Here is a 121737-nt window from a genome sequence, read left to right as displayed (position 1 = left end):
TCCATTAGAAAGTATAAACAAAGGTCTCTCCTCAAAAATCAATCAAAGGTCTGTTCTCTGCCTTAGTGTCAGACTTCCATAATCTCCTCAAGGATATATGCTGTAGGACCTAAAATAACATCCTCACCATAGATTATTATTAGACTGAGGTTGCTATGAGTACCAGACTAATTGAACAAAACCTTTATATTCTCACCACCTCTGAATACTTGTAAGTGTAAAATAGTAAACTTAATAATTTTCTTAGCTGCTGCTGTTTTATTTAAAAAAAAAGTCTTGGGAAATGATAACAGATAATAGATATTCACTTCTGAGACTCCAAATAAAACATGATGTGAAATTGATCTTCCAATTGACACAATCATATATTCAATATATTTCTTCTCATTAGACTAATGAAGAAAAATAATTAGCCTTTTCAGTGCTAAGAGTCAGTTCAGCTTCATGTTCCATTGTTTCTCACATGAGCTCATTTCACATGAGGAGAGAGCTGCAGGCACTTGCATTAAATAGATGGCTTAAATGTCACATTACTAGATTGACTTCTGTAAAATTCATCGCTGGCAAAGGGTGCTAAATGGCCTAGAAATGTCACTCATTCTCAGTCTATCCAGGCAGAGTGCTGTTCCAGAGGACCAAGGAAATCTGGCAGAGTGGAGATGGCAAGTCCGGCTTTGAATGAAACCCAGATCACATCTCAACTGCCACTGTACTTATCCGCCTGAAGTGTCTTAGGAGTAGATGTTGAGAAATGCCTGCTGTATGTTTATAAGCATCACAGGTTTGCCCGTTTCTTTTGTGTCTGTGTGTGGTGGAGGCTGCCTCGGGGTAATTTTACAGTTAATGCACTCACTGTCGCCATAAAGTTTTTTCCACTTCATGAGCTTCCTAATGCGCATAAGGTTTAAATTAAATTCAGTTGATATTGTCATTTTTTTCTGCTTTACTTCTACTTCAAAGACAGCAGAAAAACTGATTTTGTTGATAGTAATCTGCACATCGTGTTATGAACAATGTGCACATCCATTTCACAGGAGCACAGGCATTTTCACATTATTTGCTTTCTGTCCGACAGTCCAAAACCGAAGACGAGTACACCATAGAATATTTCAACATTTTGGTCAACGTGACAAAATCAAAGAGCGTTTGCCAGTGACTTAAATAAAACATACATTAGTGATGATAAATGTGGTCACATATGCCGTGCGTTACTGCTGTGAATGTTGCATACTATTTTCTATGTTCTTCCAAGGAATCCCACCCTGCCCTGTATTTTTACCCAAACTCTAACCATGTCAAAGCGTGATATACATAGATATACATATATAACATTAGAGGTGGTATGGTATTTATATGCAATTCCATGAAGACAAATGAAGCCCTTCTTTCACAAGTGTTCATATAGTTCTTGGCATTTACATCTCTGTTCACAGTAGCTGGCTTTAGAGGGTGAAGTCAGCCGCTGCACTCCTCCCTTTATACAAATTTTTCCTTATTTGAGGTGCATGCACAACCCTGTAGATTTGGAACCAGTCCAATCCAATGTTGGTTGGCTCCGATACTGGCAATCAATGTTAAATCAATTATTTATCAAATTTCTATATATTCATATGTCTCCAAACATTCTTGGATTTCTCAGAGTTTAGACATGTTGTACAGGCGGAGACAGCTCTTGCCATCGTGACTTCTCTGCCAAAAGAGACAGCGTGCATCAGAGTGAGGAGTCCACAAGCTCAATGGAGCATACATTTCTTGACATTTCCCCTTTAGAATATGAAGCAGCATCAATTCATATTTAGAGATAGTAGGCTGGATGGAGGCAAGACTTAACACATTCTCCCAGGAGAATATCATTTGATTTAAAATACACTTAACTCTAATGTTTAATTAAGTTTCATATTTGATTGATTATTACCATTATTTGGGGAATCCAGACAGTGATGACACCACCAGATTTGTAGTTCAAAGAGTTTACAGTACATTCACTCGAACAACTTAAAGTGGTTTCCTATATGTTGGTTGCTTTATCCCCAACAAGCCATAGATCAAGATTGTAGAATATCTGGTGTTTTCAGACTGAACTGTTTATTTTCACTTATTTCTGTCAATCGACAAATCAATCAAACCTCCAGAGCAATTCCTTAAGCTATGAACAATGAAGATACCAGATTTACTTTTCTGTTTTTAACTATGTCTGTAACACAGACATTGAAATAATTAGTTTGGTTTGCAGACTCCACCACATAAACTGTTTATATTCAGAGAACGGTCTAATTAAAATGCTGTTGAATCCTATATTTCCATCTAAATGCACTCACTCATCACTTTTGCAAATAAACTCTACTTTGCACAAGCAAATTAAATTAAAATGCACTGAACGTACATGTGAGATTCGCATTCTCTTATAAGGATCATCTCTTTTCCGACAGCTCATCATTTGCTTGTTATCTATTATGTTTAATGGTGCCGCAGATTTAAAGGAAGCTGTCGTTGCATGCATTACTCTCACCAAGTGCAACAAATCGGCACATTAAAGCAAAACAAAGTCGGCTACAGTCAGACTTTTACACTTTCTGCTCAAATCAAGGTCTGACGAAGCAGGTTTGTTCCTTGAGTTGCGTAAACTAATGAAAATGAGAAAGTCCTCATTCCGTACAGACACAAACTCAAGAAGTCAGCAGATGCGAAGCTTCATGATCATTCTTTTTTATCGAGATGTTTTTGATCATTCGGACGATTTCTGGGCAATTCTTTCAAACCAAAGTGACTGTGACTTTAGTTTCTTTCTAACGGGTTTATAACGTATGCATATCTGATCTCAATCCTTTGCACGACACACAGAAGCAGTACCTTTTCCTTTGCCTAATGAAATATCCATGAAGGTTTGCAAGAAATGTCTTTGACTCAAAATAGGTCAAGTTTTCATTCTTTGTGGTTTTTGATCGTTCATGACAGCAACCTCTTGAACAAGATGAAAGCTTTGCATTGTTCATGTCTGTGTACTAATGAATAAGGAATACAGAATACTGAAACAAAGGTTGTGCATCAGCCAAAATAGCATAGGATTGAGTAGAGTAGACCAGAACAGACCATAATACACAGGGGATCTTACATTTATTTCATCATTATTTTTCCACTTTGCTAATTGTACGACACTAACCACACCACGAATCCCACCTTGCTTTTTTTTGTAAGAGGCTTTTGGTGAGTTATTTCATAAGGATCTGCTCGTACCAACATCCTTGCTGTATTTCTGTATTTAATTACAGTGGGCATGTTTGTGAGATCCTATGACAGAAGCAGAGTCTAATATAGGCAATACAAGACCCACACATCAGTAATACTATGTTATGGATGGACAGACACCAAAAAAGATGAAAATGGAAAGAGAGAATTCAGTGAGCTAGGGGATTGAAAGAGCAGGCAGAGCCTAGAAGATACCAGACTTCCAGAGCACATGATCACATGTGACTTACATGTTTTGGAGAACTCAAAGAAGATGATGAGAAAATCATTGCTATGTACACGGGAGCAAAAAAGGTGGTTCTACCAATCACACACATTTCAATCTTTCAACAGCTAATACATAAACTCTCTCCAGGACAAAATGTTCTATTTATTAATCATGCAGGGTTTTTTTTTTTTTTTTTTTTTACATTTGTTTGTTTGGTTTTTCACTCTTTGTTGTGCAACAGTTCGCAATTTGAGAACAGAGACATGGTCTCAGAGAAATCCATGAAATGACCATGGCCTTTGTAGAAATGACTTGCTGGAAACAATGCTAATGGAAAGTTAGCTAGTCTCTTTGCTGTGGTGGACACACAAATTCTCTTCTTAAGTCTAACTAGTATTTCAAAACAACTGACAAATATTCACATGCTGAGTTGATAGAGAAGCAGATGGTCGTGGAGCAAAAGGGGCACTTATTTCAGTCAGATGATCTGGTACGGGCTGGAGCCTATCCCAGCTGTCATTGGGCAAGGGATGCAACTCCGCACAGAAAGGCCCCAGCTGGGATTCAAACCAGGAACCCTCTTGCTGTGAGTTGACAGTGCTAACCACCATTTAATCCAAAGTAGTCCAATTCATACAATGCCATCTAAAGCAAAAGTGTTGACTTGCACAGTAAGCCAACAGTCCTGAGTATGCACAAGGCAAAAGTTGAGAGGAAAACTTTCTTTTAACAGGAAGATACCTCCAGCAGAACAAGTTGGGCATTGAGAGGACAGGAAGGAGGGGTCAACAAGCACCATGACACCAGGCCACGGATACCTGCTGAGAAATAGAAGCACAAGTCAATGACAACAATAATGTTATATGAACATGGAGAGTAAAGAGAGCAGAGTGAAGTGAGGTGCATCATGGGAGGTCCCCCAGCAGTCTATAGCAGCATGACTAAGAGATGTTTTAGAGACGCAGGTCTAATCTTAAAGGTAGAGATGGCGTCTGCATCCCAAAGCCCAAACTGGGAGCTGTTTCCTCATGAGAGCAGCCTGATAACTCAGAGCTCTGCCTCACATTCTACTTTTAGAAACTCTAATTGGAGAAATATGGTCTCTCCTGGTAGTTCTCATCAGAACTCTTGCTGCAGCAGGAATCTAAGTGGTTGCATTATCCCTTTATCTCTACATATTTAAAGGTGAGAGAACATACTGTGGAATCACAACAGCTGGGAGCCAAGTGAAAGAAGGAAAGGCACCCACTCGTTTTCACCAGTAACACACCAACCCGACATCTTTGATCACACACCTCCTATTAAGAGTCATTAATCTGCCTACTCATAAAATATACTGTGGATTTGTTGCATAAAACACTCCTCACACAGATCCGAGTCTAGCAGATTTTTAATGAGGCCTGAACGGAGGGCCTCACATGTTTAGAGGGATCTTTGAGGATTATAACTTGGTTTTAAGGTCAGTGTTTTGTGATAAGGTTTTGTGTAAATGTTAGGTTTATGCATTTAAATATTATGATTAGAATTAGGGTAAGGGGATGGGGAATACATTATGTCAGATGAAATGCAAAATGACCGTTGAGACTGAGCCAAATTAAAAGTAGGGCTATCAGATTTGCAACTAAAAAATTGCAAATTACATGGCTACTTAGCAAGCTAACATCAGCTGATTACTCTTCTGTTCTTCATTTCTTCACTGAACAGTAAGAGCAGAGGATTATTCATTTCACAGTTGAATTATTACTTATACTTCAGTACTATTAAGGTGTAGCCAGTTCACTTTAGCTTAAGTTTTCCACCTTTTGTTTTAGTTTTTTTGCTGACTTAGACCTCGATTACTCTGTTCTGGATATTTTCTTTTAAACTGATATTTTTCCCTTCATTTTAAAATGTTATCTTGAGGAAACTTTCAGAAATTCCAGCAAATGCTAAAAGACAATGTGATCTACGGTAACGACGTGTCGAAATATAAGGGAGGAACGTTCTGAGCATGCTTGGTGAGCTGATTCTCTTTTGGCAAAAACCTCAAAACCAAAACAATAGTTCATAGTTTCTCAACTTACAGTGCAAGGTGATAAAAGCCCAGAAAAACATCAACAGAAACCAGTACAGGTACCACTGTATGTTTCGAGTGAGTGGTCATCATACAGAGCCACATTGGGAATGCGAGAAGGAGGCCAAGTCGCCCAAAACTCCATTTGTCATGTACACAGAGATACTAGAACAGAGATCTTGAAAGTCTTCACTTTGCAAACTATTTTTAACTAACACAAAGGAAAACGTTAGTTTGCAAAATATCAGTGTTAGTGTGAACAGGACCTTACAGCATTGTATGGACAGAGTAAGTGTTTATGTGTGGACAGTAGGTGAATATGCGTACATATGTGTAAAGTAAACACAAGACTCAATGCACTCACACTCTCCTCTTACCTTATGTGTACGTGAGTATCAGCATGAACTAACAGGATCAGTATTATAGCACTATCTGACTATTATTCTTAGTAGTAGTAGAATTTGTATTTCATTTTACATAGTTACCTTCCTGCCTAATGCTGCCATAAAGTCAGGGTGAGTAAAGTGAGTCCTTGACCAAAGGTCACTAGCACATTAAGAAAAAGATTAATGTATCTTAGTTTTACTTTTCTCATTTTGTTGCAGTGCACAGATAAAATATTCAGGATTATTAAAAAAAAAAAAAAAAAAAGTTCACCTGTGTCATGGATTAAGTATGCAAGTGGAATTTGCATCGGGTTTGAGGCACCGCTGAACAGCTCCCACCCTCATTTCAATTTCGCTTTCTCTGCCGCTCTCTTACCAACTCTTTGTGCGGTAAATCCAGAACTTAACCTCCACCTACAGACATCAGTCTCTCTACCTGGCAACTCTCACCCACATACAGCCCACCCATGCGCTGACATGATCCTAGCAACAACGACCACTTGAAAGAGTCGAGATAGAAGGTGGAGAGCTTATTTCAGTGATTTTTTTTTTTTTACTTTAAAAATACACATGACATAATCCACAGGTACAGCAGAAGCTGTTCACTACTGTCTCAAGATTAATGCTGCCAGTGCTGGTTTCATTTGCAAATTAAATTACTTTCATAAATAAGAGCTGTAGGTGTGTAGTCATGGTAACGCAACACTTTGCTGAGAGAGGATACTTTTTGTTTATCTGGCACCGACATTTCTCCCTCTTTTTTGCTCTCAAACTGTTATTTCATATAACTCATTTTCGTATCGGTATTTTTAGTCTTTTTCTTTGAATAAAAGCTATAAGTCAGCATGTTCCCCATTTACAAAAAGTGATTGAAATATATTTCAAACAACCTCAGTTAAACCGGGTTGAACAATGTCACACAGTTTGCAGGTCTGTTTGCTGAACCTTGCTGTTCTTCAGTTCTACTTTAACTGCAACAGCTTGCACTGTGTGTGTAGGTGTGTGTTCATTATGAAGTGTCGCATACAAAGCAATAAATAGTGTGTTTGCAGTTGATAACCCCTTTAATACCACCTGCAATGGGGAGCTATATTGACACAGAAATTGATGAAGACTTTAATTGTGCCAAACCCTCCATCTGTCTGCAGCACGAACACATAATTTGCCTTTTAATTGCAATCAATAAAATGTCATACCAGCCTACATTCTAGGCAATGGTGTCCACAATCATTATGTCGCCATAGAGTTAATGGCAGTAAACACAAATGTCGAAACATCTATACCCATAGTGTCTTTAATAGGGACATTTTCATTTTGTTTATCCTCTGCTACACAGATACACATTAAAGAAACCAGGCTGTTTAGGCCCTTAAACAGCACTTTCATATGTATAATTCATATACAACAATTTCAAAGTCAGATATTGTTCAAAGGGTGGAGAGTGATGTTTCACAAAAAGCACCATGTTCACCATCTACTGTGTAATAGTTTGTGATTAAACTCTTTAATGTGACCACATCACTGCGTAATAATAGCACAAGTACCAAACTAGCTTAAGTTGCACACTAGCATAAGTAGCGTGCCATTTTACAACATTAGATGTTTAGGGAGTGCAAGGTAGAGTCATCCTTTGACCTTAAATGACGTGCAGTGTCACGCAAAAACAAAACTGCACGGCCTGACATGTTATTCACAAGCTATTTTGACCAGGCTGTGATTTGCTGAGAGATTCTTTTGTCGAAAAAACTGCCTGCTGTAGCTTTTAACAAGGCAAAATTGAACCACAATAGTGATGTTGAGGCAGTAAAAACAATGTCCTAAGCCTTAGGACATTGTTGATGCTGAATGCCCTGTAGAGCTGAGACTAAAGGTAGAGCTGGATAGTAATCATCTCAGAGTGTGAGCAACACCTGTCACAGTAATCTCTCAAAAATAAGCTGATAATATAAATAATTAACCTCCAAAGAAAATATCAGAATACCTGCAGAATCCCTAAACAGATGCACTCAGGGCACTAGCTCTCAAAGGCTATTACAGAGTTATATAGGGAGATCCAAACTATATATTATGTAAAGGGACCAGGACTTCAACAGTGAGTCCATTAGATGAACAGATGCTGTTTCTCTTTTATTTTTCTCTTCTAAATTCTGTCTTTGGCACTGTAGAAGTCAAAGTCAGTCATTTGTGAATCACAATGTGTGAGTCAATGGTTTTGCAAACAGAGGCACATGAGGCATTTGTTCTGTTGGCCATCTGCACCTCCATCAAGCTGGATAAGCCCCTACTGATACCCTTTGGCAAAAAGGAGAAAGGCAGCAGGTGCAGCATGACGTCCAGCTCTGGTGATCAGTCCATGAAGACTGGCAGGGTGGCCTCCAGGGGTAAGGGAAACCATGATCGAGCGTCACGTCAAGACAATTCCTGCCCAATGAAGCACTCTTGAGCAAGACAGTGAATCCCACCAGCTCAACAGATGCTAAAAGAAAATGCAAATTTCTCTACCAATAATGATAAATGACTTAATTATCTTCCTTCTAAGTTCTGTAATAAGCTAATCCCAAATCACTTCAGGGATATTCATAAAAAATAAGATTCCATTGCGGGGAAATTGTAGTTTTTAGTACATTGATTGTGCTGCATTTCAACATAGACTGGAAGTAGTTGTGTTTTAATGTGACACTCCATGAATTTTGAAAGGTGTGGTTACTGAATGCATTTGGCTTCAAAGATCACTCGTAGTTTCGGCCACGTCGCCTTCTGTGGTGCTGAGTGTGGGAAGAGTTTTGAAAAAGATTCAGCGTAGTGTTGAGAGGTGCTGTTACACACTGTATGCGAAAAGTTGTATGTGAAACAATGAAATAGAAGATGAATTCACAGTTCGGGTGAAAATATTAAAGTGGAAGTGTTATGTAACATCACTGAGAGAAAAACATTGGAGTTGGACACATATGCTCCACTACAGATGGTGCTCACTGTGGCTGTGACAACCATATGGGACAGATGCCACTGTACCAGATCAAAGTGAGACTCTTTATGCATGCGTGTGTCGATGTGTGTATGTCATTATACAACTATGTTTGTGAGGTCTGGTTGTGGATTTTGGCTGGTCCTCATTTTCTAACACTGTTTGGAGACTGCTGCAAGAGGAGGACCTGGTTTTAGGGGGAATTTTAGAATTAGATCAAAGTCAAGATGCTTAAGGTAGGAGTATATCTCTTAGAAATGAATGTAGATCAATGTAATGTCAGACAGATTTGTGTACAAATAGAGGAGACCCAAGACCATTGTTATCTTACTCCGGAGCGTGCAATGGTCCAGAGAGTCACAAAAAGAACCCAGAGTAACTTCTGAGCCAGTATAGGCCTCTGCCACATTGACCAGTGTCAATGTTCATGAGTCCAAAACCAATCAAGAGAACGCAGAATAACATTTTGGGGAATTGTAGGGATACAAGGAGGGAGCTACTGCTCTCCGTAAGAACACTGCCGCAATCTTCAGTTTGATAAAGATTATATAAATGAGACAGAAGGCTGCTGAAGGATTGTTTTGGAGACAGATGAAACCAAAATAGAACTCTTAGAATTGAATTATTAGCATTTTTCTTGGAGGGAAAAAAAATGGCATTCCAGCGTAAGAACTTTATTCCATCTGTAAAACCTGGTGGTATTGTCATAGTTTGTATGTTTGGTACATCCGGATAGCTTGCCATAATTGATGGAAAGACAAATTTTTAATTAAACCAACTAATAATGCCGGGGACATCTTTCAATGTACTAAATCTCAAATGTTGTAGATGGACCTAAAATCAGCGGTATATGTTTGGAGACCCACTAACATCCCTCAGTTGTAGCTGTTATACAGAACAGTGCTTCCAAGCTGATTAGCAGGACAGATCAACAGTTAATAGACATATTAACTTGCGGCTATTGCTGCAAGAGGGAGTCACTCATATCTTTCTTGTCTTTCATGTATTTCTAACTCTGGACCTGCTGCTATAAGTAAATAACCATTTATTTTAAGTGTCATGTCACATTTGTTTATTTGGGCTTTCCTTAACTATTTTAGGGCTTGTGAAAATGTGAGGATGTTTTAGGTCGCATATGTGCAGAAGCTATTAAAATGATGTTAATAAAACAGTTGTGCAATCTTTAAGCACATACATTTTTTTTTGTTTCTGTTGCAACGAAACTGTGCTACTGTGTCAGAGAACCACATTGTGAATCATGTGATATACTTCAACAGGTTTTATTTGCTCTTTGACTAAATCAAACTAGTAAAAGCATATTTAATCTTGAAAAATGTAATGCACAATTACATCATGTAACACAGATGTTTATGGTTGTTATACAACTGTGCTAGTGTCGTATTACTACTTAATTTGAGCTCCCCCGTGAGCTTTCATTCATTTTGCTTTCATAGCCTTTTGCACCATCTTGCAAAAATATCAAGGAAAGAATATGTCCATACGTCCAACATTTGGGAACTTTACACCTCATAAAGACATCCTTTGTAGGTATGAGGAGTGGAGAGCAAAATGGAGGGGAAAAGTGACACCATCCTGATATGAACTGTACACCATACCATGACTGGGGGAGAGCAGCAAAATACCATGTAATCTCACAAAGCTGCAACCTGTTTTGCATCCTGCTTCACCAGACTCCTTTAGTCATCTGACTTAAGTTTTTCATAGAGGTCGTTAACAAATGAAAGTAGGCTCCCAGTGGTGTCTGTCCCAGTTTGGGGCTGATGCATCTCAATTTTCTTGTCTCCTGTTTAGTTCTGGATGCATGAGAAAGTACTAAACTGTAAGCTAAGTTGCATCGATTTTGCATTATGGGTTCAAAACAGCAAGAGGCCACTGTTTCCTGAACCCATCCAGACAACCCTGGTACTAACATGTCGTACTTACATGTATTTTTTCTATTGGAGGATATTATTTTTCTATATTGAATGTATAATTTATTGTCCACTGAATAATTCAGCCAAGATAAAAGATTACCTACTTTTCACTCATAAACAGTTTTCCAAGCTGTGTGGTGTTGTCAGAATGGCAAAAACGGGCTGAAATACTGCCTCAACTCTCTATAGGATGGATATACAAAATGAAGATTAAAAATTTCCAAAATTTGTTTCTAAAGCAACTTTATTATGCCACTGCTATAATCTGAAAACAAGCTGTTGCTATGACAATTCTTCTGTTTGTGTCACAGGGCAGAAGATAACCTGAATGGTTGAATCTACAGTTCATGAGTGGAGTAGATCATACAAACATCCATCCATCCACTTTCTATACCCACTTAATCCAATCCGTGTTGCGGGGGTGCTGGAACTTATCCCATCTTCCATTTGGCAAGAGGCGGGGTACACCCTGGACAATTCACCAATCCATAACAGGGCCACAAAGAGACATGCATGACCATACACGCTCACACTCACTCCTCGGGTCAATTTAGAAACTCCAATTAACCTAACATGCATGCTTTTGGATGGTGGGAGGACAGCAGAGTACCTGGAGAGAACCCAAGCATACACGGGGAGAACATGCAAACCACACACAGAAAGGCCCCAGTCGGGATCCAAACCAGGAACCCTCTTGCTGTGAGGTGACTGTGCTCACCACCACACCACCGCGCAGCCTCTCATACAAACATGAAAGAGGATAATGAGAGCAACAAAAAGTAGTAGACTCACACTGAGCTGAAGTTAAACAAAGTCACACAGATTATATGAGTCCTCTGTGAGGATGTGTGTTTTTGTTGTCATGCTCTTATTTTTTTTTTGTGCTAGGACTTCCTTTGGACTAAATATTGGGTGTTTTGGCACGGGTTTGACTGCTTGTTAAACTAAGGAGGTGTCTCCCAGCATAAACACCATCATCCTATGGAGACGCTAACAAGTTTAAAAACTCTATTTTCATCACAAGCATTATATTGATGTCTTCCCAAGAAGTTGAATTCAGAAATCATTTTGCATCATTTTACCACCTCTGCTGTGTAGTTATACTTGTTATTTAACTTAGCCATATAGACACTGATTTCTTTGTGGCAAAGAAGACTGTTTTATTCTGTATGTTCTTTAGTTCATGCCTCTCAGGAGTTGTTCTTGTTCCATCCTTCTACTTAACACCTTTCTCCTCATCTATCTTCCAACACCTAAACACAGATTAAAATAACCAGCGATAAATCAGCTGTTAAGAGGGAAAGTACCATTTTATAAATCACCGTTAAGCTGCCCTCCAAATGACCAAGGACATTTAAGTAGACTGTTAACAGTTCATTGGGTGTAACTGGGGTTAAAATGACTAATGCTCTACACAACACAACTTCCACTTGTCATTGTACTGTTCTGGAGTCATTGCCACATGTGCTGGGATTTAATTCTCATGAACATTTTTTCTATGTTGTTTGTGATGATGATTATTTTCTTTAGTATTGTTGTTATTATTGTTTGCATCGTTTATATTGCGTAGCAACAAATATATGTGTGAGTTTTTTCCCTCTGTTCTGCGTGAACAGAATCAAGTGGAAATGCCATCAGTCAGCTGCAAACATACAGTGCAACAGGATCACGGTGGTCTTCATGGCAGATTTATGCTTTCTTCACTTGACTAAGGAACCCATTGCATCCCCCACCACCCAGCTTTCACCCTTCACAAGGACTGAAGGAGATTAAATGCCAGTGGAGCACAGAATCTATTAAATTAAACATCTTCTCTCTATCTCTGGCACTTCCCCCTGCCATTCTTCCAGACTCTTAGAGCCCAACCACCACCCCCGATACACATACATATATATACACACACACACCTCCCACAACCTGTGCTTGTCTGACTGCTGAGTGCTTTCTCAGTCATCATCAATTCCCCTCCTTCAGCCCAAAACTGATTGTTTTGGTGAACCGGTGAAGGTAAAATGTTGCTGTTCTAGAACGGCATGAGTTCATTAGCCAGGAACTGGTGCAATTAAACAACCAAATCAATAAAAAAAAAAAACTGCCTTGACTCTCTGTGAATGTCATCTTGTACACAATTTGACCAATGTAATAACCCAGCAACAGTTACCCACAGACAGATCAAATCAAAGCCATTAATCAAATTGATGATATATGAAATGTGCATGTATGTGGATATGAGTGTGTTTAATTGTAAACTTTCTCATAAACTCTGAATCCCCCATCCGTCCACCCACTGCTGTCCTGTGCTCTTGTGTGAGATGATCGATCACCAGAGGCATCCCCGGAATGATTTTAATTTCAGAGGAGATCTCAAAAATCAATAAGCATCCGACGGAAGAGAAGAAGGAAGATGAAGATGATCCTATAGTACCATAAAACTATCACCGCCTCCAGTGCTAGGTAAAAAAGCTCTTACAATATTGTAACACTTTTCTAGCTTCGTGAGCAAAGTGCTTTACAGTTTGTAAAGTATTCATCAACTCTCTCTTTCTCTCTCTTACACACACTGGCCGATGACAGCTGATATGCTATATATATATGCAACAACCCATCCATCAGGAACAAACCCAAAGCCTAGTTTCCTGTCAAGACACTTTCTTGTGTTGACAAAAGGAGTCGGGCAAATTCTAAGATTACTGGACATCTGGGCTACATCTGTGAGAAAGGCAGATATACCACTTATCCCAAAGTTTACTATGAGATCGTTTATTCAAGATGTTTTATTGTTTATGTGAGATGAGTTTTATTCAGTAAGATATTTAATAACTTCTTATTATGACTTTTTTCATTATATCAACAGAACTGCACAACACAGGAGCTGTAATTATTTTTGTTCCAGAAGGAGACAAAAAAACATCAAATTTATAATAAAACCATTAAAAACCTCTATGGATTGTGGAGTTAATGAAAAAAAACATTTTGAACCATTGTAGCAATTCTAGCAGAGCCTTTCCTCTATCTTTGAGTAGTGTGCGCACTGCACAGATTCATTTTCCAACAGCAACATTTAATTAGTGACGCGAACCACTGAAAAACTAGCATTTCTTTCCTATGTTGTTCATTGTGCCAGAAGATAATAAGAGATGCCGCTCTTAGATATCATCATGTGTTTGACCAAATTAAAGCATAAGTTTTAATGATGTGACACAAATCACATAAATAATTGGTTAACAAAGCTGTAGAGCAACAACTGGGAAGATGATCTATTCTACTCTCAAACAGGTTAAGTGCTTGAACAAATAAACAGCTGGATGTTCAAGAATTTCCTTCATTAAAGAAAAAGAAACAGAAGTAATTGTTTTTGCATCGAAGAAAGAACATCTAAGAAACTGTGCTCAACTTCAGACTGTATTTTTAAAAACCACAAAGTAAGCCAGAAACCTGGGTGTCATTAGGATCTCAGGCCTGAATTCAGACAAGTTAGTCAACTATCACCCAAAGAATATTTCAAAGATTAAAGAGCAAATATCTCAGAGTGATTTAAAAGACCTGGAGAACATTTTGTTTGAATGAATTCTTTTGATCTTTATAAAGCACTTTGAATCACCTTGTCGGTGAACCGTACAGAATGAATATAGTCGGCTCAAAACAAATGCCTCTTACCACCAAATATCAGCAAGTCTTCAATGATCTCATCTGAGGCAAACCAAAGGAAAAATGTTCCAGTTGTGGATAGAGCAATTTGTGCTTTGCAGCTTTTTTTGCTTATAACATCATGGTGGTTTAAATGGTGTTACGGTTACAGGAAAGTTCTGAACTCACAAAGGAGCGCTTCAGTCCTTAGTAAGTGGAACTATTGCTCAAAAATGGCACCACACTGGTGGCATCCAGCTGCAGTAGCTTTGGATGCTTTTAATGCTCTCTTTGCAGTTGTGATTCGGGATGTTTGTCCAGTGAACATCAATGACTATTGTAAGTCAAACACTCATATTCCCATATTGCAAGTGCTCGTGTCCGTGGCACCTTCTGCTATTATAGCAGGCAGTGTTGTCATTTCAAATTTCACTTGTATATTAGTAGTGGAGGCACCACTGATGGATGTCCATAAAAAAAACAATATCAGAGACACCACCTATACCATAATACTTATAGTGTGCTTGACCTTTTCTGTCCTTTTCTGTCCCATTAGGATAAAAAGGAACCTAAAAGAAGTCAATAAACACACAACTACTGAAAGGTATCGCTAGGATCCAGGAATCATTGATTTTTTTTTGTTAATGAACATCTCTGTTTTTCTGGCTATATGTTCCAGACAGGGAACAGCCTTACCTAACCTTTACATGCCAGTCATTTTGTTATGCCCTTACCAGAACTTACAATCCAGTAACTAGTCATTTTGTAGGATATGTTAAAACGTGTGCTAACTTCTTTTTATTGGTTGGAATAAAGAAGGTAAGCAGTTTCTTTAAAAGCAGTCTCAGAAAGACCCAACACAGAATACGACACCAGAAACAAGCAAATTACCTTGTGCTTATCTTTCAAATTGTTCCATTCTTTTCTGCCTGTTTGGGGGTAATGGGCAGCCCACTGCAATTTGTGATTGTCTCCTGGTCAAATTCACCTCACCACCTCTGTAGACATATAATAAACATACAATACATATATAGTAGACATATAATACCAGCATTCAAAGCTAATACTAGTATATGCTTGTGGATGAATTGTGCCAGCCAGTAAAAGGTTTTAACGGGCCACTTGCCTCTCAGTCAAATCCTGGGTTTCCTGAGAGCACCCTTAATTAAAATGTAGTGTACATTTTAATTCCATTTTAACAAGTGCATATAATAGGAAACAACTGCAAACAAACGACCCATTTTTATTGATACAGGCAGCTCAGCTCAGGTCAGCAACATCTGAATAAAAAAAATGTAAATACCTCTACAAAGCCCTGAACTTATTGATCAATGGATCTATAATATGCCATTGATCGATTAATAGTAGAGAGCCCTGATGAAGACATAAGACAGATATATGTTTTATGATTTTTTCTGATATTTAAAAATAAGAATTGAAAGAGATGCGCTTTCTGTCTCTCACAATGTTGTTTTGAGACAAGACCCTGATTAACCCCCTCTGACAACAGTTCTAAGTTTAAAATAGGTCATGTCTGCAAATAAATGGCAACAAGTGCACAAATGCCAATAAAAGCTGTGATACAAATCCCCGTCAGATCGGCTCCTGACATTTGGATCACATCTGGCCCACACCACACTTGCCAATGCCGTAACTGGAAGTGCCAAAAGTAGCCCAGATTGGGCCCTAACGTATCTGTTAACTGGGCTCTACCGTGCACTATATAATGAGTCAACCATCTTGTGGTGGTGTTCAGAATTTCAACTGAAACTTCTCATTCAAGGCATAGTGCATAATTCAATTCAATTCAAATTCAAAAATACTTTATTTATCCCAGAGGGAAATTAAATGTTGATGTAGCTCAATTAAATCAAGGAGTTATTATAGATGCTGATGGCTGTGGGCAGGAATGATTTCCTGTAGCGGTCCGTTTTGCATCCAAACTGAAGAAGCCTTTTACTGAAGAGACTCTGTTTTCTGATAACAGTCTCATGGAGAGGATGTTCAGGGTTGTCCATAATTCTCTTGAGTTTATGCAAAATCCTTCTTTGCATTATTGTCTCCAGAGGTTCCACAGTCGTCCCCAGAACAGAACCAGCCTTCCTTATCAGGTTGTTGAGTCTTTTTAGGTCCCTGGTTCTGATGCTGCTGCCCCAACAGATGACGCAAGAGGAAATGACACTCTCAACAACAGACTTGTTGAATATCTGCAACATCTTGTTGCAAACCTTGAAGGAGCTTAGCTTCCTCAAGAAGTACAGTCTGCTCTGTCCTTTCTTGTAGATGGCTTCACTGTTGTGTCTCCAGTCCAGTCTGTTGTCCACATGAACACCCAGGTATTTATATTCCTCAACCACCTCCACTTCTTCTCCCATGAAGGAAACAGGGTTTGATCTGACCCTGTTTCTCCTGAAATCTACAATCATCTCCTTTGTTTTGTTAACATTCAAGATGAGATGATTGTTCCCACACCATGCCACAAAGCGGTCCACCAGCTCTCTGTACTCAGCTTCTTGTCCATCTCTGATACACCCGACAACTGCAGAGTCATCTGAATATTTCTGTAGATGACAGGAGTCTGACTTGTACTGGAAGTCTGAAGTGTACAGAGTGAAAAGGAATGGTGAGAGTACAGTCCCCTGTGGTGCTCCTGTGCTGCTGATCACCTGGTTAGACACACAATTCTTTAGTCTGACAAACTGTGGTCTGTTTGTCAGGTAGTCATTAATCCAGGTGATTGTTGAGGCCTCCACCTGAGTCTTCTGGAGTTTCAGACTAAGCAGATCAGGCTGGATTGTGTTAAATGCACTGGAGAAATCAAAGAACATGATCCTCACAGTGCTGCCTGCTTTGTCCAGATGACAGTGGGTTTCTTGAAGCAGGTGTATGATAGCGTCTTCAACTCCAACTCCATGGCGATAAGCAAACTGCAGGGGGTCCTGATATGTGCTGGTTTGCTTACACAGGTGGGTCAACAGGAGTCTCTCCAGGACCTTCATGATGTGGGATGTCAGGGCAACAGGTCTGTAGTCATTGATGTCTGAAGGGTGAGTTTTCTTTGGTACCGGAACCAGACAGGATGTCTTCCACAACAGTGGTACCTTCTCTTGGGTCAAGCTAAGGTTGAAAAGGTGTTGCAGAATCCCACAGAGCTGCTCTGCACAGGCCTTCAGGACTCGGGGGCTGACACCATCTGGACCTGCTGCCTTGTTCCGGTTCAGTCTCTCCAACTGCCTCTTCACCTGACTTCTAGAAACAGATAGTATAACATATAACATACAGAGGGGAGAATGTTCACTACATGGGTTCAAAGAGGATATCATGCATTGCACCCTGAAGCCAGGAGCTCATTGAGAGCGCACTAGTTAACACTAGCTGGAGCCAAAATCTACGGCTCAATGCAATTGTTTTCTTACCCATTGCAAATGCCTGGTGAGAATTAATACCCCTCAAACGTTTCGACCATGTAGAGGCTCATCTCTTTTGCCTGACACCTGGTATTTATTTGTAAAATATGCACATGAACCATCTTTAAAACTGAGTAAGTTGTCATGAAACCCATTTAATAAGTAATAATAAATGCATCTGAGCTACAACATTGTGGACACTGAGGCTGGAAAGAAACAAAAAAAAGGAAATTCAAACCGATATTATATGTTGAAACATTTTTATTGCAATTGTTGGATATACACACACACACACACACACATATATAACAGGGCATGAGGCAAAAAAACGTCTTGCTTTATCAATGATCAGTTCCATGTCAAAGTGAGGTTCACGTGGAACACTGCTCCCAATGGATTCAGCGGACCTCACAGGTTCTGGAGTTTTAACGTTTTCCATTATAATGTCTACTATCTCAGCTGCTGCGCTCTTTGCTGAGTGAGTGGGGCTGATGGGCGAAACATGTCCACTTTCCTGATTTAGACCTGTTTCAGATCCTGACCACTTCAACAGGATGTCACTCACACCTTCGGTGGTTGATTCCGTGAGAATGAATGATGTATTGCTTTCGTTTGACTTACAGGAGTCACTATCACTTATTTCAATGCATTGTTTAGGCCTACAACATTTTGGTTTCAGCGTCAACAAGCATCCCCTTAGGAATTCGGCAGCATGACAAACCATGTGGCTAAGACGATTAATATTTGACATGAGCCCACTAACAAATATAGCAGGCTTTGGGGGTAAAACTTTTGTCTCTGTTGCTTCATTGAGAAGAGAATTTACTCTCTCTTCTATCTCTTCCTCTGTGAGTTTGGTCAAATGTCGGGCGTCTTCATAACTGTCTTGTGGTGCATTGAGACAGCTGGAGAAACTTTTAGGCAAGGAATCTCCAAGGTCTGCTCTTATTGGTGTCAACCTAGAATCTGCCCGATCTGTATTGTCTTGAGAGCCCTGCTGAATTTTGGGAAGCAAGACTCTCAAGAGGTCTGTTGACACCGTCTGTACGATGTCTGCTAACATCCCTGCAAGAATGGCTTGCATTTCCAAATCGAAGGTTCCACTTACCAGCACGGCCCACTGGGCTGCTGTAACTTTTCCCAGATGTCTTTTAACAATTGGTAGGAGATTTTCCTCTGTAATTGGGACGGTGTCCATTTGCGTCCTAGTTAGTTCCATTTTTGTGATCTTTCCTCTTCTCTTTCGGTGTGAAATAAAATTCTCTTAAGCGTGTCCGTGCAATAGGTCTGAAATATAGTTACATGTTTAACAGGGCCTGTTACTTTCGTCTGCGACACAGTGCGTCATTCAATGTGCGTCAGAATGGCGCTCTCTGATGTTCTTTGTGACATCATTGACGTCGATGTTCGTCAGAGCTTAATCATTTTTGCCCTCGTGCAGAACTTTCACACACGTGATAGATGGGTAGCCTCGGGTAAAAAAAAAAGAAAGAAAGAAAGAAAAAAAATGGATGATAAAGGGTCGATAAGATTGTCACGTGATCAAAATGCTGGAGTTGTACCAGGAGGTTATGGATGATTCTCAGTGGGTCAATTACAAGTTGGATTGTTGTCTATGGTTATACAGATCAGAGAAAAACGTCCCGTGTCTACCAAGAGATATTATTTTTATTATCATTATTTGTAGCAGTGTCATTTCTGAGCGCCGGCGTCTTATCTCATTTTCTTACCCACGAGCAATAAGCGTAAGCGACACCTACAGAGAATAACTGCACCCAGCCCTTTCTGTTGAACCAACTTTTCAGACAGCTGCTGTTGTTAACAGCTGTAACTAATGATCACAACAAGCGAAGAAACGTCCATTGGTAGGAGTCGCAGATCTGGTGGTCATGGTGTGTTGTGCTATTATCACTGTACAGGTAAAGCTTGTAGCCGTTATGCTCCGCCATACTCTACCGTCGCTTTCCAGCAAAACCAAACCAAACTTGTTGAGGACACGAGCAGAAATTAGCTTTTAATGAGGGAAATAAATCTGCTCTCCGTTTACACGTTCCACTTTCCACGCAAGGGGACTGATCACTGTAGTCTTTCCCCCAAATGCTTACACACAACTCTGGAAACAGCATGTCTGCTTCGAAACAAAGTAAATATTGCATAAAATATTGCGCTCAATGTGCACCACCATCAAAAACACATGCTCCAGAACTGTAGTTTCACGTCACATTCGCACACATTTTATAGGTCGCCACAACAATCCATGTGTTTCAGACTGCACTAAAAAGATTTGACACACAATTGTCATGTGCTAAAATGTGTTTGATGCAGCACAATGAACAGAGCACAGTGTTTATTCATTGAAAAAAATAATAGGCCACATTTAGAAACACATAGCATGTTAAAAACAAAACAGAGCTATACAGATTAGTTCAATGCCATACAGGAAGTACAAAGAAGATGTGTACAATTTTCTTTTCTTTTGCCAAACAGTGCTGGAAAAAACTTCCTGGAGCAGCTTATCCAGCCCCGATAATCCTCAACCCGAATGTCTTCACAGTTATCTTCCGTTGCTTCAAGGAGCGACATTCGCTCACGTGGATGTAGATCATAAACTTTCCGAAGCCACGGGGAAAAGAATTCCACTTTTTAATGTCTTCCTTGTTGGGGGAAGAAAAAGAAAGTCGCATGCGTTTGTAATGCAGAACGATGCTTGCCACCGTAAAGCGTGAGAGAGTGAGCCATGATTGATGATATGATCGACAAGTGTGGCTCATATCTCATTTGAATTTGTCTGTGTCCTTGGACGAGCCCTTCCTCTTGCTCTACCCTTCTGTTGACCTCTCCCTCTTCCTCCTGCAGGATGCTCCATGGCTGATGTTTCTCCACACCTACAGTTTCTCTCAGCAGCCAAAACACTAAGCCCCATTCTCTGAACCAAATTCTCAGCGACCTATACCAACTTTTCAAATCAAACACTCTTCTGGCCAAACTTTAAACACTGTTCAGGTGCTTCAGGCACATTTTGCTAAATTCATCCGCTCTTTTTTTTTGCTCAACCTTGAACACATTCCCAGTCACTAAACGCATTTCACACTGTGATACACTTTGTGTTGCAAATTTGTAAACACTGGCAGCAAACCGTGAACACAACTCCAACACAGCTGCCATCTTTTTCACACAATTGAACACACACATTTCTAGCGATGCGATCAGACCAACTGTCAGGTCAGAGTGCACATGTGGAAGATGACAGAAACATACAGAGAGGCAGAGGAGGAAGAGTTGGTGCGAGACGTGGTGGGCGAGGAAGAGGCAGAGGAAGACCAAGAACAATCATTGCTAATGGAATTCGGGTAAACTAGTGCACACCATATCCTTGTTCATGGGATGATAATGAGGGAAGCAGGAAAAGGAGTCCAACCCAATTTGAGCAGATTCTCTGTGGCCAGCACCATCAGGACATTCAGAGAACAGTATTGTAAGCACTGTAATGTTTATTACAATGCTATGTTCACTGACTGTACACATTTGTAAGCACATTTTCCCTTTTGTAGAATTAAAAGATGGCCAAATGAGGGTGGAAGGGCTGCTTATTTCTCCCAACAACAAGAAGCACTCGTTGTTGACTTGGTCCTTCAAAATACTGCCACCTGACTCCGGGAAACACAGCACAGAGTGATAGAAGACGATGTCAACTTTGATGGAATCAGCAGTGTGTCTCTGTCAACTATTGACCGTGTCCTAAGATATCAGTGTGTGCAAGTAAGTGTTACCTCTACACACGGTTACTGATGTTATATACAAAATGATCAGATTTTTTACAAATGTGTTTTAGCAATTGGGGGAAAAATTGTACATCCTCTCAGCTGCCAGCCCCATCCCAGTGGTCCATCTCGTCAGATAATTGGCAACACACTCATTTCCAGGTGCAGCCAATACTTTGGTTATGAAGAAACTAGTATGTAGAAAAAAAAGAGCAATGTGGTATTTAGCCAGTCGGTGTCCGAGTTTGGACACTATTCTCAGAATGAATGCAATTTTTATTTTTTTTTTGCTTGAGTGTTTGGGGGGAAAAAAGGCCTTTGTGACTATAATAGGATTTGAGCTAACATACGAGAACTGTGTGACGTGTTTTGAGAAACGTTTTTAGGGAGTTTGTAATGAGAGCAAACCGCAGCTAACGTGTGCAGTGTTGATGATTGTGAATTAGAGAAAAGTCAGCTATGTGTTGGGTTCAGAGAAATGTGTGCCGGTGTGTGAAAAAAAAAAGTGTTCAAGCAATTAAAAGAAAAAACTGTTACAGCCAGCTGATGCTACTCCCCTTCTCAAACTGTCACACAGACTGACTTCAGCCTCACGATTTGTTTAAATTCCTGCCTGTAGAGATGAAAAGCAGTTTGAAAAGGATAAAAAAAAATGGACAGCATAAAGATGAAAGGAGGCGCTGAAAAGCACAGGTGCACAAAAGTAAAGGTGTTGGAGGGTGAAGCTGTCCAACGTGTGAAACATATTTTTCAAGAGGACAAAGGCAAAGATGGGATGATGAGTTTTGTTATTTCTATGGAATGCCACACTCATTTTTGCCCAGAGAGGTCTTATAACCAGTCACAGAATTGTATTTGAGTGTGATTTGACAAGATGGGAAAAAAAAAGTCCTTAAAGGGGAAGTTTGTTTGTTTGTTTTTTTAAACCTGGACCTTATTTCTGGCATAAAATACGTTCATCTACTCACCGATAACAGTTTGGTGAAAGCCGGCGTCCTTCTGAAGATATTTAGATCACTCAAGATCCGCGTATATCCATACAGCCTCTAAATAAGGCATTATCTGTTTTTATTTCACCAATACCTTAAACCGAATGAATGAATGAACGAGTACTATCGCCATGTTTGCTCATAGCTGCCATGTTGTTGTTATCGGGGGGTTTATGGGGGCTTTCTACACACGCGTCTAGTGGGATGACTTCATCGACGTGTGCTGCTGCAGCACAGCTCATTCACTCCGGTAAGGACGTCCATCGTACTCAAAGTCGTCGTCCACGTCGTCAAAATCTGATAAATATCCTGCCATGTTGCACAAAACTAGCAGTGGCAAACTCTGTGTGAAGTTTGCCGACTGTCACAGAGCACAGAGTAAATAATCTGTGCTGCAGCGGCGCGTCGATGAAGTCATCCCAATCTAAATAATCTTCCAAGTAATCTAAATATCTTCTGAAGGATGCCAACTTTCACCAAACTGTTATCGGTGAGTAGATGAACGTATTTTATGCCAGAAAAAAGGTCCAGGTTAAAAAAAACAAAAAACTTCTCCTTTAAAGTATTTCAATTCCGAAATGAGGATGTTAACTCTTAGTATCCCTCATTATCCCAATCTTTGCCAAGAGGCCGGTGTCCTATTTCTATCAAAGGTCCTTGACATGCTAATACAACTTAACTGAGCTGTCATTTGCCCAATGGACAAATAATGCACGTTGATTAATGCATGATATCGGTTTAACTGAAAGGATTTTCTATCAATACACTAGGTTTTCCATCTCAGAGATGTGCTTTCTTTGTCTGTAGAGAAAAAACTGGTGGATGAAAACACGCTTAAAGGATAAGAGGCCAACAAGCACAGTGTTATCAAAGCATTTTAGTATCTTAAGCAACACCCGTTTTGCTGCCTTGTATCTCCTATATCTCAGAAAACATAATATTTTCTTTTTTCCCCCAACAAATGTCAGTCTAGTGCGCTTGTTTTGCTCTGCTTTCACGCTCGAAAACCAGAAAAATGATTCAACTTTGTGGATTTTAGATTTGAGATTGTACATGTTTTTATGTTTAGCCAAGATATTCTGGTGTGTGCGTTTGTCTGGCGGCGAACAGCTTGGTTATTGTGAGGATTTAGTCTTACACACAGTGTATGATAGATGCTATCACAAACCATTTTCCCTTTTGCCAGCCTCTGCCTCTGCCTTGTATGCAAAAGTGGCTAAGCTATGATGCGGCATCCCTCCAGGCATTTTTCTCATATCACCCTCTTATCACATCCCTCCAGGCAGATACACTTACCCATGTACTGCTGACTGACCAGATGACTTCAGCTGATAGATACTTTTTTATTATTATTATTTATCCATCGATTTATCTTTCAATGCTACATTAGCTTTCTGTAAGGAATGACATTGCTGTACAGTTGCGAAAATATAAAATCAGCATTTTATGTTTATGGGAATTACAAGATTTAATCATTTCAATGTTCCGGAACCAAAATGGACTGGTTTCACTCCAAGCTTGTCCCACAGCGATGCTTTGTCAGCAATGTGTGTATTCCTAGTTTTTGGAAACACTTTGGAAAAAGTCTGTCACAAGAAAGCTTCAACTAATCAGGTCAAAGCAATACACACATAATCAGTCAGTCAAGCCCTAAAATCCTAAAACCCTCACTGTCTGCCATACACTGATTGTTCCCAGCTTTTGTACTTTTGCCAAATATGGATAAACCTGAACCCAGCAAAGTGGATCCTCTCACGATTGGGATTTGTCAAAATCTCATAAGAATTCAGCCTTGCTAATCAGCAGCCAACCTAATCAGCAGCGGAGACTAAAACCAACTAACTAAGTAAAAAATAAATGACAGTCTCACATGTGACTAACAACAAGCTTGAACCATTTTCTTCAAAGCAAAAATTAGGACTCAAATGTGAGTTATCCTGTGAACTGAGAGTTTAGGAAACAACACTGAAGGTCCAGAAAACACTGAAAATGTTACATATCTGTGGTCTAGACTCTAGAGGAACATAAGATAATAACTTGTTACCCAGTCACTTGGACGGACAGTCCCAGGACTAGATCGGACACTATCAACCAAACAAGCCAGAACTCCTCAGCTGGTTTACAGTCTTCACGTGCAATGTCATCACAGATGAAACAGTGCTAAACCCGGTTTGTTCATTATAGAAGTTTAACACAGTCCTCCGACTGCCACCATGTTTTTTGCCCCCTAGATTGCAAGCAAGAAGTCCAATCTATAAATCCAACTAATGAAAAAAAAAAAAAACTTCTTTTTTTTTCTTGTCAGAAGGAAATCTGGTTTCCTCTTCTACCTCTGGCTTTCCTCTCCTCTCCTTTCCGCCTCAGCTTTTCTCCACAGGGACCTTTTACAACTGAGTGGTTCTCTAATGATCTCCGGGTGAGAGACGGAGAGTCATCCATAAGCATTCATATGGTCACAGTCATACACTCTCTCACACGCAGACACACACACTTATCTTGGTATCCTCAGGGATAATTGGAGAGAGGTCTTTTAGCTCTACTAAACCCGTGCATCCTCTTACCATTAAAGCATGGATCTTTGTCTGTGCAGCTACATTTAGTGAACTCCTGTGCTTTGACTGTGTGCCTGTACGTATAAGCGAGTCTGTGAGGGAGAGACAGTGAGTTGGGATAGACTTGACAGGTGTTTTTAGGGATGAAGTGCAGCAGACAGCTTGTCAGTTGGATGGGAAGTCAGTACTGTATGTGTGTGTGTGCGCATGTGCATGCATGTGTGTTGGTAGTTGGGTGGGTGTATGTGTGACATGTAAAGTGAAGTGTTAATGCTTGGTTGAGCATGTTGAGGGTCTGTGCATGAAGCTGCTCACAGCTCAGAGACCAAGAGAGGCAAGGAAATGGTACAAAGAAGGTCTATTAATTTAAAAAAAGATTTACCATTGATAAGTTTTCAGGTACCAGAATAGGACTTTCTTAAGTATTTAGGGCTGTAATGTAAACAGCTACTAGCCAAAAATAAAAAAAAAACATTACAGAGGAGAATATTCATGAGAAAAAGTTAATTATTTTGCCAAAGCACTTAATGTTTCTAGATCTCATTTGGCTCCCTCTCTCAGGTCTTATAAAAGCCAGTGACTGTTTGCCAGCCATTGCTGCTGGTAGGTAAACGTATAGAAAATCCATAACTGTACATGGTATCATGCATCTTAACATCAGATCCCTCGGGTACTGTTGGTTTCACAGTGGGTCCTCAGCAGATGTGACTTACTTTATTACATCAGATGCTTGATGTGATTGGGATCTGAGGAGTTAGGAGCCTCGATCGATATCTCAAACTCTCTCTCTTTAGATGTTTAAGTGGAAAGTACATGTAACACCCATATGAATGTCAAGACTCAGGACTTCTCAGCAGAACATTGCATTGCAACAAGATGACTGATGTTATTCACATAACTTGTTAGGAGCCAAATCAGCACATACATAATATCACAGTTAAAAACTCTTAAGTTTTAATATTGGATTATTATTATTAGTCATGAAACAAAGTGCCACTGTAGCTCTGGTTCTCAGTTGTATTGCTTTGGGAAAAAACAATTCATGTTTTATCTTACAGAGATTCATAACATCAAATCACATTTCCATACCATTTATAGCTAACATTGATATTGAATTGAATAATATATTTCTATTGTAAATCTGTGTATCATAGTATTCATACAGTAGTTTTTTTATGGGGGCCACCATTGAGGATGAGGATACAGTAGTCTGCACTGACCGAAGAAAACAATGATAGAAAAAGAGCAATAACAAGAGTAACCCCCCCCCATTGGGTATGCTAGTTACCAAAGAGGAACAGCGGCAAAATTACCAATATAGAAGAACTCATATGTGAAAAGCGGCTACAGTGTTGAAATGTTTGCTACCATGTTTGTACTAAAACCAAGCTAATCACTTGCAAAGGCTCGCAGAGGTAAGATCAAAATTTGTGTATGCCTTATTGTTAGCTCTTAGTCAGCTGTTTCTATTGATGATTTTTTTTCTATCAAATCTTAAGCTAACAAGTAGTAGTAGGCAACAATACTGAAGAAGAGTTTTTTCCCCTCTTGTTTTCACCTGGTAGACTCGAGGAGAAAAAACTAATTGAATAAATTCATCTCAAATAGGAAGGGAAACATACACCTTGTCTGGTAAAACCTTGCTCTCTTGTGGTGATCATTTTTGAAGACTTAATTCTACAAAACCGACCATTAAGATGCAATCATTTTTAAAAGATTGTTTTCTTCTGTTGCTTCGTCTTTGCAGCTTCAAAACCTGCTGCTGCTCCGATGTACATATTAGAACAGTATAAATGAACACATTTGTGCTATTGCAATACTGTAAATCTGAGATGATGATATATTTGATCATTCTAAAGTAGGAGACCCTGCAAAATGTCGAAACTGTCTTACTGAAGAAAACCCCAGGTGTCTTTGCGTCAAAGCTCAGATAGAAAGATGGTAAATTCAGACTCTCGCCACCAAATCTTATCCTTTAAAACTGTTTTTCAACTTGTGTTTTCATGTGTTCTTGAGTCATGGTTTTATGGCTTAACATGGAGGAGCATTTTTGTTAAAGGAATTCACAAAATTTGGTGACATTAGTTTTCCATAGCATCATTCTATGGATATTTCATCAGCTTTAAGATACAAAGGGCTGCCCGTATGCCACTGACACCACAACACCTGACAACAAGCGTACAGCAGAAGTGGAAGGATGGGTTTGCAGATCCAGTTCAGTGATATGGCAATCATTCTGTTCAAGTATTTTACTCAGATCACTCACATACACTGAACAATATTCAGTCGGCTGAAGATGATAATGGACCAGATATGTACTGAGTAAGTCTTGGAAAACCCCCTCTTAAATTAGACACGCAGTATATGAAATCAATCTGGCCAATAGCTTGTCGTTTCCCCAGATATTACATAGTGAGCCATCACATCCTTCAGTCCCAGCTTCAACTGCTAATTCCACAGTATTACACAACAGCTTGTGTTTACCACATTCTGCCACTGGTGTTGTTGGCAACTAATTGACAATTTCTGTACAAACCCTGCCCGAGAAATAGGGGAAACAACAACACCTACTTGTGTAAATCCCCTCAAAGTCACCATATTATCTCCACAGCAAAGCCGTAGACAGCTGAATCATGAAATGCTTTTTCAAAAAGTGTGGACAGGGCACCATGATATCAGTATACCGCACTGTCACATAAGCTGTGCATCATGCTAAGATGTAGCAACTGTCAGTTATTGTGTACCTCTTAACCCTAAGCATTTGAATATCTAGTCAGCATTAATATGCAACATATAATTACATTATGGGCTGTACTGTGAAATCAAGACAGTTTTAATCTTATTTTACACTAATTGTAAAATCTTATTTTACAATACTAAAAAGTTCTACTTTGTTTTGACAAGTGATCCACCTCAGTGTAATTTTCCACACAGGAAAAGGGTAAAGTAATGCAGGGATTTATTGAAATGTACAAACATGAATTAAGATACATTTTGTAAGTATTTTCTCAAACTCTTCTTTGGATGTTGGCTGCCTTTTGTTTCATTCTGTCACGACGATCCCACACTGCTTCAATAATGTTGAAGTCCAGGGTCTGGGAAGGATTTATCACTCCATAAGAAAGTGAATAATACCACAGCTATGTTGTTTCCCAGTAAGGAACCTCAACAACATAATCCTCAGTGACAATGCAGAGAGATTTAACACATTCAGGGTGGAACTTTAACTTAACATAGGATCTTCAAACGTAAACCTAATCATTGATTCTAAGAAAGAAATGCTCAAGTATACATTATATTTGAAGGAAAGCAAGTAACTGGTCCTGACAAACAAGCTTGAATTAGATTCCTCAGCACCACGTACACTTTATATGGAGACCAATGAAAAGTCAAGGAGTCAAAAGTGATTTGTCATCCCATAAATCCTTAAAAAAACATCAAAAGTATTTCATCTGACCTGACCAGAGACTGAAGAGCACATCATTACCGTGCTCCTCTAGGTGTGATTGATCCCCAGATTGATAACCGACACCAGAATCGATCATAATTAAAACACCCACCCAAGGGTGAAAAACATCAAGTGAACAAGAAGCAGAAGCACAACAATCGACAAATTGACTGAGAGGAAAATATCACTACTAATATTGCTTTCAAAAGCAACAGGAAATATAGACGCTAAGATCTAAAGGACTTTGCAAGAATTTGAACTGTCAACATTTTTTAAAATGGTGAACACTTGGAAACATACCATCTGCATGACCCGCTACATCTTTTAGAGGCTAAACTTGGCCACACGGTCATTCGAGAGCTGGACCTCTCTATCCCCAGAAATGGGGACTTACTGACTGTACCAATGATAAAGTATAGTTTCCTACACACCTCAAAATTTGAGGCAGTGACTGCTAAACAGAGGTATTTTCTTCTTTGTCATTGTATGCCCTGCTCAACTGTGTTGTAATACATGTTGTGGAATTTGAGCCATCTGTACCACTTTGTTTAAGCATGATATGCTGAATGGGAGGATAGGTTTTGTCATCCCCAATTTTGATACTTTTACCACGATGTACGATGCATCACTCCAAAAAATTGATTTTTATCATTATTACCCCCAAGGAAAAGAAAATACACAAAGAAACATGATTTCAAGGGTTTTTTTCTCAGCAAAGACATGAAGGGGTTAAACTTAAAAGGTTCCAGCTTGGAAGATTGTAGCTTTTAATTGATTAGGCATTTGAAAGTATAGAGTTCTGAATCTTTGAAAAAGCCATCGTCAGTTTTTCTCATCCCTCAGGTCAGGCAACCACAGATTTCAGGCGGTCTACATTTACTGACCTTAGCACATTTTTGTTTATAATTTAAAGTTTAACCTAGAAATGAAATCACTTCAGTCGTCTTTGATATAATTAAACTTCAAAGCCTCTTTAGTTTAAGCGAGAGGTTTTAATGCATTACATAACAGTGTGATGACAGCCGAGCTGCAGTGAGTGAACGAGATGTGATTACAAACATGTTTCTGAGATGACTGTTTCAATAAATAAGATGTGTTATGACTTTTCTATCGTTAGATGTTTGTTTGAGCTGTAACCCAATACTTATCTTTAAAGACAAAATCCTCAATAGGTAACGTTTCTTTTGTAAAATTCCATCAGCTTTGCATAATGAGTCTTGGGATATGCCGGGCTGTGAAGGATCCATCGAATGAAGCCGTCTCAGCCCGGGAAAAAAAGGTCGCCTCTGTGAACCACATTCGAAGAGTCTTTGAAATGAAACAGATTTTGCTTTGACCTGGTGTCGCATTCAGTCATCAAATGCATGATTAGACTGTGTTGAACGGCACTGAGAAACATCATTTTAAATACTTGGAATTTTTTTGTTATGATTCATCTCTGTCTTGGTAGTTAATAAGGCATTTGTCTGTAATGTGAAAAACACTGAATGCATATTCCTGTCTGCTCTACTCTGACTTTTGGCTGTGATTAGCCTATGATCTCCTTCTCAGGTCTACCTAATCACGGCATCTGTCCCCGTCATTGCTATTGGATATGAACATCATCAATCATCAAATGAAGTGACAAAATATTCTAGGACCTCATTTGTTTTTGTTTTTTGTATTGTTGATAAGACCATACTGTATATATTGTATATAATATAGACCAAAATCGAGAGTGCATGATGATAAATGTGGATGTCTGCTTGCATTTAAAAAGAATAATAAAAGTGAATTCAACTGAGAACTATCAGTGGAGGTGTGCATGACTTACAGCAACATAACGAATGTGTCTGTTAGATTAATGCCTCAGATTACTCCAATAATGTAGCTGTTCAGGGAAGCCACGCATTGCTGCATTTTGTCTTTCTAACCTGTCTCTCAGTTACCTAAGAAACTGGGTGAGTCATGGTAACAGCTCAATGGAGATTTAAAAAGTGATGGATATCAAGTAAGGGGGAGGTATAAACACTAATCTCAAATCTCTGAGCTACACTCTCACACCCCCCTTCCTCTGTCACTCCAACGTTTTAGTGATTTGTGGAGGAGGACTCTTTTGTTTTTAAACTTTCTCCCTACTCTCTTCTCGGAAAGCTGGGAGCAATCCATTATGTGAAACTTTAATATTTCTCGAACAGGGAAAATTTCAGCAGGCGTGTTGTTTCACCTAGCAAGTTTCAAACATCTGTTGTCGTCTCAATATAACCACAGTATCATTTAAATGATTTGTCAAGAGCTTCTTTTTAACAACTGTCTAACGATTTAACGTCCTACTGTACAGTGTAGCAGAGTCATTATGATGTATCTTATTAAAGCCTACCTGAGACATCTATACCGCTTGGTTTAGGGAAGTGATGCTAAAATACAGCATTTGCTTTGTCATTACTTTTTGACATTTGTTGATCCTTTCACCAAGAAAAGTTAGTTTGGAAGTTTTATGTTTTCAATAAAAAAATCTGACATAGTCTGTTAAAGTCTATAAACATTCCATCTTTGCGAGGTCCCGGTTCCTCTGCAAATGCATGGGGCAGCCGCGGCCTAGTGGTTAGGGAGGTGGACTTAAGATCAGAGGGTTGCAAGTTCAAATCCCACCATTACCGCTACCTACACCTCTATCCATGGCTGAAGTGCCCTTGAGCAAGGCACCTAACCCCACATTGCTCCAGGGGCTGTAACCAATACCCTGTATCTAAATAGCTGTAAGTCGCTTTGGATAAAAAGTGTCAGCTAAGTGTAATGTAATGTAAAAATAGTAGGAAAATGCTTACTAAGTGGAATGATTAAAAAACACTTGATTTGAGATATGTATTTTCAGAGCAACAGTACTGTACTTCAGTTAAGCTGCTGTCACAGCCTTACACCAACAAACATTTTGTTTCTTGATGCTTGAGTGCAAACAGCCCAGCAATATGCATTCTGGTTGCCTTTTCGACCTGCAGCTACTGTCCCATTTGTACTGATTCATTGCGTTTCCTCTGAAAAGCTGTAAGTTTTCTGTAATTTGTCCTTCTATGAAAGCAGCTTGATAAAACTTTCATTTATAAATGAGAAACTTTTTCTTGTCCCCATACAAAACTTTTCTCATCCCAGCTCTATGTTTTGTATTCACATTGAGTTGCTCCTGTCTGCAGTTTCTTGGCACGGAGCAGAAGTTGAGTGCGTGTTTTGGACACGTGTGTATGTGCGTGCACATGTCTGTCTCCTGGCCTGTGCGTGCTGGTTTATTTGCCATATGCCAAGGGCTCTTTGGAGCAGAGGCAGTATTATCCATTCATCACGCCTGTAGCACTAGTGCCAGTTTCTCTGAGCTATTGTCTAATTTACACGTCAGACACCATCTCTGCTCCTTCTCAAAACCCCTGTTGAGACAAAACTGGATTCACAACTATAAATCCACAAATGCTGCACTGTTGCTAAGTCCCACCCGGTCAGTATGCTTGTTTTATGGAAAGGAAACAATTTAGAATCAATGCACCAAGCGTGTGAGCGACAGATTCAAGTCGTTACCCGTGAATCTGTAAACCATGAATAAGTGACAGTTTAAAACCTTTGGCATTTAGCATAACCAGTTATTCTACAGTTTAAATCAATAAGCAGACGTGACAGTGACGGACGATGCAGAGCAAAGCAGGACTTTCATAAACCACAACTAAAACAAGAGACACCACTTTAAGTCTTATACTTGAATCTTCTGCCTTCCTAATTTCCTTCATTGCTTTTCTAGTGGCAGCTGTGGGCCCCAGGTATTGATTGCATGCTGAGGACTAATGGGCATGACAACAGCAATGTGAAGAGGCATGCGAGAGAAGAAGGAGACATTAAGAAGGGGAAAGTGGAAAGAGAAAGCGTAAATGAGAAGGGCAGGAGACTTTGCTACGCCATACTGGAAACCATAGTTTTAAAGAAAGTGTAGAAATATATATGTGTTGGTGAAGGAGAGCTGATTGAGAGGGAGTTAGAGTCAATTAGACAAAATAATATTTTTTCAAGAATGTGCTGGTTGTAAAACGAAACAATAAATAAGGGAAAACTTCTTTTACAGTCCATTTCGCAGCAGTAACATACAAAACATACACATTTAAAACGCGCCCACACCTCCAAACACCTCGAAAGGAAAGTGTTACATCACTGGATTTCATGGGAAAAGTTCCTGTTTTGGTGAGTAAACCTGTACGCTGCGTGGGTGCTGCTCAGGTTTGTCCAGTCAGCAACGCAGACCTGCAAGTGATTGACTTACAGACAGCTGAGTGGAAGGAGGAGTGAGTGATTTGAACTATTGCCATAAGGTCCTCACAGCCAAACGTTGCAGCCCCAAAATCTACCATTATAAGGGAAGAGAAAAGAGGCTATGCACCTCTACATTGGCCTACCTTCACTGTTCTCTCTAGACACACCTGGGGTGCTTCAGTGGACATCTCCTGAGTGGCAAAACATTCAACATCATCAAAAATGAATATCATTTTAAATTAAAGGCTGTGGGTGTCTTTGTGATATTCATATCTCATTGCTACACCAGGAATATTCACAAAGCAAAGCCTGGAAGCATATAAAAGTATGCGAGCCTGGTCTCACTTAAGAGAAGGATTTGTCAGCCAAATTAAGGTAGCCGAGTTCTAAACTGAACAGCTGGTTATATAAGGGCAGGTTCATGCAAACTTCTTTTCCTTGATTTAAGCTTTTAAGCATGGCTTAAACGAAAGTATAGAGTTCACTGTGCGGTGGCTGTTGTTATTTGTAAGTACAGTCGCGATGCGTACTTTTTCGCACACTTTTTTCTACTTTATCGTCGTCTCTAACGAGCTTCTTTACATTACCCCCTTGATTTATAACACGAGGAAAATACTTGACTTGTAAATATAGGGACTGGTATTACAAAGGCAGTTTACAGGTGGAATTAGCTAGTCATCAAAACACCAATAAAAAACTTACTTTGAACATATTTTGCAGAAAAAGCCTGTTATTGTTCCTCTGAGGTTGCCTCGCCCTCATCCAAAAGGACAAAAGGAACCATTGTTACATATTTTGTTTCCAGATGCCAGGTTGCAATGACAAACAGCTGATACCACCTATGTTTAGAGGATACTGTAAGTAGTGAAAAACATTGCATTAAAGAGCCCTCCTGAAGTGTATGAAATACTTGGTTTGTAGTCCAGGCTTTTTTCCCTCATTTGTCTACATCACCATGAAAAACATTTATGTAAATTCTACCCAGTGGCTTGTTTGGAAGACCTCCCAGACAGAACGACCAGGCATCAGACCAAACTCTGCCTCATAAGAGGGGAGCAACAGGAGCTCCAACAAAACGTTTCAGACAGAAGATGAAGTCCAGAAGTCTGTGGTTTTCCTCCCTCTGAGCAGAGCTACGTAAATGGGTCCCGAGACAGCTCTTCATCCTCTGATCCTTACAACCTCCTCCTTCCTCCCTTTCTTCCACTGCTACCTGATCATGCCTGCTCCTGGCCTCTCTGCTGCCCTCAGGAAATCATTACTCTTTGCAAAACTCTCCACCAATCTCCTCCGTCCCCTGAGCTCCACCTTCTTCCAATTAGGAGTGGGCCTGATTTCTGAACTCACTCCTCTTCACTCTCGAGGTCTCTGAATTTAAAGCCAATTAAGTCTAAACTGTGTGCCCTGAGCCTGTATATCGAATATATGATGTGAATCTGAATGCTGGTAATTTGGAGTTTTGTTGATAGGTGTAAAGTATTTTCCGAATGCTTTAGACAAGCTCATTGCTCATAATATTTCTTCGTAAAGGCCAGGTAATACCTTTCCAGAGGGCTTGTGCTTAACAAAAAAAGAATGTGTAATCTTAAATATCTACCTAGGGACTTAATTTATCAAGCAAACGCCAACAGTGACAAAGTCATTTCCAAACTGAGCTGCAGCCACGCAGCGAATGACTCAATGAGGCTGTAATGTGTTGCCACATGTGTTCGTATTCCTTACACCACGGGAGAGCTGAGGGTCAAACAAATGAAACTGTCCTGTACAAGATGATGCAAGAGTCACATACCACTGGGAAATATGGGTTTATCTTAATCCATGGAGTGGAACTTTTTTAGTTTTTACATCAGAGTGATCTAATACGGTGATAAGTCAATCAAACCTTGAATGTGTTTTTCTTTGGAGCGCTTGTCCAAAGGCAATTTTCCTCTTTACCTTTAACTTTAAGAGAAAAAAGGGCTTTTCATTCGTTATAACAGTCATAAATGTTGACCTAAATGTTAACTTCCTGTTGTGGTGCTTTTAGCTTTACTTTATTACACATCTTAAAAGGAAAGTGACAGCAGTGACATTAATAAGACTTGTACTTGTCCATCATTGTTAACTTTTAAATCCTTCCTTCCATTTTCTTCTGTTCATCTAGGATGAGTTCCAACAGTGATATCCAAAGACCTTTTGTTTTTTCCAATTTGTTTGGATCAATCATGTCTGAGTGGGCTTTACCCATTTGCAGTAAAACTGAAAGTTTTGGCCTGTATATCCACCAAACACTTGCCTGTAATTAACCTTTTGTTTTTAATTTCCACTTGTGTCCCCTATTTGTAATGCTAAGAGTTGTGAGGAATGAATATGAGCTCAACAAAAACACACAGCACAGATTCTAAAGCAGGGCAGACACCAGATGTTGTAGCGGTCAGACGAAGTGGCCAGAATGACAAAAACGTTCCCTCCAGCAAGATGATAAGCAACAGGACCAGACGCACCCCCTGCCTCTTCACCAGATTTTCATACCCCTGCTTGTGAAAACAGAAAGCTGGGGATCTGTCATTCAGATTTTCATTATTGTGGTTTGACACAACCTTTTTAGGATGCTTTACCGTCAGAGGAGTAAGGACGAAGAATTGAGTTTTACCACAGGATAGCTACATTGAAGCAGGTGATATTCATTGATGCTCTTTCAGAGGAACTTTACCTACATTTTTGTCCTTATTACATGGTGATTTTTGTCATTACCTTGCTTGGCATCTGTTCTGCATGACAAGTGATTCTGAGCTGAAGTATTGCAAATATCAGAGAAATTGGAGGACTTATCAGGTAAACGTAGGTGCCTCATTTTCGTGTTATGTCTGATCTTGATGACAGCGGACTGATGGCTTGCTGGAACAGAAAACTAACTGTGCCATATGCGGATCTCTACAAGCAGAACATACAGTACAATTAGCAAGAGCAGCAGCAAGAGAAAGGGAGGGAGAGAAAAAGAAAGAAGTGCCTGTCTGAATGTGCTCTGTGTGTGTGAAAGCGAGGGAAACAGATGTTGTTGCTAATGCAGCTCTGGCAAAGCCATTAGAACCACCTTTAAAAGACTACAGGCACATAAAGGCAATTGCTGAGAGCTCACACAGACATTTGAAATGCCAAAGCATTACAATGTCACAGCTCATCGGCTGAGGCCCCATCATGGACAGCTTCATCCCAGATAATCTTTCTATGCATGTGGGGCAAACTTCAGAGGAAACCAGCATGCTCATGACTTGCGCATCTCTCCCACACAGATAAACACATGCGGGTGCACATGCGCGCACGTCTTTTGTGTTATGGGATTCCCATTATGCTGATATGCTGTCAACGTCTGCTCAGAATGAAGACGAGGTGAAGGCCTTTTAAGTTACATCAATTTTTTGTGGATATGGAGACAGTTAAATTAGGCCAGCACTGGAGAGAGGATGTTCTGTGTGATCAAAGGCTAAAGTGATAGAGGTTTGAGTGTAGACACAAGGCAGATGTTTTCAGGAACAAAAAGGAGAAATTGCAGTGGAGGATTTATCTTAGCAGTGATTCTACCTGATCCTGGGACACAGAAATGGAAGCAAAAGGAGAGACAACCAGGAGCTGAGGCTAAAAGAGAAAGTGGGAGCATGAATAATAGAGCTAGAGGGAGACCTCGATACAATTCCAGGCTGATTAATGAAGAGGCAGTGAGGTCAAATGAACAGGAACTCAAGACAGAGGCTAAAGCTGAATCCGGTCCTTTGATCTTTTGCTCCAGTGAGACTTTAAACACTCAAAGGTGCAGCAAGCACAGTGACTCACACCTGTTTGCACAGCCATAAGACGCAGAGGAGATGGAGTTGTGTTACTGGCTGGTAAGCACTCTTGTTGCAATGACAGTGGGAGGGAGGATTTGTTGGTGTACTACACACACACACATACATATATATACTCTACCCCAGACCCTTTATATACAGTTAAAAATGTGTCAGCATGATATGAGGAAAAACCGGTTGATGACCTTCTTTCATTCTGTCATGACAAACCAGAGCACACACTGCCAATCTGTGGTCACAAAAAGTATGGCAGTACAGAGCAGAAGCTAAGTGTGTGTGTGTGTGTGTGTGTGTGTGTGTGTGTGTGTGTGTGTGTGTGTGTGTGTGTGTGTGTGTGTGTGTGTGTGTGTGTGCGTGTGTGTGTGTGTGTGTGTGTGTGTGCGTGTGTGTGTGTGTGTGTTTGTTTGCTCGCTTTTTTATGTGGCTTTAGAATAAGAAAGAACAAGACAAGAAAGAGAGGAAAACAGTTCTCAAGACATGAGCACAGCCCTCAATGAGCCAAGGGTCATAAATCCGATTAATAGTGTGATGTGAGAGATAATCCTACTGATGCTCAAACTCTTGGTATGGATCATTGAGATAAGAGCCTGAGCTAAATGTGGAGGGACAACCAATTGTAAATGGTGTGTTATCTTCTCAGCCAATGAAGCTGGGGTATCTTTTTCGAGCGACAACATGGCATTTCAGCACTGCTGTGAGCTCTCATTGGGACTCATTTGAGGAACACTGAAAGTTTCATTTCCCTCTTGAGAAAGGCTGTTAACATCACATCCAGCTTGTTACTGTTCCGTCATCTGTGCCTAAGATATAGACTGCTATAGCTCATTTGTCTGCATGTCTGTTGGCTTCCTAATCAACTTCTAAGTTTCCCTCACATTGTCTTTTCTCTCGTCAGTCATGAACTGCCACTGTTGAAAAACAATTACACAATCTCTATGGAAGAAAAGCCTCTGAGGTATGTACTTGAATGTAGGAACATGTTCTGGTTTAAAGGACTCCGTCTGTGAAGGGGAATTTAGCTCTGGGGAAACTGCACCAAAACTCTCCAGCCAATGTAATGAGTATTCAAAACATTTCTCAGACACACTTGTAAAAAATGTTAATGTTTGTCAGGCAGGAAAATCTTTTATCTCAAAGTTTCAAAACCAAAAGAGCCCAGTGTCACTCCCATCTGTCTGAAGGGAATTTGGATGTTTGCATTAAGAGGGAATTTTGAACCAAATCACAATCTTTTTCTGTGCAATGCTAACAAAGTAGTTCTGTTCCCTAATCCTAACCAACTAGTTCAGGTAACTAAATGTTGAATGAGGAAAAACAATAATAAATACGTATCAAAATGTTGATGGAATATAGCCAAAAACACTGTCATTTTTATGTCTTGTTTAAAATGAAATAAGAACATGAAAAACACGACAGACAGCCTAAACTCCCACCATGTTGCACTGTACATCATCACAGGGGAGAGTCCGTGTCGGGCCCTTGAAGCTCATGACAAAATGCTCCAGTGAGAGAGCTTTAAGAAGCAAAGAGACGCGGTGAAAAAGAGGCTGACAGCTTTTCAACAGCGAGAGCAAGCTGACAGTAATGTCTGCCTGTTTTCACATGAGTCATCAGGTTAGCGGCCAGCTGCAACTTTCATTTGACACAAAGACACAAAGAGTTCAAACACATCTTCAGGAAATATCTTCCTTTCCCGGAGACATGTGTTACTCTCTCTTTTAAATCTCGCTCTAAATAAAAAAGTCTCCTCTACCTTGGGCAGCAATATTTTTTCAGCCATTGGTTTTCCTTTCTCAGCCTTATAACTCAAAAAGGAAATATCCACTACATCCAATCCCCTCTAGTCTTCAGAGACATACTTTATCTTCCTGTCTGAAGGCACAGCAGACTAAACACACTCTCTAATAGAAGGTGCTTTCTATCCAAGGCAAGCCCGTCTGCAGGCAATGAGGCTTGAATCTGCTGTTTAAGTGAGTCAGTGCATCTCAGCATAAACACATACGCACCATTCTGAATAGGAGACCGTCGTCTTTTAAAGTGGCTTGTGGCCGAATCATGCAGGCCTGTCTATAATTATGTAAGAGCTGAAAGCAAGAAAAACACCAGCTTTGAAAGAGAAACCTCTAGTTACCTCGTTAGGTCTGGGAACATTTAAAGGACCTTCCAGGGGAAAAAAAATACTATTTTACAGCTTCCTTGTTCCTTTGTCACCTCCTAATTTTCAGAAAAGTAGACAAAAGACGACGTTAAGATAAAAAAAAAATTGGCTAAAGGAGCTGTATTTGAGCCCAAAATACTTGTCAGATACAGGTTTGAAGCAAAGTTTTCATTCTGTGTAAAACCCAATCTACGTGCAGATCCCCACAGCTTTCAGTGGGCCCACATGCCGCCAACACGGGATAATTACAGCTTGGACTGCCCAGACGCATTAAACTGAAAGAGAAACGACGAAAGTCATAAGATTTAATGGACAAGTTAAGTTAACAGGGAGTCGGAGAAGGCATCGGCCTTGTGAGGCTGGGTTAGGGTGGACATGTGATTTCAATTGAAAAACGACAGTGAGAGTTGTCTATGCTGCTTCAGAGGACCGTGCATTCTGGGTTACATGGAAAATAAGAAATACCAACAAAAAAACATCACCCACACTTGAGTCGCTCATAATGTCTTTTTTACATTCATTATTTTGTGCACAGAGCCTTACTCACTGAGAGTGATTTATTGCTCTCAGTGAGTAAGGCTCACTCCTGCCTCCTCCTGGGTGTTATGTGACGTTACAGACATACAGATTAAAAACTCGACCGACTCATCCAGAGACCTACACTCAGAAAGAAGGCATCATTTCACTATATTTCTCATTCATGGTTCTTCATCGATCGACAAAAGAAGAGTGTCTTACACAACTGGAGGAGACAGAGGCTCAGGAACCATGATTTGATTATGTTATTGGTGTCACAAGCTTTCCTGCTAATCCGTTTAATATTACCTAACACAAGCAAATACATCCCTGGCTTTATCGCTGATACCCTGATTCAATCACACAAAAAAGAAGAGATTTGAAGCTCATTCGTGGACGTGAACAACAGGGGAAAGATCTCGATGACAAAAGCATGACTTTGAAAATGGCAGGTATTTTCAGGGTGGGTAAAGAAAAAGAAAAAAAAAGTTCCTGATTAACAGTAAGCCTCAAATAATTAATTCTAATTCCTAATTCTGGCCCACAACATCAAAGGGAAATTAGATGTAATTAGCACCCTCTCGGATTTGTTTGACTGTCTGTATGTGCTGCCAAGAGTAAATAAGATGTCCCTAACTGCTGTGTGCCACCATTTTTTTTTTTTTTTTTTTCTGTATCTCAGAAGCTAAATAAGGATCTATAAATTGTATAAAGTGTACAGTGTAATTAATCAGCACAGCCTCGGAGTGTGGGCTGGCTTTGAAGTCGCCAACAAAGTTTGTTAAAGTACAAATTGTGACCCTTACAGCAGAGAAGTGCTCACATACGCTGTGAGTCACCACTGAGCTTTTCGCTCCCATTGTCACAAGTGTTATTTCCTATCAAAACCAAACGCGTTATTCTGCCGTTTTATTCTCCCTATTTGTCGGTTGTTGATATGCTCGGCCAATATCACCTCTCAAATCCTCATGAAACCACACCTGTGGTGTGAAGTGGGATGACCGACTCTCCCTCTCAGAAGTGAGTCAGTTTCTCGTGTTGTTATCTAAACTGCCAAGGTGACTTCTTTTTGCAGCTTCTTCCCAAAACCAGCGAAGATTTACTGGCTCAATTTAATCTCTTGGCGGTTACGCTTCATTCTTGCATCCTGGTGTGTGGGAATGAAAACTGGCATCCACGGGGACACGGCCTGCATGACAGTTCAGAACAACTTTTTGAGCCAGCTGTCACAGGAGAAAAGAAACTGAGCACAGCTGACAGTTCTCGGTCATTTTCAATTCAATTCAATTCATTTTTATTTATATAGCGCCAAATACAACAAATGTCACCTCAAGGCACTTAGATAATAAAGTCAAATTCAAGCCAATTGAAATTCAATTAATTGTAATCATAATTATTCATAACATAATCCAATTCGTTCATATAGAGCCAATTCAAAAACAATTTCCTAGCTCCTACAATGCTGCACGTGTGCGTTTCATTTGTCCCCCTGAGTTACTGAATCATGTGTTCATTGTGTTGGGCACATTTTTGTGTGGTCACATTGTTGGGGAAGCCTGACTGGCTGTAAAAGACATACATGACGCTTTATCAGTGTGTTTTTTTTTTGTTTTGTTTTTTTTCATAGGAGGCACGCGAAATGTAACCGTACAAACTTCACCGAGTGCGCTCAGCTCGCTCTGCAATTTAAAGATTATTACTTTCCGTCTTTATTTTTGTTTTCAACGCAAAGATAAGATGTGTTAAGATGTTCAACTTTTGCTGAGAGCGGGTCCGCACTATTGGCTGAACACCACAGTGCAGTTTGCAGTTGACCATCTCTGCGGCTTCACATTATCTTTGCCAGTCTGCATTTCGCCGTTCAGCTCCGCCTCTTGTTCAAAGCGTCATCGGTATCCGGAAATTGACAATCCCGTGATGTTCGGGGAATGTTAGCCTAGCGTCGGAATGACTAGAGCGCCTCTCTTTGGTCTTAAAACTTTTTTCAGCCGTTACTGACAGTTAGTTTTTCAGTTCCGTCGTCGTCTACAAACATGGGGATCCCGGGGACTCGAACGCTGTCGAAGGATGTATCCCTCCGCCCGGACTTTAACGGGAGGACGACTCCCGCAGGACCTAGCAGGATGCTGCTCAGTTAGCCTCGCCAGAGACCGAGGTCAGATTTATGTGCCACACAAGCTAGGAGGCTAGTTAAGACGTTGTGGCATAGTAATTACGTTAAGTTGCTCAGACAAGAAAGTGTGAAAGATGTCGCGATTTGTGTTGCAAGAGCTGTCGGATTTCAGGGACTATACAGGCGGTCAGGAGCTGGCTGACATGGTTAACCCGTCAAACAGCGAGCACCAAAACACTCTGTCAAATGTTCGTGTGAGCCCCGATGGACGTCACATCCATATCATCCTCCGCAAGCCCAAGGTTGGTCTTATGACTTTTGACAAGTATGAAAGACCTCAGCTGGCTCAGAGCCAAAAGAAGCTGGATTTATGGTCGACACGAGCCGTTCCCATCGTGGATATTTTGTATTTGGACCATCATAATAACAGCAGCGGGCTCACAGGCACAGCGGCCGTTGCAGTGGTTTATGAGAATGGAAAAGCCGAGTTTTGGAAGTTCCAGGAGAGCAAGGCAGGCTGGCATCTCCTGCAAACATCGGATCTGTGCAACAGCCCCCGGGCCAGAGTGGTGTCTGCCTGTACGTGCTTCAATCTGATCATCTGGTGCGAGGAGCGGCCAGCCTCAGAGAGCTCCCCTGCCCTCAGCTCCACAAGAAATAAACTAAGGTACTGTGTTTGCAGACGTGACTTTCAGGTGGAGGAGGGCACTGTCAGCTTGGGAGGGGTGAGAATCACCCTTCATAACAATCCTAAATTCACTGTGATCGGCTCTGGTGAATGTGTGCATCTCCTTCCCGACTTGAAAGTGAAGCCGCTGCTGAGCATCTCCAAATTTTTCCTCTCCTGGTCACCTCACCGCGACTCCTTCACGGTTAGCACCACATGTAAAAACACCCCCATAAAAAAGCTTTCAGCCAAAGAGTCCGACTTTAAGAAGCTGGTCACTGACTGTTTAGGGTATTTGTCAGCTCTCGAGCCACCCGAGATCTACAACTTCTCTCCTACAGGCTGTGGAGGCCTGCTGCTGCTGCTCAGCACAGGCTGGCTGTGTCTCCTGCAGAAAGACGGCATCCTCCGGCAGGTGTACAAACTGGCCGACAACTGTTTGGTAAAATATGGCACTCACACCAGCATTTGTATGTACCAGAACATCCTGGCGCTGGTAATAGGCCATACACTGCATCTAATAGACTTGAACTGTGGCAGAGAGCTGGAAAAGATTTTATTGAAGAGAGAGGGCTTATTATATGCCAACCAGGCTGAAATATGGACTCCGCATCTGCTCTCACAAACTGGACTTCTTGTGGCAGTGAGCAGGGAAAGGGACTCCAGAGAATGCAGCTCTAAAATGAAGCCTCTGGATTTCAGTACATCGGAGATTATTCATCCTGGAGCCCAACTGGTTGAAGCTGTCTTCGAGGAGGCCTGTAAATACTACCAGCAGAGGAGCCTGAGCAGCACCCAGCTCACCGTGGACTCGCTGAAGAAAGGAGGTCGATTCCAAGCTCCCATCTCTTTGGCCTCCATCCTCAGGAACTACCTCAGCACAGGTCTGAGGATTAAGGGTGCAGACGTGTCGCAGAACGGAGGAGGTGAATGTATGATGGGGCAAGACAAGCTAATGGGCTCTCTGGAGGCTGAGCTTAAGGCTCTTGTCTCTCTGGAGGAGGTGAAGGGGAGTTTAGTGAGGGCAAGTGTTAAAGAGGTGGAGGCTGCGTGTGAGACTCTTGTGGAGAAAGAAGTGTCGAGGCTTCTGTCGTCCTCTGAGCTGCATAAAGAGGCTCTGCTCTACCTAAACTCCATCTTCAGCATCTTCCCCTGCCATGCGTGGAGGGCTACACAGGCTGCGCTGAAGCTGCACTACAACGGAGAAGGCTCTCTGTCCAGTAAGGCTCCCCCAGATGTGTGGAAAACTGTTTTAAGTCCTTCTCCAAACTTCAGCCCCTCAGCCTCCCTGCTGTTTGCAAATGGCCAGCCAAAACACAATCACAGTCTCAAAGGTGATCACAGTCATAAAGCCAAACCTCCCGCCTCCAACCATCCTGCTGCCCTGCCGGTGTTTGAGCTGCTCTGCCAATCGGTTTTTCACTTCCAGCCCAGCTGGCTGCCCCAGTTCCTGGAGCTTGCCCAGCAGCAGCAGGGCTCTGCGGGTCTGGGCCTGAGCCTGGCTTCTTCCTCCTGGGGCTTTTCCGGCGGGAGAGGAGGGGAGGGCGGGGAAAACAACGTGCCGCTCTATAAACGAGCTCTGTGCATCTTGTCCAGCTTGAACCCAGACAGAGACCAGCACCAGGACTTGGAGGTGGAGCTGCTGCTGGTCAGTGGACGCCCTAACGCCATTTTGCAGGCACTGAGGATCCTAATGGGCAAGCAGCAGTGGGAGCGGGTCACCAAGGTGGCCCAGCAGTTCTCTAAGCAGAGTCCGCTGCTCAACAAGGAGATTTTCACCACTCTGCTTTGCGAGGTGACTCATCACAGAGACCTGGACCCTTACCTGGACCTGCTGTGGACATTGTGCCCTGAGGATTTCACTGTCACCACCATCCTTAACTTGGTGCTCAAAAACCTCCCTTCCCCTAACACTCTGTCCCACGCCTCTTCTTTCTCCATGTCCTATTCAGCCTCCCCATCTGTTGCTCCTTTTGCACACTCTCACAGCAGCCAGTTGACCATAGGGCTGCTGAAGCCACTTCTGAGAAAAGTTCTTCAGAGGGAGACCAAGCCCAGCCAGCGTTATGCTGACATTCTCCAGTCGCCATCGTACCCCCCTCCAGCTCTTCCCCGTCAGCCCACGGAGCAGCCCAGGACTGTCACGGATCCCAGCAACACCAACATCACCCCAGCTCTTCTCGCAGAAACACCCGAGCAGCAGTTGTCCACACACGCAACTATTCAAAGGGCCAGGGTGGCACTGCCCGCTAACCCAGTCGGATTTACATAAGAAAAAAAAAAAAAAATGAACAAACTGGGCAGTTTCCACACATAATCAGACCAAAATGTGTGTCAACAATCATATTAAAATGAAATAATATGAATATGTTACAGGTATCATCAGTGAAATGCAGTTAACTGACATATTTGATTGTTTTTTTTTAAAAAGCCAATTGATACATGACTACTACAAGCTATGAAATGACTACTGAAGATCCTACCAGTGTAAATACTTCAGGTAATTTTAAGTTTCATTGTGTATATATACTGTATCTGCAGTGTTATTTATCGCCTAAGCCTTAATTGCACGTGAATGCAAATGCTTTTACATTAGTAACCTTAACCCCCCCCAAAGAATAAACGGAAAGAAAATGTACAGTATACTGTGTAAACATGGTGTAACCCTGCTTGCTCCAGTCTAATCATCTGATGAACGGCCCTCTTCAGAAAGCTCCCCTGCCTCTCAGCTCCACAACGATAATTATAGGTAGCGTATCTGTAATGTTATTTATCTCTTAACCCTTAACCGCGCGTGCATGAGCATGACCTGCCTCTAAGCAGATTCAACCTCAATCAGAAAATGTTTCATGTTCGGCTCCTCAGTCAAAAACAAAACTACAAATCCTGTTCCTGGGCCTTATAATGAAAGGGTAATAATGATAAGATAGATGTCTTAGAATTGTAGTCTTTTCACTCGCTGATACGCTATCTTAGAGTAGATAAACTACTGAGTGAATTCTAATAAGCTGGCCTTTGGTTTTGCTTGTTGTTGGTGAGGTAAGAGGAGCGAGGAAACTAGGGTGGGGTCAAGGTTCCTTTGTCGACTTTTAGTTTCACATTTAACTTGTTGCATGTGGTTAAACATTAACCTGCTTTTGATTGACTCAATTAGACTTGGCGAACTCTACTATCTGAACCCATAACAGTCCGCTTGTCCGTGTTGTGCTTCTGCTTTTCCTCCCCCGTCATCCATTTTCCTCTCAAGACTCCATCTTGTCCGCTCGGCTCCCTCTCAGCGCCCGACTCGAAAGGACATTCCAGACGAAATCCCCTGTAAAAGTGACTCACAGTTGGACTCCCAATTCAATTTCGGTGGTAATCTTGTTAGGATTCCAGTGTGTGGGGGTGTGTGCGGGACATGTTGTGACCACCACAGGCACCCTGCTCCTGGCGTGAGGTCACACACGTCCTCCTTCACGGACCCAGTGAGGAAAATGTTATTAGAGATGATAGATCTTGTGGATTCTTGCCCCTGCACTTTAATATCACAGCAGTCAGTATTGTTTGTGTCGTGCTTTTTGACGCATCTGTTGAAATTGAGGTTCTCTGATTAAGAGCTGTAAACAAAGGTACGCCGAAGTGCCAGTCGTGTTCGATGCTTTTATGTTTTTAACGCCGACTATTTGAGTGGACTAATGAGAGTAATTGTTTTGTTTTTTTTCTCTAGATTTTACTAGATCTTTATTTATTTTGTGACAATCTTTTGAAGACTACTAGAATGATAACTTTAGGCCCTGTACGGGTGCGGTCCTGAAAGAATTCCGACATCTCTCGTGTGCTAAGTGACAATCGGACTCCAAAATGCTGCGTAACGGAACAGTTAGTGCCTTTCACATTGCTGCTCTTCATTTGCAGGGTGGTGTCACATTTCTGCCGTGCCTCCTCAGCATAACTCATGGCAATCCAGAGAGAACTGACAGTGCATGAAAGGATCTGCTCTCTGTTTTGTTAGAATACGATTATGTGGCTGACCCTTTGCCTCTTCAATCAAAGGCCTTTGATTAACTCAGCATCGGTAAGAAACCGTGTTTCATCAGTAAGGTCTAGCCGTGAAGAGCACATCAGAATCCGCTCAGCCGGTTTCAGTTCAGCTCACTGACTTCTGCACATGTACATGTAGATTCTCTGGGAAATTACCAGACTTCCCCACACAACCTGATTTTCACGGTTTGAATGTTTGATGTTTATTGGCTGATTGTTGTTACTAAATGTGAATTCTGCCTTCATATCCACATTGCAACCTTGTTTACTTTTGGCATTGCTCACTTTAGGCAGTATTTGAAAGGAAAATTGTCTACGTATTTATGAGAAGATGTTGTACGCTATTAAACTAAATTGAAATCCATTTGCCGTCTGCGGTTTGATATTTTTCTCGCTGTTCTATATTTGTACAAAGTAATGCAATGTGTGTGGGACGAGAAAAATCTAAGCTTATAAAGTCTTATTGAGACTGGACTTTTTATTGCACTTTGGTCGTTTTTAATCCACAGGGAACTAAATAAATTGGTAGTCAGTTGGCAATCTGCCCGCTCATCTTAACATGTGTCATTGATACTTGCCTGCCAAGTTTCTGCTTGCATAGATTGAAGAAGTTCTGGTTTGTTCAGCTCTGTCGGCACGTTCCTTTTCCACTGCTTTACATCAACAAGCCGACGAATCACACACTGTTCAGTCTCCAGCAGGTAAACAGTGGAGGGCCTTCGGTGTTACTGTAGTGTTAAACGGTCAGGGCCTATAGTAGGAATGTTCAGTTGTTACACTTTCAGCCTCTTAACTGACGCTAATACTGCAGATGTGGGACACTCACAGTGAACAGCCAACTTCCACGCCGGAATGCAAAGCTACAATCGCAGAGGAAGATGTGGAAAGAAGGGGTTAAAGTCCTCTGGCTTTGTTGTGAGAGGGACCTGGTAAGAGGTGCCTTTTCTTTTTCTTTTTTTTTTATCCCCCAAAGGGCAACGAAACAAAGGAGATGTGCTGAAACTGGCAAAATCTGATACCCTCCATCCCTCTTTCTTACACTTTAGCTCACTGTTTTCCCACAGATTGATTTTTCTTTCTTCACCCAGCGTCTCGTATTACAAGGTTTGGAGTCACATTGGTGCTGTAACGCCATCGATTCTCACGTTCTAATTATAGATGGCACCCTGGTAAACAATGCATGTAAACACAAGCTGGTCAGCCCTCCCAGCTGTTCTGTCCTCTGTTTGTCTTTGAGCAGCTGAAAGTATCTTACAGAGTCGCACATATTAGTGCATCACTAGAGGGACGGCTGCATTAAAACACTTTCATCATGTGTGTGTGCGTTAGTTAATACACAACAAAGTTAGGATGGATCAAAAGACTTTTGGTGAAGTAGCGGAGTTCTACACATTAAAGTTGATATCATTTACAAATTGGATAACTGTAATGCTACTTTGGGTTCGTCTCCTCCTCCTTCATTGTTTAATTTGTGTACTGATTGGTCAAACATGCAAACAACCGAGGATGAGAAATGCATTTGCACTGTTGGAGACGGATTGCTTTTGAAGCTCACCATCCATTCGAAGAGGTAACATTATGTTCTCACTGTTGCTTTGTTTGGACTCAGCGCAGTCACCAGGTGCCCTTTAAATTCCCCAAGTCTATATTGAAGTCGTTTCCATTCCAATAACAGCCACAGAGGTTAGCGCTGAAGGTGAAAGTAAAACATGCCATCAGTAGTTTTGATTCATTGACACCATTTTTCTCCTCTGAAAAATCATTTCCAGAAGCTTTGATTTTATTCAGATTGTTTCACTTTGAAATAAAAGTAAAGTAAAAGCGAGTTTTTTTTAAGTGTGTTGTTCATTTGTTGGTAAACCTGTGCCTAACTGAACCCATTTGATGTATTTATGAAAGGCACAAATCTGTACAAATAAGGCACCACAGTTGGTGAGAGTCAGAGGGAAAGTCAGGCCGTGAGGTTGTGACAATTTTCCATAGAGGAGTCAAAATTCTGTGATGGCTTATATTTAAAGACGGAGGTTTTTTTAGGTGTTTGCTGAAATCAAATCATATTGTGTGCACCATCGACACAATACTTTTAATATGCAAATAATCTTAAATTCAAGCATATTACGACACCCCTGATCTGACCTCGGTGGACAATTTCTGAAGATAACTGTGCTCGTTGCTTGGCTGAGTTTGAACGTTTCTGCTGAAAAGAATCAAACAAATCTCCAAACTGGCACACACACCTCTCTACTGGAGATTACGGCAGCCTCAAGCTGCTTATAATCATATACTAATGGATGCTCCTGAACACTTTATTCTAGTCATTTTTCCTTTATCTATTCAGGAAATAGTAGCTTTTGAGATTTAAAATCTCTTGTCCAAGGATTCTGGGTCAAGATGGACAGCGCTTCAGATCAGAGGGCATAACATAAAATTGCATACACAAAGTACACAAAATGACATGCTGATATCATAAAAAGTAACTAAATGGGCCATAAAAAAATCTAAAAGCTTTCAAAATAGTTAAGCCACAACATCCCTGCACAAGCAGTCTCCACTGTATTTACTGAATTCTGAGTCCAAACTAAAAGTAAATGTGAAAAACTTTAAAGAGTCAGAAGTTTCAGGATGCTTTATATTAATATACACTGTATCACATGAGTGGGGACTTGTGCTGTTTGCATGGACTGTGCCAATAACTGGGATGCGTGATGCTAATCATGATCACAGGACACACCATCTGTCTGCTACAGTGAAAAATAATGCTATATACCAGTGTGTCTGTGTAATATGTAGTTATGTGTAGCCTGTTTTTAACGGTTTGAAAAATACAACCATATGAATCATGCGTCTATTGCCATGACCCTTCATTACAAAGTTTATGGAATGCATCTTCAGTCTTATGGTTGATAAATGTTCACGTGCTAGAAAAAAAAAAAAAAAAAGTTTCAAATGTGTGCACTGTGAAAGCACAATCATGCCTTTTGTGTCCATTAGAAGCCCATCTCAGATTAATCTCATGTGACGGCTACAAGGTGAAGAACGGCGAGCTCACTCAACTTTTGATCAGCAACAATTTTGTTTTACTCTCAGTAATTTTTTAAACTAACAGACGGGTTCACAACCTTTTTTCAGTCTCACTGAGCAAACATACCGTGTAAAGTGCTGTGTGACAGGGAAACACAATCAACCCTTTAGTACAATGTAGTTTAAAAAAAAAAAAAACACTTTAGAAAATCATAAACAGTCAAAAACGTGATTTACAAAAATATTTTTTGAACAAAAAAAAAAAAAAAAAGAGTTTGGAAACAGTAGTGATTGTCGTGACAAAAAAAAAAAAAAAAAACAGTTTTAGAGTAATCATTTAAATTCTCATACTGGCAAAACTGAATTCAGTTTAAAAGGCACATCCCAGTGGAAATAAGCTGCCAAACCCCATAAGCTGGTGCGTAGGCAGAGACATTCTGAGAGAACTGAGCACAAGTATTCATCCAAATATAAAAACGCGATCAACTCTTTAACAAACAATTAGCTTAGAAATTAGCCTGAAAGCGGGACGTGTCAGCAGCAGCTCAGTTCATTAATGAAATGCATACAGAACATTAACGCAATACAGTAATCAACATTCTTACAGAAATCCCTGCATGTTTCCTTATTCCCTGTGTTCCCCCTGAGGTTTATTTAGAGATACAGCATGTGCCAAATGAAGTAACGTGCACACTGTGGCCACTTTATAAGTAACTTTGCCTCCCCACTTTATGGTGAAAACTCAAGCTAAAAAAAAAAAAAAAAAGAGACTCGAGGGGGAATTTTATTTTTTCTCCAGTAATTTTTCCATTTTTTTCATCCGTACAGGAGTGTCACGAGGGGGTTGATTTTGTCAAGCGATGCGACATTTGTACTCGCAGTCTTTCAAAGCCGTCGTCCTCTCAGGCGAATTTCATCTGCGCACGGGGGATGTGGTTCATCATTATGTGATTGTTGTGGACGGAGACATTTGGGGGCAGCAAGCTATAGTTAAAAAAAAAAACAAAAAAAAAACAGTCATGTAATATTTACACACACGGATGTGTGTTAAACAGGTCTGGTCGATTGTTCTACTTACTCATCAGTGTACTTCATTCTCCTGTAATGCTTTGATAGTTTGATAGAAAAGATGATGCTAGGGATGAAGAATATCATGCACCAGCCCATGCTGAACCAGAACGCATTCTAAAAAGAAAAAGGTGGGAGGGGGGGGTATATGAAAAAGAGAGATACATTAAAGTTTGTCGGAGAAAAAAAAAAAAAAGCGGAATCAGTTGGAGCTGTGACGAGCACGTTCTGATCCTCACCAGAGGCTCCAGTATGTTAGAGCAGAGGATGACCTCGGCGGAGTCCACAGCACTCGCCACAGGCCCGCAGCGGCCCACCTGCCGTGTGATCTGAGGACGAGTGCAGGCATCATGGCAAACACTGCAAAAAACACTGGGTGTTTCTTTTGAAAAGTGGAAGAGATATTAACAGATTTTACCGTGAGCTTGGCCCAATCAGCATAAGTAGTGAAATAATCCAGCTGACAGTTCAAAAACTTTCTGCTCTCCTGGGATTGAGAGAGAGAGAGAGGGGGGGGGTAAATTCTCTGCATTTTCCAGCTGCTTTAAAGGGGGTAGTTATGAGGAATCAGTGAAAAGCCAAGCCACCCCCTGAAGTATATTTACATGTCAAGGAGGATAAAATCTTGATTTTCTTCTCATGGGTTTTCTTCTTAAAGATGAAATTTTATTATTTTTGCGGAATTGAATCAACCAAGTGGGGTAAGCGTGACAGAGAGGTGAGAGGATATCAAGAGATGCAGTAACACAAAATGAGTTAAAAAAAATATACATTTATCATCTAAATGGAAGGTGATGGTAAACCATTAGCCATGTCAAAATGTTAGTGCTGGGTGGATAACCGAGTTGGGTTTCAGTTAAACACAAAGGACTCCAAGCTCTTAGAATGCAGGACAAATGTGTTTGTTCCACTTTGTTAAAGCTCTGAGAAAAACTGAAAGCACATTCCACGTATGCATGTCTAGTCTGGATTGTTCGGTTTTCTTAAATCCTCTTCCAGTCACGGAAAATAAACCCACGCACACGAATTGCTAGATCTTCCACCGTCTTTGATTTTGTGAGAATTTTATTTTTTTGTGAGAATTTTATTCCGACTTGTACATAAGAAAAGATCGACCCCTAAAATTAAGGTTACAGCTTTAAACCACCCAGCGCCTAGTGACTAAAATAACCAACTACAACGGAAGACAAATACAGCTGGACGCAAAATGTAATTTGTGCCCTGTGGATGTGGAACCAACAAGCACATTGTTCTCACTACAAACTGGTACTTAGTAAGCCATCGCACTTCCCCCTTGCCCCCACTCACTAAATGTCTGACCGACCTCAGGCATTAGCAGACCACATGGAGCACATTTCTTCGGACTCATGTGACCCGTGGCTCTACTCACGGTCTTGACGATCTGTGTTGTATTTGTGTTGAGAAAGTCTTGTGCTGTTCCAACTCTGCTCAGCACCTCCCCCACCGTTCCCTGAAAGAGAAACGGAGTACAGAATGAGTCCCGAGCAAAAGAGAGGAGACGGACCTCTGTTCTTAGCAGCTCCAGGTGTTAGCCAGCACACTCACGTTTATCTTTCCTGGAGTGGACTGAAGGCTCCTCATGGACGAGTTTAGGTTCCCCTTTGGGCAAAAAAAAAGAAAAAAAAAGCAGTCGATATATCTTTTTAGATTTATATGAATATCCCAAAGGTAAAATATGAAAAGGAGAATGGGATAATGGGTCAAACACGCACCAGTTGTGGTATGATGATCGTTTCTATGTCACTTTGGATCTTCCTCAATTTCATGGCTTCGTTAAAGAGTTCTCCTTTAATGTCATCCTCCTAGATATAGAAAAAAAATGTATATGGTTTAAAGTAGACATTATTAGTAGCAGGGTTATATGATGATGTCATGGTACTCACTTGTGAACGAGAAAAAAGTTCAAGTTTATCTGCTGTTGTGTTCAGATTGATGTTGGAAACATTATTCATCTGAAAGAGAGAAGCAAGGAGCGCTGGATCACAACTCCACATTGCAGATGGTACGACAACAAACAGACATGAGCAAGGCGTACCTGCTGTGTGAGAGCAGTGGCATCAAAATTTTGAGCCTTGGCAGAGGCGTCACCAAGTTGGTTTTTAATCTCGGGGCTAAGGAACGTGATGGAGGTAAGAGTGATATTCATGCTCTCAAAATCCCGTTGGATCTGCGCTGTGTACTGCGTGTGGCCATTAGAGGAGAGGTCAGAAAGAAAATGTTATCAAAGTTTTCATTCTATTTGTTTTCAACCATTGAAAGGGCGGCAAAGAATCTCACTTTAGAGACATTAAGCAGGTCATCGAGGTCTACGCGTTCGTTCAAGTGAAATGTTGTCCAAAGAGGCTGATTGTTCTCACAGTCTCTGTAAGGATGGCCATCAAATACAAGTTACTTATACTTCTCGTGATCACAATTACAGATTTCAAGGGCTTTCAAGGCAGATGCAACTACTTTTGACACACACACAAAAAAAATGAACAAAGCAGAAAATATATAAAATGTGGAATGGATGTCATAACAGAGCAAATCAAAGTGTCAAATAAGTGTGTGCACGCACTTGTTTTCTTGTAAGAGGTGAACTGGTTCTACATACCTATAGATATCAGAGATGTTCTGAAGTCCTAACGCTGGGTCTACTTTCAACTCTGCAATTAAACCTGAAGTATCAATGAACTGTGGAGAGAAAATATAGCAGCTCTTTATGCCCCGAGAGCATGTATGCACAATTGTAAAAAAAAATAAATAAATAACGAGGATTTTTCTTCTTCTTTTGCCTTGTTTACTCATGAATAAAACTAAACAAAATCTGGATCCTAGTCGGGCTAACATTCATTCGCCACGACTTTATCAAATCAACTGAGCTGCTGACTACCCAGGGTGGAAAAATTCAGCAAACCTGTGTCCTAGCAGGTTTTTAGGAAAGTTTTTGATGTAAAAAAAAAACTCAAACCAGTGGTTAGCTGACTAAAACTTTGAAATAAATGTAAAATGAATGTAAATTACTCCAGCATGTATTTGGTCAAAGGGATTCAAACTGGCAAAGGTGCAAGTTCCCATCTCAGGCTTTGACGGTGAAGTAACAAAAAAAAAAGCAGGTACACAGAAGAAGAAGCTGCTAACAACAGAAAATATGTGCAAAGGAAAGCATGCACCCCATTAGTTAAAGAAAGAAAATCCCTATCATCATCGTTATTAGAATTATTATTGCAAATACAAAGTGTACAGATCTGTATATTTGTTCAAGTCACTGCTTGAATGTTATCACATTGCCATGAGCTGAATTGCTTTTTCTTTCTTTTTAATCTATAGCTTTGGACAGTAACAAAACAGGTTAAAAAGAAAAAAAACAATCAAATGTTTCGCTTTCAGCTTTTTATATTTTTTCTATGTTGTATTATGAAGGAAAAAGTGGTTAAAGAGATTTGCAAATCATCGCCCCGACTTATTGGGGATTGTGGTTGTATTAGGGTTCATCTTTTGTTTCTTTCTTGTGTGTGCGGCTGCGTGTCACTACCTTGAGCAGCTGTCCGTTGTTCCATGGCCGACAGAGCAGGGTGTAAACGTTTCCACCAAGCAAGAACAGCAGGAGCACCAACAACATGAGCAGCCAGGAGAAGAGGAAGCTGAAACCTGCACCCCTGCAAGGACATCCAAGTCAGAGGTCAAAGAAGATCTCAGGAAGTGAAATGCTTTGAACTGACTCGTGCATCAGCTCAGTCCACTAAGCACTCACATCATGAGGAAGGTGCCTCCGCAGTCTGCTGTGCAGGAGCGCTTTTTGGGGTCTGCCTTTGGGTTCAGGCCCAGAGGGCCAAGGACCAAACCCAGAAGGTCACATACTACCACCAGGAGGACCGCGCAGGACAGGGCCACACACACAGCCCACCTGTGGAAGTATGGCCGAATGATTATTGGTTTTTCTTTCCTTCACCGATTGACTTTTTTTTTTTTCCTCAGCTTCCACGTTTACCTGATATGCTCCGCTCGCTCTACCTCAGGTAAGACCCTGTCGATCTCACTCTGCACCTGGTCGAGAGACCCCGACACATTTCCCAAAGCTGACAGTTGGATTTCACTGGAAACCTCGGAAATCTGTCCCTTTATGTCATCCAGCTGCCGTTTGCTGCCTAAAAATAAATAAAATAATCCACAAAAGCAAAGAAACAAACACACAAACACATTATCTTCTAAACCAACTGATCATTCAGCTCATTTGATACAAGAATGTTTCTCAAGACAAAAGTGGGTGCTCACTTTGAACCACATCTTTGGTATCATTGGTCACCCTCTGGGGGATGCTGTCGAAATATTGGTTCACCTGCAATGTCATGAAAATAGTTTTATAGAAATGTCTTTGTTGTTTCTACTCTAGAGGAAAAACTGAATACTTACTGGATGTGCCTTCCTGTCAACATATTTTCTATGAAAAGCTCCTTTGTGCTTGTCTGCCAGAGATTTGGCCAATTCTACGCCCATTTACACACTTCACCTCAAAGTGTACGCCAAACAGCGCAGCCTCGCTGGGTAAATGAATCTATCCAGCGCATTTAATGACATTATCTTTGGTGAAAACCTCTCCACAATTCACGTTTACATTCAGGGAAAGTCACTGACCTCATCGATTTTGGACTGGAGATTAATTTGGATGACTTCATCCACTGCAGACTGAAATTCTCTCAGGCTGGGAGTCTGCGGGAAGCAACAAGACGCACACGCGCAACATGAGTGAGACCAGGAAACAAGTGTCTTACCTCAAACTGACAGCAGGGGGCAGCAGAGTGGAAAGAAAAAAAATAAAACAAGCCATTAAGTTCTCACTGATGTTATGACAGAGCTGCCAGGTCATAAATGAGCTGAATCCTAACAAAAATAGATGCTTCTGTCAGTGTTCTGTTCTTGCTGTCATGATGAAGAATAGACGTTGAACTGAAATAAATTCTCTTGAATAACGATGAAGAGATAAGAGCAAAGAAGAGATGACTAAAGGAAAAGAGTGCCAGAGAAAGAGAGGCGTAGGAGGTGTGGAGGAAGAGAAGCCAGCTGTTCAGATAAAGTAAAAAATGACTAACAATCATCATCTGTCACCCTGTCACTGCCTACGTCAAGAGCACTTTGATTGCAGTAACGATTCTTCCCGTTTTGTTATGAAACCGTGGCTGAGCGCTGGTGATTCTCAGTTTGCATTTTTTAGCCTGAGCAGTCACAACCGACTCATCTCTTCCATAAAACACTTCAGCTCACAGGAGTGGATTGTTCAGTAAACCTTTTGTGTTCATTCTAATTGCCTTTGTAATGCGGCCATTCAGGGAGCCAATTCAAATCTTCAAGAGGACAAAAAAAACTAAAAAAAGAAAACAGAAAAAAAACACAAGATGATTCATGTTGTGTTATTAGGTTACACCAAATTAGCACTTACAGTAATGGTGGTATCCAGTGTTAGTTTCTGCAGCTCGTTACTTATGTTGCTGCAGTTACGGCACCTTGGATTGGACAGCGTCTGATTGATCTCATTTTTAACAGCAGTGATGTTGGCCTGGAGACGGTCAGCGCTGGACTGCAGCTCAGCCAAAGACAAGTTCAGCTTGTCCAGTTGAACACTGGTGTTTGAAATCTCTGCTCATTCAAAGGAAAAAGGCCAATATTAATGACTGTATGCAAGCCTTTGGAAGACCATTATCTTTAGACAAGCTGGTGACATTAATGCTGCTACTTGGCTTCAATGTGAAAATAAGCAGGTGAAAAACGTAGAAACTTTCAGTAGATAGATTTCAGCATAAACATTTTTTGAACCATTTGAAATGACCTGATCAGCTTTTATTGCTGTTTTTAGATTTTCTAACTGACAGAGCCCAACAGGTTCAGGTGAATGGACCCATGTACAGCACCAGACCTTAAAGTACATATTAAGCTCAGGGTTGTGTCCTGCTGTCAACGTACAAATGATTGTCAGCAGATATCAACAAGGACTAACGTAATGTGGAAAGTTAACCGTTTTTCGTGTCTGTGATACGATCTCATGTAATTTTTTAGCAATCTTTTCTAGAAAGCCCTCAAACCTCTTCTTGTATCTGCCGATTTAATAGGTTGTGAGCAGCCTGAACAGTGTAGGCTCCCTTCGGGAGTAACACGCGACTGTTCAGCAAAGAAAATGGCTAGCCGACCAGACCACATTCTTGATCAAGTTCTCCATTTGCCTCTGGGTTGATGTTTTAATGTGACCCGGATTTACTCTAATCACTGTTCGAAGTCCCTCATTCCTTTTGCTATTAGGCTGCTCAACACAGGCAATCATCTTAAATGATTGCTACTTTAGAGACTTACAGGACTTTTTGTTTTCATATTGCTTTGTACATCATTTGCATTTGAGTTTCTATAAAAGTCATTTTCCTCCCACGTGGTTTTCTTTTTTCTTTACAAGATTCTTTTCTGTCTTTTTTTCCCCTCTTAATTAAAAAAAAAAAAAAAAAAAAAGACACACCTCCCTTTCCTTCAATACTTTAATGGGCTTGAAAAGCTACAAAGGAACTCTCCATTTGGATTAACAAAGTTTTGAATTTGTTCTGAGATGCTCCAAGTCTAACATACTGAAGTTTGTCAGCATCTGATCGGCGACTATATGCAGTACACACAGCATTTTGATTTAGACAAGGGATTAAATTTTGAGTCCTTATGGCATACTAGCTAGAAGAAGAAAAAAAGGAAAAACTACTACTGTTTATTCTTTTGTTCTCACTGGAAAACTAGCCTGTACATGCATATCTTGGATCTTACTATAGTGGTCGCAGTGTTAATACCTTGTGAAGGCCCTGGAAACACAAAGCAGCTATGCTAATCTGATACACTACATATAACTGAATGTTTTTCTATGTCTTACATGCATTGTGCTCCAAGGCTTTCAATGAGATCCTGGGCAAGTTTTTTTTAGCTGGTAAGCAGAATCAGACACAATGGGCTCCCGGGCACAGGAATGTCTCCAGGTAGGGTGTCAGTTCACAAGATATCCTTTCAACACCGCTTTTATTTGAAAACTACAACCCCACTGAAGCACTCTGGAGCAGATGCTGTAGATGAAGACGGGCTGCCTTTAAACTATTCAAAGTTTTCAGTCATGGAAGATGCACATTATAAAACACTGCATCTACTTTTTTGGTAACCACATGGAAGCTGATGTTGTGTTTAAAAAAATAAAAAATAAAAACTATGGAAAGTGCTAAATGTTTAAGAGGTCATGTCAGGGTTTGGAGCAAAATGATCTGACAGAGCCCTTTGACTTGCCAACAAAGCACAAGAATAACTGGTACTTTAATTATTCACTTAGTCTAGTCCAGTTTTTTTCTTGAGCACAAGTTTCTTGTGTTTGCCTTGAACTAACCCAACAACTCTTCAAAACAGAACGTATCCAAAAATTCTAAGAAATCCAAGACCTAATTCTAAACTTTTCATTGTGAGAGGAAGAAACTAAAAGCAGTGCGCAGACCCACCCACATGATACCTTTCAAATATGAAAACAAGCATTTACATGCTCACACTTACGCAGGACAGACCATGCAGGCACACCTTACCTTGGTTCAAACGTTTAACCGAGTGCAGCGCTGGATCCAGGGTTCCTCTGAAGCGCCGCTGGATTTCTGTTCCCAGCTGAGCTCCAATGGCTGTCACATAAAAGCAAACCAGTGTTAGAAGGTCAGCTGCGCTACAATAGTGGAAATGAAGTAGTTCCTCTGTTTTCACATCACAAGTTTCCTTGTTCTTACCATCCAAGTTTCTGGTAACTTCATATACGGCTTTGCTGCTCTCATCCACCACATCATCGACTTGCTGGAGACAGGCAGAGGAAAAACAAACTGTCAAAGTGTGCATAAGATATTAGCCCTCCTACAACATACAGCACATGCACTAATGGAGCTTAAAAGGTCTCACAGATAAATATAAGGCCTTCTACTTCAAACTTTTCCACCTCCCTTGTATTTTGAGATAAGCATGTTGACACTGCAGAACAAAGAGCTCGTCTTAAATCAGTGGACTGACTGGAGAATTGTTTACATCCCACACAAAAGCTGTTGACTCACTCCATATTGATGGCAAGGGTGCAAACTTTAACGTGTAACCTACTTACTAGATTACTTATGGTTTCAACGTGAACACAAAGAATAAAGACAAGGGGAAATGAATGCAGCTGTGCTGACATCACCGCTATTTGACCAGTGCGTATTTTCATACATTGATCATAAACAAGTTCACACTTGCCTTAGGCACAGCAGTGAAGAAGGTGCCGATGTTGCTAATAGTGTTCCTGAGCTCCACTGGACCCTGCTCCACACTCACTTTAAGAGCTTCGTTGCTTCTGAACATACAGATGTTCCCTGCACTGTATAAAAGAAAGAAACGACACAAAAACACGCATGTAGAAATAGTTACATTTGTGTCGTGAACATGTGGTGGATCCAAATGGGACCCACACGGGCAGTGAGCCACGCACATTCAAGCTGTCCAATTACAGATGACACATCGTCACGAGGCTCAAAAAAAAAAACACAAGAGCACACTCAGACACTCAGACACACTCACACTCACAAAATAATGACTGTAGTGACGAATGTGCCCAAGTAGAGCGTTCTTCTGTGACAGTGAATGGAGGATGTCTGCTTCTGGTACATCTTCCCACCACAGTTGCCACAGCAGCGACAGCAAGCCAGGAAGAGACCAACTATGGGCATCAGGACGATGTACAGGATGCCAATGGCAATACACACCAGGAAACCTACTTCATAAACCAAAGCCTGAATACAAAACACACACATACAAACAGAAATTACAATTAAAGTGGCATAAGCAGCAATTTCAAGGTTAGGGGTTATGGTTATGGCCGCTGTTTGTGGTCAGTTGTGACGTCAAATTCCAGTCGGACATCACTTAATGGTAGTTTCTCTTAAATGTGTGACAGTCCACAATCACAGCGTATAAAAGGGACTTCAGTGTACTGAGTACATATATTCACAGAATGATGATTCAACATTTTCAGATTACCAGGTAAAAGGGCCAAAAAGAGGCCGGGTCTGTTTTTTTCCTTCCTCATATATATATATATATTCACTTACTTCTTTGATGCTTTCATTATCTGACAACACGTTTGGATCACGGATTATTTTCAAGACCAAATCTAGAGGGAAACGGTTGGGGGAAAAAAAAAAAAAAAAAAGTTAGTTTTGAATTACCAAATAACTTGAGACACACAGAGTATTAATTTTCTATGCTCCATCCTATCCATTTATGTGTACAAAAAGCGACAATCTGTCCTGTTCCGTGTACAAACATTTTAATCTTTTATATTGTGAAGGAGGAAATTTGACACCAACATCTTGCGGTTAACAAGGAAACCAGGACAGAGAGTGAATTAATTTTGCTCACAAAGAAAAACAATAGAAAACCTCTTTGTTTATGGTGCCTCTGAACCCTGTTGTCGATTTTATTCGCACACACACACAAACATCAAAAAAGCAACTGAGAAGACACGTTCAGGTACTCTTCACAGAAGCTATTTGTATAGTTCTTACCACCTGTTTGACAGAGAGCAGCCTGCCATAAATACACTTCTCTATCATTTTACTTTTAAACATTTATGAACTCAGAGTTAATGGATTGTGGTGACACAGAAGCCCCGTCTCCAGTAAACCATCAAGCTCTTTGTCCTTTATCATTAGTCAATGTGTGTTTACGCATTGGTTGACACCTCTGATTTAAAATTAAATGTTTCAAAGGGTCCCGTATGTTTATTTCTACATTATTAAGTGGCTATTGGTTGAAATCTACTCATAACATCAATAACAGATAACCATCAGTGAGTTTACTATGAGTTTGATCTGGTCAAAAGGTTGTCAGCGGGGTTTTGTGTCTATTTGTTCTCTCTTTTTTAAATCAATACAAATTAGGAAGTAATATGTAAAATAGAGAAGGGTTTACAACATTTCAAAATGGAACAGACGAAAGACTGCAGGTGTGGCTTGAGCTGGGAAACAAGTGGCCTAAATACAGAGAACATAAAAGGTTAAAGATTGACTGAGCAAAAATGAAAGAAATTACACCGACTTACTGATTGACCGGTCACGTCTATTTGTACTGACATTAAAAGCACAGAGCTGTTGCGAAGGTTTTCTGCTGCTTCGGGTGTGGCCCAGCAGAAATACGTTGCCCAGCACACAGCAAGAAATCCACAGGATTTTAATGTGGTTTAAATTGCATCTAATTTGTTTATATGAGCTGGACGCAGAAGATACAGAAGCTACTGACTGACTAGTGAAGGGACAAAGCATCAACACACAACAGCAGAGATTCAAGACGTCTTTCCATGAGTGATCTTCACTGATTTCACTTACCTTTAGGAAATGGTTTCGACTGGACAGTGTTGAGGAAGGACTGGACCAAGGCTGACAGAAAGCCCACACCAGGGCCTTCCTTTGCTGTGGCCTTATACAGAGGTTGGGTGAGGTTCCGCGGGGCCTCAGCTGCTGGACAGGTGTCCTGTTGATGGACAGTCTGGGCGAAGCCGAGCCCCAGCAGCATCACTGCGAGAGCACCCCTGAACGCCCCTGCTCGGCACCGCCACCTCCAACTCCACATATTGTAAGAGAACCCCTCGTACATGGCAGGAGAAATGTTCGGCAGAAGAAAGCAGCCTTGAAGAGCGATTAACTCATGGCATAAGCGCTGTCTGATTGCATCAGTAAAAAAAAAAAAAAAAGAGGAAAGAGAATACTTTAAACAATGGTACAGCCATAAAAGGAGGAAGAATCCGAGATTGCATTGGAACCTTGTTTAAAAAAAAAAAAAAAAAAAAAAAAAAACAGACTGAGTCACAAAGACAGAGGTCAGCCACAGCGTGTCAATGGAAAGAAATGCTGCCGTCATGCAGAAGTACCACAACAATGGCCTTTTATAAATAGGAAATCTACTATAAATGTTAAGTCAACCCCTTTGTAGCCTCTAAAAGCACATTGCCCTTCAAGCTTCTGTTTCTCACTGCACTTATCTGGCGACTGTCGTGGAGCACAGAAAGCGCTGACTTTTTAAAAGTTACAGGAAAAAGTCAGGAAAAATTAATGCAGCCCGTCAGAGCTGTGTTCAGTGTAAACACACACAAGCTTAACCTGCCTGAGCTACCTGCATTAACTCCGACAGACAAGCTTGATTTGGGATAAACAGAGTAGGAGACTATCAGCCCTTACAAAGTTCACAATGTTTTAACATTGCCATATTTTCTCTCTCATAACTAAATTGCTTGATAATGATAAGTAGACCATAACCCAACCAGACAAATACACTTCCATTTATGCTCAAAATAGTCAGTCGGTTTGAATTGAGATCATCAATTATTATTATTTACCAAACTGTCAGTCAGAGGACAAGTAATTTACATACCAGGATTGTGGATACAAACAGTTCCACTATTTCCTCCACATCTGGGCGCTGAGGTAAGAATGTGAGTGATATCAAAGTGAAAAACCGGAGATCAGAAAAGAATAGAAATGTAGAAGAAATTGAGAATGAAGCAGCAAGGACACCAGAGTGAGCATGTAGCCGTTCTCTTTCATTCCACTCACCTTTCTTTGCAGGACACTTGTGCTGATATGATCTCCAGTTATTCCGTGAGGGGTGTGCAACTCTCTCAGTTACATATAAGAAACCAGATATGAGCTGATCCTGTCGTGAAGTTGACTGTGTGCAAGCCTGCAGAGCACTGGCAGCGAGGAGAGAGGAAGCGTGAAAATGGATTGGAGGAGAGAGAAAGGGAGGGTCTTACAAAAGTGAAATAGGGATAGAGGGAGGGAGGGACATGTAAGACGTAGAGAAGTAATAAAGGATAGGTATGGTTATCGTCAAAGAAACTGTTTGATCTGGGATTTTCCCAGTCTGGTTTCCTGGATTCTGAGACCTGTAAGAGGATATGCAGTGTCCACACAGTAAAGGCAGGGCTGAAACACACAGATCAAGGATGGAGTTGTGGGAATGTGAACTATCTAAAGGTGGATAGAAATAATTCAGCATATCTGCTAATTACCAGCAAAAAACAAAGATATACACGATGACTCTGCAGCTGAAGATGTCAAAACAAACATATAACCACTGTTTGGCTGACTGAACTAGAGCTCATGATAAACTACTTCCAGGTGAAGAACAACCACACTTGGACCAAATAGTTATATTAGGCACTTGTACCCCACTCCTGCAGAGACCCCAATTTGACGTGAGGACCGTTTTCCTTCTTTTCATCAATGCTCATGAGATTCAGTTGGCAAAAAAATAAAAATAAAATGGCTCCCCAACCTGCAGGGACACATAATGCTCTGTTGTTACAGGGACGCATTTGCATGATGACGGCACTTTAAATCTAACATCCTTATCAAACCTCAACCAATGGAATTAAAGAAAGTGTGTCTGTTCTCGTCTTCATCATGAGGTATACACTTACCAACCTCTCGTTCCTGGTTTACCTTAACAGTGTCATCGCTTACAAACTGATCCCTACATCTACCAAAAGAATACTTGACGTGTGGCCTTGGCCCCCTGAACATGGCTTCGCAGTCCCTAAATCCTCACCTTCCACTAGTTTTATGGATTTTATTATTATTATTATTATTATTACTATTTGTATATTGCATTTGATGTTTCTATATTTTATTGGTAAATTCATTTTAATTTTTTATTTTTAATGCTTTGTCTTTGGTTTGTGTCTGTTTCCTCCTCGCTCTGTCCCCCCCGAGTGACTTGTTCTATTGTGCTACTTTATTGCTTTACTTTTTATATTGATCTTATTTGTTAAGCACTTTGAGCTACATTTTATGTATGAAAGGTGCTATATAAATAAATTTATTATTATTATAAATGATTATCATAAATTATTCCATCTTCCTGAAATAACAATAACCTCTACTGTATGTGAATTTAAATCAATTTGTACTGTAAAAAGCGTGGAGGACTGAAACTGCCATAATCCAAAAATAAGTGTAAAAAGATATTAATGGCTAAATAATTTTATGATAAATGCTTCTTAAATTAATTGATCATTAATCAAATAATTAAAGTGCATTGGAATGTGGAAAAACTGTTTTCATATTTATTTTCTTGCTTTGTTCATTTATTACCCCTGTTTGAATTTATGTATTATTTTCCTGTACATCATATTGACCCATTTATTCCCTCCAAATTAAATTTGGATCCTAGACGGGGAACAAAGAGACAGTCTTAGCAAGTTTATCTTTTTATTGTGTTCTTTTTGGTTAGTAATTTAAAATAGAATGGCACCATTTCTTCAGGGAGCATCAAGGCCAACAACAAAATATCCCAAAACGATAACATAAATGCATAACTGACTAAACCATAAAAATAAATAAATAAATAAAAAAAGGAAATTATACAAATCTACAACTCATCTCCCCAACTTCAACATAAACAGGAGAAAATTGGTACAATCGACCAAAAAAAACAAAACAACACAAAACCAAGGATTTATATACAAATATCTACAACCAAGGCCAACAAAAAGTTTAAGGCTGACACAAAGACAGGGTGTAAGCGGGAACCGACTGACCAAAGAGCACAGAGGGGTAGATTCCCGGTCCTGAGCCGTGATCTGCTGGAATGGAACAAGGAGCAGGAGGGGAGGAGTTTGATCTGGGAAATGGAGCAGCACGCATCAACGCAACACCCTCATAAGGACAAATATGTTCGTTCACCTTGGCACAAATTACACCCTATAGGGGACATCAGCTACAATGTTGTTACGTTGTTTTTCATGCTGCATTTCAAAATCTAATTTTAACAATTTCATACCTGCCTCAGCAGTCGCTAATTGCCGTTGTACACACCTGACTAAAATATAAGAGCGTTGTGATCCGTGATGACCTCCACAGGCAGAGTGGCAGGACAGGTTTTTCATTCCAAAGGCCATCACAGTATACTGTAGCAGGGGATCAAATTGAACAAATTCTGCGATTTCTGAATCTTACCGGGTCAGTGGGACCCGGCCACATTCCTTGAGGAGGTCCAACTTGCTTACATAAGAAACAACTGACTTGGTCCACACAATCTTCAATGCGAGGCAAAGGGTTTGCGTGACTTGTTTGAAGAGTTTGTACAAAAAAAAAAAAAAGGGGGGATTCCACAGTCACATGTTCAAATGGTTCACCAAGTACTGGGATGGGACAATGGGGGGCAGGAGGAACTACTTGGTTAGGCATTTCTGGGATTTGACAGATCTTACAGGTACGGCAAAACTTCACATCAACCTTTAACCCCAGCCAAGAAAAAGAGCCGAGTACTTTACTTTTGTAAAGGTTTTTAAAGCTTACCCTGACAACGGGTAGTTGTGTGCAACAGGTAACACATGGTGACAGTAAACTAGAAGTACAACGGTCATGTAAACTGTCCTAGTTGGTACATGTATTCTCAAATTCACGTTTTACCAGCTTTTTATGTTTAATTAACTTATGTGCATCAAGACACCATCATCCAGAAGCAAGGCGAACCACTTCCCTCCGGTGAGGAATCCGATTTCTGAGCAGCAGGAAGGGCCTCAAGTGTCAAAAGCAAGCAGATTTCAGACGGAACGCCAACGTTCTTTGATTTAATCGTGTTACCAATGCAATTCAAGTTCAATCCTTCTGGCCCATTTTCACTCCTTGATCCAAAGTGCTGGCATGCCAGGAAGACTTCTCATTTAAAGAAAGCACATCAGACAGAGTCAAAGACTTGGTGTCCAGTCGAACAGTCAAATCTGTTTTGGAACTTTCCTGAATGAGCAAAACAGCCCAGAAGTATCAAAGTAGCAGCCAAGGTAAGAGCTGTTCAAATTCTCTGCATACTAAAGGAAATAATCAAGAAGCTTTAATGTCATTCTGCTGCATACAGAGCATATAGTTGAATGTTTTTCCACGCGGAATCCCAGTGCAATACATAGAATGACACAAAGTGCAACAACAATTAAGGCAAAGCTCAAAGTAACATACTATACAGAGAGATATTATACGGACAATATTTGCAAGAAGCTCCAATGATTCCTTAATTATCTCTTTTAGCACAGGATATGACAGACCAGCCTTTATGAAAGAAAGGAGATCATTTCGTCTCACAATTCCAAGCGGCCGTAACCTTCATTGCAACGCTCGATTATTTTCAAGTCATCCCAACTGCTTCATGCAGATAAATGAGGACAGGACGATGAGTATAAGTAGCCTGTGACAACAAAATATTTCACTTTTTTCTGTCCTTTTTCAGTTGTTGACTTTGAGATCTATATTATCTCTAATATGATATATAATACATTATAAGATTGCAATTGGCAAAGTACTTTTCGTAATTTATTTCTAGAACATTTGTGTTTCAGTGTTGCACACCCGCATCCCAGCTTAGTGGAAGTGTGTTCGAATTTTCATCGCAGCACGGTTGTCTTTTTCAAAATCCATAAGCATTTTGCCTTCCACTGTACTAGCACTGGTTCACATAATGCATCACAATCAGAAACTTTACTCATTGCACACCTCTTTTCAAAAAGAGTTGCCTTTTCTCTAGCAAACTCTACAAAAGTTTGATTTGCCATTTACTTGTGACTACGAAAGCGCCGTCAGTGCGCTTCTGGAACGAGCTCATGTGCAGTGACGATTGCTGTTTGCACAACATGTTTCAAGCTATCCCCCAAAGACAAAGTGGAACAGTCTTCTTGGGCCTTTTCCTACTAATTTACACCAAAGTAGCAGATGCCAGACCCTCCGGTGGCCGATGCAGCAAAGCAGCAACACACTCAAACACGTTTAAATATGAATCAACTTCTGATTCACAAAACAGATAAGGTGTTTACTCACATCAATCAATTGAATGATTGATTTTAAGTTCATTGAATCAATTGAACTTAAACTTACTGGTGAAGAGGGTGTAGTACAGACAGAAGAAGTCATAGTGGAATCTGATTAAAGAGTTACATTAGCAGTCCTGTGAGGCAGTGTAGAGATTCCACAAATGTGTGCTTGTAACTCTAGCTGGTACCATCTGATTTCCTTTTCAGTTTGCAACTGAAGCTGCTGCTCCTTCTGCAATCAGAGCTACACCTGGTGTGTGTTTATCAAGGAGGAGGAGGAGGAAATTCCATGCTCCCACTCTCTGTTTACAGCTTTCTCCGCTTCTGCCTCCAACTCCTGCTTACAAGGCTCAAACTCTGTCCGATGGGCTTGGACCTGGAGCTCTATTTGCAGTTGTGCCAGACGCACCTTGATCAAAGTCTCCTCGTTAAAATCCTGAAGAACAAAGGGACTTAAAAGAGAAGGTGAAGCATTTGTGTTCAACAGGCCTTCCTCATCCACCATCAACACAGCAGGTTTCAATTGGTCATCAGCAACTTTATCAGGAGAATTTAACAGGCATGTTGAACCAGTAGTAACTAACCATGGTTAGCAACCTGTCATCCCCTAGTTTCTTGACCACAGAATTTGAATCTGTATTCACTTCCTTGTCATTTCCCCTTTGCATTTTTCTTCCCCGGAAGACGATGAATGGATTGATAGATGGATTTTCTTGCCCCAATTTATATCCCCCAAGCCGTTTTAATTCAACAGACCAAGACAGTTTGTGTTTTCTTCGTCATTGACCGGTCTTCTGTTTCATCATTCAACATATGTTGTTCAAGGGACTTAAATATTAAATTGCTTATTGATATTACAGCTCACTGTTGAAGTCCATTGATGGAAGATCTGTCCTAATAACCCTCCCTGCAGTTTTTATGACTCTCTGGAGAGCCTTCCTCTCTGCCTGGGTGGCATTTCCATACCACAGTGATGCCAGTGGTGAGGATACTCTCCAGCTGTCCTCTGTAGGCTTGAGTGAGGGGGGCGAGTGCTCCCTCCTGCCTTCCCGAGCAACCTGATGAAATAAAGCCACTGCTGGGCCTTTTCCACTGTGGCTGTGGTGTTTACAGTCTGGCTCAGGGTCGATGTCAACTTGTGGCTGTCAGCTCTATCCACTTCAGTCCCATTGATGTAGAGAGGCTGCAGAGACTGCATGTGTTTTCTAAAGTCTACTATTATTTCACATGCTTCGTCTACGTTGAGGATGAGGTCATTTTCCTCTCCGTAGACGTGTTTTTGTCCAAGTCCCTGTACGCAGACTCGTACTCACCCTTTATGAGGCCCAAGATGGTCCTGTCATCGGTGTCCGTGATGATGACAGTGTTGCACAGGGTGGAGACACAGTCATGGGTGTGCAGGGTGAAGAGTTCAGCGCTGAGACAGCAGCCCTGTGGCCACCCTGTGCTGATTGTGAGTTAAGAGGAGACTGTACCTCCCATCCTCACCACCTGTGGTCTGTCTGCGAGGAAGTCCAAAATCCAGTTCAACTCGGGAGCCCTGGGTCAATCGGCTTTCCTGGTCTGATGGTATCAAAGGCAGAACTATCATCCAGGAAAAAGCATTCTGGCATAGGTTCTGCTGCTGTCCAGGTTTTGAAGGTAGAGGACCGACGCTGCAGAGTATATTCTGTCTGTAGATTTAGTTTCCCTACATGCAGATCTTTTACCTCTTATCTGACTCTGGTTTGGAAAGATACATAGGATTTCTAGAAGCACCGTCTCCTAAAAGCTTTATTATACTATGTGACTCCTGTTTTAGCAAAACATAGCCAACGCTCAGCCTGAGTGTCTCCATCAGGCCTCTCTGCAGTACAGTATGTGTGAGATTTTTAGCTTTTAGTCTTAAAGCTGTGGATAATCACAAAGCTACTTTTATTTGCGGATGACCTTGAAAACTTAGCTACAGACTTAACAGCCCTGCCACACTGATGTCACTAACGGCTTTCTAAAGCGCTATGTCAGCTATTTACATGTATTCAAATTCTCTCTTTATCATTTCTCTCAAAATTGGCCTCCGCATTAGTTCAGCAAGAAGAAATGAATAACTTCTTTTGCAAAAGGCAAAAGAGGTGAGTCACGTTGAGAAATGAATTCTAGACAAGTTGGGGCTTCACTCAGAAACACAAGCGCTCCAGGGTCCTGTTCACGTTCCACATCAAAACTTTATTTCGAGAAGATAGCTATCCCTGTGATAAAATGAGGAGGTATTATTTATACACAAAATAAGCCAGATTGTTTTTTCCATCATCCAGAAATGCAACCAGGCTTTTCAGTGAAAATTCATCTTTATTGATACCTTACATGAATTATCAATGACAGAAACCTGGCAAAAAAATATAGATATAAAACCACCCCTTCTGATGAAGTGCTACAAGAGCCAGCTACGGGTGCGTTGCCATTTTCTCTGTCTTACACACCCTCAGATTTCCTAAATTATTTCAACTTATAAAACAGAGGGTGTTGATAAGTTGGCCCTGGATTCATTTCTGTGTCGGCCTGCTTGACTGTTACGCCACAAAATTAGACTAGGAGGTGCTGGAGACAATGGACGAGGATTTGAACAGAACAGCTTGCAGCTCAGTGTGGAATTAAAGAAGGCATTTCCGCCAAATAGAAGGATGGAGGAATTTCTGACGGGCTGCTCAGTCTGCTGCTCTGAGAGACCTCTGCTGGGCGAGTAGGCAAATTGTTGTCCTTAGTCGTCAGCTGACTTCTGGTTCCTTTCATTAAAGCGTGTGTAACCACACAGGAAACGCTGAAACAGTGGCCAGAAGTCTTGGCCTCAGGATAACCTTCCAGTAGTATAAACTGTTGTTGGTCAGTATCGGCATGTTTTGCGATTAATGAAATCCATCTATATATTTCCTATTGACATATATATTTTACACGTATGAAATAAAATCCTTTAAATAGCTTTAATTGAACAATAAAAACAGAACACAAAAAAAATCCATTAAAATGATGGGCCATTTCACTGCATGTTGCGTCACCCTGGCACATTTTCAGCATCTGAGGAGCTTGAGGCAGAGAAATAAGACTACTGATGTACATTTTCTCTAATTGTGGTCATTTATTGGATTTAAAAACATCTGATTTTCAGAGGAGAGCTACGGCACAAGAGGCCATCAAATACATCTCTTTAACGAGAAACCGGCTAAGGGACCTGGGAGCTTTAGTTCGAAACAAAATGGAATCGCCTCTTTTGGCGTCAACTGACTCAGCAGCCGCACAAATTCCTCCATAAACCACCATGGATTTTGTACAAGTGGGTTGGACCTGGACAGCATGTCAGTACATAGAAAAATAAATACAGTTTGCTAAAGTGAGGGCAAAATTCTTTTATCAGTGATTGTACCATTAAAAATCATGTTTAAAAAAAAAAAAAAAAAAAAAAATTATGTTTTAAAGAGGCTTTTCATCTCTTTACATTAGATTGAGTTTCTCATAGTTCAAGGAAGGAATACACAGAATAACTTTACAGAAATTACTACCTAAAAATATACAAGCACAGACACAAACATGAGGAGTAAAGCCAACGAAATGATTAATCGGAAAACCAAACAGCGCCGTGTAATCAGTATAAGAATCTTTACATGTAGCTCCTTGGTCTGCAGCTTTCTTTATTGTAATTAAAAACTTTTCTCGGAAGCTTAAGTTAATACAAAATTCTTTTTCTTATTTTACAATCCTGTCAAAACTGTTTTTTTTTCCTTTTAAAATATGTTTTTTGAGTAGCAAATTTGAGAAGTTTTCTGTCACTATATTCTCTGAAGAGAGGAACCCCAAGTTAAAGAGATTTCAAGACAAAGCAAACAGTTCTGCCATGAGGAGACAATAGATGGAGATTTCGTGGGGAGGAAAACGGGCTTCCGGTGTGCTGCTTTGGACTCGCATCAAACAAGATGGAGTGCGGTAGTGAAAACACGGGCCCTTGTTCTCCCCAACCTGTCTTGGCACTGAAGCCAGTGAGCCTGATAACAGCGTGATGTCTGACACGGATGGATGACATATAAAGCAGAGGCTTACATCAGTTATTACCATCACAATAAGAATGATCTAACAGCAATACTTACACATTAATATACTGCAGGTCTCAGATGTTTTACACTTCTTACATTATCAATAATAATAGAAAAGGGGAAAAAAAATAAAATTAAAATAAAAATAAAAATACACCGTCAACTCCATAAGAAAAATAGATTGCCGTTAATAGTGGAAAACAGTGCAAAGAATATTCTGGGGAGTTTTGTTTGCTCGTCTATTTTTACAAATAGTTTCACAAAAAACAAAACAAAAAAAACAAGTCTAAAACATAGAAAATAAAAACACACTTCTGTGACGTCTGGTGCTCTGGTCCAGACATGCTGCGTACCACCAGCTCTCCAGTACCTCAATGTTTTATGCCGCAGGTGTATGTTACACTGTGAGTGCACTGTACTGTGTGTGTGTGTGTGTGTGTGTGTGTGTGTGTGTGTGTGCATATCAGTGTAAGTGTGTGTGTGTGTGTGTGTGTGTGTAAGATTTAGCGTAGTGGTTCTCAACTCCGGTCCTCAAGCTCCGGCACTGTACAGGTTTTTGTTCCAACCAGGTCCTACAAAAACAAATAATTGAGTTTTTAAAAACCGAACGTTGAATTTTATAACTAAAAGTGCACACAGTTTGTTTTTTTTTTGTTTTTTTGCAGCCTGCAAAAAAAATTACATTTAATAAAGGCTAAGCATTTCTTCCCTTTGACATGAGCACAACAGAAACAGTGAGGTGCGTTGTCAAGGAAAACGCACGGCTGAGAGACCCGAGGTTGGAACAAGAACCCACTGACATGATCGCAATGGCGGGCACTCGGACAACAGGACACACCAGCTTTGGCACAAATGCGGCGGCGAGCGGCGGCGGGGGGGTGCACGCGTCATCACAACCTTAAGGAGGACTGACGAGAGCCAAAGTGACAAAGGGCAGAGGCTGAGCACCACTGTGCAACATTGTGCGGTAGCAAAAGTCTGATTCTTCTGAACTTCCCTTCATGTGAAAGCGACAAGCTTTATCGTGTCTTTCACTGACCGTTGTGATTTTATAGAAACTAAACAAAAAGGAAAAAAAATGTCTTCAACACAAGTGCCCTAGGCAGCCCTCCCTTATTCCTCCTGCTAATGCGTTGGCTCAGGTGGATCCCAGTGGGTTTTGAGTTTAGCATTTTTTAAATAGCAACTTGCTGGGACCTCAGCGTTCTACTGGGAGGACTGGGAGTCATTCTTGCTCTCCTGACTGGAGGGAGCCTTGTTGTTCCAGGGCGAGTGTGCCCCCAGTGCTGGCGAGCTGTTGAAACTGTCCTCATCATCCAGGCCATTCGCCCCATCGTACTGCGTGTTCTCCAGCCGCGTGATCAGACGCTCGTCCTCGTCACCAAACTCCCCTCCCATCAGTGTGGGCTCTCCCACCATCATCACATCCTAAAGGGGACAGCAAGGGCCGGTACACATTATCCCCGTAATACAGGGGGTGCGCGGAATGTCTGGATGCACGGACGAGCTGTTAAGTGTAGATTATGTCATCTTGGCACGTGACCTAAGTGCAATCCAACTGGGTTTAATTGGAAATGTTACAAATCAATTTTAGTGGAATGCATTATAATTGGTACAATGCCCAGTTTGGGGGACTAATGAACCTCAAGAACTAAAATATGAAGTTATTAGCGTCCTCTAATCCTGAATCCAATCACAACAAGACAAAGTGCTGCCAGGGCCTCTACCCTGATTGCTGAGTACTCCATGTGGCCCTGACACCCTGCCCTTGTTCCAAGAACCAGGGTCAAGGGGCCCTCCCTACTGGCCAGCAGTGGGCGTCCCTGATCCTCGAGTGCTGCATCACGACGGGGGTTTTCATTCCACCTCGGGTCTCGTTCAGTCAATCAAGCAACCAAGTGAGTAAAGACAGCAGTGCTGTGTGAATCATGTGCTCTGATAGAATCAGGGGTAACTAAGACTAAGTTAAGAAAGAAAACCAAACTGCCCCAATGATATCAGAGCAAAATAGAAACTTCCTCATGCCCACAAAATATATTAAGCACTATTCGGAGACTGAGGTCTCTCGTATCTCCTCTACACCCATTAATCTGTGGCCCCAGAGGACCAGGGACTGCCCATCACTGTAACACATGAGGGGTCTACTAACTGTATCAACTCACCCTGCTTACAGTTACAGAACTGAACCCTTATCCCAACCCCACCTCCTGGAGCCCTGGTAAACTATCCCCATCCTCACCAGCTGGTAGACCTACATCTGAACACACTGACAACCCCACCTCTCACCCACCACACCACCCACTACACAGTCAGCTTTCTAACTCCTTTGCCCTCATTTCCAACCCTTCAATGCTCTTTCTTACTCTCCACCGCTTTGCTCAGCCGCACTGGGGCGGTGCAGATAGAGGTCAGGTTGAAGCAAAGCTTACAGGTACCTGGTTGGAGAGTGAAAAGCTGTTGGCTGGACTCTTCTTTTTGCTGTTGCTGTTGTTATTGCTGCCACCGCCGGAGCTCACGGTGCTTCCACCAGACACCTTTCTTTTCCGCCGCTTGTTTGGAGCTTGCCTGGCTGGCTCAGCTACACACAGAAAGAGCAGAACAAGTTCAGTGCTCAAGCATTTGGATCTATGGTTTCAAGATCATCTGCAAATAAAAGTAGCCATCATGCAGCTGCACCTATGATAGTTTGCCATTAACCACAGCTTTAAAACTAGAAGTTAAGCTTGGCCATAAATGTCGTTTTAGGGTTACCTGGAGGTGCGACCATCCTTTGCCACTTTTGGAAAAGGCATGTCTTCAGACAGTCTCTGGGGCTCAGACTATAAGTCTTATGTCTGGACATCAACTCTTGCATCGGCTCCAATATCACACATAGCTAAAGAACGGATGAAGAGAGAAGCCGAAGAGGTCAGAATGAATGTTAGCAACTTGTTTTAATGTCTGCAGTTGAGGTTATTTCAGTGAAAAAAATTTAAAAGAAGAAGAATGCAATTAGAAAAAGAGGCTTACACGGAGGTAGTTGAGCGTGGAGTTGGAAAGCCCACATCTGGTGATGTTTTTAGCCAGCTGATCGAGCATCTGCGGATCCTGTGATTGGGTTAAAAAGTGAGATGAATACTTATGTGTACCGTGTGTTCATTGGTGTAAGTGTTCAGTTTCTCTGAAACTCACATGCATAGCCAAAATGCTCCTGGGTAGGACTTCTCTGTGTTGTCTGATGCTGAAGTGCCACGTCTTGATCCTCATCATGTCATCAAACATGAACTCTAGGTACAGACGGCCTTCAACGCACACCTAATCCACAGGAAAGAGATGAAAAGGTGAAGGTTAACAGGTCAATAGATCATGGAGGGAGGATGCCTGTTTCCTAGCAGCCTTGACATAAACATGGGTAACTTTACCTGTGTGAACATGGGTTTGCCATTCTGGGTGACCATGGTGCATTGGTCGCAGTCGAGGGACACAAAGTTACTGTGGAAAGACTCCTTTGGATGCTTCAGCACATAGAACAGCTCAGTGGCGCCTCCTTCAAAGATACTTCTGAAGTATCGAGGAATCAGTGTCCTGCCAATGGCTGCAAACAAAATGGCAAAATTAAACTTTCATCGTCTAGAAAGACGAAGTTGAGTGGCAACAACAGGAAACAGGATGTCCATAAACGCATTGAGAGTGCACAAAAGCAACAAAAGATTCTCTCTCACTGTATCGTTTGGGACCGTCTTCCAGGCAGAAAGTGATGGTGAGCATGGCATCATCCTCAAAGAATTCTGTGGTGAAGGCATCCCACCAGAGATTGTCACAGTCCTGAAAGCAGAGGCAGAAACAATACTCGGTTTTCTGAACTAAGGAAATCTACAAGAGGAACTAACCGATGGACTAAAGTAGATAGATGTTTACAGGGAAGAGTGGGTGTAATTCAACCCGGAGAGAGTTGAGGAAGCTAAATAGAACAACATACATCAAAAAACACCTCGAATATACCCACATCTACAACCTTTCGACTCTTCCTCTGAGCCGTCTCGTTAACAGAATACGTGCATGTCTACATGTTTTGAAGGAAAATTTAATCATGACAAACTGTCATAAAAATCATGGCTTGTAGCAGCTATGCTGTTGTGCGATTAAGCATACAACAGTTGGCACTCTAATTAAGTTTCAGCCAGGTTGACTAGGCAATCCTATTACAAGTTGAATGCAAATTAAATCAGTGTGCGCTTCGGCTTAATTTCCCAACCAAATCCTGCGCATGTTTAGCTACACATAAACAGCTGGTGGAGTTGGGGGGAGGTGCTAACTGACAACATGGCTACAGGAAGTTTTCCAAGGAGCTGCAGAACGTGGCAGTACAGATCATGAGCCCAATTAAGATGAAACGCTGATCTAGTGGTTTTCTACATCTTAAAAGTTTTACACCGTGTACATTAAGAAACCCGCTCTCACCTCCGTCCAGTTCTGTAATCTTTTATTCAGCTCATATATCCTGTAGTCTGTCTGGTTCCCGTACGGCGTAGGTCTCCTGAAACAGAAGATTGGGCGGGGGAGGAGAATCGAGACTAAGCTTTAACGAAAGGCAACGGTGCAAATGTTACGCTTAAAATCTAAACACAAACGGGACAGAAAACAATATAAACAGCTTCTGGCTTAGAGCAAATTACAACTACTGTTCTCACCCCATTCCAGGCTCCATGTAAGAGGGCGGGTACATGGGTGTGGGCCTAGAGAAAACATAAATCAATAAATAAATAAGATTTTTGCAAACAGCTTTTTAAAAGATCATATTTGCGCCAACAAAGAAACACTTCAGCTAATCAACCATAAAATAAATAGGGAAGAATAGCGGGGGGGAAGTAACTACAATGAATAAATTCAACAACCAGAAGGTATAAGTGAAAAAGCTCCTTCTTCCATATTTCCTATTATCACTACCGTCGGGCATTTTTGCCATTTTGCTATAAAACGTACAAGATATAAGCTCACGAAACATCAAATCAATCCGATATGTCGCCAAAAAAACCCCGCATCCGAGTCACTAAAACTAATAACGTGACTAAAACTCACAGCTTTCAGTGAGCCTGATAAATGCTTAGTTGCTAAAACAGGCGTCAGGAGTTTCCTGCATTTTCTTCCCCGTTTTTTTTATTTTCCTTTTGAGGGTACGACCGAGACCTACCCCACATCTCTGTCCAGCATAGCGCCCGGGTGGAAGGGGGGAAAGCTGCCGCCGTTGGGGGGCTCCTTGGGAGAGTACAGCTTGAATGACTTTGACGAACAGCCTGCACACGAGCAGAGGAAGAGTAGGGGAAAAAAAAGAGCAGAGAATTAAAAGAGATTTAGATTACTTTGGATTTAGCTCATTCAAATCACAGCATTATCAAAGTAATCTAATGTTGGATGATTTGGTTGAGATTTGCTGAAATAAAAGCTTGCTGCCAAAACAATTTCCTGCTGCTTTCATTATCTAATGCATCTTCAATCTGCTAAATGGACAAGAAAACAAATCATCATGAGGGCAAAAAAAAAAAAAAAAAAAAAAAACAAGAAGTGGCAATACTTATTAGCCTGCAGACAGCTGAGGAAACAATCAGCGAAATGGGTGGGCCCAAGGAAAGAGGGTCTTCTTGCACCATTACAAGCAACCTTCATTTCTGCATACAGCCCCATGTGATCCCAAACATGCCCCTCTGCACTGTGCAAGTCTCCCCCTCTCTGTCGGCCTCCCCTACCCATCCCCCAACTCCCTACCCTGGCTGTCGTTAACCCCTGTCCACCCGCAGTCATGTTCAAACAGTTTGTGGCGCAGAAAAATCGTTTGCGTTTACATCTGCTCCACGAGCGCCCAAAACAAATGGATGACACAACACGTCATACAGTTATGTCTAACCGAGCAGGCAGTGACAGATTGAGATGATCTAAAAAGAATAATAAAAAATAATAAAAAAAAACATAACCATCCTTCAAGCTGCATTTTTACACACATACAGGAAAACATAAGCCAAAGTGAGTTTGTTTATGAGGGGGCAAAGAAAGATGTTGGCAATGCCCGGGTCACAGAAAACTAGCCATGTTTACACGCGCTCAGGCTGCTTAGGCCTTCTCCACAGACACCTGACAGGCAGCGCAATGGTGATTTGAGCAGTCGGTCACTGTTGGCAAATGAAAGCGGGACTGTACCTAATTAAAACCAGCAGGGGGAGAGACAGCCCGGACATGGGCAGCTCTAATGCAGGACCAAACCCAACAAGGGATGGGATATCAACACTTTCTCATGGCTTTTTTCAGGGAAAAGCACCCCCGCAGGGAGACTGCTCCACAATTGGGTGGTGGGAAAAAAGGCAGGGCAGACCCAGATTAGAAGGAGAGGAGAAATGGCCCGTTCTCCTTCACAACTCGGGTTCTTGAGCAAATATCACTCCTCCCTCATTTACTTTCAACACTCTCTTCCATTCTTTCAGCAGACCCAAGCGAGTCGTGGCAGGTCATCTTCTCTTCATCATTATGAGAGTGAACCTGTGCAGGGACACCCAACAATGGTTCTCTGTATGTTACATCTGACCTGTGCCCACCCACCCAAACACCCCCCAGCCATTAGCCCCCAGACTGCATTCAACCCAACCTATCTGTCTTTGTTCAGTCTGATGTTGATCTTCATTGTTGTGCACAGAAATTCCACAGCAACGAATCTCTCTCTTTCTTCTCAACCTATTAAAACACAACGTTTGATCTCAGGTACAGAAAATATAGCAAATCATTTCAAGATGCAACAACTGCACAAATACCCTAAAGAGAAAGAAAAGCTGACACGGATTATTTCCCCGTTGAAGCAAACTCCAGCACACACCTTGAAAAGGGATCCCGAGAACCACAGCAAAACCATCGACAAAAAAAAAAACCTGGTCATCTGTCAACCTTACCCAAACACAAGCTTTTCATGAAAGACAGAGAAGCATCGTGTGTTTAAGTCTCCGTGACAAAGAGAGGTGAATTGTTGCAGCCTTTGGGTATCTTCTAACAGATCATCAGAGCCCATGATGGATACCGACTCTCACAAAGGTTAACTCTCCATAATGAGACCGTGGTGCAGTTTAGTCCTCATTGCAAACAATGAAGCTGCATCCAGAAGATTGCTCACAGCCAATAAAACATCCAAAGCTATGTGCAAAGACTTGCAGCACACTCGCACTCCAGCTCGCTGGACTTGTGTCATTTCATGCTCTGTGAGTATTTGCGGTCCCCATTTAAAAAAAAAAAAAAAGCTGAAGCATTCAGTTTACCAGCCGGGACGAGGCGAAAACTAACTGCAGGGCCGCTCTCATTAACGTTACCGTTTGCAGAGGATGGATGCCATTGCTAAGCTATTAACGCACTAGCTGAATGACCATCATCAAAACTGTCCACCTCGAACACGAAGTGGCAGTCAACGAGCAGTTTCGGCTGGTTAATTATGAACCAGCGGCACTGCTGAAGTAGCGTGGCTGTGAGTTTAAGTTACCTGCGGAGAAACGTGTCGTTCAACACCGAGCCGAGGTGTTTCTAGACAGCTAGCCTCGCTGCTAGCCGGAGCGGCTGGATGGGGGAAGCTCCAGCGCCCACCGCTGATTATTCACTCCCAAGATCCGAAACAAGGCGGCAAGCGGCTGAAAGTGAGACACTGCCACTAGTTCCCCCGGTTCCGGTCGACTTGCAAGCTCAATTTGTGTGCTTTAAAAGTCATTTGGCAGGAGGACGGTGGTACCTTAGTTCTAATACTACAGGACCCTTTGTTCCTGCCAGCCGAGACGCGAACAGACGAAGGCCCCGCCTCCTCCAGGCTCCTCCGCCCATCCCGACTCTCAGACCCGGACAAAAACAGGGCTCCCTCCCTCAAAGGGCCCCCCAATTTGTTTCGTCTGGGATTCATCAGTGCACCAGTGGCCCCCCCAGCGTGGTACAAGGTGGGTCCCCTTTGAGGGTAACAACCCTCGCACAGAATAAATCTCACTTCGATTGTGGCCTGTAACTAAGTAATTCTAATGAAGTAGGCTACTGCACATACCAACACATCCAGCATACTTTTAGTTTGCTTGAGTCTAGTCCCTGTACTTGACTTTATACTCACATCCCACCTAATCTTAAAGCAAAACGTTGCACTGTTATCTCGCAGCTTTGTTCCCCCTTTCAAAGCAAGAACTGTGCACACAAAACATGCGTCAAACTCATATAACATGTGTGTCAGAGAACTAAACTAGTCTACAAGACAGTTTCTGCATGTAAATCTGAAAAGAGAAGTCAATTATTCAGTGGACAAAAGTATTTCAAGTTGGCTATTTTGATCGTAGAGCACATGTGACAGCATTTTCCACTAGATTTGCTGTGTTACTCTTATAAAACATTCCATTGCAGAGTGGATAAGGTAATCAATTTGTTATTAAAATCTGTAATCCATAATCAAACTCAAACATTGGTTGATGTCCTATGCAAGCTGGTTCAAACAGAGCTCCACATAAACCAACCGCATTACATGTTTAAGTACACTTCATGAATGATATTTACATGCTTTTAGTCAACTAACCGTTTCCGGGCAGGGCTTTTACTTATGACGTTAACTCTCAGGAGGGGTGTTAGTGACCTTCCTGTACCCACATAAAGAGTGTGAATACTTCTCCCATCACTGTTACACAGCATTACACCCTTTGTCAGCTTGTTCCACTGCTTAATTGATCTGTTTTCGCAAATGGTTGAAACTAAACGGTTCCATGCTGCCATCACTGCACAGCTGTTTCAAAGTGAAGTATTAATATATGAGCAGGAAAAACAAACAAAAAGTAGGTCGCCTTGACCTTTAAGTCACTGTATGACCCATAAGTAAAAGTTGAACTGGAAACATTAAGAAATATTTGACAAAAAAAAAAAAAAATGCGATAGGATTAAAAAAAGATAATAATCCTTCATATCCTAGACTCCAAACCCCCCCCCCCCCCCCGCGACCTGACCGACGGATTCAGCGGGTATAGAAAATGGATGGATGGATGGATGGATGGATGGATGGATGGATGGACGGTTTCATATCCTAAAACCCAAGGGGGAAGAATCAAAAAGTCTGTTTTACCATTCAGAAAATCTATGATAATGACTATTTATCTGAATAAGTAATTTAACTCAAGCCAACCTTGCAAAGGCTTATTTAAGATGATTGACTTGGCTGATGCCTCACATCCTTCAGACCACAGCTCTGAGCCCTTCTTAGCCTCAAATTATGTAAGGGTTTTATAACCTGCAGCCTCACTTTCAATCAATATCTGCTCTAATGTTTACAAGCAATATAGTTTGAGGCCGGAGAATCTTTTGTGGTCTCAAAGTGCATTTAAAGCTCATTTGTTGAGGCTTTAATTTGAGCTGCCAGTCAGCTTGTGGAAATTGTACAAACCAGGTATGCAGCTGAGAGAAGTGAGGCAATGCATTTCATGTGGTAAACACATCTGACCTACAACAATCACTCTCACGGAAAAAAGCCCACATCAAGCGTACAGCAGAGTTGAAAGCTTTATGCAAATTAGATAGCTTGGCGATTTTGGGATTGAAAAGCGATAATATGTAACATAGAGGTATAATTTTGAACTTGTGATAAGGGATGACTACAGCTAATAAATGAAAAGAGAAAATGATGGAAATACGTCTGTGCTTCATTTATGCTGCAACCAGGGAACTGTGCAGAAAATGATACCTTAAGTGTTGTCAATAAGTACTTTCATTAGCTCATGACCAGTTCATGTGTTGTTGCAACCCACCTGAGGAAATCCAGATCAGAGAAAGTTGGCCTCACTAATGCTGCCAGGGAAACTGCCCAGAGCCATGAATTACAACCCTGGCAGAAAAGACACATGACCTATACCCACAATATCCTGTTCAGGTTTTACTGCCAGCTAAGAACTACCAGTAAATAATCCTTTAAAAATCAACACTATAAGACATTTTTACTGACAAGCAGGAACTTTTGCACTTACTGCGCAGTATAATTAGTATCACGTGTTTGTTGTTTCATGTTGGCAAGGAATGCCATGAAACATCAGAGTGATCTGTCTGCCACGTGTAAACAATGTTTTTAACTAACCCCTTGACCTACTCATTTGTGGCTTGGTCATTTTTTAATACCGTGCAACAAGGACTTTATGATGCATCCTGTATTAATTTCTGCACGTGATCATCAAAACCTTTATCATATGAAATATACCCTTATTATTAGATCATTCATACAACTGCTCAGCTGAAGGTTTTTGAATAAAATAAATGAATAAATGCCTTTCGCATTAGGCCTAAATGTAGACTTTCCTGAATCCAACTGTCACCTCTATTTACTCGGACTATGTTCAACGCTGATGGTCTGTCCAAAGGATAGGTGTGGAAGTACGGTGTCTCCCTCTGCTGGCACCTACTGAAAATGTCTTCCTGGTGCCTCAGGGCAGAAACCAATAGGACACAATGGAATTATTTAGATTCATCGTGGAGTTTATACTGTTTTACAAGTAACATTATTCTCAATTAAAATGAATCTAACCTTCCCATATCTTTCCAAAGGAGCACTGCACACTGGATATGCGTCCACAAAACTGATAAAGTTGGATCAAATCAACGTGTTGTTCATTTGGCAATATGGGATATTGCATGGCACCACTGTGGGAGTGTTTGACTCCTATTTCATCTATATTCAGTAAGAGTCACATGAAGTACATTTACAGAGTACCTCGCAAGTATAGGGCTGGCAGGCAGGGATATTTTTGTCACAGGAAAACCGGTCTGGTACCACACTCGATCTGATGTATCCTTTTGTATTTATAGATTATTTGCCTCAAAAGCACCTTCCATGGACTATTTTATGCAGCGGTGGACTGCATAGCTTTCATAACCAGCTGCTATTCATCACTTATGCAAAACAATAATGCTGTCCCCAAAATAATAAAAATAGATTTGATTTTTGATTACTTGGCTGATTACTTAAATTAAACTAACAAAACTAACACGGTTTGACAGCTGTTACACTGGAAGAAAGCGACCTGTCATCAATCTCTTGTTGTGTGTACACAGGCCTTGAAAACCAAAGGCCTCAGAGAGGCGGCGTCTTTACACAAACTTTTGACAAGGAGAGGGAAACAGTACCGGGGAAATCTGAAGCAAGTGCTGGTTAACAGGATGTTCGGATTCCTGTTGCTGCTTTTCCATACGCCACAGCAAAGACACAAACCTTGTCAGGGAAACGGTCGTGTCAACTGACTGGTAGTGATAGCAACAAGGCACCAGACAGGACTAACACAACTGTGCACGCAGAGGATGATACTGTGGCTCAGCGAGAGGAAGCTAAATAGCATGTGCTCAAGATAAATCAAAAGATAAAGAAAGAAAAACAGCGAGAATTTGAACGTCAGTGTGAAGACTGGAAGTGTGGACACTTGAAATGAGAAATGTCACGAATCCACTTTCACACGGAATAAGTCAATTCTTTCACAACAAAGAGGATTGATGCGGACAGATAGGTAGATAGATAGATATTTGATTGAGCTTAAATTGCAGGTTTCGGGCGGCGAATTCCAAGAATGAAACAGAATTTCGATTGTCTCTCTGTTTGTGCTGATGTCTAAAGAATTAAACAGTGTGCCCTGAAAAAAGAAATCCGCTACTATAATGCGTCTTTACAAAAAGAGAAAAAAATCAACCAAAAAGGAATTTAAGCAGGCTTTTTGCAGTATTGCACAGCTTTTGGTGATTTTAATGTCTCCTTTTCAACTGAACAGCAAAGAAGCTGGCTGTGATGATGATGTTCTTCAGTCACTATATGGAGCCGCTGTCCGATGTATTATTAATGAAACTGTGTCACAGGACTTGATCACATCTCAAACACAAAAAGTCAAGTCTATTCAAGTCTTTATGCTCTGACTTGACCTGTTTAAGGTGACGCTTCCTTCATTTTAGACAAACATGAACATTTGCCTCGATTTGCATGTACATTAGATTCATCGTTGACGTCGGCCAGCAGGTTGTTGGGTTGTGTGTTGCATTGAAGACTTCTCCCGAGTTAAAATCTTGAGAGAACATTTGCACCAACAGTACACAGGTGGCTTCTTTTGTTGTCAGGACAATTCCTTTTCACTCTGAGGCCAGCTGCTATCGCCAGCTCAGTCCCAAGCCTGCTGACATGTTTTAAAGACTGCAGTTTGGGCATCTCTCACAAATACAGGTATGTCTTGATAGAAATCCTTTCCTTTCCTTGTCGGGCTTTTAGTTTTTGTCACTGTCCTCCCTCCCCTCCCCTTGGCTGTGTAGCCCATGCCAGCTTTCTTTTGCCATCCTTTCGGCCTGCAGCAGATGTGACATCACTAAAGCTCGGCGCCACTCTGCAACCCCCCTTCTCATTTCTCTGACTCCCCAGCATCTCTGTCTCCCACGCATTCTTTCTTTCTCTCTGCCTCTGCACACACAGCCATTTTGATCTAGCAAACAAGATCTGTTAGACTCACTGGGGTAGACAGAGAGGGGGATAAAGAGGAAGAAAAGAGGTGAAAAATTAAGGAAACCTTAGAGAGGCAAAGGCTTTTAGTGCAGCGAGCTAAAGCTGGGGCAGCGGCATTGTTGTGTAACACTAATCAAAAAAAGCCCTAGCTGTTTGGCTGCCATCTTGCTTTAAGTCACTTTTCTCCAATAAGGAACCATGTGACTTTCTGCATGAGGTAACGCTGCCTCTGCAAAAAGCAATGAGGAATGAGGGAGTGAAAGAAGGGTGAAAAAGAAAGAGGGGAAGAGAGTGAGATGAAGGAGGGGTTAGAGTGAAACAGAGAGTGGTGAGCAAAGGGGAGCACATGCTTGAGTGGAGTGGGGGTATCTTCAGCTCAGAGGCAATCTATTTTTACCATTTAGCCTGAACAAAGGACGTGATTGGTTCCACTGTGTTATGACAAAACTCCTTCATGCAAGGAACAAAGCCTTAAAAAGGCTGATTCACAGGAAAGTCACAACAATGGCAGGATGTCCAAGAACAAGACAGACAGGAGCAGCCTGTTCTTTATTAGGGCTTATACACAGAGAGTTTGTTTTTACAATCAGATTCACTCATATAAATATATAGAGAGAGGATCTTGCATCCACCATCATGCAAAAATGTAAAGTCTGCAAGTTTAATGATTTACAGCACTTCTGTTCTGTTAGTATCTGTGAGATCTACCAGTCTAAACTTGTTCCAGCAGGCTCTCCGTGAAGGTGGATGTGTGCGCAACGGCAGGAGCATGCTCAGCATTCGCGTGAAAGCATGTGTAAGCCTGTGATCCTTTGAATGTTGGTGCACCACTTGCACATGGCAGATCTCTCTGGTGGACTTTGTTCTCTGAACATCCCTCAAAAACATGTGGAGGTCATTAAAAGTTTCTTTTCCACAGTGAAGTCTGTCAATAGAGTGGCTGTAATACTGGAAAACTGCATTAAAGAGTGAGGAGGAAGCTGAATGGGAAAGAGGAGGAAAGATATATAAAGAGGACATCAAGGACAGGCTTGATATTATTCCATCTGATAGCCAATCGCCAATGAATCATTGTGCCCCCATTAAAATGATACTGACACCCTAATTCAATCTGCCCTCTCTGAGATCCCCCAGAGCAGATGCTACGATTCAATTTCTGTCTGATACTCGCTCCCTTGTGCTACACGGAGCCTGTCCCCTGGCACTGTAAGCTTTTCCTCGTCAACAAGGCAACCAACTCTGTAGCCTGCTTGCTCTCAGTGGGTTACCGTCAAAGATAAATTGCTCCAAAGTCAAAAAAGGATCAAACACTCCACTGGAAGTGAGCAGATTATAAGATCAGCTTGATAAAAACTGTCAAAACATTTTGCTTGCCAAAGACTAACATGTGCAGACAGACACAGACTGCGCTAGATATCCTTCCTTTTGCAATAATACTGTAGCATAAGTGCAGAGTGTTGAAACTAAATACCTGTAAGATTCAGTCAAATGTTAATAACCTTTAATCAAAGCTCAAGACATTAAGGTTTGGATTACAGGAAAAGCCACGCTTGGTATATGAATGAAAACATGCAGAAATTTGAACAGCACACTCACACTTACAAACAACAGCTTAAGTAACTTAACGCCAAGCAAGTTCCACTCTGAGTTAAATCTTAAGCACCCTCATTAAAGGTTTAAACTCATCAAGGGAGACACGCTTTAACCTATTGAGCAGCATGTAAATTACAACTTTTTTCTGAACCATGGCACAGTCATGACAAACAATATCCGTACAGTGGTTTCCCACAACTCTTCTAGACATGAAAGACTTCCAAATAGTCAAGACGGCCCGAAGTGGCCAGATTAAGCTGAGAAAAAGTAAAAAGAGTCAGCAAATGAAGTGCTTATCGATATTTCGGTGTCTCTGTATGTGGTAAAACTCCAAGAGCCATTGATCTGCTGCACAGCAAGCTAGCGTGACTGAGAGGATCGGCTGAACAACTCAAGCCTACAGGCTCAGTCTATAACCTTGTTTTAGGACAAGCATGGAGAGTGTGACATGGCTTTAGCAACACTCGTACTAACAAACTCACACAGCTTGATGATGGCCCAAGGGGGCTTTGCAGCACTTTTACATAAGTCATCTTTCTGACAGCACCGCTGAACACAGAGACAGAGGAGGAGAAAAGGGTAAAGACTCACCGGGACAAGCACAACCTCCAACAGACATCTTCTCACATGTTGGGCTCTTCTCTGAACGAAACAGCTGCACTCAGTCCACTCACTGCTCGCATGGGCTAACTCTGAGGAAAACACACAGACAGAGGGGTGGAGAGATAAGAGGGAGTGGTACAAAGCAGGCCATGTACAACATAACCACACTCCTCTCTCTGTCAGAGGCAGGAAGTTGGCAGCGGTGCTGTAGCTGCATCATTAATAGACATATTGCAACACGAGTGGGAGGGAAAATGAGAGAGGAGTGAAATAGGAAGAAAGAGCCTCAGCAGTATGGGAGACCGGTTTAAGTAATATGGATCGGAGTGTGTGTGTGTGTTTGTGTGTGTGTGAAATGGAGAATGCAGGAGGGAGGCAATTAGAGCAAAGGAGAGGAAAAAGAGAAAATGCACAAGATGTGTGTGCTTGTGTGGCAGTGATGCATCGTCTATTTTTGCCCTGTGCTGCTGTGGGAGATAAACATACTCAGTAGGAGCCCAGAGGCAGCGGGTCATTACTGCCAAGCAAACACACACATGCTCTCACACACACACACACACCCCATGCCTTTTATATGACAGATTCACATCGCTCTTACTTGTCTCCCTCTCCTTTCTGTTTTTCTGCTGCAAAGAGAACACTGGTGTTAATCACTACAGACAGTATCGATTAAAAATGCAAAGCCCTCCTGGAGCGCAGGGACACCGGACACCCATGGGAGGCAGGAAGAGTACACGCTATGTGCACGTGTTCACAACCAACAGGGGCTGCACGTCTGCAGAGTCTGGCTCGGCTACAGATGTCAGACTAGCAGCTCCGGGATTTTATCTCTATTTATAACCCTAATTTTTCTTTATAATCTCACCTCTCTCTGTCAATTAGATTTCCCCACCTTGTTGATATTACCTCAACCGCTCTGCAGGTTGATGCAGCTCTGTGTGATTGAGTTTAATTTCCTTTCACCCCACCACCACTTCTGTGGTCTCACTTCCTGTTCATCCCATAACTTCTCTTGGCTCAAGGGTGCTTGTTCTCCAAACCAATAATCTCACAATCTCACACCTCACTACACAAACACACAAGTACAACACTAACTCCCATGATCTGGATGTCTTTGTTGCTCTGATCCAGTCAGATGAACAATACACTCTTGTATCTCTGTGTTATTGTGACTGAATGTAAGAAATAGCAAAAAGACTAAATATTCTGACACAGTATCAGTAATTTCTAAGTGGTTCTTATTTTTCAGGGGGTATCAACATATGGTACATGGAAAGGCAGTGTGGAAGCGCACAGAAAATAAGATTTTATCCACAAAGAAAACCATGTGTGAAGTCATTGTGCTTAACACAAAACACTAATGCAGCTCTGACATGAAAATCTCCTGCTTGATATCATGTTGGTCCCCTTTATTAGAAAAAAGCTCAGACCAGCTGTAGATCCGTTGCATTCGGTGGGTTGTTTGCGTTCGGGGTTTGGTAAATCTGGCTATTTCCCGTGGATAAAATTGGAATTGGGGCGTAAACAAGTTAGTATATTTATTGTGTTCCTCCAGCTGTTCCTGAGGAGTTTTTGCAGCATGGTGGTGCTCATTCTTCTGCTCAGGGAAGCCGCTGGCAGTGGTGGTGTGCCTAATCTGCAGTAATGTTTAGGCAGCCGAGTGCCGTGACGCAGTGCACGTTTTCTAACACAAAACAACGATGGTCAATGTCAATCATTTAATTTCTTCTGCAATTTACCTTCCTTGCTTCTGGCACTTATGGTTTAACTACAGCACTGGCGATGCAAGTGATATTTTGTCCAGATGTGGCCCAAAGCTCCAAAGAAAATGTAGATTTGGGCCATGACTGGTGGACATAAGACTGAGCTTAGGAGTCAACACAGTCATTCAAGGCCAGATCTGGGCCTTATATGGGCAAAAAAAAAAAAATTATTTGTGATCTGGGCTGCTGCATCTTGAGGACATTGAAACTGGGGCAAGCAGGCAGAGAAGTTCAAACATTTGCAATTAGAATAGTTAGATCAAAACTGATGAATAAATGGTTGAAGTAGATCACAGAAGTTTCGGCCTCTGCTCAGCTGTTTGGTGTACTCTGCTGCATACTGTGCTGAGAGTATTGTAAACAGTGGAGTCAGAGCCGCCCTGCTGGATAAAATGTGTAAACTACCCCAAGCGTCTTCACTCTTCATCGTCTCTTAAAGAGAAGAAGGTTGCCATGAACTCCAACATCAATATATCTGATCTACATCAGGCTGTCACTTCTGCAAAAAAAAAAAACGAAAGTAGAGTGAAATGTCTGAAATGGTGAAAAGTATAGAAGTGAACTAACTGTTGGAATTAATTAAAACTCCTGGATCAGTGATCTTAATCATGGAAGTTGATGCAATCCATTTGAGATTTTTCATGTGATTAATGTCACCTGGTTTTCAATTTGATGGAAATGAACGTGTGTATGTGGAACACAAAATTGTTTCAACTATGTGGCAGATTATGTCAAAATGAAGGGGTGGAGGGGAAAAAAAAGATTGCAACAACTGGTCTATTATATCTGTGTATTCCAGAGCCCCCCGAGTGAGTCAAAGCTCAGTTTAACAAACCTCACATCCCCGTTTTCTGTCACTCGCAATATACAAACAATATACAAACAAAAGACAAAAAAGACATTTCTGCCGAAATGAAAGCTGACAGGCACTTTCCCCACACACCAGCACACTGGCAGAGGCATCACAGTTAAATGTCACACACGGTGTCAGACACTGCTGTCAGCACCAAGACAAAATGAACAACCCCCGGGCCTCCTCTTCTTCTCCCCTGTTTTCATTTCCCCATCACAGACACACACCTTTTTGTCTCTTTGGTCTGTGAGTACTTTCATCTCTCTGTGATGTTTTGTATTTTTGTGCACCTACCAAGGTGCTATGTGTAGGTTTAACATTTGGAAATTCTATTATTGCATGAAAGAAGATATGAGAGACAGAGAGACCTCCCCAATGCTGTTAGGGGGAAAAGAGAGCGTGAAAGAAGAGATAAAGGCAGTGTGTGTGGATCAGATTTAGGAAATGGCCTCTGTTTCCATGCGTGTTTAGTCTTTGAAGCTGAGCACTTCAGTGCTAACTGCACTGTTGGGCATGCTCTTTCAATCCTCTCTCACTCTCGCTCTCCTACTCTTACAGATACAGAGATTGCTGCTCTGTCAACACATCCACACAATGCTCAAAAAGCTCTCAGAGAATAATGAAGTTCCCCCTCCGTTCGCCTCCTCTCCACTGTGGGAACACGCAGCAGCAGCAGCTCAATAACACAATGTGACAGACAGCAAAGTGCCTCCACACAGACACACTGACTACTTGGCTTAGTGAGGCATACATCCCCTCTCATTGCATAGTCCTTATATAGCACTCAAACACTTGTTCACATGCACTGACAACCTTGTATGTTCATAAATTTTTCAACAAGATCTTTAAAAAGGCTCCTGGTGGTATTCTTGATACCCTATGTGAGTTAATGACATCAACGCTTTCCTCTCAGTCTTTTGTTTTGCAGATGTTGTCCTCTCCTCCTGTTCAGTCCCTCCACACTCTCTGACACGCAAACATTCTCCAATATCCTCCACATTAGCGCTTACCTTTGTCTTCCTCTGTCTTCTCTCCCCACGCTCGCTGGAAAAAAGTCCGCACAGGTCAGCCACGCAGAGGAAACCAAGCGGGTCCAGCAGAGAGAGCAAGACTGTGATGAGCAGATGCAGATAGGAGACACGGGTGGAGGGGGGAGATCGAGCAGTGTACAAATTGGATGATGAGTAGGAAGGAAGGAGGAAAGGAAGGAAGGAAAGAGGAGGTGGATGGGAAAGTAGGGGGCGGAGGTTGGAGGGGGGGGGGGGGGTTGGGGCAGCTCTCAGCTGCACTGGTATGAATATGACGCAGAGGCAGCAGCCAGAGCCACTTCTCCTCTCGCCTCAGCCCTCCATACCAACAGAGAGAGAGGATTGAGGGGGGGAGAATGGGAGAGAAGGAGAGGGCACTGTATCCATGGCAACGGCAGAGCAGCGGTAGGTAGCAGTTTGGGAGAGTGCTGGGGCACAGTGGTGCTCCTCTCTTTCTCTGTTACACTCACACACAGACAGGCTCCTGAGTCTCACGGCGCCCACAGATGTACAGTACACAGCCTGTGACACGAGAAATATGAGCGGCACAGATTCATTAGGACATGGCTGATAATGAGAACCAGACCGTCTGGGCCTGTTATGAGTCGAGAAACTCTGAGGAGGAGGCTGCAAGGAAGCACAAGTCTATTATATTATAAATGTAAAAAGAACACTAAGCAGCTGGCAGCATCACGCAATGCAGAAAAACAGCTTTTGTGTGAAGAGTTGATCCTAATCACAGAGATTACTTTAATTCCTCTCCCCGCATTAAGTGCAGGACAAGGACAATGTGAAGCGCTGCAAATGGGATGGTTTCACGAGACCATTCTGGTGCTTTGCAGAAGATAAACAACGTTTATAGACTGTGCCTCTGCCTGCTGATCAGTGTAATGGGTGAAAATCAGCAATATAAACATCCCAATCTTCTGGTGGTAAAGAGGAAAGACAACAATGAGGCATTCAAAGCCTCAGCAAATATGCAAAGCTGGCTGGTAACTGCTAATTAATTGTTCAGCTTTATTTACACACTACAAAATATACTGCACACAAACACCAAGTTAGCTGATTGATGACCTAGTGTATCTGCTATTTTTACATTTAAATTAATCGTATTGTTGGAGTAATTATTTCTCTCTTTTTCCCCCCTTGACTGTCATTATAAGCCTTCATTATGCGTTGTTATTACTGCTGGCAGGAATTACCTCATGGGCATCTCAGGGTTACATCTTAGCTGAAGAAGCCTCATACTGATCATACTATGTTGTTTCTACATGATGCCATGCAGAGGATGGTCAGCACCGTCCTCCATGTTCATCACTCCTGGTCCCACAATCAGGCCGAGGGGCTCCAGAACAGTCCCCAGCACAGAGCCAACTTTCACGGAGGCTTTCTCAAAGCTCACCATAACACGTGCATTAGCGTGTGGAAAGAATTTAAGTGGTGGTGGGACATTACCTCAGCTTTTGTGATCATGATACATCAGAGAATAAAATACAAATGTAGAACACGGACTGATAAAGTGGTGTTCCACAACAGGCAACCACAGAATTAATAATGTGTGCTGGTGGCCGCTATGTGGGTTGGCTCACCTCTAATCCATTTCTACCTGTGGGACAGAGGGAATTGCTTATGGCTTAATCTAAGGCATGCAATGAGATATGCATCAGCTCCTGGTTTTGTATTTGACCCGGTTTAATCTTCTCTACCACCAGTTTTCTTCTCACTTGTCACACCTTTCTTTCATGTATTAGTTCACACAACAAAAAGACATCAGCTTTATCTAATTCATATCTGCTCTGAGGGGAAACGATTTGTCTTTCCAGCGTGACGTTTGGTTAGTCACCAGTGAGCGATGTTCTTATTGTGGTAATCCTTTGCGCAAATTTCATTTTGGATTTGGCTTACTCGAGAGAGTATGTGGTTTATTAATAGATCAAAACCAGCAACTTTTCCCTGGTACTAGATTGTAAAATTTTAAAGACAGCCTATGTATATTTGACAGAACAACAAACAAAATGTACAAATACAGACATACAATGTATGGAAAAAAGATGGTTATCAAGCTGAATCTTTAAGTCTGCATCTACCCATATTTTGGTTCTGATATTTAACTAATAAATGCTGTATGTTGTCTATGGGGAGCATATGTGTGCATTTGTATCTCTTTTTTATCTGAAAAAAGAGGTTTAAAGACCAGACACAAAACATCAACTGCCATAAGGCAAGAATGTCATGGCTTTTTACGCCAACTGCAAACTTTATTGACAATGAACATTGCACAAATCAGACAAAGATAAATCAGTGTCAAAATAATTTTAAAAATGTTATCATCGAACAAAAACACGTTAATAATAGCATATAGGACGTAATGCAGTGAAGATTAACACACCGGGATGCAGAGAGTTCATAGATATACAATTGAATCACCAAAGCATGAGTTAAAACAACATAATGTAGAGTAAAACCACGTTTAGATTTAAAAACAGATGCAGCAATGTTGGTGAGTTCTGCACACGAACCCGAGGAGATTTATAACGAACTACAAAAACCGTGGCTACGCAACCCTTGACCCTCTGCGTCATTTTGCGTCATTTTGCCGGGAATGATTGACCACGTGTCTCATACCGGCGTGCTTGGTCCTCCTCTGATTCACTACTTTTTTTTTTTTTTTTTAATTCCGAAACGAGTCACGGCAGGGAGTGGGTTCTCAAGATGGCGGCGCGGTGGGGAGCAGGCGAGGAGACTTTAACAACGTGCAATATAGACTTTTTCCACATGGAAACACTAGACGAGGTAGATAATATATTGTACTCTTTATTTGCCAACGTGTAATTTCACTGTTACCGCTTCTGTGCGTGTGTTTTAAACGTAGAAGTTGAGCCTGTTGGCTGTACGAGCTGTGCAGTGCTCGTAGAAAAGTGACACGTGGATGCAGATGTAGTATAACTTAAACTTATTTATGACATCATTACTGTTTTGGGAATTAGAGCAGCTTGATAACTCTGGACTGACATGTTTATTATATTCTGCTGCATTAAGGTTTCTTTTTTAGTTATTTTTTTTATTAGCTGTGTTGTTGCTAGCTTGTGAGTGTGTATGGCTCTGCTGGTTCCCTGCCGTTGAATATAAACAGTCTTTATAACATGTTAAGTGACAGTTATATGTTGTTATTGACTACTGTTCTGCCAAGAGTACAAGCAGTATCATTCATGTGTGGAACACACTTTGAAGCTCCTTGGATGGGTTTGGTGTAAAAGTTGTTACACACGTGGTGACACTGAAATGTTCTGCTTAGTTCGTTTGTTTTTTTTCCAGTAATCGTAAAACGTTGCAGATTTTAATTTCATTATCGATGGTGGATCAGCTGCTACATCATTTTTGTTGGGGTGTAAATTATAGGCTTCACACCAGCGCATTGCAGCAGTGTGTCATCAGTTCAGCAGTGTTTCACACAGTGAATAAGCTCCTCTATACTAAGTATATATAAATATTAAACATATCTATATATGTGCAGTCGGTACAGTAACAAACAATCCTCGATCACCAGCTCTGATTCTGCTGTGGCTATACACGTTTTCATTCAAAACCTTCTTGTCTGTGTATAACCACATGTGGTTTAGTAGTGGTGAAATCACATGTTGGGATTGTTCACACATGCGCAGGAGGGAGTTTAATCGCCACACATGCCGTCGTGGGAAACTTTAAGACAAATGGCGTGTTCTGTTAGAACCTGTTGTCAAAATCTGCAAATAAATTCAACAATTGCGTATTTAGGTGTGTATATTTTAAAAGCTAAGGCAGGAGTGGAGGTGAGGGCCCCGCTCGGGTTTGTTGTAGTGTAACACGTGGGCCGGGTGGCCTCCCTTTGGACGGTGTGACGCGAGGATCAAACATGTCTGCTCACATTATGCGCAGACACAAACACGTGGGTCTCTGGAAGAGACTGTTGCCTGTTTAAGTCGAGGGGCTCAAAGTTGCTTTTTGTACCAACGTTTAAATAAGAACCTGTTGCACCAAATGGGTTTCCATTTCTTTCTAAATTGACTAAAGCTGCTGTTGAAACAAAATTACAGTTTGCATTTGTTTTCCAAGCATATATGGCAAAGTTGCCATTTGGCCGAAGCAGTGGATAGTTGTCAAGTTTGTTGCTGGTATACAGTTGTGTTTAGAAACATGTGATTGTTTGTCTGCCCATTTCTGCTTTATGTATTTATTTTGGCTGCTTGCAGATAGTTTTGTCTGATTCGTGTTTTCAAATGTATTCGTATAATTGGCAAATTAAAAATCTGAAGCTCTCTCCCTCTTCTCCAGACTGTTGGCCTGAGGTCTGGAGAAACTCTGGAGGCCCTTCCAAGCTGCTTAGACCCCTCCATCCTTTCGTTCTTTGAGGACACACCAACAGTGGAGGTAGTTAACGCCCATGTATATCAGCATCAAAAGAGAGATTGCTTTTAATGTTAATGCTTTGACCTGATTGTTGTTGTGTTTATTTAGACTAAAGGACTGGATGTTGAGAGTGAGGCCACGCTGCTGACAGCACTGACAGAGATCCTTGACAATGTGGATGATGACAACCTGTCACCATTTGACACGCTGCCTGACTCAGACTTGTTGTCTCATCAGAAGGGCAGGGAACACTCTCCGGTCAGTACCCAACTGTCATGCATGACTCTAGACACGACATATGTGGTCTTTGAACATGAGGCAGAGAATGAAATGTTGTCTTCTGTGGTTCTAAACATTCTACTTTCCCATTGGGTTGAAGTCAACAAATATTAATGTCACCATGAATTTATCTGTCACACTCTAGCTCAGGAGAATGCTGTGTTTGTCTCTTTCACCTCAAGAGAAAGACTCAGTATGTAGTGCAAGACCATCATCCACTGGAAAGGTACGTTTTCCCTCTCACAGAATCTGTATAAACTTGTGCTGTAGACAGATTTAGGTTTTTACCGGATTTTTGTTTCCCGATATTTACTCAGAGCTTATCCAGGATGCTGGCAGACTCTGTCCAGAGGAGTGATGGTGAGGAGGAGGATGGCTCCCTCACTCTTAGCCCAAATGGGCAGGACTTATTTCCTGATCATAACTGGGAAGGTCTTACTCTCCCGCTTCCCGTCACCTTTGAGCAGGAGGGTGAAGATGGTCTCTCAGTAAGCCTTGGAGACTTTGTCAGGCATATGCACCCATACTGTATGGCAATATGTGTGGAAGATGAGCAGGGGGAGCAGATGTTACCTGAAGGAGGTATATTACTTGAAGTTGTGGACCAGGGTGAAAATGGAGAGCCCATCCTGGCCATTCCAAGCATGGATCTCCCTGTCTCTGTGCCGCTTGAAGAGCTGCTCTCAGAAAATGAGCAGAAATGTTTGAATGAAGCAGAAGAAGCGGGCACGGACAGTTCAGAGCACATTGTTGTTGTTGATGATGATGAGGATGTAACAATGAATGAGGCTCCGGTGAAAATGGCAGCCCCAGTGACACCAGGCCAACTTCCGGATGTGAAAGATGAAAAAGCCACGACGAGACAGAGCGAACGGGTTAAAACAAAAAGCACATCGCGGAGAAAGAAGAAAAAGAAATGTAAAGAACAACAGCAGCAGCTGCCTGAACCTGCAGAGGGAAGAGTGCTGAGGAGTAGTGCCGTAAGAAAGACCGCACAAGAATCTCTGAAAAAGTCTGAGAAAAAACAGGTGGTCACAAAGGTTCCTCTTGCCTTGATGCCAACCTCATTCCCTCTTGAAGAAAGAAAAAGAAAAACAAAACCTTGCCAAACTAAAACGCAAACAGAAAAGAGTATTAAAACACAACGGCATGAAATGAATGAGAAAGCTGCTTCACCGCTGTCACCAAGACAAGAAGCCCTTCCGTTATGTGCTGCCCCTGAGAAGGGTCTGAATATCTGTGCAGTCACAGCAGTGAGCTGCGAACATCCCTGTGAAACACTCAAACAGCCAGTCATGGCCCCTGTTGAGGCGAGAGGCTCATCGGCAGCTCCCTCTGTTCCCCTATCATCGGTATCTTCAGAGAGCTGTGCCGCTGTTCCTGCCTCTGTTACTCCTGAGATCACAGTGCCTGTTAATGTGGCACCGACAGTCCCAGAGCCCAAACCAAAATCGCTCAGTCTTGCGGAGTATAGGCGGCTTCGACAGCAGAAAAAACCAGCTCCAGTGGGTAAGCAAGAATGCAACAGCACCAAGTGGCCCAGCCTCCCAGAGCCTCCAACAGAGCTCCCCCCTATCCCATGCTTGCCTGACCCCAACCCAAAAGACCCGAGACGTGCCAACCCCCAGACAGCAAAGAAAGAAGTGGAGGAGTTCAAACCGGCCTGGCAGCCTAGGGGACCAGGTGCACCACCCACCCCAGAGGCTCTGTTGGTGCCGCCAGCCTACATGATTTCCTCATCCAGAAAAGTTGCTACTGTTCCTAAACCACAGCAAACACCTGACCCTTCCAAACTATGCCAAAAGCCCCCTCCTGCCCCTAATTCAGTGGAGAATTTAGCCAAACATCCAGACACCACTGCCCAGCCTGCAGTACCTTGTATGCCTCAGAACTTTGCGTCTCCGGCTTCTTTAAAACCTGATACCCAGCTGGTGTCTGCTACAGATGGGACTTGTTCGCCTGCTCTTTTAGTAGTAAAAGATGGAGTCGCTGCAGTCCCCCAATCTCACGCCATATCTCCAAAGTCTGTTCAACTCATTAAAATGTCACCCATAACCACTACAGATGTGATCAGACCCGCTGCTGCCCCCCCCAAAGCCACTGTTGTTTTACAGAAGGTGCCAGAGGTCACTGCTTCTACCTTATTAGATAACCCTGTCACATCTGAGAGCAAGTCTTCCAAACCCACTGTCAGTGGTATCCAGCCTTGTTCTGCTGCTGCTTCTCATTTGAACTCCTGTAGTCAAACTACACAACCTGCTGTGCTTGAAACTAAAGAGAAACCCACTATAGCAGTGAAACCCCAAAGAGTAAAGAGCGCCACACAGGAGTTGATTGAAGCATTCACCAGTGAAATAGGTGAGCTCAAAGTTGGTCTAATATTCTTTACCCTATATTCTAGTTCAGGAACGGCAGGCCACTCCCTGTGCAAGTGTCCTGCCAGTCCTTGTATGGCTATAAACTTGTTCTCAGCAGTCCTCTGAACACAGAAAAGTTGAATTAATTCAAATTATTTTGGTGTGCTTTGTAGGTATTGAGGCTGCTGATCTGACCAGCTTACTGGAGCAGTTTGAGGAGACCCAAGGTAATTGTTTATGGCCCAATTCTCCTTTTATCCACTTTTTCTCCAGCGTTGGTCACTTGGAAACTATTTTTTTCAAACTTTAATGCTGGAATACGTTGGTTATACTAGTCAGTAGCATAGTTGGTCACAATTTAGAACCAGGCTAAATTTAGCCATGTGACCAGTTAATCATGGGGAATCATATAAAACATTGTAGCACTATCTTTGGATAGGAGCAGTGAGTTGGGGCGTAGACTGACTTTAGGCTGGGTTACTGCTTCCTTGCCTTCGACCAAAAGAGCATATACCACAGTGACCTATGGAACAAAGATATCAGGTCATTTATGATATCGAAGCTTATCGGATCCTCCTAAAGTTTAAATTCATGAGTACTTGCTACTGTATATACTGTCAGGATTTGGCTTTAGTGGAACATTCCCCTTTAAGAGTGATGGGTGCTGCAGGGAGCAGAGAAGCTGCTTTGTGCACTCGTCTGCTCAGCTTCTGGAATTTTGCCCTGTCCGCAGATCCATTTAACTCCCACCCTGCTTTCTTTGTTCAGGGGGATGTTCGACACCCAGCATATGATAACAAGTGGTCGGACATTATGCAATTACTCCTGTCATACCTGTCATTATTGAGGCGTTACGCTAACCGCCTGCCGACCGTTTGAAAAGATTTTATGGAACGGCACTCAACATGAATGCATTACACTGACTGTTCTAACCACACAAACTTTTGCGTTTTTCTTTTTTCCTTTCCACCTGGTTTTCCTGTCACTTCTATTTGTCCCTGTGCGGATGCACTGATATCCTTGTTCCCGCTTCCTTCAGCCAAAGAGGAGCAAAATGTGCCGGAGGTCTCTGGTAGAGCAGCAGCTGTAGGAAACTCAAGGTGAGTTACCCTACAGCCCTCAAGCTGCTCTTTGTGACTGATTGAATATAAGAAAAAAGCTGGATTGGAACCAGTTTGCTCGAAGTGTATGAAGATGTGACACATATCAACCTTTTGCCAAGACCTACCGCAAACTCCAACTTTCTTTTTTTTTTTTTTTTTCTAATCCTCGCCACCGGCCCTTTAAAATCTAATTTCAGTCCAAGACCACCTGAGCGACATGGTTTACCACAAAGTGTGTTTTCTTTGCAGTGCCGCACTGGTCCCAGAGAAAACTGTTGCGGAGCGTGTAAGAGCAAACGACCTCTCAAGCACTGCAGGTATTTAGCTTAAATGTATTTGAAGCAGTTGTTTTCTTTATAAAAGGATGCATCAGTTCAGTGACTATTTTCATCTGAAATACTCTTAATCGCAGGCTGTGAATGTTGGTTATGATTTTGGTGCTCATTCTTTCCCTGTGCTTCAGCGCTGACTCCTCCAGCCACTCCTCCCCACCAGATGTGGAAACCTCTGGCCCCTGTGGCTCTACTCGGAAAGAGCAAGGCTGCTGAGGCCTCCAAGCCGAACCCTTCTAAGGTTATCCAGATAGAAGCCCAGCCTCTGCCCGCTGTCAGGACCCGTAGTAAACCCACTCCTGCTGATGCCACGGTCTGCCCTTATGTGGCATGCATGGATCATGACTATTGCCTTCCCAACAACGGAACTTCCACCGAAGAGCAAGGCAAACGCTGGAATGTTAAACAGCAATCTTTCATTACTATTAAGCCCATCAAGCAACATGCTCCAACCACTACACAAAGACCCCCAACTGTTGTGGCATCATCTCTCCAGTCTGCAGCAAATCCTGTGGTTTCAACCAGAACACAAGATTTTCCACAGACGGAGCGTCTCGAGAAGAGAAGTGATGGGCCAATTGGAAGCTCAGTTCTGGAGACTCCGGATGCTTCTCCTGCTAGGCAGGAAAGTGAATGTGCTTTGAAAGTCAGGAGCCCCAGGAGAGTGCCATTAGAAAGGTCCTACCGTCGACACGCTGCTTCTCGCACACCCAGCCCTAGATGTAGTCCTGAAGAAAGGACTGGTGGCCGGTCTAGGAAAAGAAGATCCCACCGTTCTCCCAGCCCTACGTCCAGCTGCTCAGAATCATACTCTAGATCCCGCTCTAGATCACAATCCCCAGCAAAGAAGAGGTATGTCCCTGTGTCGGAATGTCCAGTACATTCAGTTGTACAACACTCTTTTAAAGATGTTGTGATTTTTCTTTCTTCTTTCACTCATTTCTTCCTTTTGTCTGTAGGTTTCGACCCCGCAACTCCGGTAGCAGTTCCAGGTCTTCATCCCGCTCTTCCTCTCGGTCCTCCCACTCTGTCTCCTGCTCACCTCCCAGGAGGAGGAGGTACTCTTACTCTTCCTCTCGTTCTGGCTCCTGGAGTCGCTCCAGATCACGGTCTTTGTCCCCACAAAGACGAGCACAGTGGAGTAGGAGCAGACGATTATGCAGGTAGGGTACATGAAACCTGCTTATCTGGTCAATAGTCGTTACATAGAACTCATTTCAATTTAGTTGTTACTATTACTTTGAAATGACTAATGACAAAAAGCTTAATCTTCTCTTCCAGCCCCTCATACACACACAGCTATAGTCCCAGTGCAAAGATGAATGTGGAAGAGGCGAAATGGCGCAAGGAGAAAGCCATTGTAAGTTCACTTTATTTTTTATGAGAGTACAGTGCTCTAACTGCATTGATAGCATTTGACTAATCTGACAACTTTGTCCATCAGGAGGAGCGTCGGATTGTTTACGTTGGCCGAATTCGGGGAACGATGACCCAAAGAGAACTTCGGGAGCGTTTCTCTTTATTTGGCGAAATTGAGGAATGTACCCTGCACTTTAGAGACCATGGGTAGGTACATCCTCGGCTGGTATCGCATTGACATATTCTTTTTATTTGACGTGATAGAAGGCAATTGCACTGTCTTTGAACCTTGTTGGTCTTTCCTGTGACCTCTAAGGCCAAGCTACAGTGCTATAGCGAAATCAAGCTTGTTCATAACTGGGGCCTCCTGGCTACACCCCCAGGTCGCTCTTTTAAAAACAAGGTACATCATAAAACTATGGACAGAACCTGTTGCTGCCTTCTCTTGATCTCTTGTAAAAACTGAAATGAATTGCTGACGTTTGGCTACTTTCCACAGGGATAACTATGGGTTTGTGACTTATTACGACACCAAGGATGCTTTCACAGCCATCGAGAACGGAAGCAAGCTGCGCCAACCTGACGAGCTGCCATTTGATCTCTGTTTTGGCGGAAGGAGACAGTTCTGCCAGGCCAGCTATTCTGACTTGGGTAGGCTTGGCTTTAAATTACAAAACGCAACAAAGGCTCCAGTAGCTCTAACCCACAGTGATATTAATATATTCAAGTGTGAATGATGTAGTTTGCAGAATGTTGAAAATGTTTGCTGCTGTTCATCCAGATGCAGTGTGTCCCATCACATGCTAAAATAACAATGAGAACAGCTTTACTTGTTAAGTACAACTGCATGATCCCAGTGCAAAAAGGAGACAAAACGGTAGTCCGGTCTCTTTTTTATTTTATTTTTTATTTCAGCATTTGTACATTCCAGGGTAGGTTAAGATTTTGAGTGTAACATCAATCTTTGCATTGCATTGTTCAAACCAAATGCCGTATGCACTATTGCCTTTATTTGAATTCACATAATTCAATTTTTTTTTTCACATACCGGTAATCCAATTTTTTTTTTTTTCTCATTACAGATTCGAATAGAGACTATGAACCGTTGCCCACCAAAGGCAAGTTTCATGCGCTAGACTTCGACACTTTACTGAAGCAGGCTCAACAGGGCCTGAAGAGGTAACAGGAGGCCTGCAGCAGGAAGCAGCTGACACTTACCTCAGAGCCGACACGGGTGGCTTCGCACCTGCAACACTGTCTTTACATTTTAGTTGTTGCATTCTTACTTTCTTTTGTTTGTTTGTTTCCACAAGCTAACACCTTCTATTGAAGTGAAAATTTATAATGAAACTGGTAAAAGTTGAAAAAAAAAAATTGAATAAATGGAGAAGTTTTTTTTTTTTTTTTTTTTAAAGTTTATTTAAACGTACAGTTGAATATAAATTGTGTGGAGGGAATGGGTTTAAAAGGGTAAAAATGAATGGAATGGAACTCCCTAATTATTGGGAGAGGATAATTAGATAATACATTTTGAATGTACTACAAAGATAAATAAAGTGAAACAGAAGCGTTCTGTTTATCATATAACTTGGCTCTTTTTCTTCTGTTGTTTTAAGTGACTGAAGTTCTGGTGTCTGTTCAGTAATTGACTGTTTTATTTTTGATATTTTACATTGCATGATGGGTATTTGTTCATTTATTGGTTGTTTTTTTTTTAAATGTAAGATTCTAACACATAAAACATAATGCAAAGGTATGAATCATGAGTCGTGGAAGCGATCGGTTTTGGGATCCTGATACAGATCTGCATCGTGTCTCAACTTTTTAACTTGTCAGAACAAGCGAGGTAATTTCAATGCTAGGGGTTCAGTAAATGTCATAATGGGCCGCCATACATAAAAGAGAAGTCCATGGAGCAACTCGCTCAAATGAAATATATTGCCGTAAATTCCATCGTCTAGTGGCTGGCAGTCTCAACTTTCTGAGGCCAAAAAGCTTAAAATGTCCGCTGGGAAAAACGCCCCTTACACCCTTACACGCACACAACATGGACAGGCTCTTATTGATATAGTTGTATAGCGTGAAGTGCCCAAATTATGAATATATGTATAAAATACTTATTTAACAAAGCATTTTGCTGACACAGGTTAAAGACTAAACAGATGAGCAGCACCACCCGTCTGTTTGAAAGTTGTGTGTTAAAACTCAGCTGCATTCCTAATATGGACTGGAATCTCAAGATATTAGACAGCTGTTGAGATAATGAACACAGTCGCCGAATTGAGTGAGAAATCTTGACCATTATTACCAGGTTTGAAGTTCTGCAACCAATATTAGAAACCCTACTCTTTTATTCAACTTTGCAAAGTTATTGGTGGGCACGTGATTCTCAGTTTAACTACTCCCGAGTCACAATTCGCAAATGTCAACATATTATTGTGCTATGGATGGGGTTTAATGCGCAGAAATGACGGTCATTGTATAAAGTTACAACGTATAAAGTTCATCCGTCAGTGGAAGCCAAATAAAACCAGAATAAGATCGTTTAACATCGTTATTTCCTATTATTTCGAGAGTTATGGGATGGAAATGTTGACTATCTTTGTGGCCGGTGAAATCTTTGTGGTGTTTTGTCGCGTTCATCCAGTTCTGACTGGTTTGATCCGGTCGCATGAGCATGCGCACTCCGTGTAAACAGGAAGAACCATCGAAAAGTAGGTTAAATTTACCATAAAGAGAAGGGAATGGTCGGACAAAAACAGGCGAGCGTATTGCTTTTCTTCACGTATTAACCAAATATATATATATATATATGCTGTTGCTTACCACCTTATATCAATTTTGTTGATGTGTATTAGACTATTGACTGAATTTTCGAAAAAATACGGATTCGCTAAAACCGTACGCTAGTCAACGTTAGACGGAGAGTGACGCGACCTCCCCCTACCCACCCACCCCGGTTTCGCTGGATAGATTTCCCAGTTAAACCTGCATTTAATAACATTCCCGTGCACTCCAGAGTTGTTTTTTTGTGACTGTAGTTAGGAAAATAGAAAATAATGGTTCAAAAGGACAAGGCGTTGGAGACTCCGCCATTAGACGTTGAGCAGAGCCCCAGCCCAGTCTCTGGAGAGGCTAGTGTGGAGGCCCCGGCCCCAGTGGAGGACTCCGGCATCTGTGTCGAATCGACGGGACACCGGAAATTCATTAGTGGGGTTGTGGAAGGTAATTTCGAATTAATATATTCGTATAATGTATGACATTGTTGCTCCCGTGAACAGGCACCTGCAGGGCGTCGAAATGCGGCAGCACCTCAGTCCTGTGTGTGTTGGAAGGGGGAGGGGGGGTTGTTATTTCTGTATTTGTAGTAAAATCCGTCTCATGGCTATATTGCATTTGAATTCCCTTCAAAATAATCATATGAATTGGAATATGCTTTCGTATGTGTTCCGTTATGAAGTGTATACTGTGCTGTGCTGTTTGACTGAGGGGGAAAAACGTCTCTAATACACATTTAGTACACATCCAAGCTGGTCTATACGTAAGGCAGATGCAGCACTGCAGCCTGCATGGAAACTAAATGTGTCGTTTTCTCTTGTAGGCTTTTATGGACGCCCATGGACAATGGAACAGAGGAAAGAGTTATTCAGAAGGTAATTTGCATAGTTTTTAGTTCTTTGTTGATAAGCCTATTGGAGAATGGTTTGGATTGTGATACTGAGATTGTACACACAGGCAGCAGAAATGGGGACTGAGCACATATCTTTATGCGCCCAAAGATGACTACAAACACAGAATGTTCTGGAGAGAACTGTATTCGGTGGAAGAAGCAGGTGACTACTCTGAATAAATTTTGGGATAAGCTGTCCTGGGGCAGGGGAAAATAACTAGTCACCAAATAGCCTAGAGCTTGAATATCTGATAGATTTTCATGAAAGCACAACACCAATGGATGTTTTATTTTCTTCTATCTTGTAGAGCAACTCATGACTTTAATCAGTGCTGCCAAGGAGCATGGAATAGAGTTCATCTATGCCATTTCCCCTGGATTAGACATCACCTTCTCCAATCAGAAAGAGGTGTCGGCACTAAAGAGGAAACTTGATCAGGTATAGCAGCATTTTGTGTAATGGTGTTTTTAACCTTTGACGTACAATTCCAAGTTGTTATTTAGCTCTTTTTGATCCATTTGGTATTTGACTCCTATCTTCCCCTTTCAGGTTACTCATTTCGGCTGCAAGTCATTTGCCTTGCTTTTCGACGATATTGACCACAATATGTGCCCTGCCGACAAGGAAGTATTCAGTTCTTTTGCACATGCTCAGGTTTCTATTACCAATGAAATCTACCAGTACCTGGGAGAGCCTGAAACCTTCCTCTTCTGTCCTACAGGTACCTTCTTTGTCTGAATTTGTCAGATTTTTTTTTCTTCACATTTCACACATTTGTCTTATCTGCTGGTTTATTCATTCCCCCCTTTCCTTGAATTTCAGAGTACTGTGGAACATTCTGCTACCCAAATGTCTCTCAGTCCCCCTACCTCCACACAGTAGGAGAAAAACTACTGCCTGGCATTGAAGTGCTGTGGACAGGCAAGTCTAAAGGTTTCCAGTCAGATGGTTGACACCATTAAGCATACACCCATACATGTCAAAATCCTCAATCAAACTGTTAAATAGGATATTCTGTGTTTCTGTAGGCCCAAAAGTGGTGTCCAAAGACATCTCAGTTGAGTCTATTGAAGAGGTGTCAAAAATCATAGGAAGAGCTCCTGTGATCTGGGACAATATTCATGCCAATGATTATGACCAGAAGAGGCTCTTCCTTGGTCCTTACAAGGGTCGCTCCACAGAGCTCATCCCCAGACTGAAGGGGGTTCTCACCAATCCAAACTGCGAGTTTGAATCGAACTTTGTCGCAATCCACACGTTGGCCACGTGGTACAAGTCAAACATGAATGGGGTTCGCAAAGATGTGGTCATGAGTAAGTATGATCCAAATCGGTCATGTGTTGATCTTTGTATAATTTATGTATCCGTATGAGGTTACACTCTTGTTGGAGTAGTATACGCGAAGTCATTTATCAGTGGGCCTTTCTGTATTTGTTTAATTATCTTGCCTCCTTTCAGCTGATGGCGAGGACAGCACCGTGTCCATCCAAATCAAGTTGGAGAATGAAGGCAGTGACGAAGAGTTGGAGACAGACATGCTCTACAGCCCGCAGCTTGCTCTAAAACTGGCTCTTGCAGAATGGCTCGGAGAATTTGGTGTGCCTCACCAGTACAACAGTAAGAGAAATCTCAGCATTATATTCGTATAGGGATATGTTTTCTAGAAATGTCAGTGGAAAAACGTTGTCGACATTCAGAGCACAGTGCAGTGACGCTCTACTTCTTCAGGTCGACAGGTACCTCAAAGTGGTGCCAAAAGCACAGTCATCGACGTATCCTCTATGGCTGCTCCCTCTCTTTGCTCCTCAACATCAGTCACAACCGTGTTCCAGCAGCCCATCATGTCACCAGCAATGCCCGCTCTCTGCCTGGATCCTCTTCCACTCCCTTTGGCAAAATCACCTCAGAGGGAAGAGGAGGTGAGGTTTATTGTTGCCATAGTTGTAGCCCTTTAATGACCCAAAAGAAAATAGCATGCCTTCATTTGGGATTTAATGGATTAACTTAAGTAACTGATTATTACTTCAATGCCTGTATTTGTGCACTCCCATCAACTGCGCCCCCTCCATCACTGAAAAAGTTCTTGACCAAATTTGTTTTTCTTTTATTTGGTTTAAAATTATGCAGATCTTTGTCAACTAATCCAAAGAATACATTTTTAATCACTTTCTTGTTCAGGTGGATGTTGAAAAGAAGGATTCAGATGAGGAGCCCATGGAGATGGTGGTTGAGAAGCAGGATGAGCCTGAGCCAGAAACAGAAGCTGATCCAGAGGAGAAGCATGTTGGTCCCATCTTGGCTGACAAAATGTCAGAGGACCTAAGGCCTATGGATACTGACAAGGAGAGTCTGGCAGAGTCCAAGTCTCCTGAGGAGTCAATCCAAGAGGACCCTGGAAGTGATATTGCCCCCATGCAGACGGATGACCAGCTCAAACAGGTATTGCTGACATATGTGAGTTTCTTCTTTACCTTTACATTTGCAGTTTTGAGACAAAATCTCTTTAAAATGAGCTTTATGGTCACTTTTTTTGCCAATGTGTATCTTCAGGATGTGTTTGTCCCTGGGCCTGATGAGAAGCTGCTGTTCACAGCAGAGCCCCTTTCACTGGAAGACCTGTGCCTGCTGGCAGAGCTCTTCTATCTGCCTTATGAACATGGACCCAAGGCTGTGCAAATGTTAAAGGAGTTCAACTGGCTAAGAGCCAACAGCAGTGTCGTCAGTGTCAATTGCAAAAGGAAGGAAAGTGAAAAGGTGAGCTAATGTTTGAAAGTGCTAGGTGAGGCTTATGTTTGAAAACTAGTACAATGTTAAATGAACCAGTCGGTGACGGAGCTGAAAGCAAAATGGTGGATGTGCACTACCATTACTGGCCATTGGGTGGTGTGGTTGTGATTGTAAGTGGAGCTTGTTTGCACAGTGATTGTTGAGCCATTAAACAACAGCTTCCCTTATGAAGCCATCTGCTTTTCTCTTAAATAACATTTTGACATGTCATAGTGGAAAAGCACAGGTGTAAACCAGGGATTGATGTCATCAGCTGCACTGTCATGGTTTACACAGACATTTGAATTAAACAAAACCAAAGCTTTTTCTACCTGGACAAATCAGAATATTTCCTTTTCTAAGAATGCTTCTCTTCCCTGTGTTGCATTCAGGTTGCAGAGTGGCAGCTGCGAGCAGAGAAGTTTGAGGAGATGTGCTGCTCAGTCATCCAGATGTTCACACGGCTGTCTAACACAGCCAACCGCACCATCCTTTATGACCTTTACCCTTACATTTGGGACATCAAGAGCATCATTTCTATGGTCAAGTCTTTTGTTCAGTGGCTAGGTATGTATGAAAGGAACCACGGGGCCCTTATACTTAGAGAGGACTAGCTTAGCATCAAGTCTGGTAAACCCAACTTTTGTTATTCTCAGGGATACATTTTCATACGAATAACTAAACTGTTATAATAATTTAAATGATTATATTGAACAAAGAATTAGAGGAGTAATTATCTGGCCTCATGGATTTTGCTATAGTTCAGAGCTGAGTAGTTTATAGAGAAAAAATATTTTATACATTTTTCAGTCTGCTTGACAGATCATAATTTTTCTAATTAAAGACTTGCAGCAGTACAGTTTCTAGAGATTATGGGTTTCACCCGTATACATGGTGAGAATTTGCAGCTAATTCCACCAAGTTTAAGAGATGGCAGGTCATTATACATGAGCTTAGCACAGGTTAAGCCAAATGCCTCACTTCTCAATAGTTCAGATTCTCTGAATTGCTCTTGTTTCGCACATGAAGATGGTTTTCTTTTTTTATCAGACTGAATGCCGCTTGCACTGCTAGTATTCTGCCTATTTATCCTATAACAAGCTGCTCCATATTGATATGTCTAAACTGGGCCTCTGTGGAAAATACCCCAGCAGGGTTACTGCTGCTTGCTGTGTATCCAGTTAACATTACCTCACAGACACACTTGCTTCCATTTTTCCATCTGTGGGGATGGGCACCAGGGGGAAGCCCCCATCCCCCCCCTCCTCCATGCCCTAGCGCGCACGCGAGCTTGGAGAGCAAGTTGACTGACTCACTGTGGAAGGCCATTCTGGTGCATAAACTATGAATCAGAAGTATCTGAATTGTTTTACCTTGAAGTGTTTGAAAATATTAAGGAAGTTTTGAACGGTTGCCTCATTGAGTAATGAGACAAGGGATATTTTTTTCTTTTTAACCCTCCAAATCATTCGCTCAATCTGTATCAGAGTGATATGAGAGACAGGATAGCCGTTCTGTCCTCCTCTGCCTCTGTGCTGTCACATTTTTTTCAGATTGTGCACTGTGATACAGTTTGAGTGACGTACATTGTTGGGATAAGATCTCCATCTCTTTGGAGTCTTGCTTTGATTACTCTGAAGCACCAGCATGGCCTGTCGGTTACTCCCTGTAACCCAGTTTTATTCACAGGTTTCTGTCCAGCTTTATGGTAATGCTGAGGTCTCAGCCCACAGTACTACACAGCAGGCAGCATACCCACACTGGAAAACCACATCAAAAATTCACCCACAGGCTTAAACTCTCTAGCATCACTGTGGAAGCCAATGCTCCAGTTATCATTTTGATATCCCTCCCAATTACTGTATCAAAAAGTTTATAAATGCTGACTTGTACTGCTGCTAGACACAAGTTCTTGTTTTCACCAGGCCTCCATTTTCCACTTTGTAGAAGCTTTGCAGCCGGCACTTAGTCACAACCTCCCTAGTTATTGTACTGAGAACACTTACTATTAACTATTTTCTACTGTTTTCTCCCTCCGCTATGTACAGATGGAAGAATCCACAGTCCAATCCAAAATTTCTACTGCTATTGGATCGACAGTGTCCGCTATATGCATAGTGCAGGCGTCTTTCTTTTGTTAATGTTTTAAAATTGATCTTTGTAAAATATATTTTCTTAAACCAAATCCTTCAATATAAAAACGCTGAATTTGATGTAAGGAAGCAGCCCTCCGGATGAAGTCACATCTTGCGCAGCGATTTGGGTTGTATTCCAAGTATTAACACCCAAATTTCTCTTTAGCAGCATCTCTCTAACTTGTTTTTGTTTCTATCAGTAGGCTTATAGAAATGGCTCACACCAGCCTGATGCACCTACCCAGAGGAACTTTAACCATGCTGTGTGAAATTCATCCCCCTTAGGAATGTTTATGGTCGTTATGAGCTCACATACACAGTGGATGGACTATGAAAGAACTAGGGCTCATGCTTCCTGTATTCTGATCATTATGTTAAGTCAATCCAGTCTGAATAAATGATTCAGATGGAGTTAAACAAACTGAGATCAGTCTTTGTCCCATGCTGAGGTTTTAAATTCGGATAGCCAGCTTCACGGTTCCTTAATGTGGGTGCATCTCCATGCTGTGCAGTCAGCTCTTGAAAGTAATTTTTTGGGATATCGGTGTGTTTTTTTTTTATTATTTATTTTTTTTTATGTAAAGCAGGGTTAGGTGCCCTGCACGCGCGCCGCATTTGCCTGGTCACATGACAGGGCTTCTCGTCAACCAGGGTTGACTTTGTTTGCAGCACTGCTGTTTTACACAAACTGTAAGAGCCCTGCGTGCTTTAGATGTATGCTGCTCTTTAGGCGTTTCCTTCCTGTAGTGTTTCGTCTGCGGTTTGTCTTTACTGGAGCTTTAACTAGTGAGCTGAGAGGCCCTTTAATTCAGAGAGTGTGCACACTACCTCTCGTTCCGTCTCCCTGGTTTTTAACGACTCATGCTCCCCCGTCATGTGACAAGGCAGATAAGGGGAGAATGTGACTTCACACGGGGTGCTGAGATCGGTGGGGTGATGGCAGCTAAAGCTTTCTGTTGCGGTCCATAGACGGCATGGATTTTGATGAATTTTTTTTCCCCTTCTATTTAGTATTGTCCTTCCTGAAGTACCAGGGATGACAGAACTGCACAAGTTATCTTATACAAGAGCAGCACACCGTGTTAAATAGAGCTGTTTAATTTTGTTTTAATTGAGAAAGCTGGTAAAAAAAAAAAAAAAACATCATTTCATATTTGCATCTGAATCCCCCAAGCAAGAGATTTAGGTGCCTGAGCCCCATTTTCTTATGAGTATAATTTATTTATTCCACATTAGGTCCTTTTTATGTTTACTGATGAAAACAACAATTTTCAATTTTTATTAATACTGCCATTAGATACATATTGCCCCCTTCATTACCATCTCCCCACTTCCTTCATCTGTATCAGAGAGCCCCATCCTGTGGTAACAATGTCCGCTTGGCTCTGCTCCTAACAGGATGTCGTAGTCAGTCCTCAGCACAGTTCCTTAGAGGAGACCAAGAGCCCTGGGCCTTTAGGGGAGGTCTAGCAGGAGAGTTCCAGGTACCTAATGCACTGAAATAACAGCAACCAAATGGTTAAAAAAAGAAAAAAGAGTGCTGTGAAAAAAGAAGACTATGGTAAATGTGCAAAAGGTATTAAGGGGTTTGGTCTGTCGAAGGTGAGCTGATTTTTAGCTGGCCAATCTTTGTATCAATCTAGGTTTCGTCCCCTTCACTTGTTCTCCAAGTAGGGTTGAGTCCTTGTGTCGAACCTGGAAGATTTTTCAGACTGTTTGAGAGGAATGGCTGGTCTGAAATACTTCCAGACAAACGAGCCTAACGCCCAAGTTTGGCATGGCGTTTTCTGATTGATTAATGTTAGTTTCTTTCAGCAACTGCCCAAGGAGATGCTGCTTTTCCCGGGCGCATGCGGCGCAAGCGAGCATGGCTAGGTTTTATTTTCATGACATCTCATTTCTTTGCAGGAAGCGCATAAATTACAACGTCAACCCCTTTGCGAGCGCACGCGCAAGCATCGCAGCGCCAGCGAGAACGCAAGCATGTATGCAATGGGAAAACTCCATGACGAAACAAACCTGTCCAGTCTAGAGTATTGTTTGCAGCCAAGACCCACCTTAGCACCTGATATGCTATTGAGTAACTCGGCTCGCATTTGATTTGCCTTTGGTTTTTTTCCTGGAGTTCTCTCAGTATTTCTGCGCTAGCACCATTATTTTTGTCAACAGGAGGGTCCTGCGCAGCGAATTATTGCGATGCCGTACTAAAGGGAAAGGAGCATCTCCTTCAGCCAGTAAAACCTTAGTCAGACCAAAATGCAACCCTTGTTTTGTGATGTTTGCGAAACAGCGTGTACACGATTGTTGTGCTATGTTCCTTGTGAAAGATGTGATGTTTGCTATTGTTGTCCACTGTCAGATCAAGAAGGAACACATTTAAAAGTAACCGTTGTTGTTTTTTTAAACGGCATTCGTCTCCGAGCCCTTTGCTGTAGCTGATGTTGTTCCTTTTGAGTTGATAGTGGCTCAACTTACACAGGCAATCAGCCAAAGCAGCACGCCACATTTTTGCAGATGAAACTGAATTTGTTTGTTTTGATACCCACAGAGGTTGTTGCCAATAGATGGAGCAAACGACCTTTTCTACCAGCCTCCACCGTCTTTGCCAACATCCAAAATCTATACCATAAGGCCGTACTTTCCCAAAGATGAGGTAAGATACTTGGGTGGCTTCCCTGTCCACTTTATTTCTACAAGAACAAAAGTTGTTCACTCAACAGTTAAAATGCAGATTCACTGATCTGATGTGTGTGTGTGTGTGTGTGTGTGTATATATATATATATATATATATATATATATATATATATAGTTGAATACAGGATTTCAGAAAAGGTTGTAAGCAGATGTTGGTATTCCCAGAAGAAGTAGCCCAGTTTAAGCTTCACGTGCCCACAATGCTTATCTGTTGTGTGCATTGAATACTCAAGCTGAAATTAAAATCTGCTTCCAGAATATATTTTTAAGCACTCTTATGGGTCTTTTTCTGTTTTTTATTTATGTTAGCTTTGGTTTTATGTGTCATAAGAACTCAAGCTGTTAATCCACTGCAATAAGCGCTGTATCTGCTTTTGTCGCAGTCTGCAGTCTATAAAATATGCAAAGAAATGTACAGCGAAGGAATGGAGGACGAGCCATTGCCTGAGGAGGATCCTGACCTCATCGGAGACAGGTAAAATGTTGAGGTGTTTGTTCACAGTCGGCTCTGACTAAAGCCTGAACTGTTTTGTTTTTTTTACCCCAGCGCTTCATGTCCCGATGACTCGCTAAATCCTTACTGTTGGTTCACAGGTTGGTAGGAGGACTCCTGACACTGAGCTCAGACTATGGTTTTGTGCTGGAGGATAATGAGGGGATCTGCGGTTATGCTCTTGGGACTGTAGATGTTAAACCCTTCATCAAGAACAGCAAGTTGAACTGGCTTCCCTTCATGCAGGAGAAATACCACAAACCAGATGGTGAAAAGGACCTCACAGAGGCAGAAGTACGAGCTTAATCCATCACAGCATCCACCTGGGTTTTGTACTCTCCTGTTGTTGAATTGACTTTACATTCTGCTTGTCATCCTTGTAGAAGATTATGCTGAGTTTCCATGAAGAAGAGGAGGGTCTTCCAGAATCTTTCCTGTCCAACTTCCCCTCTCTCATCAAGGTTGACATTCATGCCAATGTCACCGACCCCAGTGTGGCCAAGAGCATGATGGGGTGTCTTTTATCTTCCCTTAAGGCCAACGGTAGGTGTCCTCCAGCTCTAGACTTGGTTTGCCAATTGTTTTGTACAGTTTATACAAGCAGACCTCCTTACCATGTTGAAAAAATGAGTTATTAACAAGGCTGTATTGAGTTTTTATCAAGTTCATCCTTTAACATAATTATGGAATTGAATCTTATGAAACAAACAGCCTCTTTTTTATCTGACTCTGTTTTGCTTTTCATTTTAGGATCCCGTGGTGCATTCTGTAAAGTTCGTCAGACTGATAAACGAATGCTGGACTTCTATAGTAAGCTGGGATGCTTTGAAGTGGCCAAAATGGAGGGCTTTCCCAAAGATGTCATCATTATGGGACGCAGCCTTTGAGAAGTCACTGATAAAGTCGCAGACAGAGCAAGTCAACACAACTTAAAAATGTGCTCTCATTTCCCTCATGAGGGAAACTTTCTCGATGATTTTATACTACGTTACCATCTGCACTCGCCTGGGAGACCTTCTTTTTAGGATTTGTGTAAAGCAGCACAGCAGCCGGACACAAATTACCTGTGCTGCCCTTAAATGTTAGAACTCAGTTGGATTTGGCAGATCCAGCGCTGGAACATCCAGAGAGTGATCCATCATCACTCCAGTCGGTAACATAAAACTGTTGCACTTGTATGTGACATGAAACCTTTATTTCTAGGGCCCACTACTCGTGTACCTGCAGGCAGAAGAAAGAGCTGCCTCTATAAGCCTTTTTCTGATTATATCCAGGATCCATTATGGGGATAATACTCCCTACCCTAACACAGTGTCTGTTTCTCAATTCGGCCGCAGTGCTGGGCATAGAGGGTGGGGGGGCCCTTATCTCAGATAGTGTCTTCTTATCCTCACGTCCCGCTGTCCCATCGATGCATTGAAATGATCTCAATATTGACATCGTGAGTTGGAGACGATCATACAGAGTGTGAGGTGCTATGTGAGCCTTTCAGCGTCATGTTGGCAGTATGTTCGGTTGCTCCGCCACAAACTTGGTGATAGAAGCCTTTTAAGTGGCGTGTTTCTGGGAAGTTTGATGTGAAATGCTGAGTCCACACACACGAAGGGTGGACAGCCCGATCACGGGAGGTTTGTGAAACCCTGAGCAGAACGTCGCAACAGATTGCCAAAGAAAAACTGTTGATGAGAGTTTCCCGGGAGTTTCTCTAAGTTTCTGTTGAAGTAGTTGTAGACATTTGGACAGCAACAGAAAAAAAGCTTCTACACGTTTACAGACTTTTCTTTTAAAAAGAAAAAAAAAAAGACAGAAGTGTTTTTTTTTTTCTTGTTTCCCCTGCAGCTATTGCCTTTTGGTTCTTTGCCTTTTGATTTTCGGTTGATGCCGAGGCTTTCTAGCACGTGTCAGTTAGTCGCAAGTAACTGCGAGCAGTTTTGTACATTTGGCTCGCCGTTGCTCAAATTCCAGAAACGTAGCCCGACACCGACGATCACGTCCTCCAGTTTGGCCCGACTCAAGCACAGAAATCCTTCAGTTAACCTAAGCTGACTGACTGAAAGCTCGTATTGTATTATAAGTGATGTAAAATTACAGATGTCCTATTATTGAAACTTTTTATCTTTCATAAGTTTGTTGAGTAGTTCAAATGTCAACTTTGGTTTGTTACACTTTGAAACAATGAAAGCTAAAATCAACACTTCCTAATAGCATTACCAGTGGGACCAAAATATTCTGATCTGCTATTTAAAGGTTTTTTTCTTCTTTGTGTTTTTTTTCTTTTTTAATATTTGCAACTATTGTATCGTTTTAAAGATTATGAATACTTAGGATCTTAACCTCCCACTGTTGTAAAAGTGAATTATTCATAACCACTGATTGAAGACCTGATTTGTTAACAGTTAACATGTCATTTTAGCCTCTAAGTTGAGCCTCCGTCGACGGTTCCCATACTGTTCAGCTGCAGCTGTGAAGCTCTGGAGCAGAAGTTCGTTCCTTTCAGTTCTTGGAATGTTTTATGTTTTTACGTTGTTTTTTTTTTTTTTTTTTTTAAATCATAAGAATTTATTTAAATAAGCACTTTTGAGGTTTGATATGAGTGCTCTCCAGTAGCTGTCTGTCAGTGTGATGTTTCAAAACTGTACATTCATAATGTGCATGAGATGTGTTGGATTTGCTCTGGTGTTCATCAGATTCATCTCATCAGATGCAACCCAGAGGAAGAAGCATGCCACTTAAAACTAGGAGCATTATACTGTTGTGCTTTGACAGTCTGTAAACGCTGTCATTCATGAAGTGTGACATTTATTTTGTTTTTCTTCGCATAAACTGTTGCAAGCATTCAGTTCTACTCTAAAGGAAACAAGATGATGTCTAAACCCCTGTCCTGCACAGCCGTCCGACCTGACAGCAGATCTGCTATTCGACTGTTTCAAATGGTTCATTTTGCAGGTCGTCGATGCTCAAGCTTTCTCCTCTAACTGGGTTTGACGAAAAGACCGAGAGAAAGGGCTTCATTTTGAGTACATTTCATTTTGAGTTTAGGGTTTGGAACGAGGTCATCAATGTGACAGTTTGTCATTGTACATTTTCTATGTAAGATAAATAACCTTAAAAACTAATAAATCATAAGAAGTGACTGTTCCTTTGTGTCCTTTGTGTTGCACAGAATAAGAAAAGATTTCCACCGCTAAGAGACGTGGAGCTTGTCTTTTATCTTGTCTGTCACCATTTGACCATTTTTTCTTTTTGGGAATTGCAAAAAGCGATAAACCTGCTGCCTTGATGCAGCTTGACTGAAAACACATCCCTAAGGACTAAAATATCTGTATATCCTGTAAAACGGTTTACTTTTGAATTGACACTTATGCTGCATGTATTCATTTTCCCTTCCGTGAGATTTCTGACACGTTTCCTAACTTAGGAGGTTTTAATTATTCTATTTTCCCATCATTTACTTCAGAAAGTACAGATACATGACACAGTGAATAAGATCTACGCGACGACATGGCATGTAAATATGTATGGTATGAATTAAAACTTATTTATCTGTCTATTTTGTATCTATTTTTTCTTTTGTCGCCTAAATATCCCCGATTGGTCACGCGGAGCAGAGCATAAATAAACAAAAGGCAGGGCAAAAAAGAAAAAGCCACAGGCGCATAGTGATGACGCAACGCACACGCTCCTAGTTTGCGACTGGCTGTTTTTCGTGGCGGAATCATTTGGCTCTTAAAAACGCTGACTGCAAAAACTATTTTGAAGCTTGAACAAAATGTCTTTCGCCGACGATGACTCCTCGGATCTCGGACCGACTGGCCAATCAAAGTTGGAGAGCTTCCTGTTCAGTAAGCATAGTTGAAACTGTTTGTTAGTGCTGCTCTGGGGGCGCACACGTGGGTCTCTGAGTGCGTTGATGTACCGACAGAAAATTAACCTAACTCTTTATTTATTTTTTACTGCCACACCTTTAATCCATATATTTTTTTTTATCCTCTAGGCTGTGAATTGTCATCTAAAGTACCTTTCTACACTTTCCAAGGCGACGAAGAAGAAGACCTGGAGCACTTTCTTGAACTCAGAACAGTATGTACGCTTTGAGCAGAATGGTGGTGCATAAGAGTCTCTGAGCTGACGTGCCACCCTCTGCCCATTAACCAGAGTTTTGTGTGCATTTTGTGATGTTGCTACTACACGTACTTGGAGCGGACTGCCAACAGCGTGGGTAAATGTTGTGCTTCCTGCAGATTTGTCTTGGAGAAGGGGCCAAAGAGGAGAGCAACGTGGTGGAGGTGTCTGCCATGAACCACCAAGGAAAGACCATTTCAGTGCCCATCGCCTGCCTTCATATTAAGACTCTGCCCATGGTATGTGAAATGTCATGAATGCATTCTACGTGCTGACTGACGCAGCACAGAGCAGAAGTGAGGTACAGTAACTGTGGACTGTCACTCTCGTACTCTCAGGTCAGTCTGGGCGAGTTCGAGCTGAAAGCCCCTGTAACAATCCGGCTCAATTCTGGGACGGGACCAGTTGTTGTCAGCGGGCTGCATCTTATAGGTAACTCTTGACTTTAATTTCCTCTTTTGTGTGATTTTTGATGTCAAATGAAGATCAGGAAAGATTTGACTGGTCTGTGAATGTGATAGAAGTATTATATAGTGCGGACGTCGCTTTGGTTTTCCTTCAGCAACATGACATATTACTAAAACAATTAATATGGGTTAAACATATACACTGCGATTGATAGAACACTGATGTTAGATTGGACTCTCAGCAGCTTACTCGTGAGGATTTTGTTGCTCCTATGAGTGCAGTGCGCTGTACATGGGTAAATATTTACCTGCAACTTCAACAAAATGTTTGAAAATTGAATCTTTGAACAAGTGCATTCATAAATTCAGTCAGAAAATGTAAAATGTCAGCTTGAATCGGACAGTATCTTTCATTTGATGACCCCCCACCACCACCACCACCAGGTACCAAAGTAACCTCCAAGTGAATTTCAGGATGCAGGTTTTTCCCAGCAGAACATTGCAATTTACCAACACGAGAGTTACTCATTTAGTTTCAAATCCAAAAGTAATATTTAAACAGCAATGGCTTTTTAGAAATTCAGTTGTATTAAAATGTGCGAAAGGAGAGAGTGGAAGGAAGTAGATTTTAAGTGTTGACAGTAGGATGACCAAAAAAAAAAACCCAAGCTTGTAGAGTGTTAATCCAACATGGCAGCGGACACAACGTTACCGTTCGATGCAGCCTTAGAAAGTGTTTTAAGTAGCTTAGAACGCAAGTTTTCTTTTAAAAAAGAGCAACGTTTGGCGTTGAAAGATTTCATTGCCAAGAAGGATGTATTTCCTCGTCGAATATCTGTCGCTCTACATACGTCATCTGGTATAAGTGATACAATTGGCTATGAATCGCGCGCAAAGCAGCATGGGAAGAACCAGACGCCATTTGATAGACATTCGTAGCGCCCAATAAACGGCTCTAGGCATTCGTAAACCACGCCTCAAATACAAGAAAATGCACACCTAGTTCCCAGACCACCATCTCATCGAGATGTGGACGCGTCAGCCAGGCTACATAACACCCAGCTTTTGTTTTGAAAAAGTTTAAAAACCGAGCCGGTTCAGCGGAGATTTTTCACGGAAATATCAAGTGCAAACTGATAATATTTGTTTTATATATTAAAAAAATAATAATAATAATTAATTTAATAGTTGTTTTGTTACATACCCTTACCAACTACCCACAATGGCTTCCTCTGAAGTGCAAGTACTACAAGCGACAGCAGGGAAATCCGCCTCATATTAAAACACGTACGCGCGTGTTTTCTTTAACGAGCCACAAACTGCCTCTGAGGAGAAGTTGCATATGACATGTGTTCAGACCGCACCACGAAATAACTTTTCTAAAAACACGTGTCACTTCCTGCGTGAGTTGGGACTATAAATGACTTGGTTTGGGTTAGGAATCCATCATGTTTCGGGCTAAAACACTTAGTTTTTACCTACATGAGTTGTTGGCATCATGCCATGATTTCCTTAAAATGACATATTCTTTGAATGCTATCTTAGGTTGTGTTTGCCTGCATGAACAAACAGACCACAGGATGAACCAGTCTTGTTGCTTGACGGCTCTGAGCCACCTGGGTGCTCTTCCTGTTTACGAGCTGCTTGCACAACACAGCGCTTTGTTCCCTTTGCTCTCTGACCTCTCCTCTCCACCTCTCAAAAGGGAGATGTCGGAACACTCAGAAGTGTCCTCGGCGAGCAAGATGTACAATTCTGTCAAAAATGAACCCCTGTATTGATTTATTTTGATCATACACTGCCACAGGGACAGTTCTGCAGTTAGTGTAGGAGACCGTGTGGCGTTCTTTCCACTGATTGGTGTGTGCGGGGGTCGACTCAATAACTCGAGCTTTCGGGCCTTATTTTATTATTTATATGCAGTCCAGACCTGTGTTCCGTCATTCTGAAATGAAATATTGTGACGACGTAAAGAAGCTACAGCTTTGATTTCTTTACCGTGCAGCTACATCGACTGTTTAATCCAGCGATCGTTTTTTTTTTTTTTTTTTTTTTTTTTTAACGTCATTTCCTGATCTCGTCAGCCTCTCAGGTTGACGACTCTGACCTTTCTGATGAAGAAGAGGAAGACAACGAGGAGGAGGAAGAGGAGATGCCTGCCATTAAACCAGCAAAAAAGAAGCAGAAGCAATAAGACAAGAGGTCGTTGATGGATTATTATTTTTTTTGTAATCTCTCACTTGTTGATGTGTTTTAAGAAACATGTTTTTTTTGTTGTTTCTTTTGTACCAAATGGACAGATTTTACAACTTTCTTCCACACGGCCACGTGAAAAGCTCAGCGTGGTGGCAGCTAAACATGCCGTTAGAGAAATCACAATGTCGTCTCATCCACACTTTTCAGTTTCTCTGCGAGCTCGGCATGGACGAGGCATTCTCTTGCTGTCGAACTTCACCCGCTGTTTTGTCCTGTGTATGATACAGTCAGCACTGTTATGGTTTTACTGCACCATGAGTAGTGGAAACGCATCTTCTTACCGCTTGTGGATTCCAGCATTGTTCAAAGAACATTTTGTATGCACTCGCCAGGAAAGATGAATACTACTCATTCAAACTGAATGATGATATCGGATGTTTTATATACACTTCATTAAATGTGTGTCCTATATCCTGTAGTCTGTTTGCCATTAAATGTGAAGATTTGCACATAAAAGAATGCATCAAGAAAAAAGGTGTTTTTTTTTTTTTTTTTTTTTTTTCCTCTTGTATTCTTAAGAACAACATTTAAAGAAAATAAAAGAAGCAAAACTGATTAAAAACAAACAAAAAAAAAAGGTTGAGTAAGTAAATTAAATTAAAAAAGTTTCTAAAAAATAGTTCTTGATTGCGTGCTTGTTCAGAGGGATTTATGTAGAATAGCGGTTTAAGGAGCTGACAGTTTCAGCGAACCTCAGGTATGAATGCAGGAAGTTTGTTCCACAGGTGGGGAACGTAAAAGCTGCCTCAGCTTGCTCGATTTTAGATCTTGGGCACGCCAAACCTGTCCCACATGACCTAAGGGTTATGCTTCAGAACATGAGATTGCCCAACATCATTTGGTGCTAGTTTTAGAATTTAAAAATCTGTCCTTTGACACGTAGGAAACCAGTGTGGAGTTTAAGGACTGGTAAAATGTATACCACTTTGTGGGAGTGAAACCACGCTGGTTTCACACAAATAATATCCACACAAGTGGAATGCACGCTCCCAAAGTATCAAGATGTCCTGAAAATCGCCAGTTGTTTCTTTTCTTTTTTTTTTTAACTTTACCCATGAATCATAAATCCACTCCAATAGATGCAGGTCAAGTTTGTTTGAAAAACCATGTACCAAACCTCTCTATAAAACGTCCAGAAACATTCAGCTGCGTGATCGTTTCACTGAGCTGTAGGCAGTGGGTTTCCTCACTCATTATGTCGATTGGGTTTCATCAGATACGTTCAGCATTAATTAGTTTGGGGACTTTATTTTTTCCATTTAGCAGAAGTTCTGCATCATGCGCAGCTATTTTATCGGTCGAATTATAACCATAGGACCTTTATCAAACAACAGATAAACTACTAAATATACGACCATGTGCTCAGAGACGGAGAGGTGAATCAACTCGGACTTCTTCTAAAGTCAAATGTTGGCTGACCGTGAACCAGCAACAATGGATAACTCAGAGGTGACCTAAGTTAAATCTTTATGAAGGCAGATGTGGTCATATCAGGTTGCAGTGAATCATCTACATACACATTGCTATTCCATCTGCGCCGCACAAACATCCTTGCAGGAAAACATGATCTTTGCTAGGCAGCTGTAGCGTATTGGATGACCAGCTCATCTGCAGATTGTCTCAGCCATCCCACTCTGTCTTATTAGAGCATTTTGTTGAAGACATTTCTCTTGATGCACCACTTTATTTTACTATTTCATCTTTTAAAACTGAGATAAAGTGGAGCTGCTAAACTTTGGGGTTTGGATGCAATGATGGAAATCTGCTTTATTAGGCACGCTACTCATTTTAAAGGAGTTTTTTATTTATTTATCAGAAGTACTTCACTGTGGGTTTATCTGGAAGATAATTGTCAATATACTACAGTACAATCAGCTTGACCGTCAGCTGAACTTTGAAATATTTTCATGAGAGAGAGAGAGAGGGGGGCAGACAGCAAGCACTGTAAAGATTAGACCGAAGGACAAACCGGAAGAGAACATAACATTAGAATCATTGTGTTAAACCCGAGATAATCTTTCCCAGCTGACAACAGGCAACTCTATGTGTGTCTCTTTCCACTTAAAGATCCACATCACTGGCAGACATCATTATCTGAATTATCTGAAAGAATGAAAACATTCACATGCTTAGATTCATCGTTATGCAAAAGTGTTTGATGCAGTTGGACAGGAGAGGGGAAAGATGACAGTAAATGTCAAGGAAAGATGGCAAAGCGCCAGATGTCAACTATTGTCCAAAAAAACGTAATCATTTCAGGCGCTGCCGTGGTTACATGAGACACGACCAGCAGGGCAACTCTTTCAACAACAATGCCATCTCTCACTTCATTAAATCCCACCACAGCAGAGTCATGTGACAGGTAGCGGATCAATGAACAACAAACCTCCAACTAGTTAATGTCACCTTCAGTGAGAGCAAGTGCTGCTGCTTCTTATTTTCTGACTCATAAACCACATCCAGCTGGTATACGGTAAGCTGAGTGGGAGTTTTGGGAACCTTGACACTCCTTTTCTTGGGTACAAGCATTTTATGGGCCAGCATCTGTGCACTGCTCATCTCCATGTAGAGGTTACATCTGTGGCCAGAGCAGTGCTTGTGTCCTGTTGCGTAATATACAACCATACTCCGATTAACATAAGGAAACATGTGAAAATGAGACATCATTTATTACTGATTAAAATACACTTTCGCTTTGCAAATTCCCCCTGTATGAAATTTCTGTCTCCACTCCGCTGGCATAAAAATGTATACATTCATCAACTCGTTTCTCCATTTCAGAATCAGAATCAGAAAAAAACTTCATTTATCCCCGAGGGGCAGTTAGGATACTTTGTTAAATCTATTTCAAATGGTTGCAAGGAAACATATATGATGAGCGCAATTTTACTCTTAACATTTTCTGTTCGAATAAACTTTCCTAAAAAGAAAAAAGAAGCCCTCTCTGAAACATCATCTACATTATTATATGTTGTCCTCACTGAAAGCATTAAAGCTGAAATATTTGCGATTTTGCCACCAACTTTTCGGATGCATACTATTTCTTTCTACCTGAAACACGATTGGGCTCACAAAGCAAACTGGGAGTAGTCAAAAAAAACTCGACTGCTGCCAAAGGTTGAAGTATTTGGAAGTAAGAATACCATTTGAATGTCCTTTTTGGTTGTATTCCAGTAGCAGAAACCACAATTAGGCATATTCACTGGCCTTAAAATGTCTTTAGTAGTACTGTTCTTATACAGTTGCCTTAGCAATGAATCTCAGCAGATTTTTACAGACAGATGCAATCAACACGGAAGACTTTCTGCTATATTGTAAAAGAAACAACCACACACACACATCAGGAAGACTACTTTTCAAAACACTTTGCTACTAAAAGCATTGAAGATATTGAAGCCTTTTGAAAAAATGTTATGGATTCCTCCCATATGTGGTTACTAAAGCCTACTGAGAAAGAAATATGTAGATACATTTAAGAAAAAGGACATGATATTTGAAAAACATACCCTACATTGACAACAAAAATAATTAATATATGTTAACATATTTCTTACGTGCACAAATACATCTAATATGTGCGTTCTATCAAACTATAAATGTATTGTTGACTGGTTTTTAACTCACATTAGACTGCAGTTATCCAAAAGTTAGATTGACAAGAACCATAAAGGAACCATGCTCGCACAAAGATGTTCAGCAGCAGCGCGTTCACTGAACATGTGGGACATGTTGGTGTAGATTCTCAGTCAGAGGTTGACTGAAGGGCAACGGGACTCAGAATGACCTCGACTCTAATAAGATCTCAGCGAATGTCCGAATGCTTGATAAAAAGGTGGGACTTTTTCGAAAAAAGTGAGAAAATAAGTCTGGTTGCCTTCTGTTTTAACTCTTAAAAACTCCAACATAGCACTCTTTACACAAAGTTCCCAAGTGGCTGCATTTTCGTATTTCTGAATACGACAAAAAGAAACGCGTTCTTAAAACACTGCACAGAGGTTGGCAGCTTTAAGAGCCGGATCAGCACAATTATATATATAAATTCAAAGTTTACATTATTCAGGACTGAAGATAAGTCAGACATATCTTCATCCTTTCTTTCTCGTTACAAAGGTATGCAAATCCTCCTTCGTTGTCACAGATTCCATCAGCATGTTCATATAAATGGGTAAAATCTCAGCTACCAACAGGCCTTTTGCAAACACTCCTTCTGTATCCCGCTGAATAATGATAAGGCTTCATGAGTGCTGCCAGATACACTGTTAGAGCTATTTTATACCTTCACAGAGGAATATGTCTGCAGCTAAACTGCACGGTGCTCTCCTGGTCCCTCCTCTCCACAAGGAGGCAACAGTTGCAGTGGGTCAGCACTGCCGTGTGGTTCCCCCAGCGTGCTGCTCAGGAAGCCCTTCCTTCCTTTGTCTCCACATTCTCACTTTGTTTGTTGGTGTCTGCAATGTGTCTTTTGATTTACATTCAAAATTTATAATCTGTTCAATAATGAATTATGGCTTGATATTTATTTAAATATACTTGGATACTTGAGTTCATTTCTTAGCTGAAGTTTGGTTGATATTTACCATCAAATAATGTTGAAATATCACACACATACACACTGATATACAGATACATACATGTAAAATGATCTATTGATTCGTTTTGTGAACATACAAACTTTTCATCGCATCTAAAAGTTTGGTAGTTCATTTATCAAAGACTTGGAAGTAAGCACTGACTGAGAACTGACTGAACTGTCTTACGGTCTTTAAAGAGTTAAATGTTAATGAAACGTTTATAACGCTAAACATGAAAGTCCTTCAAAGGTTCACAGAACGTTTGCACATTAAAGATGATAGGAAACATTAGGAGGACCAACATATACCTTTGAAAACTAAGGTTA

The 121737-nt window shown here is 41.5% G+C and overlaps 6 protein-coding genes and 1 non-coding gene across 10 annotated transcripts; 5 read left to right on the top strand and 2 right to left on the bottom strand.

The window, feature by feature from the left end:
* Positions 1 to 41243: 41243 nt before the first annotated feature.
* hps6 (HPS6 biogenesis of lysosomal organelles complex 2 subunit 3) lies at positions 41244 to 46507 on the top strand. The gene has a single exon (XM_075478244.1). It carries the CDS (start codon positions 41588 to 41590, stop codon positions 44390 to 44392), a length of 2805 nt encoding a protein of 934 aa, XP_075334359.1. The 5' UTR covers positions 41244 to 41587; the 3' UTR covers positions 44393 to 46507.
* Positions 46508 to 49197: 2690 nt separating this feature from the next.
* On the bottom strand, positions 49198 to 61986 carry prom2 (prominin 2). Its single transcript, XM_075478243.1, has 24 exons — positions 61851 to 61986; positions 60627 to 60961; positions 59352 to 59413; positions 58828 to 59033; positions 58501 to 58621; positions 58008 to 58071; positions 57816 to 57905; positions 55670 to 55866; positions 54868 to 54942; positions 54508 to 54571; positions 54224 to 54380; positions 53987 to 54139; positions 53768 to 53891; positions 52847 to 52926; positions 52531 to 52615; positions 52289 to 52432; positions 52137 to 52205; positions 51966 to 52055; positions 51799 to 51852; positions 51623 to 51703; positions 50651 to 50719; positions 50472 to 50561; positions 50243 to 50349; positions 49198 to 50148 (listed from the first exon to the last, which is right to left on the bottom strand). The coding sequence occupies exons 2-24, from the start codon at positions 60892 to 60894 to the stop codon at positions 50067 to 50069; spliced, it is 2532 nt and encodes an 843-aa protein (XP_075334358.1). The 5' UTR covers positions 60895 to 60961; positions 61851 to 61986; the 3' UTR covers positions 49198 to 50066.
* A 6422-nt stretch (positions 61987 to 68408) lies between these two features.
* ldb1a (LIM domain binding 1a) lies at positions 68409 to 88703 on the bottom strand. 3 transcript variants are annotated; one of them, XM_075478242.1, is made up of 12 exons: positions 88462 to 88696; positions 84824 to 84924; positions 75332 to 75434; positions 74832 to 74876; positions 74602 to 74677; positions 73863 to 73965; positions 73563 to 73735; positions 73333 to 73455; positions 73171 to 73248; positions 72913 to 73036; positions 72597 to 72739; positions 68409 to 70733 (listed from the first exon to the last, which is right to left on the bottom strand). In XM_075478242.1, the coding sequence occupies exons 2-12, from the start codon at positions 84849 to 84851 to the stop codon at positions 70680 to 70682; spliced, it is 1050 nt and encodes a 349-aa protein (XP_075334357.1). In that variant the 5' UTR covers positions 84852 to 84924; positions 88462 to 88696; the 3' UTR covers positions 68409 to 70679. The 3 variants fall into 3 exon arrangements, with proteins under 3 accessions (XP_075334357.1, XP_075334356.1, XP_075334355.1); XM_075478240.1 differs by lacking the exon at positions 68409 to 70733 and adding an exon at positions 70743 to 71589 and having other exon boundaries at positions 88462 to 88703; XM_075478241.1 differs by lacking the exons at positions 68409 to 70733; positions 84824 to 84924; positions 88462 to 88696 and adding exons at positions 70742 to 71589; positions 77651 to 77953.
* Positions 88704 to 91173: 2470 nt separating this feature from the next.
* Positions 91174 to 99846, top strand: pprc1 (PPARG related coactivator 1). The gene is made up of 14 exons (XM_075478239.1): positions 91174 to 91272; positions 92791 to 92886; positions 92974 to 93123; positions 93290 to 93370; positions 93462 to 95502; positions 95675 to 95728; positions 96541 to 96601; positions 96854 to 96921; positions 97068 to 97788; positions 97896 to 98099; positions 98218 to 98296; positions 98381 to 98502; positions 98795 to 98946; positions 99378 to 99846. Exons 1-14 carry the CDS (start codon positions 91192 to 91194, stop codon positions 99476 to 99478), a joined length of 4011 nt encoding a protein of 1336 aa, XP_075334354.1. The 5' UTR covers positions 91174 to 91191; the 3' UTR covers positions 99479 to 99846.
* On the top strand, positions 98567 to 98706 carry LOC142374346 (small nucleolar RNA SNORA50). Its single transcript, XR_012768694.1, has one exon. It is a non-coding gene; the product is annotated as a small nucleolar RNA SNORA50 (small nucleolar RNA).
* A 1127-nt stretch (positions 99847 to 100973) lies between the features above and the next one.
* Positions 100974 to 113186, top strand: oga (O-GlcNAcase). 2 transcript variants are annotated; one of them, XM_075478238.1, is made up of 18 exons: positions 100974 to 101520; positions 101897 to 101948; positions 102031 to 102128; positions 102274 to 102404; positions 102516 to 102687; positions 102789 to 102887; positions 102995 to 103279; positions 103425 to 103583; positions 103695 to 103885; positions 104145 to 104405; positions 104517 to 104720; positions 105125 to 105299; positions 108266 to 108351; positions 109416 to 109520; positions 109946 to 110037; positions 110157 to 110349; positions 110439 to 110598; positions 110806 to 113186. In XM_075478238.1, exons 1-18 carry the CDS (start codon positions 101355 to 101357, stop codon positions 110940 to 110942), a joined length of 2766 nt encoding a protein of 921 aa, XP_075334353.1. In that variant the 5' UTR covers positions 100974 to 101354; the 3' UTR covers positions 110943 to 113186. The 2 variants fall into 2 exon arrangements, with proteins under 2 accessions (XP_075334353.1, XP_075334352.1); XM_075478237.1 differs by having other exon boundaries at positions 104145 to 104420.
* A 537-nt stretch (positions 113187 to 113723) lies between these two features.
* npm3 (nucleophosmin/nucleoplasmin, 3) lies at positions 113724 to 117251 on the top strand. Its single transcript, XM_075484288.1, has 5 exons — positions 113724 to 113897; positions 114050 to 114135; positions 114297 to 114416; positions 114516 to 114609; positions 116669 to 117251. The coding sequence occupies exons 1-5, from the start codon at positions 113825 to 113827 to the stop codon at positions 116776 to 116778; spliced, it is 483 nt and encodes a 160-aa protein (XP_075340403.1). The 5' UTR covers positions 113724 to 113824; the 3' UTR covers positions 116779 to 117251.
* The last annotated feature ends 4486 nt before the right edge of the window (positions 117252 to 121737 follow it).

This window comes from Odontesthes bonariensis, chromosome 2 (genome assembly GCF_027942865.1).
Source record: "Odontesthes bonariensis isolate fOdoBon6 chromosome 2, fOdoBon6.hap1, whole genome shotgun sequence".
Lineage (NCBI taxonomy): Eukaryota > Metazoa > Chordata > Actinopteri > Atheriniformes > Atherinopsidae > Odontesthes > Odontesthes bonariensis.
This window is presented reverse-complemented; position numbering and strand designations above follow the sequence as displayed.

What these genes read in the sequence shown, in the direction of transcription:
- hps6 (XM_075478244.1), top strand. Translation starts at nt 41,588, where the DNA reads ATGTCGCGATTTGTGTTGCAAGAGCTGTCGGATTTCAGGGACTATACA.
- prom2 (XM_075478243.1), bottom strand. Translation starts at nt 60,894, where the DNA reads ATGTACGAGGGGTTCTCTTACAATATGTGGAGTTGGAGGTGGCGGTGC. An exon ending in GGTTAAACGTTTGAACCAAG is followed by an intron (nt 55,867 to 57,815) that starts GTAAGGTGTGCC and finishes TTGAATGAGCAG; the next exon opens with AGATTTCAAACACCAGTGTT. An exon ending in CAACACAGATCGTCAAGACC is followed by an intron (nt 50,720 to 51,622) that starts GTGAGTAGAGCC and finishes TCTCAATCCCAG; the next exon opens with GAGAGCAGAAAGTTTTTGAA.
- ldb1a (XM_075478240.1), bottom strand. Translation starts at nt 84,851, where the DNA reads ATGTCTGTTGGAGGTTGTGCTTGTCCCG. An exon ending in CCACGCTCAACTACCTCCGT is followed by an intron (nt 73,037 to 73,170) that starts GTAAGCCTCTTT and finishes TCCGTTCTTTAG; the next exon opens with CTATGTGTGATATTGGAGCC. An exon ending in GCTTTTCACTCTCCAACCAG is followed by an intron (nt 71,590 to 72,596) that starts GTACCTGTAAGC and finishes TGTCCCCTTTAG; the next exon opens with GATGTGATGATGGTGGGAGA.
- pprc1 (XM_075478239.1), top strand. Translation starts at nt 91,192, where the DNA reads ATGGCGGCGCGGTGGGGAGCAGGCGAGGAGACTTTAACAACGTGCAAT. An exon ending in CGACCTCTCAAGCACTGCAG is followed by an intron (nt 96,922 to 97,067) that starts GTATTTAGCTTA and finishes CCTGTGCTTCAG; the next exon opens with CGCTGACTCCTCCAGCCACT. An exon ending in GGCGCAAGGAGAAAGCCATT is followed by an intron (nt 98,297 to 98,380) that starts GTAAGTTCACTT and finishes TTTGTCCATCAG; the next exon opens with GAGGAGCGTCGGATTGTTTA.
- oga (XM_075478237.1), top strand. Translation starts at nt 101,355, where the DNA reads ATGGTTCAAAAGGACAAGGCGTTGGAGACTCCGCCATTAGACGTTGAG. An exon ending in AGGAAAGAGTTATTCAGAAG is followed by an intron (nt 101,949 to 102,030) that starts GTAATTTGCATA and finishes TTGTACACACAG; the next exon opens with GCAGCAGAAATGGGGACTGA. An exon ending in CACCTCAGAGGGAAGAGGAG is followed by an intron (nt 103,886 to 104,144) that starts GTGAGGTTTATT and finishes TTTCTTGTTCAG; the next exon opens with GTGGATGTTGAAAAGAAGGA.
- npm3 (XM_075484288.1), top strand. Translation starts at nt 113,825, where the DNA reads ATGTCTTTCGCCGACGATGACTCCTCGGATCTCGGACCGACTGGCCAA. An exon ending in ACTTTCTTGAACTCAGAACA is followed by an intron (nt 114,136 to 114,296) that starts GTATGTACGCTT and finishes TGCTTCCTGCAG; the next exon opens with ATTTGTCTTGGAGAAGGGGC. An exon ending in ATATTAAGACTCTGCCCATG is followed by an intron (nt 114,417 to 114,515) that starts GTATGTGAAATG and finishes TCGTACTCTCAG; the next exon opens with GTCAGTCTGGGCGAGTTCGA.